The 121,731-nt window shown below is 39.1% G+C and overlaps 1 protein-coding gene across 4 annotated transcripts; it reads left to right on the top strand.

The window, feature by feature from the left end:
• Positions 1-3,009: 3,009 nt before the first annotated feature.
• LOC149274820 (estrogen-related receptor gamma-like) lies at positions 3,010-120,949 on the top strand. 4 transcript variants are annotated; one of them, XM_089505230.1, is made up of 7 exons: positions 3,010-3,065; positions 40,093-40,505; positions 47,396-47,512; positions 83,851-83,961; positions 88,637-88,798; positions 118,994-119,263; positions 120,705-120,949. In XM_089505230.1, the coding sequence occupies exons 1-7, from the start codon at positions 3,010-3,012 to the stop codon at positions 120,947-120,949; spliced, it is 1,374 nt and encodes a 457-aa protein (XP_089361356.1). The 4 variants fall into 4 exon arrangements, with proteins under 4 accessions (XP_089361356.1, XP_089361358.1, XP_089361357.1 ...); XM_089505232.1 differs by lacking the exon at positions 3,010-3,065 and having other exon boundaries at positions 40,106-40,241; positions 40,275-40,505; XM_089505231.1 differs by lacking the exon at positions 3,010-3,065 and having other exon boundaries at positions 40,106-40,505; positions 88,616-88,798.
• Positions 120,950-121,731: the final 782 nt, after the last annotated feature.

Below are 121,731 nucleotides of genomic sequence, written 5' to 3'. Positions count from 1 at the left end.
TTAGAGGATACACAGCCTTTTTCTCAATGTACATCTAGCGGTTCTAATACCTGCTCTGCTTTCTGCCGCTAGAACGCTAGATTACATAGAATTGTTTCAATGTATATGTGCGCGGGGCATTAAAGCGGGGGTCTTTTTCTGGAGGCTTTCTAGAATTGTGTGGGTTTGAGACCCCCCAGTATGTACCCCATTGGCTGCTTTAACTCAAAAGACAGTTCCAGTTTCCCTGGAAGGGTGGTGGGGAGGGGGGAGAGTCAATTGCTTTGTCTCTGTGTCCGTATAGGAAAGCACTGGGTAGTGAAGACAGCCGTTTGGCTTGATGAAAGATGGTTGGAGGGAAGGTTGTGATGGTTAATAGAGTGACAGCAGGGGAGGAGGCAGGCAAATGCGAAAACATGAAAAGAGACCTGCTTCGGGAGATGGCGAGATATTATTATCCCGCGGACTAAAGAAAATTAGCAGCAATAATCCTACAAAGTTGCCAGATTTCGTCACATCGTACCTACCCCACCCCCCCCCACACCCTATAAAACATTCATCCTACGAAGCTGTATGTAACTAAAAAGGTTTCCGTTTTAACCCTTCGAGCGCTACGGTACAAAAGCAGCCCCTCCTGGCGCTTCGAGGGTTAAAAACAGGGGAGCGTGAATTATTGCGCAACGGCCAACATTCGGTGCCTGTGTTTTTTGGGTTTTTTTTTTGTTAATTTTAAAACAAATATACGGATTGTAGACAAGTCGCAGGTTACAATGTTATCGGATCATACACGGGACAAAATAATTAGCGGCATCAGTGCCGCGGAGATAAAGATTATCACGCGGGAAGATAGCGGACGCCTCGTTCGAATGCTGACGGGGAATGCGTGCTTTATGCTTTTATGGTATTTTAAATTCCAGTTTCAATCAAAATGTGCTCAAAAAAGGCATTTCGGTGCCGTAAAATGATTAAATGTCTCCCCTGTTAAGGTTTCAGACTAATCTTTTTTGTTGTATAGTTGTCTCCAGAATGCTTGCATTTTAGTTCTAGTCCCAAAGCACTTTTTTATTCGACGCTCGCAGCCAAATTTACATCTTAATTGCAGGGTTCACATTTAACAATATAGGCAGCATAACGCTACCGGTAATTAAGGTTTTATAAGCGGCTTTTACACACTATACGGTATCGAGTCCCTATTTTCCACACTTTAAAATTGTTGAATGATGGTGGCGGCGGTGTGGGGGGGGGGGGGTAGTTAAGAAAAAAAACAAGCAGGCCTTGTTGTTTTGCCCCCAAACGGAATCCTTATCTTTTCGACTTTGAAAGTTCCTAACGTTGACGTTTTCTTTTCTCCCTTTCTTGCGTTTGCAAACGAAGGGTGTGTGTTTTCTCTCTCTGCGTTTTTGTGTGAAGATCAGGGAGATTGGACAGGTGTAACTAACAAAAAGTGCGGCACACAAAAATAAATAGTCTCTTAATCTTTTTAATTATTTTTTTTGCAAAAATTCATTATTTTTTTTTTGTTGGGGTTTATTATGCAAGAATATTCCCCGTCCCAGGATCCGCGCGCACTTCAGGCTGTTCACGCACGCACACTCTAGTGCACAATGTATATAAACTGGAGATAAAGATTGCAGGATATATTTGCGACCAAATAAATCGTAGCCGTTTTTCAGGAGCGTCTTAAATGCGATGATTTGGAAGCGTTTGGATTTTGCGTTTTTTTTTCTTCTTTTTTCTTTAAAAAAAAAAGAAGAAAATTCTTGGTGGGGGGGGCCCAACGCAGAGTCGCAGAAGATGCGAGAGCTGATTTTGTCGGACAGACGTGTTAAATCGCATCCCGCTGTATGTTGTTATAAAGGGTTACAGTGTGAGTGTGGTGTGCTGTAATCTGCTCTCTGTCACAAAATGTAAGACGCCGACCGATGTGACTCCTTCGGATTGTTTCGGTATTTTTCGCATAATCTGCATCCATGCGCTCTAAGTTTCATATTCATTTATAGCCGACTGTTCGCTACAACCCTCTTGACAAGTGTGTGAAAGCGTGTATTTATTTAAGCAAATGTAACCACAAAAAAAAACAACCCAAAACTTGCTGTTTCGGAAAAATTAACCCCTTCAGGCTTTTGCCGGATTCCGTACCTGGGTTGCAGGTGTCTTTCTGAGCACAAAATCCAGCTCAGATGGATAATCAATTAGCGCTAGCTAATTATTGTTGCCGTCTAGCCGCCGTCGACTGCCATGGCTTACGAACGGTTAAAGCCATCCCCTAGCTTTTTGCACAACGTTAAAAAAAAAAAAAAAAGTGCCCCCCCCCTCCACAGCAAACTATTACATCTGCAAACAAAAGAACTCATCCATTTGATGAGAAATTAATAAAAAAAATGGGCTTTTACAAAACGACATCCCAAAGAAAAAATAGAAGAGTGGAAAAAGTGGGTAAATTTGGGTAAACCGCCACCAAAAAAAAATCTGAAAAAAAAAAGAAATTGGTAAAAAAAAATAATGAAATTAAAACATTTTCTCCGCTGCTTTTTTTTTTTTGGTTAAGTGAAGATCTCCCGTTCATTTGGCTCTGGTGGATTGTATTTAATGTTATAACAAACGTTTAATGCCCAAACAGAGCGGTGCTTTTTGATTCCCCCTCTGAACAGTCGCCCCGAGGAAACATTTCTCGCTCCCTCTCTGCCTCCCTCTGCTTTCAGTGTGTTCCAAATCCCCTCCCTCGCTACCTGCCCGGCTGTCACAACGTGTGCAGCCCCTGCCCTCCCGTCCTTCTCATTGGCTATCACCCCCACCAATCCTCAAGCCGAGTGGACCAGAGGGACTGCATATGTAAAGACCTACTTAATATTAATGGGCTCCGGTCTGGGCTTTAAGTCCTTGATTAGGAGCGTGTGAGAGCTTTTGGTCCCAACTGGCTGTTCCTATAGGGTTGTCACCGGGAGAACATTTCTGTTAATTGCACGGCTCTCTGACAAGGGAAACTTTGATTTATAGCTGCGTTGCACAAATTATGGTTTCCGGGCGCACATGGATTCGGTAGAACTTTGCCTCCCTGAATCTTTTTCCCTGCACTACGAAGAAGAGTAGGTACCTCTCTCTCTCTTTCTCTCTCTTTCTTTTTTTTTTTCCTCCGTCCTTTTTCTTGCACATTGCTAAATATTTATTCAGGGACGCAGGTACATCTGCGAGGATCTCTGTGCATGAGTGAGTGCGTGTGGCTGTTTGTCTCGTGTATTGTGTAGCGGAGGCTGCCGTCTAATTGTTCTGTTACCTTCCAGCGTGTGTCCTGTGACAATCGGCAGAACAGCTGTCCGTAACCACTTCTTATTTCTCGAGCACTAAGAATAGGCACAAAAGCTTAGCCAAGTGTTAAAAAACCTATAGCCTTTTGCCAGCGTAGGGAACATCTCTTTTTTCTCCCCCCCCCCACCCTTCCTCCCCAGCAAAGACCCTGGATAGAGTTCAGCCTCCGGCAGATCTAGACAGAGCTGAATACGGTAGCGCTCGGTGTATTTGTAGGGCTGTCACACGTCGAGAGTAAGTGACATGTTCAGGGCTGTGGATAATGACACTAAATCGGAAGGCATGATTAAAAAGCGCCGCTCGGGAAGGAGACTTCTGTATTTCAGCCTCAAGTGCAGGTCTAGGAGGCTAACCATTAACTAGCTATAATGCATGCACCGGTCAATGTATAACTCAGGGCAGTTAAGGATCATTTGTTGAAAATAGAGAGCGAGTGAAGGAGCGTGCTGTCGAGCGTTCTCCTTATTTGTGAAATTTGAAACTTAAATCAAAACAAAATCAGTGTAATACCCCTAAAAAAAAAAAATGTTGTTTTTTGTTTTAGATCACAAAAAAATAGAAATTGTTAGTTTTGCTAGGACTTTTTTATTTAATGTTATGGGTTTTGGGGGGGGGGGGGGTTTACCCATATTGTGCAATATGAGAAGGCAAGGCAGATAAGCATCTAAATTAACTTTGTAACGGTCAGGGCTATAGGGTGCTGTCGTTTTCTGCATCTCTCGCATGTGGAGTTTGTTATAATCGCCGTACACTGGCCGTGTGAGATTGAGCGGGGTAAAAAGACCCATTCCTAGGGTGTTTTCTTGCTACCCCATTGTATAGTGGAAACAGGACCCTATGTGGATGTGTCAGTGCGAATGTATAGATCAAGACTGTCAAAATGTGACCTTAGTGCATGCTCGTAGCAAATTGTACATCCGAATGGCAAGTAATTATAAACTTTAGGCAGAAACTTAAAATTCTAAATGTTAGAACCTAGACGACTTAGAACGTTAAAGATAATACAAGCGACTCTATAGCTACTGCTGCTCTTAAATACTTCAGGTTACATCGGTACAAGACAGTATATCGTGTGGTTAAGAGCTCGGTGATCCTAAATTCTTAGACTAAATGTAAAGATGCGCTTTATATTTTTACACGATGTGGTTTTATAGCTTAGGACTAAGTTTTGAAGCTGGTGTTAAGGCATAGGAAGGGACCTTTAGACATGGTCCAAGATTTGTCATAGCCAAAGGAGCTTTCTTAAATTTACCTTCTTATGGCTAATTTGAATGATTAGTTTAGTAAGCCTCTTAAGCAAGATGCATGAAATAGATGTCAGACGTGGAAACGCTCTTTAGAACTGTGTTACCTCCAGAAAATAAGAGCAGATCCACAACGTGCTTGCCTGCTAGACAATGCGGTTTGGTGGACAAACAGCATTATTAAATGATAGGCGAGTAATCTCTCTATCTGTGTCAATTAATAAACCACAGAATCTATCCAGGATAGTGGATTGTTGCTGAGATAAGAAGCCAGTGGCATCTTAACAGTATCTCAAATCCAGATCCCAAGCCAAAAAAAAAAAAGACTTTTTTTTTTAATTTCTTTTTTTAAAGTGACGCAGCATTAATATCGAATGGGAACATTGAGTAATATGGAAAGAAAAGCTTATTAAAGAAAGTAAAGAAATAAAAACACGACAGCTTACTGTAAGCAGACGCCAAATGAAGATGAATGGGTGTGATAAGGTTTTGAAGAATAGTGTCAAAGAATGCAGGAACTTAAGCCCAGCTGAACGCATGCGACCGTCCCTTTAAATAATTGTTAATAAAAGAAACAGATGCAAAGTGTATCTGTCCGTTCTAACATATGTGTCAATCTAATCTTTTGGAAAATGAAACAGCGGGGTCTTCGCATGAAAACTCCTTCTACTTCTGATTAAAACGTTACATTGACTAAAGGATTATAGAGCCGACTTAATTTTACTGACTGTTTTAACAGTTGTCAGCGTCACAGCTGTTGGCAAGCAGAAAAGGCAAATAAAACAGGGGAAGCGAGCTAGCTGTTTTGGGGGAATTAATTAGTTTAAAAAAATATGGAATGTGAAAAAAATGGCAGAATAAAGTTAGAAGCGCGGAGTCTTTATTTCAGATTTTTAGGCAGCTTTTATAACCTTGGAAAATTGATAAAAAAAAATTAAGTAAAAAATAAAAATAAAATAAAGGACAGAATAAAGTTATAGGCACTGGGGTTCTATTTAACTTTTAAAATTGGAGTAAAAAATGTAAAAATAGTAAAAAAAAAAAATATAAAAAATATAAAAAATAAGTACATAATGGAAGAAGAATAACAGTGAAAGGCAGAAAGAGAGCTTAAATCTAGCAAGTGTTGTGCAGATAAGGCACAGCTACTGCTTGTCAAGAGTTCAAGATAAGATGACATTAGAGAGACAATGAATGAATACACGTCTTAAGTGATTGCTTTTAAATGATCAGGTTTCCAACTGGGATCTCAGCATTGTGTATTTTTCCACTCTCATTCCATTCCACATACCTCTCTTGTACCCTAAAGTTTTATCCCCAGAGAGTTATGTCGATAAACCATCAACGATTCCCCCCAGAACGTGCAGCTTTCAGAACGGTAAGAAGTTTCATTACTTTACATTTATCGATATAGCGCCGGCAGAGTCGGTAGCGCTCTTACAATAGGGGTCAGTGAAAACATTTAACAAAGACAAATTTAAACTGACAATACATGTTAAAAAGAACGAGAAGAGGGCCCTGCTCTTGTGAGCTTACAATCTACCGTAATTAAGCCAAAGTTAGAAAGAGTCGTTAATTCGCGACTTAGATGGGTCCAGAGAAGGGCCTTGGTAATTGCGCTCCAAAAGCTTTAATTTGACTTAATTTGTTACATTTTTATTAACTTCGGTGCCTTTAATCAAGTCCATTGTGGAGGAACCCAATGAGAATAGGATGTCAGTGTTTCGGGAACTTGGCGTGGGTTTTGTGAAGCCCCCATTCTGCGAGTGTTTGGAAATAAATGGTGGAAATATCAACCTTTTCCCCGGCATTAACATTTCAATCTGATGGCTCAGTCAGTTCCGGGGGAGCTGGCGCATTTTATAGAGCAGAATGCTCATTTTAATGTGTTTATGGATCTGCTCTTTTATTTACTGAGCCTAGTGCGTTGCAACAGTAATTAACCCATGTTATTAGCGAAGCCCTGGTGAATATCCATTAATTTCCCAGAATGCCCGCTCTTTCTGCCTTTCAACGAAAATTTCAAGGTGCATTATGTGCATTTTCTTGAAGTTAAAGCAGATCATCCCAACCTCCTCCCTGCTTTCATATTATTTTCCATAAAATTGATTAAATAGCCAGGCGTGGCATCACCGTAAATACTTAGCGAACATATTTGTATTTCCTTTTTTTTCGTGCGAAACTAAACGTTAACAACCCCAAAAAATGACATTTTTAAAAAAAGCCCACCCAGAAATCTGCCCTTAATGCATTCATTTAACCCTTTGAGTACCAACAGGGTTTTTAGAACCTGCTGTCATACCTTGTTTGGCTCACCAAAGCAAATCATTTATTTGTATATTTTTTTTTTACATAAATCAGATATCACAACTTTCATATTAAACCTAAATACTTATAGTGATTGTTATTATTATTATTAATAATTATTATTAATATTTTTTATTGTTTTAACCCCTTCTATATTCAGCTTCCTTTATATCCAATCAAAACAGGGACTTTTTAATAGAATATTTTAGGAAAAGTATTAAGTTTGTATTTAGTGGGGTATTCTTTTGAACGTTTTAGTCCCTTCAGGTTAAATGTGTTTATAACGCTGAGACTGTGTCTAGCTATAGTGAAAACCTTTAGGGCTTACAGGTTAATCATGCGCAGAGCGAGTGAATGAGAAGGAGTTAAAGGCCATTGTTTTGAAAGAGTTATTTTAAAGTCGACTGCCTATCTCTGGGACGCTCTCACACTGCTATCTTTGCTATGACAGCCTTGTCTGGCGGAGAAGGAGCAATATATATATATATATATATATATATATATATATATATATATAATTTAGGCAGCTGCATGTGAGCATAGCCCTGGTTCTCTGGAGGACTTGCTTTGATTTTGCCCGGATTGTATGGGCAGCCTCCCCTCCACCTTGCGTCCCTTGGCCTTGTATTAAATTGTCATTGTCCTAAAGCACAGGAGAGAGAAATGAATTGCAGTTGTGGACATGCTCTGACAGTGACATATTTAGCCCCTCTGCCTCTAATCATACTTTCTGTGTATGTTTGATAGCGCAGGAATGACACCCATACTCCCTGACGTCTTCTTCTAGATGTGTACTATATGTATGTGATTCCCCTCTGCATCTCTCAGTGTCTCTCTGTTTATACATACAGTGTGTGTGTGTGCACGCGCGTCTGTAGCTGTGTTAGTATGTGTATCTGTATGCATGTCTATGTAGATCTACATGTGTGTTTATATATATATATATATATACACACACATTTTCCCTCGTTAATATATTTTTACCCCAATGTTTTGTCTGTAGCATGTCTGTGTATGTGTGAGTGAGTACAAATCTTAAAACCTTAATTATGTGACTATATATATATATATATATATATATATATATATATATATATATATAATATCACCGGAATAGTGAAAAGTTATCATGTTCCATTAATAAAATAACAGTTTAAATAAGTCTGATTTTTTTTTTTTTGGAACATAGGATAGCGAAATGAATTCTTTGTGTCTATAATGTATATGTTTATACTTAAAGGCTAAGAGACACTTATTATGGCTTAGATCATGCGCACATCTGAACAAGGCATGTAACTAGACATATGTCTGCATTTGTATAAATTAATTTTACCTCCTAACATGTTTAGATGTATATTTGCATATACGCAAATCTTTAGCACACTAATATATAATATATACGTATATGTATTATATAGACTGTATCAAATTACAGAATAATGAATGTTTTATTTTATTTTTTTTTCTCTCTCTCTCTCTATATATACATTTTTTTTTATTTTGAAGGCATTTCCCCCAGACAACTGATAGATTCTTTTATCTTTATCTTAGGGAAATGGTTTATACACACAGACATGGTGTAAATGTGAGGACGAACTCTTTTTATGAAAATAAAAACTTACCTTCATGGTAGGACGGTCTAATTTTTCTTGTTTTTTTAATTTATTTATTTGTATGTGTGATGTAGATTTAACATGTTTTGCTGTGTTTATAATTCATACCCTCGTATAATTATTAACACCCAATTTAATTGTTCAGCAAAATACCACTTTGCCCCCCCCATGTCGCTTCACTATAGCAATATGCTCGTTTACATGTTTTTGTGTTTTTTTTCAAAAAAAAAATACGATTTCCGAATAGATGGGTTTCTTACCAGCAAAATTTTGCACCTTATTTCTTTAACCTATTGGAGGATGGTTGTATTTTGAATTAAATTCAAGAAAATTATATTTTTTCTCCCCCTATCGTCATTTAAAGGGCAAATGACCTTCCCCCCCCAGGGTTAACTTCAGTTTTGTTTTTTTTTGTAAATTGTGACGGTTAAATATTTAACCAGCGTCTATGAGTGATATGTACAAATCGAGGCTTAAAAACGCACGCAACAAGCCTCGCTACCCCTGCGCTTGCTGCCCGTTTAGCTGGTAGAAAGGACGAAATCTCATATTATGCTACATAAAGCAGGCTGCCCATAATATAGAATTTTTTTTTATTTATTTTTTTTAAGAAAAAGACGCCATTATTTCTGTTAGTGGATTGTACTGAAATCCACAATGTCACAGGAGGTACAAAGTCATTTTTAGGCAAGATGTGCCCTTTAGGTATTATCGCCAAATATCAGAACTTCTATATAAAGAACTAAAGAAGATGTCAAACGAGGGTCTTCGATGTATATATATATATATATATATGCTCACGTCCAATGCATGGGGACACAGAAAATGTTATCTGTTCTTTAATGATAATTATGTTGTATGTCTTTCTACTGCTTTATGAGGTTACAATTTTGTTGAAGGCTGCATGGAATAGAATTAGTTTATGTGAAAAAAATCCTGAAAATAAAATAATTATAGAAAAATATGTCTAATATACCAGACTTATATAGGTGCTAGTATGCCATCACACTCGTGGATCGCTGTGTGTCTGGGCACATTTCAAGACAATTCTAAGAGTTCACTAATTTGATTTAACCTCTCGATTGCCGGAGGAAAGAGCAATGTTGACTTTCCTACCCCTCTGATACATGCCCCCTCCCCCCCAGTGCTAAGTTCACATTTGCAATGGATCCTGACCCTTTAACTTTACTAAAAACCACAGAAATGTTCTCCTAATTCTTAATCCGTTTCATTTAAGGGGCGATATCAATGTTGGTAACTTTTCATAAGCGCCAACTTCTCCGTATGTTGCTTTCCTTCTTTCCCCATTGGGTTTTTTTTTTTTTTTTTACTCTTGACCCTTCATATATTGATAGGTCCTGGAAGAGGTTATATAGAACTTGGTACACCATTGAAAACAGGAGGTGGAATAATTGATGATTGAAACCTTATCTGCTGCCTTAGTATTCAGGATATGAACATCATTATTTTAGCAGAGCCAAATCTAGCCCAGAGTTAGAAGACCCATAATTAAATCGTTCACAGTTCTTACTCCATTCAACAGCTGTAGTTTGCGGCATCACAATTGTATTTTTTTTTTTTTTTAAACAATGTTACATTTTTTAATGCGCTTTGTTCACTTATCTAACGCCCCAATTCTTTGTTATTAAAAATTAGGACACTATCCAGTATTCAACGTCTTTTGTTTTGTAGATATGGGCTCCAAACCGAGACAGGCTGATTTTTAAGCCAAATTTATCATGTAGTAGTAAAAAAAATCATAAAAATATGCTAGTATAAGTTGTATATTTCTTCGTCTTAGGCACGTCTTTGTACATATTTTTTGGAGAAGTGTTCAATATGGCAAGCGTTTCAAGAGGGTCTTCTTCAAGAATTGTATTCTGCATCTTCTCGAACGACCCGCTATTGGCTTTCCATATTATAAAATAGAACGTGCCAGTTTAATACAGTCAAGAAGATAGTTTTCACACTAAATAGGCCAGTCATATTTTTTCCCTTGTCAGTTCTTCAAGGAAGGCTTGTCCATCTGTTAGAAACACTTAGGTTCCCCCATGTAATGAAGTGTGAAAATGTAAACTAGCCCAGCGCTTTTCTTTTTTTTTCTTCTCTTCAAATTGTCAATTGAAAAAGTTTTAGAATCCCCAACTCGGTATCGAGCAGCTGTCCAATAGGCAACAACCCACATCAATCCACTTGGTGTAAAAGGGGAAAAAAAACAAAAAAAAAACGGTCGAATCATCCAAAGAAGTTTTCATTAAGAAATTAAATTAAGAATTTTAAATTTGCGAATATAAAAAGTTGCTAATTGGATATTGCGAATGTGATTATTAGCATCAGGAAATTGATCTTGCTCCGTTTGCTACAAGAAAACCGAAATATTGAAAAAAAAAAAATTGGTCTAATTTTTTTAATAAAAATTTCCAAGCTTATGAGGATTCTTTCCCCAGCCCTTTTGGGTGATAATTTATGTAAGTTCTTTCGGCAATAATATTACTCCCTTGCGCAACGCATTTGTTTATATCGGCGAATAGACGCCAGTGCTGCAGTACGCGGCTGCCCGCCATGATTGTGAAATGTATTGAATCCAGAGACGCAGTCACACACACACACACACCATTGCGACAAACGTGATTGCTGTTTTCTGTGAGCTTTTCCATTTATCCTTCTAAAGTTTACTTAATTTTATGAAAATAAACAATGCAATGAAAATTATTGGGTTCAGATGCGCCCGTGGGTTTTGGACTTTTAACACTTTTACTGCTAGGGAGGTGGACATCACGTCACAAAAATAACCTGCAACATTTTTTTATATCCAGAAACAATTCCAAAAAATAGCTTAAGTTTTACTATTATGTTTTCCTAAAATTAAGGCCATAAACGCTTTATTGTGTTTTTCTTTTTTTTCTTTTATTTTTTGTAACTGGAATTAATTTAAGACATAATGCGCATTGCAAATAATAATCCATTTTTAAAATAATATTTTTCCATCTAAGAGCTGTTGGTTTCTCATAAGAGATCCCGAATCCATTTCTCTGGTTAGCTTTCGCAAACGGGGGAGCAGGTTAAATGTTGGGGGATATGGCTCAGTGCACCATAAGTCTTAACAACAATCACAGGGGCAAAGTGGGAATTCCCGGTAATGGAACGGAGACCTCCCAACAGTCCATTACAATACGGCTATCAGAAAAGCATGAAGCACAGGGGTACCCAGGTCACATCAAAGAGACAATCACAATGCTTCATTAATGTAGGGGGACACATGCTCAACGTGTCGCAGGGCCACAAATATTGATACAAAGAGCCACTCAGGTCTAGACATATGTTTTTTGGGCCCCACAGCTGGTCTTGGGTGACATCTTCCATTATCTTTGAGCATTTAGCTGACAGTGACGTGACTAGCAGTCTGGAGAGGGCTACATCACCATATATGATAAGAGTACTGGGAGTTGTATTTGGATAACAGCTGAAGGGCTATAACTGGAAACACAGTTCTTGAGTCAACAAAGGTGCCTTCCTTCTAACAACAAAATATATACCCTCCTTATCCCCTGCACATGTTATAAAGATTAATATATATATATATATATAAATATACATACATACACACATACACACACACACATACATACATACATACACACACACATACATACATACATACACATGCATTCATACATACACACACACACATTCATCCATACATACACACACACACACATTCATCCATACATACACACACACACATACATACATACACATGCATTCATACATACACACACACACATTCATCCATACATATACACACACACACACACACATACATACATACATACATACATACATACATACACACATTCATACATACACACACACACATACATATATATATATATTTAGAAATTGCATAAAATATATTGCATTGTAAAATAAATTAGAAAAATTCACTACATTAACTTTGGTGCCAGAAGGTCAGGGCAGAGCAACCATGCATTTCAGGCTGAAAATTCAATAACCCTTTCTTTGCCGGGGATTGCTTGCAATGCATAACATTTACTGTAAAACCAATTCATTAGTCTCACATTGAAAACATTTGTCCCGGGGTCAGGCTCGGGGCACGTGACTGCCAATTCTCATTCACCGAGCTGGTGCTTTTACCTGAGATTCCTGCTTTATTCTCTCCATAGAGATGAGATCCATTAATAACATTGCATGTAAGGAAGGGACCATCGTACCTTAACTGATATTTTTAAATGAAAACGACGTTCGGAATTTTCATAATTTATTCTCCTCCCCCGAATCATATTTATTTTAAACGGTTAAGTTGCGGAACTCGAGTCATCATTCGTAATAATACATATAACATTTAAAATATAACAGTGTAGAATTTTTTTTTTTATGTTTTAAAGTCTATAAAGACATAATACTAGAGATCTGTGATCCAGTCTAGAAAAATAATATTGTCCAATATATGAATATATGGAATAGACTGAATTTTTCTAGCTGTGCATTAAATTTGCTCCCTTTATCTAGGGTTTGTCAATTAGTTATCGCTTTGTGCATTACAACTTTTTGAGGTTTTATGTTTAGTTTTAGATTTTCTTTCTGGCTTTAAATATGTCAATTCACAGAAATAAAGTCAGAGTGAAAATGGATAACATACTCGATATTGCAAACGCCCAACTCATTAGAGAATGAACTGACGGGTTACTAACAATGAAAAAAAAAATATATAAAAATATAAATACTGTCTTCAAGATAAGAAATATAAAAAAATGTTTATGGCCTGGTATTATTGTAAATTTAGCTTAGCGCCCCATGGATGTCCAAATGGCCTCTTTGAAAAGTCTTCGGGGTAGGTGTCACACCAGATAAATGCGACAGACACCTGCCTGCCCTCCAGACCTTTAACCCCTTACAAAAATAACCAGTGGGGCGTATTGTCCTCTGTTTCTAGCACCTTCTGTGGTGACTTTTATAGTAGGGATAAAGCTGTAGAGGAACATGGTAAAATCTGTGAATATCTGGAGAATGTTTACGAAAAACTAGAACTATTGTGGAATATCGACAATTGTTTTCAGAAGTTGAAGTCAGTTTTCATGCAAATGTAGACTGATAGAATGCGTTTCAGTAATTGAGAGGAATACGAGAGGAACGTTTTCTGGAGAAGGTTGGGTTTTTTCCAGGTTGCCCGGAAATTATTTTATTTTGAAATAATCTGAAAACTTTTATGCAAGATTAATAAATATAGGCAGCAGTTACCATTGGTTTTCATACAAAGGGAGAGTTTCTTATACAAAGCTGGAGTTCCTTATGCTGAGAGGTGTTTTCTAGAGATGGGGTAGAAAAATACTCTTTCGGAATTACTGGAAACAGTTCTAAAAATCTAGATCTGCTCTGAGCTATAGGGTTAAAAATAGACGCAGGAATTATATTTTGGTTTTTTTATATTATATATATTTATTATATTTTATATTTTGCAAAGGTAGTTTTTAACAAATCCGTACATTAATTGATACATAGGTTGGCCATTTAAATTCTAGAACGATTCTGGAATTTGGAAAAAATCCAGGCAGAAGTTATCATCAGCATTCATCCAAAAGCTAGATTTAAACAAAAGATTTTATCCTTGCAGTAATTCTTTGAATCGGGCACGTTTCCGATAATGTCAGCTAACAAGTCACAGCGGTGCTATATGTGGAACGCGAAAAAGATCAGTGTTATTTAGCAATTTTGTTCTGGGGAGCATAACTGTGAATAAAATGTGAAAACATGTCACTTTCTGCAATCTTGCCGGCAATAACAAGGGATCTTCGTACGGCTTCTTCAAAACCTTGAGCTCTAGAAAAAAGAAACAAAACAAACAGCATTTTTGCTGCTGAAATCACTGGGCATAAAGGTGTTTTGCTGAAAAAGGTCAATTTATTTGTTTCCCTTTATTCTAAATGTTGTGGGTCTGCATGCAATTTTGTCGTGTTATTGAATGCCATTTATATTTTTATTGTCATAAATAATGATAAATACCCCCAAAAAACACATAAATCGATATATCTATCTATATATCTATCTATATATCTATCTAGCTATCTTCCCGATTCTAATCAATACCCTATAGATATCGCTTTAACCCCTTCATGTTCTGGGAATCTTGCCACTTTGTTTATTCTCATTTTTATTTAATTGAAGCCAAAATTGATGCTAAAAAGTGTATTTTCTCAATGTCGCTTTTCCCAATGACTGTCTCTATGCAGAGACCCATTGGTTTATATATTACATTTTAAAATTCCCCAAAATTGCATAAAATTTGCATTGCGGGCGATTTAACTGTTTCAGAGCCGGGGATAAGCAAAGTCGTGTTGCTCTTGGCACTCACAAATGTTTGAAGTCGAGATAGTGTTGCCGAGCTGAGTGCTCTTGGTTTGTTCCAACCTTGCATCTAAGGAGTTTGCCACGAGACTGCCAGCTATTATCAGAGCGATTGCTGATTTTATATTACGTCCGATTGTGTGCAAATACAGTTAGTTAGCCTGGTTTATCTGATAGCCTAGCGCAGGGAGAGGAGACTCGTACAAACTGTTTTCAGTAACTGCACCTGATAAGATTGAAAGAGCTTTCCAAACGCTGATATACTTTGAATAAGAAAAGAATAATCACGTTCGCTGGCATCGTCTTATCAGAAAACGCGCTAAAATGCCAACACTGTTACATTAGCAAAAGTAAGCGTCTCAGACGATGCATTGGTTGGGCGCCATGATACACAAGAGAGATATATCACCAGAACGTATGGAAGAATTCCCCCTATAGCGACAATTTTTTTTAATAGACAAACAGAAGTGTGATTTTTAACAGTTATACTTATTTGGCCTGTTCTACAGAGCCCCCCCAACTTAGACTATAATTCCTATGATTCCATTTGGATGGATGAGGATTATTGGGGACAAGACACAAGCGGAGGTTCACTGCTGTGCAATCCTGGTCTATCTAAAGATATTAGTTACACAAGAATAGCTATCCCTTTAAGAGAGAAGAATTATGCCCTCTTTTATTTATTATTATTATTTTTTTATTTTTTCTAATGTAATCTTAGATATTTCAGATATGCACTTGAGTCTTTACGATGGTTAACTAAGCAAAAATGTTTTGAAAATGGGTTTTAAAGACTTACATCCTTAAACCTAACTTGTAAGGATTATGCTTTTATTGTGCTACCTGCCCTGTGAATTACAGCATCACCTACGTAGTATTACGGCTTCAAAAATATTAAGCATGAGTCGCGCTTTAAGGCTAGTTTTCCCCAGTGGCCTTTTTTGTTATTTTTATTTTTTCCCCTCTCATTTTTCTTCATTTTATGCCTGAAAGTGGCTGTTTTCATTTCGATTTGATAAATGATGGCACAAAAAGTGTTCTGATTGATTTTGGATTAGTATTGATTACTGGTGATTGCATCACTGACACTGCGCGATCAATACAATTCGATAAGACACTATGACTCTTTTCCGACCCTCTCTGCCGATCGGGGATTCGCAAAAAACACCAAACGTTCAAACATGATAAATTGACCAAGTGCCTGTCTTCAAAACTCCTTGTCTGGAAGTCCAGGTCTCTTAAGGATATGGGGTTTTTCTCTGTAACAATTTGAAACCACAAAGCGTTTAATTAATAACATAAACCATTACTGGGGAGGTTAACGCAGCGTACGCCGTCCTCAACCCAAGTGAAAAGCGAACTTTCTAAACTGTTCTTAAATATACTTAACAAGTTTGTTTTATTTGACAACTACGGCTTATAAATGCGAAGTCATTAGGGCCACCTCTCCTACATTGTAGATGTTTGTAGACAACAGATCCTGGGATCCAGGTCCAGGAACTTCGGAATACTCGATATTGTTCAGAAAAAAAAAAACATTTCAATGGTTGAAATCCTAATCTAAATTTCTGTGAACCTGTATGGCTTTTCCCTTTTTTTTGTATTTTTATCTCGCTTTTCCTTAAAAGTCTTTTCATAAAGATGACAAACAAGACATAGAATGTTCAACCAAACTGATCCTCAAGACGGAGAGGAATTTTAAACAATTGCTTTAATTAAACTGTTCTCATTAGTGATCCTAAACTCTTCGTTTGCTGGCTTATGTTAGGGAAACTAGAAAAGTGTATCGCTGCCAATATGTCAAGTTTAAGAACGGTCTGGTTGGAGAAGGGTCACAATGGTCATTGATGAAGCCACCAGCTGATGTAGAGGGATTTGGAGCCGGGCAAATGGGAAGAGTAGATGTACTGAATGGTGGATGTTAAATTCTATGTTTCTGTGTTTAAAACATGTTTCTATACTTTTCGTAGCCAAAAATCCCTGTACTTGATGTTATGGGCACATCCGAGCATCTTGGTGGGATAGTGGATCTGCTTCGAATGTTTTTTTAGCACCATACCACCATGTCTATAGTACATCTCTATCTATACAGTCAAGCATGTTCTATCTATCACATCAATCTGCAAAATATTTCAGCAGATATACTAATCAAGCAACCCATCCACCCGTTTATTGCTCGGATTGCGACGGCCATATTGAATATTACGGGAGGTAAACCACAACACTGTAGCAGGTTAATTATTTCAGCTCGTTTAAACCCACAGTAGTGAGATTATTAAGATACACGCGAAAGTCTAATTAAAACTCACTTTTAAACCTTTCGGCACCAGAAGCAAGTTTACTGCACCGTTTTTAAATATTTTTACTGGCGTAAGGAAAGGGTGTTCTAATTAGAGCGAGCGTTGTTCATCTCTTTAGTGCACATAGTGTTAATATATGTAAAAGAATACAAATTGTGTTTTTTCAACAAATTGCTTTCCCCCCCACTTCAAATCCCTTTTTAGCACCCTCGGGCATTAATAAGTAAATGGATACCCCCCATGTAAAAAAAAAAACAAACCCTTCAGGCGGGGACACTCGATTCTAAACAGGGAACTTAAGTAATGATTGCGAGATGGTTTCAGTTATTGAAAGAGTTTTACGGGAGCTGCGAATACTCATTCCTGCAATAATCTTGTAGCCATTGTGACCTCCTCCCCAGCCTGTCCCATTATGCCTCTTAATATTTTACCTACATCTGCTTTGGAAATGATTAATCAACCTTTATTGGTGCCACCAGGGCAAGAACTGCGTGGTGCTGAATATCTTTAATTAGGTTTACTGAATACACCTTAAAACATTTCCATACGTATAGTATAGTATAGTATATGTATATATATATATATATATATATATATATATGGAATTCTTTATTGGATAAGAATATCAGAATCTCTGGAGCTCACAATTTAATGGATAGCAGGAAGGCATGAAGTTAATAACTTGCTGGCCCTTCGAGTTGGACGTTGCCCACACACCTTCTGTTTGCCATTTTTCACTTAATTTTAGAAGGAAAATGTAGTCTGTCAATACAAAGCTTGGGTTCCAACGCATATGGGCCCATATTATGGAAGCACAATGGGTGGGGTAGTTGGAAGGTGAATGTAATCAAAGAATATCTGTAGTTTGGAAGAACCCAACCATGTCCTATAGGGCGCTCTTTATTTGGCAGTAACGCCCCCCGGTGCTGATCCCATCTGTATGGGTCAGGAGTGACTACTCAATACACTGAAGATTGTTGAGGTAGAAGGTGTGCTGATGCGGAACTAAATTCACTCGATCCTTTATATTTAAAAAGGGCTCCTCTGATAAAAAAGGGTGTTAGGGGTGAATACCTACATGACAAGATTTATGGAGCCATTATCTTCACAAACACCCACGCCTTGCCAGAACCATTTAACAGGCTTGATTACAGCGCTCCAACCCTCCACAGCTGAACCCCTGCCCAGCCTCCATTTATTGGGAATTTAGAAACACTTCCATGGCCTTTTCATCCAGACAGCAGAAATCCAGACACCGGTGGGGTAAATGTAGTAAATAGCATCCCGCTCTTCAAAAAAGAAAAAGAATAACAACGTAATTATATGTAGGAAAGGTAAATCCAAGGGCCAGTTTGGAGGGAGACTTTCTGCCGGTATTTAGCAAACTATTCAAGAGGAGAATAAAAGTAATTCTTGATGCGTAACTCGAAACGACTAATATGACTTAATATTTAAGGTTAAATAAAAGACTTTGTAAACGTTGTAAAATAATCCAAGCTAATGTTCTCCATGCGGAGGAAGAATATTTGTAGGGACTTCTGTGCAACGGAGCAGTGCCCCCCGTCCGACAGCACAAACAACACAATGTCATTTTCTAGCATTCAGTGTATTTTTGTCAATAAGATGTCCGGGAAAATAGGATGTTGGCTGGATAATGGGGTTCTCCACTAGAGGGCGGTAGAGAAGTAACACCCCCCCCCCCTTATTCCCAGTTCATTCCTTAAATAGATGGAAGAATGCTGATAAGGACATGAATGAAACGAACCATAGAAAAATATTGAGATACTCCGAAAAGTTCATCATACATTTTCTGGAATTTGTAAATTTTACTTTTTTTTCCCTGAAAAACAAATCCACAATTTATAACCCCTTACACAGTTCGAGTCTGAGAAGTCTCATAAAGGTCGGGTAGCAGTAAAATGCTGCAAATCCCAACACTCTTAGCCAAAGTTAAAAAAAAAATATCTCACTGCACGAAAATGTCATGATATGTGATGACGAGAACATGTTTTCTTGTTTCTTTCTATTTAAAGTTTTAACTTGTAAATACCCCATCAAGCTACTGAGTAAAAGGTCTTGTGTATGGTGTAAACAGGCAAGCAACGGGCTGCGTTGGGCAAGCAGTTTGTGTCTGGTTAGCACCCAGCCTGGGGCAGGGCTGGGCGCTATCTGCCCCTGCTCCGGAACAGTGGTCTGGGGTAGTAGAATCTGCAAAGCATCAGCAGGCAGCAGGTGTGAACAACATAAAACAGGATTAACAGAGTGCCAGCGTGTACACTAAAAACAGAACCCACACACCCCTCTCGCCCCGTCTTCAAAAGACGGCGAGTCAGGAGGCCCTGCATTCCATGTTTACTAAACAGGGTTCAAATCACTGTGCAAATTGATATGCGCAACTGCATCAGACGGACTTAACCCATTCATTGATCCGTCCTCACTAAAGAAAGAAAAAAAAAACACCCACAGGATTAAAGAAGGGAATTGAGAACTCGCGTAAATTTATTTAAAAATAAAAAACATTGGCTATAGGCATTCAGTAAACAGAAATATTTAAGTGATAAAAACCAATGATAATTTAAAAAAAAAAAAAAAAAAAAACCCCCACTGGCTATAGGCATTCAGTAAACATAGAAATATTTAAGTGATAAAAACCAATGATAATTAAAACAAATAAAAAAAACATTGGCTATAGGCATTCAGTAAACATAGAAATGATAGAAGTGATAAAAACCAATGATAATTTAAAAAAATAAATAAATATTTATTTTTGACAGGGCATCTAAGATTACACCAAATGTTAATAGTTAATTTTATATATATACATAAAAATAAATTGTGCAAAGCAGATGAATTGAGCAAACCTGACAGCTTTATTTGCCCCCATTGATTGGAATATTTTTGTCAATAAATAAAATAAATAGCTATAAATCCAAATTTTACTGTGTTTTGTTTATGATTGAAAATGAAGCATAAAATATTTTAATAACATTCTACGTAAAAACCGGGATAGACTTGTAACGTATGATAGAATGAATACAAATATAAAAATGGGTAAAATGTTACTTTTTGCTCAGAAGTGCTCCGTCCTGACTGCATATCCCTAGCTGAGAGAGGAGGCAGAAATGAACTCGATGTTTTACAGCAAAACAGTGACTTATGACAGATCTCACATCCAAATAGCAGCATACCCCATTTATTATATAACATTTAATTATATATATAGAGCCAGGAAATTCCGTAGCGCTGTTACGATAGGGGGCAGTGAAAATATTTTAACAAAGGCAATTTAAATATACCGAATAACAGACTCACTGGAAAGCAGCTGGCCGGCTGCGACCTAATGAGTAGGGATGTTGGTTTTGGCCAGGTTCCTAAAACCATGCAATTGATTCTATGAGAGCTTAATTGTGATAACTCGTGTTTTCAAGGTGAACTTGGGTCTATCTTTGGTAAACTTGCTGGTTGAATTTGACCAAAATCCCTGTGAACCAGCTAAGCAATGCAACCGCGCACGCTACTCAACCATAGGGGACCTCGCTAGGGGACACTCAAGTAGCCTTTTAGTTCGGATGTATAATATAGACAGCATATAGCATTTCTGCCAGAAAAAATAATATAGTCCCATAACTGATTTTCCTATCCCAGGAATTAAATGTTTTAGTATAAAGTTAATTTTGTGTTTATTCTTATTTAAAGGGACGCTTTCGTTAGCCGTTAACAGTCCGTCCTTATCTAATGTATCCTCCGTCAGTTCTAGTTTTGCCAGACCCTGGACTGTAAGAAGCGCCGCGGACATTGTTGGCGCTATAGAAATAAAAGATTATAATAACAATAGATCTAATTACCCTGCCTGATGCAACTGTAGCGGCTTTAAGGAAGCTTCTTTTCGACCGAAGATTAAGTGTTCTTAGAAAGAGATCCCAAAGATAATAAAACTCTTACAATATTTTACCTTTTTTTGTTTCAAAAACCCTTTCGTAGGAGGTAATCTTTTTACCTATTTTTTTTTCTTCTTCTTTGGTGGGTTGAGAACGTGGGCTAATACTCTAGACTCCTCTAAATGAGGAAAGCAGGGTTAGAGTTTCCAGTGCTCAGAGAAAATGGATTTAAGCGAACGTAGGGATTAAGAACATAAAGCGCATAATTATGTAGCCGTTAAGGTTCTGAATGAACGTTGTAGATAGCAGAATACGGTACCTTATCATGTGAATATGTGATGTGGTTTAACGTTGTATGTGGGCTTAACCCTTTCCTCTGCTGGATAGAGCTAGGTTGTCCCTGGCACTCTGGCTGCTCTGGACTCCAACTCCCAGCATGCTCATAGAAACACAGAATAAATTGGCAGATAAGAACCAGTTAGCCCATCTAGTCTACCCATTTTACCCCATCGTAAAGACTTAATCAGTCGTTGGTAGATTCAGGAGCCATATGCCTATCCCATGCATGTTTAAATTCTCTTACTGTATTGGCCTCTACTACTTCTGCTGGGAGGCTGTTCCACTTATCCACTACCCGTGCAATTGCTGAGCATATCGAGGGTTGCAGTCCACAGCAGCTAAAGAACCCAAGGCTACCTATCCTTCCTAAGGGATGATTCCAAGTTTGTCCAACGGCAGCAGATGGGAATAATTCATCATGGAAATTAGATACGGAAAGTACAAAGTGAATGTTTTCTTTCTTAGTTTTCAGAGTTTAAAGATCAATTATTGAAGGAGAATATAGGAAAATAAAATAAGCACATTCCGTTGGATTCCTAATTTTAAAACAAGATGACTTCCAGAGATTTCCCCAATTTATCTCAACAATGGATAAAGTAAGAACATTTTTTTATACTTGTTTATGCAACGGAGCATCCGTGCCATGATAATGTATTATATCTTTAAAAAAAGAATATATTGCCATGTAATAAAAAATAGTAGACCGCCCCTTTCATAAAATGCATTTACACTGTTTGGAATGTATTCATTTTCCTTTGAATTATGGAGCTTTGGCTAACATTTTTGTCCCTTAAATGAATATTGCGAACCTGGAATAATCTCAAATGGAAATCAATAGATGATCAATACTGTTGCATAAAATCCTTTCCTACTAGGTTTTTTTTTTTTGCCCTAAGACAATAATGAATTTTATTCATTAATATATATATATATATATATAAAATATATATATTTTTTTTTTTTTTACTGAAAGGGTAAATAGTCTTAAAATATATAAAATATGTTGAAATATATGTAAATACATATTCATAATTATTAATATATAAATATTATATAAATATATATAATTATTATATATAAATATAATAAATATATATAATATATATTAAAATAATATATATAATATATATATATATATATATATATATATATATTAAAATGACGAGTCTTGGAGTAGTTAAGAGGCCATAAAAAATAATTTTGCATCCCTTTGTAATATATCTTTATGTCTGTATGCTTGTTGAGGGGTCGCACACCCGGTACATTACACCGAACATTAAGTCTCAGAAGTCAGAATGATTTCATTTAATTGCAACTTTCACTTATAGCTCACAAGTTCCGTATTCTTAATGCCACATCCAAGCCGGATACAGAGAAGACGAGTCACGTGGCTTCCTAAGTGGCTTCTGTGGTTTAGGGCTTGTGAATTTACCGGCTCGTTCTCGGCGTCTGAGACTTCGCTCGGGTCAAGAGCGCACTCCCAACACGCGCGGCATCCGCACGCTGCAAAACCAGTCATAACGACCCAGTCGGGAAACAAAACACCAGCGCGATCGGTTTGTCTGCCCCATCAGACACATTTCACAGTTTTTATCACGACGACGTTCGCTTATTAAAACTATATCTTGTGCTGCGGATATTTCATTTGAAAGGGACTCTTTTTCCATTTGGGAGCTGAGATCTGTGGCATAAAGTGGCAGATCTTGCGTAACAGTTTTCGGTCCTGAAGGAGCGCCCTTCGCCTCACCGTTAATGGAGGCCGCATAAACCTTTAACATGACACTAGAGGTGTGATGACTTAATGGGGAGGAATTATCATAGAGATGATGAAACAGGAAGTTAAGATGGATAAGATCCGTTTTATGTCATTTAAAAGTAATATTATATTTCTGTGCCCCAAAGTGAGCCCAGTGTCCCCTTTTACTTGGCAGGTCCCGGTCCCCAGTCCAAAGATTTTTGCCCCCCCTCCCTAAATAAGGGCAAAACCAATATTAAAATTAAATAGATTAAAAAAGGATTATTATAACTGCTAAAAAAAAAAAAGGTAAAAAAAAGGAATGAGAATCCCTTCGTACCATCTGGCCGGTTACCGCACTTCAAAATCGCATTGGATTACCCATAAAGCACTTGTGTAAAGCACCACTATTTAGCACCACCTGACGTGTTACACGTTAACCATTCCCTGTCCGTGTCACGCTCAGCTACATGTATACACCCGCACACGTATACCCCCGCACATGTATACACCCGCACACGTATCTACCCAATGACCAACGCGGGAGGGTATACGCTTCTCTAGTATTAGGGGCGGTTTGGAACCTTTCAAGAATTACCTTCCATTTTGGATTGTAATAGTGTCAGCTCTGAAAACGGCCTGTGTGTGAGATCTACGCAATCGAGTTAGAGGGTGTTGGTGAGGGGTCCATCACAGAATATGAATATATATCTATAAAGGGTTAAATTAAATTTAAAAAGGCCTTGTTAGGTTTTAGTGTGAATATTATAATATATATATATATATATATATATATATAAGCACTCTCAACCCCTGGCACTCTAATAGTTGAAAAGAACCCTCTGAAATAATCTAGACAGACATAAAATCACTTGATTTGCAAAAAAAACCCAAAACACGGCAGTCCAGGCTGAGACAGCGTCAGACCGGGCGCTCAGCCATCTGCCCAACCTGTTCCATGCGCGCGTCCATCTGCTTACAGCAATATCTCACCGCAGACGTACCCGGGCCTCCGAGAAACACACGCAAAAAATAACAACACGCAGCTTGAATTATTTAGGTTGCTGTGTAAATAGTGGGGATGGGGGGGGCTGTGTCAGGAATGAGGAAAGAAAGTGCAGAAAAAGGGCCTGTGTACATGTATACAAGCATATAGTCATTGTACGGGTCGGGTGTGCACACGCGGTTTCCCCTTCGCTTCTACCCGACATGGGAGAGATAGGTTGCCTTTACATTAAGTAGCCTCCTTCTGTTCCAGCATTTCTTTCTCCTACTTATTGAAACAATCCGCTTTCCTTCTCTTTGCTCACAACTTATCCAAATAGTCTCGGATTGGTTTAACCCCTTTTAGTACAAGAGATGAGCGTCATCAAAGAGTGAAACCAAAAGGGATGTTTATATGTAAATATTAACATTTTAAAAAAAAAGTTATTTCTGCTTTCATTTTCAGTAGAATTAATTTAAAAAAAATATATATTATAAAAATCAGAAATATTAACCCCTGAGTCACGTGTCTCTGTTTTCTCTAATTGGCTCATTATTGAATTTGTCTGTGATAATGTAGAAAGAATTGCCCCTGCGGTTCGGAATCAGAATGAAGCCAAAAAACAAGAGAAAGATGTCATCGCTCTGCGTATTTTATTTAAAAAAAGTACATTTTAGCCTCCCTAAAAAAAAACACAAAAACCACAGGATCTCAGTTCATTTAATCCAAAGCGTGCAGGGGCCGTAGATCATTTCACCAAGTGAAGTATTTTATTTCAGACCAGGGGCCACAATACGTACATTCAGATAAATTAATAATATCTATGTTGCCTCTTTAAATCATATATAAAAGAAAATGGAGAATTTAGATATATTTTACTATGTTATCTCCATTCTATAAAATTAATGTGTGAGAGACAGAAACATAGGTAAGAGAAGAATCGGTCTTAGAGTCAGAAGCCATATGCCTATCCCATGCGTGTTTAAATTCCCTCACTGTATTAGCCTCTGCCACCTCTGCTGAGAGGCTGTTCCACTTATCTACCAACTTCTTAGCAGAGGTTACATTGTGAGTATTTTGGCCAACTTGGGCAACAAGGCTGTGATTTGGCAGATCTTGAAGCTCTCTGCCTTCCTAAGGACAGAGGAGTAATATTAAATGCCCAAACCCCATCTGAGACCCCTCATTTAACCCCTGCTGTGTCTGATACATAAGCAAAACATTGGTTCTGGCACTGAAAGGTGATTACATATAAATTTAATTAAGTAAAGAGCCAAGATGCTTTATTCTGCATTTTCGTTGAATGTGTAAGCGCAGCGAACAGTAGTTGCCTCTGATTAGTTGGTAACACAGTTGAAGTGGATATATCTACACATATGCTAACGTGCATAGGTTTGGGGTCTCTTAGAAATGTTCTTGTTTTTGAAAGAAAAAGTAAACGTTGTCCTTTAAAATAACATGAAATGGATCAGAAATTCAGCGCAGACGGGGTTAATGTTGTAAATGACTATTGTAGCTGATTTTTAATGGAATCTCTTCATAGGCGTACAGAGAACCTTTATCACTCCCATCACTCCTGTGTTCCTATGGCCCTTTATCACTCCCATCACTCCTGTGTTCCAATGGCCCTTTATCACTCCCATCACTCCTGTGTTCCAATGGCCCTTTATCACTCCCATCACTCCTGTGTTCCAATGGCCCTTTATCACTCCTGTGTTCCAATGGCCCTTTATCACTCCCATCACTCCTATGTTCCAATGGCCCTTTATCACTCCCATCACTCCTGTGTTCCAGTGGCACGTTGTGTTCGCTTAAAAGGATAATTGATCGTTAGAAACCCTTTTACAATTATGTTACAGCTAGAAATGTCCTTGTTTCCCATGAAAACAGTAAAAACGGAACTTGTGATATATAGATATATATGGATTATAGATATATAAATATATATATATATATATATATATATATATAAAAATAAATATATATATGCACAGGGTCATCAGCGCGTCTCTTGGACTAGGGGGGGAAATCATCAGTTTATAAGATGGAATGAATTCGTTAAAAGGTGGCGGAGTATAATGCATTTGTCAGCCTACTTTTAAATCTACAGAAGACGGCTTAAAAACACAGCCGCTTGGCGACTTCTATAAGATTTGCACAAATTTCAGCTGCAGCCTTCAAAAGGGATTTGAGTGGATTGGATTTTTTAAGGTTAGCTCATGTCAAACCTATTAAGTTCAATTCACATGCAAAATCCTTTTTAGGTCTCTTTTTTTCCGTTTCTTCTTTTTTTTTTCTTATTTAAGCCAATAAGGCCCTGGGAGTTATTAAAGCCCTACAATGTACTAGGAAATGCAAGGAACAGACCCCTTTTATGCATTGGAGATAACAATTATCTGTTGTTAGGAAATGCTATGGAAATATTTTTCATTCTTTCGCAATAGATTAAGATTAAACCAGTGTCAACTAGAGAAAAAGAAAAAAAAAAGGATAACATTATATATATATATATATATATATATATATATATATATATATATATATATATAGAGTGTGTTATATATATATATATATATATATATAATTTTTTTTTTTTAATCTAAAGTATGAATGTATTTTTTTTCGGATTCCATAAGAGGGAGTTTAATTGAATTTGTGACATATGGATGTCCCAAAACCTTATATTCTAATAAATACTACCTAGGTATTAAGTTTTTATTTACCCTCCTTTATAGATGGTATGTTAACTGTATAACTATTTTTTTTTTAATTTATTTATTTTTGTATAAAACTTGGCATACGGTAAGAAGCAGCCCAAAATGTGTTCTATAGCTATAAGGCTTGCCACCATGGGGTTAATATATTAAGACATGCACCACTTTGGCCCTTTTTTGCCCTCGTTTTCCTGTTTTTGTACCTGTGACATCTTTTCTCAATGTTCTTTGAAGCCTTTGTTACAAATATTCGGTGCCGAGCCGACATGGTGTGTCCCTTGAAGTATAAGCAAGTAAGATCCCATTAGTCAAGGGACAATGCCTTTGAGCCATAGATTTCTTAATACCGCCTGTCCATTTGCCCACTGGACCGAGGACACGTATCAGAGCTCCAGCAGTCTCACAAAATATGAAAGGAGAATTCCCGTCCTATCTGTCTGCTCCATGGAGGTTCTGAAGACCTCAGAATTGCTTGGCAGAACCTTCTTCAGTCTTCCCGACCACAAATGGTGCCTCAATGAGAAGTTATGTGCACATCCATCCACAATACGCAGGTGATGTTTTGATATCATCTTGGGTTCCACCCATGGAACATCTTTTTGCCCATGCACAGTACCTGATACAGGGCCTGGAGGATACAAAGTTGCCAGAAGTCCCAATAATCAGACACTGGCAGCTGGTTTCTGGGACAGTCCAGGCTAATTCAGGACTTTTGGGAGCTATGACCGTCCCGACTAGGCCTGGTGAGCGGGGTTTTAAGCAAGAACATGTCTGTCGCTGTGTTAGCGGGCCGGAGACTCTGCCTTTAATCGAGAGGAACGTGTACGCCGACTGTCACCTCTATCATTTTCCTTTTCCGCCATAAAATAAAAGCTGATAAATCACACCTTCACTTTTTAACGTGTGATTTTTGTGCACCTTAAGGCAGTTTAGCCTTTAGGACGTTTCTGTCCGCGTTTCTATCAAGAGTCCCATCACAAGTCACATCCTATTAGAATTGAAAATTTTTTCAAGCATACATTTTAATCTTTTTACACGGATGTGTTTGGAAAGCAGTGGAAAAAGTCATTTGATAAAGTGGTTTATGGTTATCTTTCAATACGGTCTTACGGCGGTACCTACAATGAGTAGCAAGTATGTCTCTATACCATAGGCATAACATAGTCTCAAAAGCTTGCAATTTAATGCGGTAAAAGTATCATTTTTACCAGCTTTGCTTATTGGTGTATTTGTCATAAAAATAGAAAGCATAGAAGTAAGCCCTTTGTACAGCGCTGCAGAATATGATGGTGTTATATAAAACAATAAGTAATAATAAGCAACATATAACATGCGTAAAAATGGCTTTTATCCAATAGTGCGGCGTATGTTAAAATCCTAGAAAGAGATACTTTTTTATGGTTCGGTTCTAATCCTTTTTGATCCTTCTTACATTTTGGGGGGTGCGGAGTGGAAGCCTGTTTAGCGTAGGCTAGTATCTCTTATGTGACCTGCCCCACATTGTACTGTATTATGTCTAATGCAATTAAAGTCCGTCACTAACGAGCATCAACAATAGCTGGATATCGGAACATGAGGTCATCATCTACAACTAGAGGGTCAACGTCTTAGATCTAATATAAAGGAGTTTTATTTTACCAAGAAGCGTGTAGATAAGTGGAACAGCCACCCAATAGAGGCTGTAGTAGGTAATAAAGTGAGGGGATTAAACATGCATGGGACGGGCATATGGCTTCCGAATCTAAGACGAGACCAACGATTGATTAAGGTCTCTACATCAGTGCAGACTAGATGGGGCCGAATGGTTCTATGTTTCTAACCAAGCTGTCCTCCTGTCACTCCTCTCCTTGGACATGGGGGCTCACCTAGCTTTAGTGAATGTATATTGAATGTGTAAGTCTGGATGTGGGAATCTGAGTATTCCTAGTGTGGCTGTAGACAGGTTTAGTTGAATGGATGCCTTGGTTATGGTTCCATCGCTAGCGGAACTTGCTGCCTTCTGTAGGGTTCTAGGAGGGAGGGGTTGGATGGACTTCATTTGTATAAACCCCTATCTAAGGCATATATACTGGGGATTCTGTCACACTACATGGCCATTCATTGCTTAACCCACCATTACGTCAGAGTAATTTGCTTTGTGTGCTTATTGGTCATCATTTTTCTAGCAGGAACCTGAATTTTTATCCCTTTTATGCTTTTTATGTTGTCCTCTGTCTTTGTATATTTTTTGTGCTTATATTAAAACCTCTACCCATCTCTCCATGGAGCTATTTAACGGTTCAATATATGAGCTATTTAATGGCTGAATATATATGTTTTTACAATGGGGCCTTCCATCTAGATCTTAACATTCTCTGTGATCAGCGAGCTCGCCCCTCTGTATCCTCACAAGCTAGAGCTGCTGATCTTGAGAATATCATCGCAATAAACCGGACGCCTTGTCACACGTTATCGGTGTGAGTGTCTGTTGTTCTAATCAGACATCCAAAAGTATTTCTCCTTAAATGCAACATCGTATCAAAAACACTGAATTCTGGATTTCTTTGAGTCTTTATTTTATTATGGAATAGATATTTTAAAGCCGGCAGCGCTTGAGGAACCGGCGCTCAGTTTCACTTAAAGCCCATGCTCTTACTAAAGGTAGTGGGAGAATTAGTATTACAGAACTAAACCAGATTAGGGCGAATGTGAATTAGATTTGGTAACAGATGGTGCGCTGGAAATTAAAGGTGCTTTGCGAATAGAAGCGACAGCAGCCTGCATTCTCTCTCCCTCTCTCTCTCTCTGTCTTTCTTTCATGCTCTTGATAGACGAGTATAAATCACAACAATCCCGTCTTGACAGCCAATTTCAAGAATTTGATCTGGTTAAAGACATGGCGTTCCCGATTCGCCGGCTGCGGCCGGTGATCCTGTTTTTTTCTCTCTCCTCCTCATGGTACCTTGTCATCTTTAGAAGAGCGCAGTCACCTGCCTTTCCCTAATGGCATTTTCTCTAATTACACTTTTTAGCTCTTTAGTGCCATTACTTTGCTACACAGACACATATTTATATTTCTTTTAGCGGAAATTTTCCCTTTTTTCCCCATTTAATATCCAAGTTATTCTTTTCTGTGTTTCTTTGGAGGTCAGATGGCCTCTATCCATTGTACAGCGCTACGGAATTTGATGGAGCTGATGATGGGCAAGTCTTTTTTTATTAATAAAATTAAAAAAATAGTTAAAAATAAATTTTCAGCGTTTTATAGGTATATAAATTATACACATCTAGTATAAATGACAAAAAATATATTAAATAATAATAATAATAAGGTTGAGTTGGGCATAGCTAGGACTTTATACGTCTCCATCGGCAGATGGAGTCATTAGTCGGAGGTGAAAATGATGCATTATACAGGTTCAGCTCATGTCCTTGCCGTAAAAATCCTTTTTTTGGTTTATTGTAATGACGCAAAGTGGGTGGGGTCAGTAGCACCACCCACTCCAGTCCACGCTGTCCCCTTTTCCATATGGCGTTGTTATGCATTGACACGTATTTTGGTTTTCGTATTACGTTGTTTGGACACTAGGCCTGCAGTGGAGAAAGAATAATACTTTGTTTAAGTCCAGCTTTTGTTTGCCAGTTTTTGGGGTAAAAACAAATTGAAACGTTATCCCGGACAGGTGCCGCGACCCCGCCGTGGGACACAGCGCTCGCTGTGTTGGGGCAGCCATCTTTCATCAGCATCGCCTTTCATTCCCCCACCAGACGTCTTGCTGGTGCTGTTTGGTGTAAAGTGTTTGGCTGATGTAAAGGTCCGAACAGTTGTGACCCTGTAACCTCTTTATACAGCGGCAGAAGTCGGGGAAAACTAAGCCGTTGTCTTTTTTTCGAAAAGTGGAATTAACCAATTGGCGGAACCAAGAGTCCACCTGCTCCTTGTCTATATTGCATTCTAGAGCAGAAAGAGGCATTGTCTAGCACTCCAGCTGTCGTGCACTCCAGTTCCCATCATCCCTACAGCTAAACACGGAAACATAGAATGTGATGGCAGATCAGACCCATGTGGCCCGTCTAATCTCCCTGATGTGAAAGTCAAACCTTAATCAGCCCTTTGACTTGCCTCAGATTCAGGAGTTCTCTTACTGTGTTAAACTCTACCACTTCAGCCGGGAAGCTGCTCCACTTATCTACCATAAATCCAAACTTAGTTTTGTTGTTGTGAGCTACAAACCTCCTTACGCAAGCCACATATTCTCACTTGACTGTAAGTAATAGCCCCACGTAAGGCACTTCTCGGACTAGTACACCCCTTAATGTCCAAAGTCCGGCTAGGAAAGCCCCATATTTACTGTACCACGCAACCAGCTGCTTATTCACCGCATTTCATTCTAGATTTTTCTGGATAAATTTGTGAAGCCACTAAAGCCACATTCTTATTTTTCTAGAAGTATTTGATCCGGCAGTGCCCGAGTAATACTTCATCTTCTTTTCTTCATTCTTACGCTCAAACATTTTTCCCGAGCCCCGTCACTGTTGACGGAGATATCTTTGTATCCATATGTGATTCTTTTTTTTTTATATGACATTTTTTTTTACCAATATTGGTTATTTCCATTACATGGCGGTGCAGTAGATGGAACTCCGTGGGCACGCAGTTCATAAAACATAGAACGAAAACGATAATATTGACGGTAATACATTCATTGACAGCTCAAGGCTCGAGGGTTAACCCGCTAACCTGCCTCGCTGTGATTTTCTCGGTATTATGATTAATGAAGAGGTTTTCTACAAGGAGTTTCAGGCAAAGGTTCTCCGAAGGGTCTTTAATCTGCAGAGCTAAAAACAAGACACTTTGGTAACTCCGCATAAAGATAAAAGGTTAAGAATGACAACTTACTACAGTGAATTCAAATACAATTAGGCAGCCGCTTTGTTTGTCAACTGGAGTCCTCTCTAACATATGCCGCGATGCTGCAACAAAGTAGCGGAGAGGAGGCCGTCGGAAGGAGGAAAAGAGCTTTCAAGGAGGCAACTAACAGTTGGTGGATATGATGCTTCCCACTGGCAATCAAATCAAATGTGGTAACAACTCTCTGGCGCCCCACTGTTAGCTGCCAGCACGCGGCACCACTCTGGGACAAACATTCACTTAAACACTGATTGTGGAGAAACGTCATTTTCCAACTTGCGGAAAGAGAGAGAAAAGAAAACAGGAAAAAAAAACAATAACTCTAGAGACCGCTTCCCCTGAAAGACCTGTGACCTCTTCCCCGTTACTGTTCCTGGTAGAAAGATATAGAAGCATTACTTTGCAGGTAGATAGATGGAACAGACTCCCAGCAGAAGCGGTCAATGCTAATACAGTGGAATAAAACTACCTCTACATACAGTATATATTTACACAGTATATATATATATATATATAAATGCCAGAATAAACTTGCTTGAAGGGACATGAATTATTAGAGAAAAATATTATTGCCCCTTTCAGTGCTTTCACCATAAGTGGCAGGGAATGCAGCGCGGCAAGCAGAGGGTTAAATCGTTACTCAATTTGCGTTATAAAGAATAGACCCCAGATTTATAGCCTTTTAAAATGCAAAATTTCTTTTAACGGATTTTAGTTATCAATATTTGATAACGCATTGTAACACAATTCAATTAAAAGAATTGCGACATATAACGTATATTTCACATATAAAGATGCGGGAGTTCCGCTTGTCCTATTTTATTTACTTTCTATTTTTTTATACAAATTTTTGATAGAAACAGATATTTAGCAAGATAAAACTTTCTAAAAAAAGTTTTATTTATATAAATCTTATTTGCTACAGTTTAGCAATATATTTTTAAGGTAGGGAGAGGTATTAGCAGTGGATAGAGGAAAGTGCTCTCGCCGTTGTACAGAGCACTCGTGAGACTTAACTTGGAGTATTGTGTATACTGTATATTGTATACTGGAGACCGTATCACCGGAAGGATATAGATATTACTTTACTGAAAGGGTAATGGATGCATGGAATAGCCTTCCACTAGAAATGGTAGAGACTAATACAGTAAAGGAGTTTAAGCAAGCACGGGATAGACATGAGGCTCAGCTAGATATAAGATAAGGCCGGGGACTAAGTACTCAGAGGTTGGGCAGACCTGATGGGCAAATTAATCAATAAATAATATATATATATATATTTACATCAGTGTTTACTTGTTGAGGGACCGCACATCCTAAATACTGGTAATATACTGTCCATTATTATTAAATATATTAATTCAGAATAATATATATATATATATATATATACTGTATATATTTTATTTAACAAAAATACGTGTGAATGATGTTCCTTCATAACGAAGAAAGCTCCTGAATCCCGTAGGGACGTAAAGCCAGCCTCTGCCGCGGCCAAATCTCTAACCCCCTCCTTGGACCATATTTTTTCCTTTATAATTTATTGTGTAATTTTGTTAATGTTCTGCACGCATATTGACTATGGTAACCCGCAGAGTGCTCTTCATGCTTTCTCCAACATGAGGTCCACCCCTGTGCGGGTTTCATCCATACGTGCAGATCCATCCTCCAGCGTAAGCATTAGTGGAACTAGATGGCGGAGGGTCTAAAATAGTTTGGGGTCTCCTTCTGTTTGCTGTTTACCTGACTACCTAATGGGGGGGGTTAGGGGTATTTATCCCCTGTGATCTTATCTTATAACACCCTGCAGGTACACATGTATGTTGACTTGGGATACTAGGTGATGATGATGTCCATACCAGGGAACTTTTAGGCTCCAGCTACCTGGAGGCCCCCCATGCGGGATGCGGCTAGGCCTACCCAGATAGTTTTAAGAAGCTTTTGGAGTTTCTATGGCAACAGCCTATCAGTGGCTGCCGCTGTGTCACATGACAATTAAGTGTTCCCGGAGAAAATTTTGGTTTAATTAAACAGTTTTATCTAGGAAGGAGTTCAGGCATTCAAAGAAAAAAGAGCGAGCGAGAGACGGAGAATCAGACAGCCACCGGCCGGGCTTCTAATTGAAATATTTTGCCAGTCACTTTTCTCCTGTACATATAACCCTTATAAACCTTTCCTGCTGGATACACTTAATTTCTGTGTATTAATAATCCCGTAGCACACGGCAACGACTGTAAATCCAACGTGACGAGCCCCCGGACTGAACCCCCCGGCTAAGGAAGGCTCTTTAAAATATGTCACGGTGCTATTGATTAAATAGAAGCACTTTGTTTTATACACGTGTGCCTCCCCTGTTAGTACATCTCTCCTCGGTAATCAGAATGATAGCCGTCACCATGAAATGTCGCCGGCCGCCACCGAAGTACCCTCATAAGAATTGATTGGGTCTTGGCACTAAAGGAGGGCTTGCGCTCTTTGATGCCAAACATGGACACACTATAAATGATTAAAATTAGCTTTTTTAAGCACATTATCTGCCCATGGAATGTAGATTTTCTTTTTATTCGGCAGGAGCTGGCGTGAAAATCCTGGCTTTAACAGGGGATTGGATGTGTAAAGGCAGAGCGGTATGCAGAAGAGCGTATCTGTATTGACACAGAGTTATAATTCATCTAATGATGGTATTGATGTTTTCCATTCAGATTTCCAGCTTTCAGTATGACAGCCTATAGACCATAAACAAGGCAATACTTATGAGCAGCTTCGGCCCAGATTGAATAATGAGACGGGGATAAACGGCTCTGGCTGAGTAGCTGGACTTTTAACCGTTTCATTCACGGAAAAACAGAATTTTCCGTCCCGTCTAGTCTGTCCGTTTTTACGATGTAGAGACTCGGACCTTAATCAGCCGTTGGCCTCGTCTTAGATTCAGGAGCCATATACCTGTCTCATTCCCTCACGCTACCACTTCTGCTGGGAGGCTGTTCTACTTATCTAGCAGCCTCTCAATATAGATGGATAGAGAAATCAGTATCTCTAATGCTAAATTGATCAAGAGTTGGTCTGGCTTGCACCTCTTTCGATTGACCGGGACACAGGTTCACAAAGCGAAAAACCATATTCTTACCCTATTACGGTATACTGTGAAGTAGAAGCATCATGGGAGTTGTAGTCCACAGCAGAGACCACCTGCCCCATGGGAAAGCTATACATTAAGGCTAGGCCGACATCAGCTGTCAAGATATTTTAGCACCGCAACCATCAGGACTCCCAGCCATGGGAATTTTTAAGTCACGTTGAACCCTGAAAACCTATAATTGACAAGTATTTCTTTTTTTGGCTTAAAGGTATTTTTTGTTCTTTTTATATCAATAATATTATGTCTACCATATTTTATTTGCGTAATTTGTAATTTCTTTAAGCCATAATTTCTCCCTTTCTTCACTGCTCTCTTCTGGCTTTGAAACAGTTAATCTCGCTCATTAGTTATATATCTAGTGCCGTATTACCCAATCCTTCGTGGGATTCCGCAGCCAATCTTAAGGAGCGGATGACTTTACTCTTTCAGTCTTCGAATAAAAGGATCCCTTTAATTTAAAAAAAAACAAATAAATAATAATAATAAAAAAAAAATTCCATCAGTTAACCAGGCGATCCTTGAGTGATGTCTTTTTTATAAAAAAAATAAAAATAAGTAAAAAATGTAAATAAAAAAAAATAAAATAAGAAAAAGCGTCTTTTTGAGCACCTTGCTCGAACTAAGCTGCCGCACCTTAATGCAGTGATGATATGTTAGAAGCAGCGGTTGTCAAAACATCCTATTACTGTGATGCCGTAATGACACCCTGTCTGTGTAAAGTAGTCATGTTTTCCGAAATCGCACGTTGCACTGTTGATTTCTGACATGACACTTCATTCATTCCGTTTCCCTTTTTCCACCCCATTCTTTTTTTTTTTTTTTACAATAGCAGCTGGTGCCTGTTTTTCTACTAAGTGATGTATTATTTTTTTTTTTTTTTGCCACTTAGGGAGAGTGCAATTAATTGAAGCAGAAAGCCCGCTCCCGGGAAAGTAGCAGCCACGAGCGGAATATCTCTGAAATGCGCCATTGTTTCTCCATTGTCATTAACCCTTTGTGGAGAAACAGACAGCAACCCTGGCATTACGGAGAAATTGTTTGCATTGCCGCCCCACAGCACCCGCGTAGTTGAAGGAAAGCACGTACTAAAGCACCCAATAGACATATAGATGGGCCGGGTATCAAGAGGAGGTTTTGGTGCAAAAGTGGTGCAATCACCATAGCAACCGTAGCTCCTTCTTTTTAAACTGGTTAATTGTTTCTCTGGCAAGTCTTGGCAGAGAGGGAGCGTCATCATTTTCTGCATTTTAGATTAAAGTCGTACATCCCAACTACCCCCGGGATGCAGGCGGCAGAGTCTGGGAGTTAGAGTGTCAGCACACGTGCACAATTCTGCACGTATGCAGTATACATTGTCCGGTGCCACTTAGGGCCATTTTATTATATTTATCGTCGTTTTGAACAGGATTTTTACCTATCCAAAGGTGATTGATAGCTCTTTGAAACAGACTAAGCAAAGGCCAACCAAGTAGATCTGCGCCAAACAGCTTGCAATCGTTTTAGGTTTTCTCCTGCTCCAATCTTAAAAGGGAAATCACATATTTTGTCCCACTTTGAGTCAGGTGTCCATTACTTTTAAACCAAATATCTCTAATTGGAGTTTAGTTAATACTGTCATTGCTCAGGGTATGAAGCTACTGAGTATGTTTAACTGAGGGGGTGGTAGATAAGTGGGAAAGCCTCCCAGCGAAAGTGGTAGAGGCTAACACGGTAAGGGAATTTAAACATGCATGGCTCCCGAATCTAAGATGAGACCAAGGACCTGTGGGCAGACTAGACGGGCCGAATGGGGCCGATCCTCCATCAAACGTTTAAAACTAAGTCTCGCTGAATTTCTGCACTTTTAGCACAAAGCAGAACCGACCTTTTTTTATTATTAAACATAGATAAAGCCATCATCTTAAAAATGGCTTCTTTTTGACAAAAAAAAGAAATTCTTTTGAAATAGAGCCATATTCGCTCGAGTTAATGCAAATTTTTGTGGCTTCAATTTTAAATTGAAGAAGGGGCCGCGATAAAACCCACTGTCTGACGGTTGGATTTATAGATAATGGTGAATATTTCCGTCCTTGAATAAAAAGGCAGCAAAGTTTCTTTTTTCTTTTTTTTTCCTCCCCGAAGAAGAATGGCAATTTAGTATCATCTTTGTTGATAGTAATAGAATAATATCTGTGAGGTCTTTAGCTTAATGAACTCCGTTAGTAATTAGCAGCACGCCCTATCCTCCAACGCTTGTTTTCCGGCATGACTCCAGAGAGCACACGCTACTACAATGCCTTTTCGTGATGTTCGACGGAATTAGTGAAATCGGGGCAAAATGATAGCTCATACTGTGGATATCAATAGAGTTCCGTTATTTCAATCTACATAGCCTCGTGCAAATGTTCTTCCATCTGACAGATGGTTAAATCTCTGTAGGACGCGTTCATTAGACGAAACTCCGGCTTTTAGTTGGCGTGAAAAAGAAAGAAAACTGAAACGCATACGCTGGGGTTCAAAAGTTTGGGGTCACGTAGAAATGTCCTTGGTTTTGAAAGGAAAGCACGTATTGTCCATTAAAAAAACCTGAAATGGATCAGAAATCCAGCGCAGACGGGGTTAATGTTGTAAATGGCTATTGTAGCTGAAAACAGCTGATTTTTAGTGGAATCTCTTCATAGGCCCTTTATCACTCCCATCACTCCTGTGTTCCAATGACCCCTTACCACTCCCATCACTCCTGTGTTCCAGTGGCCCTTGACCATTCCCATGGTTTTTTGGCAAGGAAGTAAAGTAATATTATTAAGATCAGTTATATTTTTAGTTTTTTGGCTTTAACGTAATTTTGAAGTTTGCTTAATAAAAGCTGTATATAACTCTTAGTTTAGTTTGGTTCATAAATGGAACAGCCTCCAAGCAGAAGTGGTAAATGCTAATACAATGAGGGAAATTAAAATATGCATGGGATGGACATTCGGCGCCTGAATCTAAGACGAGACCAGCGACTGATTAGATGTTAGGTGTTCCTGTGTTTTAGTGACCAGGATGTAGCTTAGATGCTGAAATGGCATTTATTCAGTGGGTGGTAGGAGACTGACTTCAATCTGCCTTATGAAGGGCCAACCCCTGGGAGCATCTGCTTTAGGAAGGGCCGAAAGCCACCTTCCCTCTTTAACCATACATTTTGCAGGGCTAGGTCTGGCCTTCTTTTGGGGAGAACTTGCCAGGGATGGCCCTACACAATAATGACGAATTGAGGTTGCGTCTCTCCTGCAAACTCCCCTCTTAGTGAATAAACCTCATTCAAGTGGTTTGTCAGCTAGAACTCCCACAATCCACTGCCAGATAAACACAAAGGAGGCAGCTTTATGGGGTATCAGCGTTAACGAACAGGGTATTTTGGGGCGGTCACCATAGAAATAAAATGTGGAGCTTTGCTGTGGAATCTCTTAAAGTTCTAACACAATAATTAAGGTTCAGAACACAAGTTGATGATAAAAAGCGTTCTCCTTGAGCAAGATTCGATGAATGTGTTTCTAATTGAAGCAAAAACGGCCATTTTGTGGTCGGGACTTAAGAGGTGAAGGACGATGAGGTAGCCGTAATCTGATTGGACAAGCCAACTGTAGCCGTTACTGGGGCAAGAGAGGGAAAAAAAGATCTTGCCGTCGTTACAAAGAACGAATGTGCAATTTCTGGCATGAGGCTCGATCCAAAGGAATGTTTTAATCATGGCCGCTATAAGAATCCGCGGCGAGGAGAGAGGAAAAAGCGAGCATGTTTTAGTATCCTAATAACTCCTTACGCCAGCCTCAGATCATAATGTATGTGAGGGCCGTCCGCTAATTATATGGTAATAAGTGGTTTTGTAAGTGCTCTAAATTAAAAGGATTTCACGGAGCTGCTGTAAGTCAGAGCCGAAGCGCTTTCCTTCAGACGTTGGCTTCGGCCTTTAGTGCACGGAAAGTTTGTGTTAATTACATAGAAAGTTAATAATCACGAGTGCAGACAGAGGGAAATCGGAGCGTTTGTATGTTTCGGGAATTCTGTTTTGCTTGAATTCTGCCAGAAATCACTTATTTGGCTTAAAGGTTGCCCTTTTTTTAAGGCCATGCTATATTACCACTACTTCATTTGGGCATTCTGCTCCCACCTCGGGCAACTAACTTCTAGCTTTGTCCAGGCTGCCCGCACTTAAACCAGGATATTCTTACCTAGGCTAGGTTACTATGACTTAGTCCAGGCTTCTTCCACATAGGCTGGGTTACTATGACTTAGTCCAGGCGTCTTCCACATAGGCTGGGTTACTATGACTTAGTCCAGGCGTCTTCCACATAGGCTAGGTTACTATGACATAGTCCAGGCTACTTCCAAGTAGGCTATATTACTACACTTTAGGCCAGGATATGCCTACATAGGCTAGGTTACTATGATTTAGGCCAGGCTACTTCCACGTAGGCGAGGTTACAATAATTTAGGCCGGGTACGCCTACGTAGGCTAGGTTCCAATGAGTTAGGCCAGGATAATCCTACTTTTGACCAGTCTACCCCCACTTAGGCAAGAGTATGGAAGGCTTAAAAATCTTGTTTTTTTAAAAACAACAATAATTAACGTTTGCATGCTGGGTACTTCTGTAATCAAACCCTCAAGCAAAAATGTACGATTCGCCAAAGGGGTGTATTTACTAATATGAGATTTTGCAGCTGAACTGAACATGTCAGCACTTTGCATTATAACGGGTCAGCCGTAGCGAGCTTCTCTTGCAGGAAGGGCTTTTCCAAATTCTGGTTTTTTTTATTGTTTTCAGTATAATTGTTTGGCCTTTTAATATCCAAAAATGATTTTTTATTAATTAAAAAATAGTTAGAAATCAAACTTCCAGTGTAAGAAGTCTAATTCTCTTTATTGGGTCCAATGCTCTTTGACAACATTAGGGTGGATTACAGAAGTTGCGAACAGAAAAATCTCCCCTTTGGGCAATTGTGGATATTGTTAAAATATATTTTTATTGCCAATCTCTATCTATAAAACAATTCTAAATGTATAACCGGTTTGCTATTGACAAGCAGTCTGCCTTTGGGAAAGGAGATTTGGGTTTTTTAAAGTTTTTGTTTACCGCCTGTCCATAACGCTGTTAAATCTCTGTCTCGGCTTAATGCTGATCACTTTCATGTACAACGAGCGGTATTGACAAACGAATGAATGATGTGCAGCCTTTAGTCCCTACAGAGCAATCTTAAACACAAGGAAGCTTTCATTTAATAAACGAAACCTTCTCTCTCTTTTTTTTCTCCCCGTGTCTCCCTTATTACTATGCAGGCTTCTCTGCAGAATGTCAAGCAAAGATCGCCACATTGATTCCAGCTGTTCGTCATACATCAAGACGGAACCTTCAAGCCCAGCATCCTTGACGGACAGCATCAACCACCACAGCCCAGGTGGATCGTCGGACGCCAGCGGGAGCTACAGTTCCACAATGAATGGCCACCAGAATGGGCTAGACTCTCCACCCCTGTACCCGGCCGCCGGTCTCGGTGGCAATGGCCCTGTTAGAAAAAGATACGACGATTGCTCCAGTACCATCGCTGAAGATTCTCAAACCAAGTGTGAATACATGCTAAACGCAATGCCCAAAAGACTGTGTCTGGTGTGTGGAGACATAGCGTCAGGTTACCACTATGGGGTGGCATCATGCGAGGCCTGTAAGGCTTTTTTCAAACGGACAATTCAAGGTTTGTGCTCCTTTATGATTTCTAGAAGATTGCCGTTTTTAAATTTATTGAGCCCTGGCACCTGTAAAAACCACAGGGACATCCACATAGATGGCCACTACACTACAAAGGTGGCTTTGTGATGCTTGGCCGAAGAGCCTGGTATTATTACCAATTATTGATCAGATGAATGTATTATACAGGGCCGCACTTCAGAAGGGGCGGCACTTTTTTTTTGTGTTTTTTGAAGCGGAGGAGAGAGAGAGGGGCACCGAGTGATTTTCGCTTACCCGCTCGGCGCCCCTCTCTCTCTCCTCTGCGGCGAGTTTCCCTGTTCGGTCTCTGTGCCGGCTTGTAATGCAGAGCGCCGGAAGTGACGTGAATTTCCGGCGCTCAGCATTACAAGCCGGCACCGTGGCAGCACAGGGAGACTCGCCGCAGGACTGTTTAAGGGTAAGTACCGGTGGGGGGCGGGTAGATAATGCCGCCCCCCCCCGGCGTCGGCGGGGGGCGGCATTTTAAACTTCGCCCCAGGCGGCGTTAAGTCTTCGGCCGGCCCTGGTATTATACATTGTTGGGTTACATCTATTTACCTTGTAGGACATTAGAATTCTGAATTACAACTTAAAAAAGACCAAAAAAGAAGCAAAATGGCCAATTTTGTGAATGCTACATTTTCCAAAAGGAAGACAGAGTAAACCAGTCAATCGGGAATGATGACTTCATACAATATATTTTGTCCTCTTCATTAAAAGTGATTAACACAAAAATGGATATTGCCATACTGATCATGGAAACAAACCTTTATTAGTTTGTTTCACCTTCCACAGGAATCCCCCTGTTACTAGACATGAGCAGTTTCAGAGAATGAACCCCTCTATTACAGATATGGGCGGTTTCTGATAAATGCATTGTCCAGGCTACTCGGGACATAAAGTCCTATTGCAGGACTGTCCCTGGCTATCCGGGACATGTGGTCACTCTTTTGGCATTTTGACCAAGGCCAACTAGAGCAGTTCTTGGGCAGTGGTAAATTTGGAGCAATTCTCATAGAAGTATCTAAAAACATATGAAAGTGGGCATCACCCTAACATAGACCCTGGACCATGGATGTCTGCGGAATGTCTTTATGCTCCCTTCACCTTCACACCCTGTTCACACAAACTGTTCAAACTGCATTTATCCCCTGATTCCACCCGATTTCAAATCCAGATCCCTTAGAATTTCTCTGATTGCTCTCCAAGGTCTTCCAATTGACCCACGGGTTCTTTGTAACGTCTTCTGGCATCTGCACCCTTTTGAACTTCACGGAACCTTTATCGTGAAATCTGTGTTTACGTAGAAACTGTTCTTGGCAAGTCCGTAAATAAAGGAAGGCTGTAGCGTAAATACTGGAACTTTTCTTCTAGGAGTCATTCTGAAATAAAATGCCTGATTACTGTATTTACTCAAAGATAAGATCATTTTCCGAATTGAGATAAAATGCTCTGTTGACGCTTCATGAGACGAGATTTGCCGCGGCTTGCGGGCCTTATTTATGTAGACTTGGCTCCGTTTATACCAGGCCCGTGCCACTTTCCTACTTAAAAGAAAATTAGACCTTGTCCACAAAGATAGTTTCTAATTCCATATCAGGAGCATGATAACTTCTACTCCTATCACTAGGAGCCATGCAGTTCTTGATGCCACGCCTGAAATGGTAGAGCCTAGAACGAGACGTTCTGGTGTAAAACAACTGGGCGTTTAATTCTTAATCTCCAGTCTAGTTCTTTCTAGAGCAGTCTCGTTATACAATCACAAAAATTAAGATTATTTTCAATTAATAAGTAATCAGTCCCGTGTCCCGTGCATGTTTAAATGCCCCCGCTGTATTAACCTCTACCACTTCTGCTGGGATGCTTTTCCGCTCATCTACTACCCTATCAGTACATTTAAACTTTACGTTTTTTTTTTCAGGGAAGTACCTTTAGTAAGTGATCAGTTTAATCAGCTTTTCCCGCATGCCAGTAACGTCTTAAAATTTAACGTGGATTTTTCAGCATCCCGTGGCCCCATCAGCACTACCTGCTAAGTGTCTCTATGTGGTCAGGACAGTCCCAACTGTAGGACTCATGTCAAGGTAAAGTTTTGTGGTCTTTCCTTCGGAGTAACACCCCCCCGGGCTAATGCTAAATGTTAAAGTTTACGACATCACTATTTTTAACCCTTTCAGTATCGGAAGTAACAGGATCACATACCCGAGGGAGTTAACTACCCCCCCCCCCGTATAGGTAGTTTCTGTTCTCACGGCTGTACAGCGCCTCTGACATTTTGCGCGTAATGTTAATTTTACTAATCTCATTATGAGAACAATAACACGGCATATTTCACGCAGCTTTTAAAATACCACTTCAGCTGACAAATAGTGTAAGGAGCGCCGAGAAAACCGCTCTGAAATTAGCCGATCGGAGAACTCGGCGTTCCTACAATGAATGTGTTTATAATACGGCAGTAATGTTTCTCGGCCGCGTGTCACGTATAATGGGGATACACATATTTATTGAAAAGTGAAATTGCTTGAATCAATTATTCCAATTACAACAATGCATCTTTTACGTTTTATGGCCCTAAATAAACCTGTTGATAGATTCCAATAAGCAGTATATGTGTAATAGAATGGGCAATGGGATTATTCCTCCCCGTTACCCTCCCCCTATTAAGTTGCTGATTATTCTTGGTTGGTTTTTTTTGATCCAACCCTGCGTTTGGCCCTAACCTGCTTGGCACCCAAGGCAGCTGCCTGGGGCACTTAAATTGTTGACCCTCTTAAAGGTGCTTTTTGACATTTTATGCTGAATGTGATGCTTTCATAGCTAAATACAGCATTTGAATCATCATGCCTGGTATTGTTGAATGCCCTTTTTTTCAGGGACTGCTTGGTTATCACGTGACACAAAAGCAGGCGCTGATAGGTTATTGCCATAGAATTTTTTTTAAAAAAGTTTCTGTGTTTGTATTTGAATCAACATCAGGAAGATGATGGTAGATAAATGGAACAGCCTCTCGGCAGAAGGGGTAGAGGCTAGTACAGTGAGTGAATTTAAAAATGCATGGTTTAGGTAGTTTGAATAAATGAGCAATGAAGGCATTATTTCTCCTATAAAGATCCAGTATAAAAGTATTTACATGCGCGGAAATGGTGCGCTCACGTCCAAATCTAGCGTTTTAATTCGGATAGAAATATGCATCTAATCAGAGATCATTATAAGCCGTTGGATTGCGCGGGATCTGGTATTCTATCAGCCAGCTCGCTCTGAGATCCTAATCATATAAATTCCGATTTTTTTAAATTGCTTTAATGTTCTCGTCCGTCCCATTTACGAATCACGTTGGTTTGGTTCATTCCAGAGCGCTGTGGAAAGAGATCAGGAAATGAAACGAAAGCAAACGCTATCTGCCCAGTTAACCATCTGTCCTCTTTTAGCCTCATCTGCACAGCCAAGCGTTTCCGTGCCATATCGAGGGAAAACTTGGCTATCAGGGTCTGGGAAACAAACATGAGTGAAACCCATGGGAAAGCAGGACAGGTAATGGGTGAAGAGGAAGAATGTTTCAGTTTGTTAAAAAAAAAAAGGAGTCTCCCGAACAATGAATGCAAATTAAAGTAATTTTTAGGTACTTTCATCTGTATTTATTTAAGATGGGAAAAAATACCTTAGGGAGAAGCTGCAGCTGCCTCTTCAGTGGTCTGACATCTCAAACCACTGACTGGCTTGAAGCAGCCAATCAGTGACAGGAAAGCCCTCCCATGCAGTGCTGTTAAACCCCACCCTCGCGGAGCCAGCTCTGGAGCTGACTGGGGGTAAGCAAATCTTTGGCATATAGCTGGGGGTAGGGGCAGGCAAAGAGGCAAACATATATAAGAGATTCTGCGCCACCTAAACTGGTGGAGAATATGTTAACAACACCGGGGTCATTAAATTAAACAAATTGTGGGGGCTTTTAAAGGGCCAGCCGATACGATGAAACAATGAACCACAAGATTAAAAAATCATCTTTTATTTATATAGCTCCAACATAGTCCATAGCGCTTCTTACAGTCCCATAAATTTAAAGGGGCTGACAGAACTAGAATGGCAATTACAAGAAGCTGAGAATATAAGAAAATAATAAGTTATCGTACCATAGTTTCAGATCAAACGCTAAAGCAGATCGGTCACTTTTTTTTATATCCCGTATTTTACAGCAAACTGAGCTGAGTTAGTTTGATGCATTTCCAATCCTCCGCGGCGACTGGGGGTCTCGGCCCATCGAGGGGAGCCGAAGAGGTTACATGCTAATGTAAAAATACCCAGGCTGTGTGTGTGACACACAAATGAATTACCCATCCGTCCCACAAAATTGCTCTTTATTTCATGATGAAATTGTTAATAAACCACTGATTCCGTGGAAGGAAATCACTCATGCTTTGATTATTAATTCATATATTCATCAGCTGCCTTACTTAAAAACAATTGAAAAGAAGACCCTTTTTTCCCTTTGGAGACAATGTATCTATTTGTAGAACATGCAGCACAAAGAAGGTGTTCATGCTGGAGAACCTCTACATTTTTGTCGGCACCATCTAGTCTGCCCTGCTGTAAAGACTCAGACCTTAATCAGTCGTATCCCTATCCCAAGCATGTTTTAATACCATCTACTGCTGGGAGGCTGTTCCATTTATTTTCCACCCTCCTTTGAAATGAACTTATCTCCTGTACTTTGTCCCATGGAGACCGGTTTATTTCCCTCCCTGCATTACCAGATTTGCACCATTCTCAAGGGTTAAGATGCAGGATTTATATATTTTTAGTTGATTCTGTGCTGATAAAGGTTGGACTACAGATACCATTATCCTCAACCCTGGAACATGACCAGTCACCCCAATGCCATTCAGTTGCCCCTGAGTTCACTGGTCCTCATTCCAGTGTAGGACTTGGCAACTCTTTAACCATACGGCTGGTGTTCAGGTCATCCTCATCCAACCATCGGTTGATGGGAATTGCAGTCCAAGCAGTCCTCTGCTAAATGTTGGGAATCGTAGTCTAGCTGTTGCCCACTGGTGTTTTAGAGACCAAACTGTTACTCCATATATTGGAAAATGTGGATTTCAGGGCAAATCATAAGCCATCCCTTTTTCTTTTAAGAACAGAATCCCCCAGAACTCATTTTTTGCTATGTTATCACCCCTGTGTAGGGCGTCCTGCCACATAAGGCCCCACGTTCCCCCATTAACACAGCATTATATAGCACATACGGATACATGGATCATTGGTGGGCTTATCTATAAAGTGTTAGCGATGACAGACCCTTTATCACAGATATTTAACACATTTTTAACAACGGCATGTCTCCATTTCCGTTCCGTTGAATTAGCACTTGCTGGGGACTTGACTCTTTATGCAGGTCCTGCAATCCGCTAATGTGATATTTAATGAGGAGACATCAGTCCGCAGAAAGCTAGTCAATATAAATCAGTGTTTACAAAGTGTGATTAACTCTGAAATATTTCATCAATGCTGTGGTCCCAGGCAGACTCTATGCTAATTACCGAAATGCGCACATGTTTCTGGGGGACTCCGACGGACCCTGAGTGCTGCAAATAACCAAAAGTGAGATTGCAATTATGCTCCAACTGTCTCTCGTGACAATTTATGCATTTGGTGTGCTGACCTCCCTCTTCCCAAGAGGCCAATAAACAGAATGCATTTTCATTAAGATACTAATGCACTTAATCACAAGGGGGAAGGGTTAGAGTGTAAAGATAGTCCTGTATGCAAGATGAGGCCGACCTCCATGCAAAACCAGACTCTCTTCCAATCCTAAATGGGATGTACATTACTCACCCACCTCCATTCCCAAATAACAAGACACATACATGTTAATAAATCAAGCTCCTGGCTTTATTAACTTTTTAACTTGTAACGTTTAACCATTAACTGGGATATGTTTTTAAAAAAAAAAGTGTGCAAAACGGGCAACCAAGTGTTCCGGGTTTACTGCAAGACGTCTGGACCAACAGCTTGACCCCTGACCCAAGGCAGCTTTCTTAATGTAGATTATAAATGGGGGTCCTTGCACGCCAGCTGTCCGGCACAGACATACCCAGCTGATTTAGATCTGCAAACAAGGACTTTCATATATATTGTCTATTCCTTCCCCCAAATCCATACAATATTTATGGTACTCTGTACTTATGTCAGGCGGAGACAGTGATAATCCCATATGCCTGAGCATCCCAAAATCATATGTTCCTTCTGCTAGTTGCTTATAGACATATGTTCTATATGGTATATCTATATTGTATTATATATATATATTATATATCAAGGATTCATCATTAATTATTTTAGAGTAATCAGGATATGTGGTGATTAATTCACTGGAACTGGAAGGAAAACAATAATTGTAACGTCTAGATTAATACATAGAAGTTACATTCGAAACCTTGCATGAATAGAACTGGATTTAAATATAGTGAAAAGAGCATTCTGTTACATTATATATCTGGGTGAAATTCCTATTTATGATTTTTTTCCTGGTTACAAAAATTATTAAATTATTACAATTAATATTATTTTATTTTACCCTGTGCTATGATTGAAGTGTCAGTTCTAAAATAATAAAAAAAACATTAATCAGTATTACTTTGTAATGACAGTAAGGGTTAAACTTTACCTGGGAGTAGAGAATTATGTTTTCCTTTGATACCAGGCTGTAGAGTTCTAAACTCAGCATCTTACTGGGCTGTATCATTTTCTATTATGGGATCTTACTGGGGGCCAGAACGGTGCTCATTAACAAACATATATATAATTGTATCCAATAAATGACAGAATTTAGAATTATTCTTCATCTGCCAACTGTGATTCTAAAACGTCTTTATTCCACAGGCAACATAGAATACAGCTGCCCTGCAACAAATGAATGTGAAATCACAAAGCGCAGACGCAAATCCTGCCAAGCCTGTCGCTTCATGAAGTGTTTAAAAGTTGGCATGCTGAAAGAAGGTACAGTGAAAATTCTTCTATTTCACGTGGTCAAAGTAGCACTTTCTTGCTTAAGATGGCAGTGAGCGGAAATGAATAGTTGAGGACTGTGCTTTGCCGCTCATTTTCTTACAAACATTCATAAACTGATTGTCTAACTAAGCATTGCAAAGGGGGCGTCTCCCTATGGAGACAAAATGGCTGCACACACGTAGTGCTTCACTACAATAAAAACCCTTAAAGTAAAATTTATAGTTAATTTTTTATAGTTATACACTATGAACATTCAACATAGGTAACAAAATCCACACGTTTCAGTTTAGGATAAACTACTGAACTTTGCCTGGATTAAGCACTTCAGTAAAGCCAAGAGGCAACAGATTGGTGACAAAATTAGGCCCGTTAAATTCTTACCAATATAATTATATTAGATTATAACAATCTAGAAGTGCTCTCATACGATACAGCTGCTTTGTAGGCATTATTGTGGGCACAGTCATCGAAAGATTATTGCCAACTTCCCAAAATGCTTAGGAAAAATTATTCAAAATTGGAAGAGACGTATCCCACAGCTGGTAATGTACAGATCAAAGTCTCAATGCTTCCCTCTCTGCCAGATACTTTTTAACTTATTTTAAATACTTGAGCCATACCAAAAAAGTTGGCATAGTTTAGAACTAATTTAAAAAAATTTTTTTTGCATTTTTATTTTTTTGTTTTGTTTTTTTAACACAAAGCAATTTCGTAAAGTTAATTTAATATCTGAGACCAATTTTAATTTTTGAGATACGTGTTTCCAAGTACAAATTGAGTAAGTACAATAACAAACCCTAAAAGAGTCCAATAGTTAACCCTAAAAGTGTCTCATAGTGATCTTTTGGGACTCATGTTATCATGGTTTATTGTTAAAATTTATTTAATTTACATAACCAGAATATATAATAATATAAAAAAATCCGTATGAGATTTATCTATAATAATAATAATAATAATGATTTTTACTACTGGTCTTTGGAGACTTTTTGGGGCCTATTTTCATGCCTTAATGGTTTAAAATTATCGAACAGAATCGTAATTTTTGTTGGTTTTCCCCTTCTGTGTGATTTATAGGAGAATTTCGCATGTTAAAATGACTCTTTATTAATAGACCGAGTTCCTATGCATAGCGATTGAAATCATACCACCACTGATCTATTCAGATGCAAACCTGTTCAATTAAATTACCAGCCTGTAATAAAATTTGCTGCTTCAGACTCCATGTTGGTGGCAGCGCTGCGTACGTGCGGATGGCTCAGCGGCTCTCCAAATTGACAGTTGAAATCTATTTAGTAGAAAAACACAGAGCCGCAGAATAAGAAATAAACTCGGGTTTGGATCGCTACCGCGAGCAAACGCCAGACTGATGTCACATGGTCTTTCTTAATTTGCGGATTTACTTCAATCCTGAAATAAAAGTAATACTTTCAGACCAGTTGGACCGGCCCGGACTTGTGTTTATCAAGCTGTGTTCAGTAATGGCATTAAAGTCATTTTAAATTCAGAAATAAAGGGGCTAATGCAGCATGGAGGCTGACATATTAAACCCTACTGATTAGGTTTGATAAATACAATTATCTTTTTTTGGGGGGGGGGGGCATCAAATTCTTTTACAGAAATTTCCAAAGCCATTTTTATAGAACATATGTAAAAAATATACATGTCCTGGAAAACATGGCCGATGCGGTCCCTCTAGCTCAGACATAGTCTGGAGAGGGACTGGCGGATTATATCCTAGCAGGTGCAGAGTAGCATCAGATCCTGGATCCCCTGGGGTGGGTGCGCGGCTGCCACCCACCTTAGCGTCCCCCTTTAGGCCTAATTTAGGCAGCTATATCAGAGCTGCCCTTAGGTAGGGTAAGTGGGGCTCCCGCCCCGGACCACAGAGGGCCACCGCTTACTATACCTAACGCTTGTGGTCTTAAATTAGTACGCGAAGTGGAGCTCTGAGACTCTAGTTGTAGAATTTGCTTTTAACCCTTGTGTTTGCAGAAAAAAGTTGTACCAGCAGCGACCCCCGCAGAGCTAGTATTTGTCGCCCCTTTGACTCTCAATTACTGTAGCGTCTTCACCATTTGAATGCAGGATGCAGATGCGCCTCCCCTCCCCCACCCCGGTCATTGATTAAGTTCTACTGACTAGTTAAATGCTGTTGAGAGCTAAAACATTTCAGAATTCATTAGCTGCCGGTGCGAGTCTGGAAGACTAAAGTGAAGGTGAAGTGAGCAGAAACCTTAAGAGGATTATTTGTACAACTCAGATAATCAAAATGATTTACCGTGCAAATGCCCTACTCCTGGAAACCACCAGACCAATACCTGGGCTCCCCTTTACGGGGGAAAAAAAAATTAAGAACAGTATTTATTCATTCAGTCCTGGAACTCAAGGAAGGTCGAACAATATATTGCTTTTGTCCATGGAACACAAGGGGTTAATTTTAAGATTGCGGCCCGGACAAAATTCCTGGCCGAATGTCTCCCCCCTCCAGTATTTAAAGGGTTAAATGGGCTGTTGAGTTGATGTTTTCACATTCCTGACTTGTTGTATGCCTTTTTAATATGTTTTTCTTAAAAAAAAAAAAAAAAAAAAAGCACAAAAAAAAGCGTGATCAGGCTCCAAGAAGGAGCACACGTGAAGCTGCTGGAACCTGCTGGAGACGACAGCGTGCAGCGTATATCACGGGAAGAACCGGTTTAAACATCACGCCAGCTTTTATGGCTCGTGTGCTTTGGAGAAAAATATTGTGTGTTTCTACTGTACATTCGGAACTCTATAATGCTACGAGGTCAGGCGCTCCTCCAGGCCCAGAGGCTGTTTTTCTGCTTTCCCAATAACGTCGGGTTTATCTGCATAGCCTTCTGCGATCGCGTAAAAAAAAAAGTAACTCTGCGCATGAGAACGTTTCTTAACCTTTATGCAGGGGCTTCAGGGATCGGACGTCGTCAAATGTGTTACACGTAGAAAGAGATTCACAAAGTAATTCTTCATGTTTCTTTCGCTATGGTACTGAATACGGTTGGCACCAACTTTCTAAATCAGCCGACACTCTTCAACAATTAACCCTTTAATAACTCATTCCCAGAGGATCTGCTGTAGGGGCTCTTTTTCATAGTGACAGATGAATAATGGCCCTCGTGAAAGCCAGTAGCTAATCCACCAAAGGGGTTAATTATTTTTAAATGATCATGTAATTACATAATAAAACCCACTATAACTATAACTGTTACAAAATGTAATTTGTTAACCCTTTTGTTGCTGTTTCTATATGCATCATTATAGCTTTTAGGGCTCATACCCAGCAAACATTCTTAGATCCTAGAAAAGAGGGGCATCAAAGGCAAAAAAAAGGGTCAGGTGGGTTCTTAGATAGATAGATAGATAGATAGATAGATAGAAGAAGAACAAATGTATGTATATGGGAAACACTTATGTATAGTCAATAACAAAATAAAAGGAATAACATATCAGCTTATCCCGTTCATAAGCTGACATGATGGCTGTTTTCCATTTTTGTGGGAGTAAAGGACTATAGCTTAGTATTCATTGGGATTGCAAACATCCACCAAAAATAAGACTCTTGACTGTAATAATGCTCCATGTTAGAAGTCGTCTTTTTTTCCCCCTGAGGATTAGGGAGATGTAGTTACTGTGGATACATAACCCCGCTTCCGCTGTAATTCCATTAAAACTTAATCATATTTTATGATGAAAAAAAAAATAATAATAATAATTTGAACCTAGCGGAAGGCTCCCATTCCAGCACCTTCATTCGTCACTCTGCATTTTGGTTGAATGCGAGATGCCGGCATTTGTCTAATTTACAGGAAACTTATTACTCTTGTCTTTTAATGGACTTTAGACACCGGTGGGGGGGGGGGCTGAAGACTGCTTTGGGTTAAAATATATATGAAGATTTCCTTATTCTGTAAAGTCTCCCGTGACAGCGGTGTAATTGATAAAGGGGAGGTGGATACAGACCTGAAAGATGCGAGACACGGTTTGGTGTGGCGTTGTGTCCCCCGAGTGTACAGACAAATAGCTGTGCTTTGTTCCAGGTCTCTGCCACCCAAAAGCACATATATCAACGTGGCAGCGCCATTTGTTGCAAAGTGCTTGAATTTAATATAAATAGGCCTTGTGGTACATTTAAATAAGGGTCATTTCCAAAGTGCTTCAGGCCTTTCATATGTTTGTGTCAAAAAAATATGTGAACACGGATTGTCGCTGCGTGGAAATGTGTCACGTCGTATTAATATATGGAGGGAAAGCTAAAACAGGTTCACGGAAAAACCTGTTATCCCACCCGACGCGGCTTGGCCCTCTTTCAAGAGTCTTCGGTTTTTTTTTTTTGTTTGTGTGGATCATGGCACCCAGATGAAGAACATTCCAACAAGACCATAGGAGATGGTCTTTGTCTTTGTTCTTCATACCTGAGGAGAGCAGATCTAATGTAAAAAAATGAAAAGTTCTCTATATGGAAAAATGGGATTTTTGGGCAAATTTTAGTCAATTTCTTTAAGTGCTAAATTTTGAGCACCAAGCAAAAAAAAAAGTCGTTTGTGGTTTTTGACGGTTGCTCCAAATGTAACAGTTTGCACTCAAATTTTGAGGTTGAGCCGCTGGCCAATTATTAGAATTTTTTGGGGCGGCCCATTTTTGTAATTGACGTGAAATATTTAGTGGATTTTAAAGAAAATACACCAGTTGTGTTGGGGGAATCAGAAAGAGACATTTATGATTATTAAACGTTTGCGTGGATGAGTTTTAAGACGTTAGCGATATATTTAAGGCGTTCAAACACTAAACATCCGCTGAGAACGTAAATGTTTTTTTCTTTATTCTTTGCTTTTTCAATGAATCTGTAAAGATGGGGCCATAACTCACACGAGGCGCATGTTCAATGGATCTTGAAACCACGCCTTGCGTGCGGTGAGTTATGATCCGCCAGCGAATCATTTATATTCCGTGTTCGCTGCCCATGCTTTATCCGTGACATACGGACTTAGGGGTTAACCCTGTGCACGCCATTCATTTAAGAGAGGAGAAATCTAAGCCAGCCAAACCAACAGCCCTAAAGTAGATTCATTTGTAGCTGGTTCTACATTTAAGAATAAAAGAGACAACGTTAATACTTTAATCAGAGGAAATGAATACGTCCCTGATGAGTATCCCTGTTTGGGTGATAAATTCCTTATTTTGAGACCCAAATCCTGCCCCCCCCCGATGCCCCTCTTTTCTAGGAGCTGGGTATGAAGGGAACTTTAAACACTCAAACCTTAATCTGTCTCATTTTATATTCAGGAGCCATATGCCTATCCCATGCATGTTCACATTCCTTCATTGTATTATGCTCTACCACTTCTGCTGGGAGGCAGTTCCACTTATCTACCACCCTCTCAGTAAAGCAAAACTTCCTTACCTTACATCTAAGCTTCTGACTCTATAAAGTACAGTCAGTGCTTTGAAGCATCTGAGACTTTATAAACTCCTTTATGTCTGGGGATGATCTTATTAGCTCTATGCCTCTTTTCTGTTCTACGGACACATCAACCACATCTTCATAACCTATTGATGTACGGCCGTGCTGTTAGTCTTCACAGAGGTCAGAGCGATCAATAGAATTTCTTTGGGACACGTGTATATCTTTTGCCGGAGAGCTGAACATGATAATAAAGTTGAGGCCGCATTAATTCAATTTGAAATCTGTTTCTTTGCTTAACAAATGAATAATCTGTCATGCAATCAAAGAATTGGATGGCACTCGGTAACGTTTCGATCCGGCGGGGGGGCGTTTAATCATAAAACATCGCAGGGTTAGGTTATAAGCAGATAGATCGCTGGCATCTGAAATCCATGAGCTATTGGTATGCAGAATATGTATAATATCAATTTAAATCCATTTATGTTAATATATATATATAATATATATAAAATATAATAAATTAATATAATTATATTTATAACATAAATATAATACATTTATCTATACAACTTTGGTAAAGATGATACCATTATTGGCTAACTGACTGATAATGGATTGCAAGCTTTTGACGACTATAGAGGTTTCTTCTTCATGCATATTATACCCATGGCAAGAATGGTACAACTATCTATCTATCTATCTATCTATCTATCTCTATCTACGTCACTATTCATACCCCCGGCAGGTTCCTCCAGCTAGAATGGTTGAGTTGGCCCTGCGTAATGTATAATTTAATGGTCGAGGAGACTTTGCAGAGAGCTCAGTGATATAACTATACATTATACAGGGCCAGCCAAGCTCTCTCCTGCAGCAGAAGCTTATTGGAAATTAGCCTTTATAATATATAGGAGCTGAAACTCTCTCTTCATTGAATGGACCCCACTGTCTCAGAGCGTTTAGTTCTACGAACCATCCGCGGCTCCGTGCCGAACAACAACCCCCGTGATCGTGTCACGAGACTAATTACCATTTACACTGTAATAACAAGAGTTCTGGAATTTTCCGGGGACAGGTAATCATTTTCTTGGTCAACGCTTTAGAAAAAAAAATATAGAATATGTTACAGAATAGAACCCAAAGCACATTAACCAGTCGAGGACGGAGGAAACTATTGCAGAGATCCGAGGAGCTCTGATGGCGTTACTTCGCGCAGAGCCCACTTTCTTCTATCTCCGTAATTAATACTCATTTTAGTCTTCTCGCTCGCCCCCCCCCCCCCGTTAAAACCTGCTGTGCTTATCACAGTGTGACAGGGAGTTACTTATTGATCTGAAGACCAAACACATCATAACCTTATTGTAAATATTTCTTCGGCGTATTTCCACTCGTAATCGTGATGAAAGAGCAATTAAAATACTTATTATGGAGCGTTCTAAAACACAGCTGTCTAATGAAGCAAACAGACAAAAAGACACGGGGTAGATAATGTGGATGCTTGGAACGGAGTAATTTCTCTCTAGGGAGACACACTCAAGGAGGAGACGTTTAAACTGTTAGCAGCTCATTTTAAATTTTTCCATTTTGCATTCATTATTTTCTGCTTCCTAAATCTGTTTTTCTCGACTCCAGATAAAATGCTTTCCCCCCCCCGACACTTTCAAATTCCCCTTTAAAGAAACAGTATGTGGGGGTCCGTGATAAGCTTTAGAAATCCAACACAGTTTAAAGGTGCAGTTCCACTTAGACAAAACATCAATCACACTCTCTATCATATTAACCAGATATTTATATATTAATAGTTAATGTGTAAGCTCGTTTGAGCAGGATCCACCTCACCTGTTGATTCTGAATGTCATCTTGTTATCTTCTATACTATTTGTTATGTCCTGTCTATCCTTTGTACAGCGCTACGGAGTATGACAGTACTATAAAAACAATAAAGAATAATAATAATAATATAATACAATATAATATATATATATACATATTATATATATATCAGAAAATGTTAGCCTTAAAAAATATGTCATTTTTATTCTTTCTTCTAAAAGTTTAATCACATAAAAACTACACAGACACTTTTAAAAAATATTCTCAGCGTTTATGGCAACAACCTATCAGTGCTTGTTTTTCGTGTCACACGACCAATAAGTGTTCCCGGCACAAATTATGCAAGGGACAACTTTTTGTATGATTCATTTCTGGGTTTTGTACATTTGAAATTACTAAGAACAATGTGTCTAATGCTGTTTTGTTTTAGTGTTTAATTCTGTAGAGTAGGTTGGACGGCAGTATTTTGACACTAAAGTGGTTAAGTCTGATGTTTTCTTTGTTTGTACTACGTAATAATGTTCCTCATGTAGGATACCCAGGTCAGAATAAATTTCTAGTGATAAAAAATAGGTCATAATTCCTTAAAAAGTTCTCGTATAACTCCAAAGAGTAGATATTAATGGAAAATATTAAGTTAGCTTGAGTCTCCTCGCAGTTAAGTATCCCATCTTGAGTCCGCAGAGAAGAGTGTTCGCAATACCTTTCGTCTCCCTTATATCTGATTTCAGAAAGATATGAAAAGTCCTAAACAGGCAAATCCAGGCATTTCTGATAGCACTTAAAATGACTTCTTCCTTACCTAGGCACTTTTCAGGCCTATTCGGTAACCGGTAATCATTTTCTTTTGGGAAGTTTGTTTCATCCCTAAACAGCCACATTGCAGAAACTTAATTCTTCGCCTTAAACTGGATATCTTAGAAGGCTGCTGTTTTATTTAAGGCATTAGAAACTTCAGTAGTAAGAAAACAAGAAACGGCGAGGGGTTCAGATGTTAGTATACCGAGTAGACCGACATCGCCCAGGATTAACATTTTACAAAAATAAGAAGCGGCCTTCATCCCGAACTTTAGTGTTAATAAACACCAATTGAGAAAAAAGTGTAAAAAAACCCCCCAAGATTTTAGATCATTTGACAAGAACTGAAACATGGGGAAAGAATTCTTGATTCACAAGTGATGGACAAAGATGTCCAAATAAACCACAGATGAGAATCATTGCACCCCCGAAGCATTTAATTACCTAAATTAATGGCTCATCTATAAGTAAAATCCTGCCACCCCACTGCGAACCCCAGGCAACCACCGACACCTAGTTCACGTCGGGGTCCCAACCAGCTTCCGCCACTTTGATTTTAGGGGTTCTGATGGTTAAATTCATGATGTTTCCTTATTCTTGTCGTTAATCGTGCCATTGCAGCCCTGGAATGTAGCATGGGTTGGCATAGAAAGAACCAAAAAATGGCAGGGAATATGCCTCTCCTTCCAGCGTAACACGGCATATAGAAGACACATGCTTTTTGTGCTTCCTCTACTACACAACATCTTCCCAGCAGCGCCGGCGATTGGCAGCGTGCGGATCTGCTGTAGAGTGTGCCGGCTGCACCTGAATTAGCTGGAGCCTGCCAGCTTCTGCGATCCCGCTGAGAGCATCTGCCTCCACCTTGCCCGCGCTGTCGCCTCTCCCATTCTTGTGACTAAGAGCATAAATCATCCACCTGTCAGGCTCTCCCGGCTGCCCGGATTATGCAACGCCTGCTTTCATTTGGAGACGGTGTGAACAGAAGATTGCCGCAAATGGCCTGCATTCATTTTAATGCCGTTATAACATTTCCACCGTTTTAATGAGGAATCAAGGTGATGACAACCAAAAGTCTTCATACACCTGGCTTTGAACCGGAGACATATGTAGATACGTCAAGATTTATTTTATTGGAAGAAGAAGGGAAGAAGAAAAAAAAGGCTTAAGGCGCTAAGAAAATAATTCCAGCGTTCTTGGTTAATGCACGTTTTTATCTTTGTAGACCAGAAAATATATTTGTAAATCTGGCGTTGGTGCAGTTTGGGTCTCTGTAGGTGTTTAGTTAGATGAAACCCAACAAATTCCTGTAATGTGTTGTAAATGCTATAATTTAGTAGCTGGATCACCATGTATGTATTTAATGGTATACACCATGTCTTCAACTCTTTGCATGCTGGAAGGAGAGTATGGAATTCTGTCCATTCTAGATAGAACATTGGGTCATTCCCACCAGTTGTAGATTGGAGAATGGAGGATGACACAATTTGGGTCAAAGTGGTCACTCTTTAGGAACAAGGCGCATATGTGGAAAAGTTTATTAAAACGCAAGGGGTCACCAGATGGGAGCTGCAAGGAGGCTCATGTACCTAATGGCATAGGAACCATTAAACCCAGTACTGCCTACACCAACAAAACAACGACAGCCAAATTTTTTGACTTCATTAAATGTAAGCTAAATCTAGAAAGTTAGACAAGACACATTTCTGCTTCTCAGAATCCTCCGTTATAAAGTAGAGCAAGCTGGAAAAGTAATGGTTTTTACCTTTGTTGATGGCTCTAGGATGTCCTCAACTAAAATGTTTGGTGGCCTTAAGGCTCCTACAGGAAAGTAGTTTTTTTTTAAGAAGGCCCCAGTCCACAAAAAAAGGCATGACTTACAATTGCCCACACTCTCCATAGTCAGTACTTTTCACCCTTCGGGTGGTTTAGAAATGCTACTAGCACCCTCCGCTTAAATTTACCAGGACACGATTGTATTTCTAAATTCACCAGATGCTCCTTATTGCTTTTAATGATATTTAATATTTTTGACAAGAACCTAGAACCCCAAAAAAGTAAACAACATTTCATGAATTAATCTGTCCTCTAGCTACGGAGAAATGAGCTTTATCATAGCAGCTGTCTTCTCCTCCTAAAAAGAAGTCTTCCCCGACAGGAACGTCGCATAGAAACATGCTGTCACCAGGCTATTTGAATACAGTGACAACTTATTATCATGCTAAGGACGAGTGACAACGGCCCTCGTTCACAATGGCTTGTGTTGCCAATCAGCTGCACATTAAATGTATTACATTCACCGGCTATTCTACATAAAATAAAATAAATAATAAAAATAAAATTAAATACTTTTAGCATTCTTTCATCAGCATTAAATCAAAATATCCGATGTTTTTTTAAAAAAATGTTGCATATCAAACAAATCCATTTTTTTTGTTCACAGTTTAGTTACAAATTGTTTCTCCTGAAATTAGGTTTTAACACTTTACATGCCAGATTGGAGCAATAACTCATGCATTTCCCTCCCCCCCGGGGCATACAAAGGGTGAAACTATTTAACTATGTTAATGAAAAATGCTTGGGAAAAAAAAAAAAAATTTGTTTTGCATACATTACAGCATCTGAGAAATACACATTAATAATATATCTACCGTCCACCAAGGAATTCTTCATAACAAACATCCTGGCATGGAAGGAGAGCAGACGCAATTGTCTCTTTTTTTTTTGTTTTATTCTTCCCTCGTAGTCCCAGAGCTTGTATAATAACCGGGTTAGGCTTTATTCCAAGCAATATTCCACATAGAAATTGTTCCGGCGTTTTCGACATAGTAAGGACTTAACACCGCAGCGAAGAATGACTTGCATATATATATATATATATATATATATATATATATATATATATACATTACCATTCAAAAGTTTGGGGTCATTGAGCTGTTGTTTGGAAAACAAGGACCTTTCTGGCTGTAACATAATCACAAAAGGGTTTCTAACGATCAATTGGCCTTTTAAACTTAAACTTGGATCAGCGAACACAACGTGCCATTGGAACACAAGAGTGATGGGAGTGATAAAGGGCCGTTGGAACACAGGAGTGATGGGAGTGATAAAGGGCCATTGGAGCACAGGAGGGATGGGAGTGATAAAGGGCCATTGGAACACAGGTGTGATGGGAGTGATAAAGGGCCATTGGAACACAGGTGTGATGGGAGTGATAAAGGGCCATTGTAACACAGGAGTGATGGGAGTGATAAAGAGCCTCTGTACGCCTATGAAAAGATTCCATTGAAAATCAGCCGTTTACAACATTCAAAATAGTCAATTACAACATTAACCCTGTCTGCGCTGGATTTCTGATCCATTTCATGTTATTTTAATGGACAAAATTGGCTTTTCTTTCAAAAACAGGCTCATTTCTAAGTGACCCCAAACTTCTGAACAGTAGATATGCAACTGAATTCAGGATCATGTAAGAAGGGTCAGGCCAGCTTGTAAATAGGAGTTGGCTAATTGCCGGCTTTAATTCAACAGCGGGCCACATTCCACTCATTTCACCATATTCCCTTTTCATAGCATTACTCCTAAAGCCTAGTTTTTATTAGTCGTGATTGGAGGTGCTTTCCCACACGTTTTGCTGAATTTAATTATTTTATTACTAAATGCAGTATTTGAAACAAAATGAATCATGTCAAATCCCCTCTTATTCCTCATTTTTCAGGGACTGCTTAATTGTCATGTGACACAAAAGCAGGCACTGGTACGTTGTTGTCCTAGGAACTAAAACGACTTTCGCTTTCAGAGGAAATATCTAAACAAGAGATCTGCCAAGGTTTATTGTCTTAACTTTTATTTTGAGGTGTCCATCAAGGGGTTATCTGAAGAGTAGGGGGTGTCTGGTCACCCTAACATAGTGTCCACTTCTGATCACATGGTATCAATATATCGGCTTTGTAATGTGACGTGTAAGCTGAGAGTAATGAGAGTTGCAGTACAACAACAGCCATAGGGTAGCCATTCCCTAAGCCATAGAGCGAGATGATGTCATGTTTGATCCGGTCCTCTCAAGAGGTTAGGCAAATGTTTCCTGTTACTTCCTCTTAAACTCCCCGACAGATCTGGTTTCATCAGGAACCGCAGGCAGTAATGCCTGTTTTAGGAACTCTTTAGAAGATCAATAGGAGAAAAAAAAAGGCTATAGAAAGTTTAAATGGCTCTATAAATGTGAATAATAGAGAATATGGCCGATACCAATGCGTCCGTGGGATTAGTTTACAAATGTCAAAAGGCTCGCTAAGTACCTGGCGAGGTCCTCACGAAAGTGCAATGACTTTGTGATACCGGCCCACCTTCCTCTCATCTATGAATTTATTGTTGTGTTCCGAGCTCGGTTTAAGAATCATATTTACTTCTAATAAGAAAATCATTATGTAAAACATTAAACGCAGCAACTCTCGGCCTCTTGTGTATCATTCCTCCTTCGCTCAGAAGATGGATTTCAGGAAAGAATAGACTTTAATACCAAAAAAAAATGCCTGCTTTACGCGAGGACATCATTTTCTGCCTACCAATAAATATCCGAGGTGGAATAGAATTACATTTTTTTTTTTTTTTACATATTTTTGGTTATTTCTTTACAAATCACCCCCGAGCTGAATGCTATTAACCATTTCAATACATAGCTATTGTTATTTATTATTCAATTTTTTTTTTTAATATTTTTTTTCTGTTTTAGGCATTTTTCATGTAAAAAATTATATAAAATGCCAAATTCTACATGGGTAAAATATAAAATACAGTAATATTGTAATCCAGATTAGTTTTCTGCATATCGAAGTAACAAAGCAGTTATCTGCTAATAAAAAAAAATAATAATAATAATAAAAAAAAAAGATTAGCAAATGCAACTTGTCTTGCGTCTAACAATTAAGTAACTTAAATAAGTTATTTTCCAATTTATACAATTTTCGGTGTTTGAGCAGTAAAAGAAAGTATTCAATGCTTTATTTTAGCCCGTTTAGGCAATTTACAATATAGTCGGGCGCTACACACAGTACCTGATCTCCACAGTTTGCCTGCAACATGTATAAATATATATTCCATAAATAATAATAATAATAATAGTTTATATTTAAAGTGTGTGATTCTGCATAAATATTTCATTCTTTACTCATGATAATTAAATTTGCATTTTAATAGAAAAATTAATGGATATAATTGTGTATTTTTTTTTATTTCATCTGTCTTGTTTCTGTTTTCCTGTGGATATAGATTAATTTTCTGGTTCGCTGCTTCTCCCCATCTCTTCTCAATATACTGAGCTGTCCACAACATGCAAAATAAAAGGCTGAAGCTTGATGCTTGTAGAATTTTTGAAAGTGATTTTTGCCGAGCTCGTTCACAAACCTAGTGCCTTCCTTAACCAGCCGGACCTTCAAAGGTCAATATAATGGAGATCCTAGTGAAGGTTCTAGGGCAGGGAAATGGTTCCAGCCAAGTGGTTCTGATAGCACTTCTCATGGAAACCAAGACGTTTCAAAGAGGTCCAGATATTCTAAAAGAAGTCACCTCTACCCAAGCAGGTCCTTGTTACCTTCTCTTGCCCTGCATGACTGCTGATGATGTCACCGGTGAAGCATACTCTGAAGACATATATGAGTAACACTGACTTATTAGGAGCAGGAAGCTAATCTGGAATTAAACATAGAAATATAATAACTAATAACAAATAAGAACCATTTGTCCATCTAGGTCTCAAACCTTATGTGGCTTTATGATTAGGGTAGCCATATTTCCATCCCATATATGTTTACATTCCTACACTATTTAACCCCTAGTTTCTGCATCTAATGAACATACCTGCGATTCTCAGGGTTTGACCTGGAGTCTCCGGGTGAAGCGCTGATTCCCAGGGTCTTGGGGTCAATTTCTACATCCTGGAAGCAGAGCTAAGACACGCCCACTCCCTGTCCACTCCCCCTCCTACTCCCAGTGCATTTAGGGCTATCTGATACAGGTGAAGTATATGTGTGTATATATATAGAGAGAGAGAGAGATGTATTTCTAGGAGATGATAAATGTAAACCATAAACCACTCACATATGACAGCTTAAGAAAATAAGCATGATACCGACGCCAAATGTATACCAGGCCCGCTACTCTCTTTACAGTCTAATTTTGGCTATACATCCGTGTTAAGTACACACAGAGATAATATTAATCTCTCAATGGAAACAAGCGGCGAATGTGTCTAAAACCAGAAGCTTATCATTCCAGCAAAAGAAACGGTGGCGTCCCGGTAGACGTAAGATGTGATCCAGACTTGTTAAATATAACGCGGCTGCATTTTGGCTCAGCGGGAGAAGGGTAAATGTGCCTTCAATTGCACTATTTTGTTAAATAGAGACAAAATAAGAAAGCGCGGGATTGTGTGCCGCTCGGCAGCACCCTGGAATTTAGATTATAGATTGTCTGATCACGGGTACGTCTAGAAACAGGATACATTTATTTCCTTTTGTGTATTGTATGTTTTCTTTAGTTTACAATTTTTTATGTTCTACTTTTGTTTATTTTGGGATGCGTATTTAATATTTTAATATATTTAAATAATATTTTAATATATTAAAATACCCATGCAATATTTTTGTTATTCATTTAAATATATTTAAGAATATTTCCTTGATTAAAAAAAAAATACAAGCCCTTTAAATCAGTCCGGTAATAGGCATCCTTGTTACTCTTGGAAGTATTATCTGGACAAATTGATGAAGGTTCCTTTAAAACAGAAAAGGACAAACCAATTATACACTGACATTGTCTCCGAGATGTTCCATATAGAAAACGAGCACAGAACATGCCTTAAAAAATAATGCAAGTAAAAAAGAGCTTACAATCTTTCATTTTTTTATTTTTTTAACCTGGATCAAAAATAGATAACATTGCCTGCCTATGGCCACAAAAAGCTAAAGAATGTGTCATTGTCCCCTGCAGCATTGTAGGTAATAAAAGATGGTATCTGAGACATACTGTATTAAATATTAGCCACGGGGTTAGAGGACGATTGTAAAAATAGCAATATATGGCGATGTGTTCCGAAAATGTGTCCCAGTGGTCAGTAATGACTGATCTCAGGAGCGCGTCCCTCCGCATTTAGGGTAAAGCGCTGTAAAAACGTAAACTGTATTGGTGACCCTGTGTCACGTGAAGCTAATGCAGAGCGTGTGCCCGTCACAGACATGGTCACAGGGCAGCGCGCAGTTAATGGGCACCGGGGTCGCCTTCCTTTGCGGTGTTATTAGTGGCATAAAGCCAGGCGATGATAAGCCGCAGAGCCTGGGCAGGATATTTTTATTATTATTATTTATTGACTTATGTGTCGCCATCATATTCTGCCGTGCCGTACAATGGGTAAACAGGACATAACACAAATGGCAAAGAGGGCCTTGCCCAAAGGAGCTTGCAATCTAGAAGATAATATGTCTGATGTGTAAGAAATGTGTTAGACCAGAGCATCACAGAGCATCACAGTAAATCACATTTGGCTCAGAATGAAGAATCCTTTTATTTGCTGATTGGTGTGACTCTATTTAGTTCATACGCGGTAGACAGAGATTTTACCCATATACATTTATTTTAATTGTTAGGGCAGCTTTATCTATCTATCTATCTATCTATCTATCTATCTATCTATCTATCTATCTATCTATCTCTCTTTTGATATCTTTATCGCTATCTCTCTCTCTGTCTATCACTATCTATCTCTTTCTCTCTATTGCTATCTCTCCCTCTATACTGCTATCTATCTATCTATCTATCTATCTATCTATCTATCTATCTATCTATCTATCCTCCTGCTAATTAATGTCGTCGTTCTTAAACTTTCCTCCCCCTCTTTCTTCCTTATCCACCTCCTTACTTTCTCGCCCCGTCTTTAAGACATTGCAGCCGTCAGGTTGTAGAAGCAGCCGACATTAATGGGATGCGGTCATTTTATTTCTGCTATTGTTGTTGACATCTTTGATCTAATAAGCCCGATCCTAACACAGCATTGATTTTCTCATCGCTGATTAGGTAGGCGCGGATATTCAGCGTGCTCTTCAGGGCCACGCCAGAGCGCTGCTTCTGCGGCGAGTTAAGTGGGTGTCGGTTTGGCTGTTCCTGTATTCTAATGCGAGGCGGAATAATAAAATATGTTAAAACCAAAAGTGTATCGCAGAGGGTCAGGAGTGCCGGATCTTGACAGATTGTAGCCATGCTTTACAAGAACAGTATCATCTCATTTGTCACTGTTTGATCCGTAAGTGTAGAAGTGGGTGAGGAAGGCCTTCAAATTAATTGGATGCAACAGAGAAGCTGCATCCTCCCATGCATTGGAATAATGGCTCTGTGGTGGGGGGGTTCTGATGAAATACCGAAGAGCCCCCCCCAAATACCAGAGACATCCCTCAGCCATTAAGATTTAGGAAGAGATGGGACCACGTTATGTTACTGGTCACTAGCTGTACTTATACCAGTTATATCACTGCCTCAATAACATATATGTTTAATATCTATATGATATATACATCTATAATATATATGATATATAGTTATTATATATATATATATATATATATATATATATATATATATATATATATAAAATAAATGGCATTAGGCTGATTGTAAGGGTGAATTTCTGGACGGTAGCGTCAGCTCTATAGTACTTCGGATTGTAAGCTCTGTTGTTTAGAGATGTACAGCAGTACTAATGAGCAAAATACATTTAACGTGGGCTGTGAAATCTGAGCGTTATTAATGACCCATCTAAGATACGCTACGTGATTACGAGCCGGTCCATAAATATCCCCTTGGAGATATATGGTGTCTCACTAGCATCATTTCGGCCACATACTCAGTCAGAGCTCTGGGATTAATAATGTATAATACCATATACTTGTGTATTGTCCTCAAACACGTTATCCCGGATCGATTACTTGCATAGTGCTTATGATTTAAGTCGCTTATTTAAAAAAACATTGAATCTGACAGCAGATCAGCCCCGCTAGTCTCTACCACTTCTGCTGGGAGGCTATTCCATTTTTCTACCACCCTCTCAGTAAACTAAAACTTCCTCCAATAACATCTAAGCCTCTAGCTATAAAAGTTATATGAATAAAATCAAATGAGTTGATTAACTCGTTGCCCTCATCCAAAGATGAAATGTCTTAACTGATTCACAAAGGGTTAACGCAAAAAAATTATGTCATGTCAAGTCTGCCTGGCCACGAAGAGTTAAGCCGTGCAGGCTGCCAAGGGAATATTGTGTTCTCCATAGGATTAGCCCTGACGGAAATAATACATCCAGCGGGTTACCGTTACACTAAAGGCGCCACGCGATATATGTAAGCACCGGGTCACAATAGGGAGTCCGCGGGCGTATTATGCAACTGTTATATTCTCAGGTAGTGAAATCTATCATCTGATTCTAGCCCACGAGCATGCGCCACGCTGTGACTTTGTAATATCCAGACCAGACTGTGTTATCTTGAAGGCTTTGAGAATTGCTTCTATTTAAAAAAAAATAAATAAAAGAAAATAAAAAAAAAAGAACAGAAAAAGTGAATGCCAGAACAGTATATTTTTGTATCCCTAAGAAATGTAAGTTGGAGAACGGGTTTATTTCAGATCTTATTTGCAATGCTGCCAGTTGCGGTGGGGAAAAATGACAGGTTATGCGCGCGGAGATTTGGAGAAGCCACGGACAGCTTGGCCGTCTCAGCGTGAGTGTTTATATTAAAAATAAGAAAAGACCGGGAGAGGTAATTCGATTTGTTCTCACTCCTCCGTGTATCCTCAGCGTATACTTCATGGATACTCTGTATGCTGGTGGATTTCGCTGTCTTTTTGATTTATCCCTGATTTTTCAGATTCTGGGGAAATGGCCATTTTTTTCTAGTGGGTATTTTACCATGGGGGACCCCCAATTGTCCCAGTGAGGTCATGGAATAAAGGGACACCCCTGCCATGATATGCTCTAATGCATAGAGGGGGTTTATCATCATCATCATCATCATCAGGATCCTCTCGATGTAGTTGGTGTTTTATTCTTCTACCCCCCAGCTCCTTGGCCAAATCTGTTGCTCAGCAATGCTCATGCGCAGATACCCCCGGAATTGCAGAGAGCAAAACAGGGTAGCATGTTTTGGGAAGATAAGTATTTTGATTGGCAGTTCGGAGCATTATCCTTGTCCGTTTAAATTTTTCCTACCCCATATGGAACTACCTTAAAAATAAAAAATAAAGGCGTAGAAAAAAAGGATTGTTGAGTTATGATGTCACAACCCTATGTTGGCTGAGACAAGGACAGCATTGGGTTTTGCCCCCTGGGACAGGTGATCTCCTTACAGGGGCACTTCTGTTACCCGTTTAGTTACACTAGAAGTAAAAGACACCCTTTGTGTGCCACATTGCAGTGCTACGTAGACAGATTCAGCTGATCATAATGCAAATATCTGAGTGAAAATACGTTTTCGCCCAGTAATAGCAGCTACATAAATAGGTTTAAGCTTTTAAAATATTTAAGAGACTCGGGTTTGCCAAGTGGTTTTAATACCCAGCGTCCAATCATTAGCAATACAATTTGCCGTCTCAAACAACAGTCAATGCAAGTGTATTTAAAAATATCTGACAATAAGCAGTTCCCGGCGGAGCCATAGATTAATCTGCCTCTGCATTAATCTTTTAGTCAATTCTTCCCCTACCCGTCCTGACATCTGATACGTACAGAGAAGACCGGCACTCGAACGGTCAACGCTCGGCCGCTTGTGCACCATCGCTTTCACTAGTGAAAACACAAGGGTAATTATTATGGCCGTACTGACCCTACTCACACTTGTAGCATTTTCCCCTCTCTGATACTTAAAAGGGGGACATTAAGATACCCATTTAAATTTCAAATGAGCCACGTATAGCAGGGCTCTTAAATAAGTGACTGATTTGTCCCTCTCGTGTTGCATTAATATTTATACATCGGCACTCAGGCCTCTCCTTCCTGAGTATCTGATAATTGGTTTGAGAGAATCCATCGGGAACGGGTCCTGTTTAATGTTCTTTAAACAGAAAGAAAATGAATACATTGATTATCCTCATTCCCAGTAGTATTGGGAAGCATCGTTTAACCCTTTAATTTCTAGGGACATTGTTTTTTTAATATGTCCCCTAGTGAGTCTGACCCTATTGAGTGCTGCCATTGGCAGCCCAAGGGTTAATCTTAGGGGGGTTTAACGCCGTAAATGCCAGAGAGATGTTCCCGGATTACCCCCAGGTACTCATTGGCATCCCTGAGAGCTTTGTAAATGAGCAGACCCCAAGACTCTTGAAATATTAACCCTTTAATAGCCCACTGGGGAGATTCGATGTAGTGACTCGCCAAGTGGCTCTAATACCGGTCCTCATTGAAACTTTGACTTGACTCGCTATTTAAAGGAAGTGAGGGATATCAACCATAACATACTGGTGGCAGCAAAAGCACCAATTAGGAGTCTTATATATGATCACAGAATAAAAAGGGGTAAATTCCAGATTGCATGATCCTGAAAATCTGCCCTGATACCCTGATACCCTGAGGTTGGGGCAAAACCCTGAGACTCGGGAGCAAAGCCTGGGAGTACACAGGCCCGCTTATTGGTTTACTATTTGGTTAATCACAAAGACGTTTCAGACGTGAGGAAGAAAGGCTGACGACAGAGCAGCGTACGCAACCTAAACATAAAAAATTCAGAATGCCGTTAGTCTATTGTACATATTTAATTTGCTATTAGTCTCTGGTGTTTAATACTCGTAGCGTCTGCAAATTCAGTTAAATATGGTTGCGTTGTCGAAACGTATCAGCGCTCCAATCAGTCAGCCGGCTCGCTGATAACTAGTCGCTCGCATTATTCAATCTACAAAAGAAAGGCTCTGCAGACACAAAGATAACAGCCGGTGATTTCAGTTTAAGCATGGAGGAAAAAATACACCGGCATCGCCTCGGCTGTGACTGCGCTGACATTCATTAACCGCCTCCGATTCGTTTCATACAACAAGCCTGATTGGTTGCTTGGGGTCGGATAATACAGTCCTGGGTTTAACCAAAGGGAGCGAGAAATGACTGTAATACAATCGGGGCTGCATATAGAGATTTAGGTCATCGGCAGAAATGTTAGAACATGAGGTCATGATCTGAAACTAGAGGGTCAGAGGCTTTGATTTAATGTAAGGAAGTTCTACTTTACTGCATGGATGGTGGATAAGTGGAACAGCCTCCCAGCAGAAGTGGTAGAGGGTAATACAGTGAGGGGATTTAAACACGCATGGGATAGACATATGGCTCCTGAATCCAAGACGAGACCAACGACTGATTAAGGTTTGAGCCGAATGGGTCTGATCTGTTGTCAGATTCTATGATTGTAATTTTCTTTGTACATAAACCCCAACTGCTGTTATAGAATATATTTATTTTTCAGAATTTTAATAAAAGTTATATGATACTTATCTATTTGTATTGGGGCACGAATATAAACATTTTCTCTGTCAAATGACCCTAATTGACAGCAGAAATTAGCTAAAAAAAAACAAACGATAGTTATTAGAAGGATTTGCAAAGACTGAGTTCAAGAGTCGTTTGACCAACTTCCAAGTTTTTTAAATTTTTTTTTTTTAAAGTTTTTACTTAAAAAAAAAAAAATTAAAAAAACTTGGAAGTTGGTCAAACGACTCTTGAACTCAGTCTTTGCAAATCCTTCTAATAACTATCGTTTTTTTTCCATCAACATTATTAATTGGTACCAGAATTAGTGTGGAAAATGAACATTTTTCTTCTTCTTGGCGTAAGTACGTTGACCCCTATGACAGCGAAAATTATTTGCCTGTTAAAATGTTTTCATGCGATATCTGAAAAATAACTAAAGGGTGATCTTTCATATCATACAAATGCCAATCAGTGTCTCTTATTAAGAGGAAAATACATTGTAAGAGAGAATGTGTTTATGAGATTATATTGAGATAATGCAAGGAATTCCATCTCAAAAACATTTATAAATCTATAGGAAAAGCAAGAAAAAGTTCTAATGTATATTTGAAGATTACAAAACTGAATTAAAAGATTGGACTTTTACCTGTATTGTCTCTATTGCTTTTCATTAAGGGGGCACCAGGAAGCCCCCTGAATAATGAAGCACTTTGTAAGTACTTTCATATGCATTCATTTAACCAGAGCTGCAGCAGAACACCTCTATGGTCCTACGTTTTGTGACACTGATTGAAGCAGCCAACCAACGCAAGTGTTATACGGAGCCGGTGTTGGGACGCGACATACATTGTATTCTGGGATATGTCAGTATATGTCAGTTCTGGCCCCTTCCAGCGGCCTTCATTCATTATTATCAAGTCAAGTCTGAAATCTCCAGTGTGAGAGAGCGTTCCACCTATACGGCCGCTAGCTCATCGGCTTATGCTAGCACAATGTGTAGGCAAATTATTTTATGATCCGTCGCTTAATCTCAAGTTTTTTTTTGTACTTTAACTTAAAAACACCATGTAGCACCATTGGAGAGTATCGGGCTTCCAGTTTTTACGGCAAAAAAACTACCTTCTACATTAAAATGAAGATGGCCGTACCCTGACAAGGAAAGACAAGTAACTTCTCCGATGGTCCACACCGGTTCCGAGTTTGATATCTGGATTCCCTAACAAGAAATACATAACTGTTGCAATAGAAAAATGCTCACGGATTACCTTTTATGATGTCATACATATGTACGAGTATCTGGCTGTCGCAGGGGTTATGTCTGATTAGTTGACTTGACGTTCCCCCCGGAGGAATAAGCGCAAGTGTGCTTGTCAGTCACTTCACGGATGTTCATCGCAGATCAGATTCCTTTTACAGTCTGGGTTTTGTTAACAGAAGCGGTTAATGTATGCTTTTCTAATCCCTCGTAGGCAGACGTGCACCTCTAGTCTTACCAGTTTAATTAACACCGAAATTCTCATATTATTTTGGTGCGCTGATTACAGACACAGCCTAAGTGGAAGCCTCTTTCGGTTCCCCCGAGACTCCCGTTTTCACAAAACAGAGCATTCTTTTTTTTTCTCCTTCCACCCTTTCTCTCCCTCTCTCTCTCTCTCTCCCCCGTCTTCCAGATAAGCGGCAGGCCCCGGCTAGATTTCATTACTATCGCGCACGCACTTCATGGTCATCTTTTAAAATTTGAAAGGATCATTTGTTAACTGGAAATGGTCATTTTTTTTTTTCTCAAGCTTTTGAAATATAATTTTCAATTTTTAATTTGATTCATTTAGATGAAATCATTAATCAGGGTTGAAACTGAGTTAATTTTCTGGAAAATAAATGAGGTTGTTAGAGTGAACATTATTAAGTGGGTCCTTTGTAAGGATAGCATAATGGCTGGGAAAAAAAAATATAAAACTATAGCAGTTAGGTTCTATAGAGGGAGAAAAAAAAATGATGGTTTTAATAAACTGTGGTCATTTATTTTAAAGAGGAAATATGACTAGACACTTTTAGAATTAATGATCCTTAAATCAGTAGACCAAACAGTTTATTAGAGCCAGATCCTAGGTCTGGAGTATTTTGGATCTGGGAAAATTTTACATTATGTGTGATGTCACAAAAATCCTAAAAAATTAGGATTGGGAATCGTAACGTGATATTTATCCAGAGCCGAGTTTTCGTCAACATGCCTCGCTGTATATTTTGCTTAGCAGATCCACGGTACTTCTATAATAAAAAGCAGCTTGGCCTTAATACGTATCTTGGGCCTCGGATGTCTGTCTGCCGGTTGTTGATTATTCGACTTGCTTTACTAAGATCCATGACCCTTTACTATTTTTCTTAAGGGGACACTCAAGCCGCCATATTCACTAGCCGTGTCACCTTTCAGTTATTGGTTTTCTCCATTCATCAGAATTCACCCCCTTGGCTTTTTCCCCCCATTAATTTCAACGGGAAGGGCTTTCATGCCAATGATTGGCTGCTTCAGGCAGGCAAAGTAGAGGGAAAACGGCACCGGTGGTCTTTTTGAAGTAGATTATGTATAAAACAGAAGTTGACGTATCCTGTAGACTTTAGTAGGTCGTAGGACGTCGGTACAGATCTCGGGGAAATCATTGGTACATATTGTAGATTGTAATGACTCTTTCTACTTATTCCTGCTTAAATGAGTATCCCATAGCCTAGTAGAGCTCCAAAGTGCTGATTTTGATGACTGTCAGAGCCACCTGTTTCTATAAACCTGAAAACTCCCATTGTTCAGACTGGATGAGTGAATGCTATAGAATGTATACCATGTAAGATTCTCCCTCTTCTACTACATTAGAGAAGATTTCTCTGGATTGGTGAGCACTGCTCTAGAATGAAAACATAATAAACTTCAACCTCTTCTGCTACTTTAGAGAAGACATCTAAGAAGACATCTAACTTCTCAGTGCTCTCTCTGTCTAATTCTGGTGCTTTATAAACATTCTAAAAATAATATTGAATGCACCAATGATACAGAAAAACAGGTGACCGTCCCAAGTCCAGGTCATCCGAATCCTCCTGCCTCATCCATCCTATTTCTAACTACTGACCATTAAAGATGTTTACATCTTCTCTTTTCTTAGTTTCCCATCTAATAAGATATGTTTCAAGTTAAAAGTTTCCCATTAAATATTAATCAGCACTTGCCATGTGCGGCTAACTCGCTGTCAATAATGAACTATTATTAATAGGTTCAAATTTTCCACAAGGCAGATGGAAATAGTGGAATTATCGTAAAATAACAATTCTAATCCTTTAAGATTCTGGGAAAATGTAAAGATCTGCTTTAAATATTACGAGCATAATTTGCCTAAAGAAGAATACTTATCTGACTGTAAAGCCTAGATTGCACGAAAAACATATTTACACCAAGCAAATGTACAATAGGTGGCTTGTATGGACACAGAACTGAAGCCTGCTAACATGTATTATGTAAACACGCCAACGTGTGGAGGGCCAAAGGTTTTGTTTGGTGGGAGAGCCGTGTGGACTGAGGTCGAAAACACACAGTAATGGAGATCAAAGAGAACATTCCAAACCTGATTTTAAACACCGAGGGATTGATTTAGTAATTGATTGATGTAAAATGATGTCTTGGTGTACTTCTAGATTGTAAGCTCTTGTGAGCAGGGCCCTCTTTGCCTAGTATCGGTTTGTCAGTTTTGTCAGACCCTTTGAAAGTATGTGTTGTAAGGAATTGTTAGAGCTGAATAAATAAAATATAATAATAATAATAATAATAATACGGTATAAAGGACACACTCTTCATGTCTTGGAGGAGAAACTATCCAGAAGTTTTTCACGTTATCTGAGAGCTTCCATGAATTTCTTAGCTTGGAAGAACAACTTAGCGTCCGCGCTGCTGGCCCTCTAGGTAAGCAAATTACAATAAAGTTCTATGAAGTCTTCTTGGGTTCCATGGCCCCTGAAAGGACAAGCCGTGCCATCATACTGTATACTCAATACAGCCACGAGGTGGAATTTGAATACAAGGCAAACAGGACACACATGGAGAGCTCCCCGCTTGCTTTCCGTGTTTGGTGTGTTTTTTTGATGTGTGTTCTTACCATGTTTAGTGTCAGTAAGGTTTGTGTGTATAGTGTAGGTCTTTTATGACCGGATTCCTACCCCATTTTCTCTCTCTCTATATATATATACAATAACTTTATCAGCTGCTTGTCCCGCCATCTGTTTGTTTAGGTTTACAGTTGTAATTACCGTTGTCTTAGTTGTGTTTTTGTGTAAATAAAGACACGGATAAAATCCAAATAAGGTTTCTGACGCAGATTGCAGTGGCAGCCTTATCATTTCTATGCATTATTCATCAGAAATCTTTCTTAAAGGTTTATTCTGCATGCTTTGCAGGTAGATTATTGCCCTCTTCCAGATCCATGGCTGAAAATACCCTTTAGTTTTCACAAGCTGAAAATAAGAAGTGCCTGAATGAGCTTATTCACACATACTTACGTTGGCGGCCTTAACACGCCAGGAGAACAGATCTCCGACGATGAAAAGCTACTGGCGTGGAAGAAGTCTTCGTTAAGTTTGTCCACAGCGCATAAAGTGATGGTTATGTGGAGCATTTAGCGGGGACACCAAGAGTAATCATGTTTTGCTTTTCTCTAGTTTGCTTGCTTAGACCCTGGAATTTATTATCAGATGGTATTAATTCCAAATGTCCAAATCAGGTGGTCACCAGGCCACCTTAACCATCTGTGAGCTGCAATGGAGGTCCGTGGAGCACTAACCTTTATTGATTATACAGTCAGATCTGAGGATCTCCCCAACTGGTTCATCATTCTTACTACCCTGTAAAATTGAGGTATCTATGTTGGACACAGTGCCCAATAATCGCAACTGTCCCACGAATGCAGGTCACTTGGGAGGTATCGTGGGTCTTTCCTGAAGTCTTGCCTTCATCTAGCAGTAGCTTGAACATGGTGTAAAATCAAGACTAAAAGAGTCTTTTAATAGTGCACATTGTATTATTTCTGAGGCTGGTGCTTCTTATTTTACCGGTATTTATTATTTCCGATGCTGTGTGCATGCAGCGTAAGGGCTTTTGGAGTCTTAGCCCCTGCACGTCCCCTCAGCGGAGCTGTCAGATTATATGCAGTGTGTTTGATTTTTCAGGTTTTGATGAGGCAGAAATATCACATATAAAGCAGGCGGCCCTCGTTGAGACGGGTTTACAGGGCATGGCAATGTGGGAATTCCGACGCCGATATTTTTGCAGGTGTTCAACCTCATACCATGTACTGAAATAATCCTATTCTGTTAATCACCTTAATAAGAGTATAATGCGCCTAGAGGTTTATCATGCCAGGTAAGGTAAAATAAGAATACATTCATGAGCTTAGCTATGTGAGAAAACTTCTGCTATTGCTGTTGTAGTCTGAAGAAGAGATCTCTGAGATCCCATAGGTTTAAACTTTACATCTTTTTCTATGTTACCCCAATAATAGGTATAAACGTCAACTGAAGACTCTATTTTCTCTTGTTCTCTTCTCCCTGATGATTAAATGTATCTATAAAAAAATAGTTAGGCCCTAATAGTATAATCAGGGGTGGTCCAAATATTTTTTAAACATGGCCGACAAGCTCTGGGATACTGGCGATCAGCTGGGACAAGTAACGTGGCATTAGGTGGCTCCTCAGGGGTGGTACCCCAGCTCACACCATTTGCAAGCAGAGGAAGCCAGGTGTTAGACAAAATATGGTGACATATAATTAAGCTAGTGTGCGTAAAACTAAAAAAACAGATGACATGATGGTATCATCATGACTGATATTAAAAGGGTGTGTCGTTTGGGGGCCACCTGGGTTCCAGCCCCCTCTGAGAATATTAAACGAATACAGATCAGAGAGTGGTGAAATGCGTTGCTCATTCTTAATGCATTCTATAGATATAGCTTACGTGAATTATTTTAGCGGAAGTATAAAGCCAAGATTGGCTCTTTATTACATTAGGCGGCATTGAAGGTATTACTATAAAACGTGTCCTGCGGGTGCCACCGATACAAAGATCTTGACACCAACTTTTATACTCCTTTCTTTCTCTAGGACAATAGATCCACCTCTTCATTTAATTGAATCCGTAAAAGTCGTGTCTTATAAATATGCTCAGGAGTCTCGAAGAGCAGTAATTGATTTGCCTCATTTAATTTTTAATGCAATTAACAATAAAGCAACACATCACACATTAAAGAGCAGAGGAATAACAATGAAAGGCAAGACAATGCTGACAATACCACCAACATAAATTAGAAGGGAACCTTAAATGCTAGACGCATTAAACACATTGTTTAAAATTAACTTATTACACAAGGAACAAAGGCTTGTCGCCTTGATCTATACCTTCCAAAGCAAACACACACGCTGCCTTAAAAGAATCTCATTTGGAAGTGTCTGTCTTCAACAAGACTTTATAGTGAATGATCATTGACATAAATCGTTCCTAATCTTTAGAAGAAAAGGGGAATTCAAAGTCCAAACGACTCCCTTTAATGAAATCTATTAACCATTAAATAATGAAGTAAGAATTCATTTAATTGCATGAAGCCATTATGACCCTGTTAAACTTTTGTTGGGGGGGGGGCAGGAGAGTGCAGATCGCATAACATTGACCTCTCTGGCCAATAATGGGTTAAAACAGGACACAAGGAACTCTCTGGCCAATAATGGGTTAAAACAGGACGCAAGGATACTTAAACAATGTAGGATAGTTTCCTCTCCAAATTAAGGTATCCAGTGCTTGGTACCCAAGACCCATAGTTGGGTCTTCCCTATGGGGGCACAGATGGACAGTAATCGACCTGGGGTTTTGTGTAGAGAGATGGGAAAATTAATAGTTTTTGGGGGCCCTACAGGACCCCGGCATTGGCTGCTATTTAAGATGATAACTGAGTGAATTAATAATTAGCACAGGCACACATTACAAAAAATAACGACAATGCAAACACATTTTACTATGTAGCCTTTAGGAAAACCCAAACTCTCCCGCTTTCATATTTTTGCCTTTCCCTGACATTGTTGTAAAATATTTATAATTGAAATGCATCTGGTGCGTCTTCTTCTTCTTTTTTTTTTTAAAGCTCATCACATCAAGTTCTTGTCTGAAACACATACATTGACATGTCAGGCTTCTCGCCGGATAAATTATGCCTTACAAGTCTTCAAGAGATTTCAAAGTCTTCACCCAATGTTAAGTGCAACACTTATCCCTTAGAATCCAAATACTCTTGGTTCAGAGTTAAAATTGCTAATAGTTTGGCGTCTTTCCAAGAGCGCTGTGCAGGCAGCAATGTCTTTTTTTCCTCCTCTTCTATATCCGAGATGCTGATTTCTCAAGGCTTCTCAAATAAAGCAGTTTAACATTACTTTTTTTTTTTTTTTTTACTAATTTCTCACCATTTGGATTTATTTACCAATTTTGTTTATATACACACTGTAAATGGAAGGAAAAAAATAATCCCTTCTATATAAAAAACTGATATTGCAGATTAAATATTGCTTCCAAATCTTTGTTATCTATAGGGTACAGCCAGGAACATATATTCTTGTAAAATTCACATTGGAACCTTTAAGGATCTTTTTACTTATATTTTTTTGACATATCAACGAGTAAAGAACAAACATTGGATTACTTATTAATACTCTATTGTTAACGTAATGTATAAAACATTCTTTATACATTATTTTTTTTCTTTGGTAGATGGTATTTACCTGAACTGAGGTCCTGTCTTGTAGCGGATTGAACTATTTGTCTGTGATTTGGGTTATTTTAGAAAGCACAGGATTATTTTTTGTGTTGCAGTTCCGGATTTGACCACAGGGGGAGTGTAGTATTAGAAGCACCATTTCTACAATGACTGGATCACTTCTGTGGTCTTACAGACTTTATATTGCATGTAGCAGGATTCCAATACATATATATTAGCTTGCTGAGATGCATTCACTATAGAGAGAGTTGTCGGTATAGTTTACATGAGTTATGTTTCAGCTCCTTGACTTCACTATGCATTATGACGGTCCATCCCCAGGCAGCTTCTGCTGCAAGAAGAGCTTGTCAGGCCCCGTATAACGTATAGTTACATCAGTGAGATTTCTTTAAAATCTCCTTACGCATTGAATTATACCTTATACAGGGCAAGTTCAGCCCTTCTTGCTGGAGAAACCTGCCAATGATGGCTCGTCATAATGAAGTAATGGGGGAAGGGAGCTGAAATCACAACTCTCACGCAAACTCTCTATTTTGTGAATACAACCTCCTGTTTCTCATTCAAGGATTTTTTTTTCTCCAAAGTACCATGGCCTCCATGGGCCGGGAATGGCACTATGGCTTTGCCACTAAGGCATAATAAATAACAGTGAAACAACCAGAAAATACATTTACCTACTTTAAAAACATAAGTGATCGGTACAAACGAGCATAATTTTTATAGACGATAGAAGAACATCGTATGACTTTATCTCGTGGAAAATGAACACATCTCGCATTATTTTAATACACACTTCAGCCGATATCAGTATCATGGCTCCACCCTATTATTCTTTATAAACGATGTCATTTGTGATGTAAAAGATAAAGCAGAAAAAAAAGGGCTGAGTTACGGACCTTAATTCTGGATCACTGGAGCAGTTAATTACAGTTCAATATACCCTAGGTCTAAGCGCATCGGTGCCTAAGATTGCAGACTGCTCCCTTACATTGAAAAATAAAGGAGCGTAAATCACAACGCCTGCTCGTTCTCACGGATATGGATGCAATGGCCAAGCCGCATCTTGTTACATATCTGTGATTACCGGGTAAGGACATTTATAGGGGACGTACAGTTTTTTTCGTTAGTCTTTGCCTTTTTCTTTTTTTTTTTTTCTAGCGGCGGAGAAAATTCCACGTAGGAAGAATAAAAAATAAAATAAACAATGTAAAAAAAATAAATAAAAATTTTAGCTTATTGGGCATTTGATTCATTAATGAATATTCCTCTATGAAATCACTCAGCGTCGTAGCCGCTGTCTGTCTTTCAACAAGGGAGTTAGGTATATATTGAACCGAGAATTGAAGAACAAGTGTAGTTGAATAACATTACAATGTAGTGATATATGGCTAACTAGGCAAAGGATTCTTCCCCACAGGTTAGTGAGGCTGTAAACAGAAAGAACTCAAGGAAGACAGCCATTCAAATTACGTCGGGAAGGTCAATGCTGTACATATACCAAGCTGCTATTATTTACACAATATATGGGAAATTGCATGTGTGATGTATTTTTTTTTTGTTATACGGTGATTGTTAGAGCATCTCGGAGAGGATATTCATCCAGCGCTATCTGTGTCTAGAAGAGATTCTTCCAACCCAGATGAGGTCTTCTAAAAAGATCATGCTATTAACTTAGTAATAATAAAACACACAAAGAACTGCCTCGGCTGTACAGGCTACATTCATCTTAATTTTATTTTTTCCTGGATGTTATTTTCTTTTTTTTTTCTTTTTCTTTTTTTTCTTTTAAGGAGATTACATAGCACCAGCTACTTATTTCATGTCATTGAGCTGTCACCGCAACCAATAATATTGTACGCGCCAAAAAAAAAAAATAGAAAGCTGAAATTATTACAAGTGATATTAAAAGGAAATAAGAGAATCTGTTAAGAAAAACAAGTAGAAATTCAAGATGAGTCCTGTAAAAAATAATAATAATAATAATGCTACAGGACATATTTCATAATAAATGATACCTTCCCCTAAGGTATTGTCCTAGATGTGATTAAAATACAGTTTGATGGCATCTTATGGCAGGTATTGATGTAAAATGAATCACGCAATTTTGGAAGTTAATTATAGAGCGGTCTTCCTATGACCTGAAGACGCTCTTTGAGAACAATACAGATACTGTACCTTTTGGTAAGCATAGCGACCATGATCAATAAATTATTATAATTTTTTACAATATATATATATATATATATATATATATGTATTTTTATTTTTTATGCTGATGTAGGTATATTGGCTGTGTGGGCTGACCGTCGTAACTATGTATCAAAGGCTCGAGTAACCAGATTTAAGCAGTGCTATCAGTAATACAATATCACTAATAAAGCTTCCATTAATCATAAAAAGTATTATCCTGGGAACAGATGCGGGAGGTGTAAGACAGATAGGATGTCATTTCAGCGCACTGTGATGGTGTTACAAAAGAAATGGGGGTGGAAAAAGGGGAGTTTCCCAGTAAAACTACCTCCTTATGGTCTAAAAATGCATTGTGGGGCAGATCAGTTACAGCCAGGCTAGGGTATATTTTTAACATTATACATATTACTCGGTCATCGTTTTTTTTATATGAGATTACACATTTCAAAGGGGTTTTAATGTTTAATATTCTTATAACAGGCAAAAATTATGATTACAAATCTAAAATTTATATCGTGGAATAAAAACTTTCATTCATAATGGAATGATGGGTGACTGTAGAAAAAAAAAGCTAGTTGACTAGTTGACTAATATTTTAGGATTTTGGTTTAAAAAAATATTACAGCTTTTATGTATGAACATTTTGACAGCTTGGGGCGTTCTTAGTTCATCCACAACCATACCTGGAACGTTCCCAGGGTCGGCCACCGGGAGTGCTCTCTCTTCTGGGGGAGTGGCTATGAGTGGGGAGCGGCTAGCTGGATGAGGAGGCAGGGTTATCTCAGATGGCCTTAAATTATGGGGAAAAGGAGGAGGGAAAGTGGGCGGGTAGTGGGCACGGCCAAACATTGTTCCCCTCCCCGGAAAAAGAGGAAAGTGACCCGGAGATCTAGGGAAGCAGGGCTTCACATGGGGACTCCAGGTCAAACCTGTAGAGTTCCCAGGTATGCCTACGATAGTAATTCAGTCTTACCGAAGGCAACCTGTTGTAATTAACTTTTTCCCATCTTGATTAACAAACCTTATCTTACAATGAGCTAAATTGGTTGTGATTGAGTCTAAGAGAAATTATTTTTGTTTTAAAGCAACTTCCATAGATTAGAACAGAATTATGGGGAAGAGTCGTATATGAGGATATTATGAAATAGAGCTTCATTTAGCGTTGTTCCAAAAAATTTTTTTTTTTGCACCGAGGTTTGAAAGCCAATTGCAGTTACTATGATTTGTTGGGAGGACAGAACTTCTTCCAAACACAGCATGGTCCAGAACTGTGTTGGAATGTCAAGAACAATTCTAGAAAACTAGATCATTTTTTGCACGCACTACTCCTTTAAATAAAATCATCCGCAGCATGGGATCCCCCCGTTGACATATAGCGGCTGCATAGAATGACTATTTAGAAGCAGGGGACAAGGAGCAACATGTTTATGAGAGATGTTTTACATCTAGAAAAAGGGTTCCCATCTCGGAAGAGATTAACTGTATCAGAAAGATGTTCCCCTGCTGTCATATTTGGCTTCTTCCTGCATTGTTAGAATGAGCGAGCTCTTTATTGAACCGTCTTATGTTACTCAGTGTTTGAGGCTACAGCTGGACCCAGAACTGATATCAGTTTCTGATGCAGACTTCTTTAAGTCAAAGTCATGAAATAGTTCAGTCTCGTTGAAGGCTACAGTCGTGTCATTTACTTAGCGCGACACATATATGGATCGCGACTTTCCTATGAAATATAAATCCGCCGGCTTGTTTAACAAAAGCAGCCGCGGAGCAAACCGTAAACTGTGCCTAAGGTTAGCAGGAGGAACGAAAGCATCTTGAGCACTTTCTTTTGATCTTAAAGGAACAGCTTTTATTTCCCTTTGTTTTATTTAGAATATAAAGTATTGCAGACGCCTCCCTTGCTCAGAGAGACATTACGAGACTCATTGCTTTAATACTAAGCCCCATTTTCTTCCTATAGTCTGTTGTGCCAGTGGCACGGTAAGGCACTTCTGGATTCATTAATAAATTCTGAATGGGACAGCATGTTTGGAGGGTCCGGTTATATGACCCCAGTGCCCATGCACAGATACTTGGTGCTTACTAAGACCATGGTGATGGCGCTGATCAATCAATACGCAAATAGCCAGTGGACTGGTGGTCAATAGTGCCGACACCTGCCATTACTACCCAACGATGATATCGGCATCGGAATCAGGAGTGTCGTTTAGTATGTAGATCCGTTGTATAAAATATGTGTACTCTGGCGAATATTAGGTCCTGTTTATAAAAGCAGTCTTGTTTATCAGCAATGTCTGAGCTCTGTTACATGGCAGATACCCAGTAATTGCCAAATGTTAACACGCTTTACTGTGTACCTTCTATCAGATACTGAAAGTCGAGTGGGAGAGGAAGCCTTTCTCTGTCTCTTGTTTTTTGACAGGTTGGTCAGTGCATAAATCATACGGTCCAGATTTCACACCCTCTCGCCAACTGATGCAACCACTATTTATAAATGGAGATTCACACATAAAACATCTCATTCCAGCCAAAAGAACGGCGTCCCCCCCCCCCTTCGAGAAGCTCCACCTGAGCTGAAGCTTTTTACGCACCGACGCTGTATTTGCTCAGAGACCTCCTGTGTCGGTCCATAATCATTGTTTTTTTAGTTATTTATTTGTTTTAATCCAACGGGTCTGCGGTGGGAACGATCCGCCGAGTTTGGTGTCATTAACAGGAGAGCCTTCAGGATGTAACGTGCATTAATAAGAAAGAACGTTCACTTTGCGGTCAGAGTTCTGAGAGATATACCGATTCCACTTCGCTAAATCAGGACGTGTCTTTGGGGCCGTGTTAACTAAGTAAATGCGCTCCCGTTCCGGGCTAGCTGTCAATGAGTTTTATTTAAAAAACCCATTTTAACCCCTTCACTGCTTTATAAAAAAAACCCCACAACTGCAATGTCCCTAGAGGACTGTTATATCTTCCAACGTCTTTGGTCTTTGATCTGAATGTGTATCATCCTTATGTAATTCCCAACTACCCCTTCTATAAGCGCTACGGAATATTTTAGCTCTTAATGAATAAAGAATGATAATAATAATAATTACGAATACCTGTTACAAAAATGAAATGTATGTTATGGTGTAATGGAGGAACTCTAGACTGTCGTTCTCGAACGCCGTAGTCCTATTTGCAGTCGTTGGCTGAAAATGTTTAATCATAAGATGTCATTCCTTGAAAATTGCAGATTCTAGCGTTATTAGCATTTCTCCCGCAATCCCGAGCTGCTTTGTTGATTATGGCTTCTGCTGTCTTAATAATGTCTTTTCTCAAAACCTGACGTGAACGCTTCATATAACATTTCTTTTATTGCATTCCTGGCTCTTATGGGACTTTTGCGGAACTCGCTGGTACATAGATTTTCTTTTCTAGAGGAGTTATTAAATTGATTAAACCGTGTTAGCAGAGCTAAACCCGAAAGAGGTCCATCGGTCGACTAATAGCAACTATTCTTCTAAGAAAAATGTAGAAGCGCAGATAACTTAAATTCCCAATATCAGGCATTCTAGTTTATCAATGTATGGAAATATATCTTATGCGCTAATCAAAGGTAGGCAACAGGCTTATTGTCATCTTGGCCTTGGACCTTCTCTCTTCAGGAGGTCCACCACCAAGCTGTAGGTCTAGAAGAAGTGTTGGGCATTAAGAAGAAATTCTAGTGGTCCTTCTTCTTCTCCCCATCAACAATATCTTATGTCTTTAGGGTTATTGGCTTCACTACTTACTTTAGTAAGCACAGAGGGTTAGCAGTAGACCCCGTAGACCCCCGATGTAAATAAATAGTGGTAGGACAAGCTCCTTCTATGTTCTTCTGAAAAGTTTTTATTCTTTTTTTTTTTGTTCTTCACGTTTAGAATAAAAATAGAAATCCAACGTGCGATTACAAGTATCCTTAATTTAACCGGTGTCTTAATTTAGTAGCTTGGCGAGTTCACAAACACGGTGTCATCTATTTTCATAGAAGCTGGAAATACACAGAACATCCCCTGACTAATCTTGTCACCGAGCCTAGAAGTCAGAGCGTTCTGCTTTCACCCCGAGACAGTTGGCAGATCAGCCACAGCAAACAACAAGTTTAGTAACGGACACCACTTAACAACGAACGGAGAATTAGCAGAAGAGAATTACTGCCGACCAGGAGGAGGGACGCATTTTACACAGAATGCAAAATGAATTGGGGGGGAAACAAAAATCAACAGGGAGCTAGTGATTTGGGGGGTTAAAAAGTTGAACTCCGTATTCGCAGGATCTGCAGAATTTTTTCCTCCCCCAAGCTACCCTTAAATTATTGGGGAATCTGTTTGATTGAGCCCTGTCTCTGCCGCTTTGGTGGGACTTTCCTGACCAACTTGGTACTCTTTAAGTTAAAATAGATTTTATTATTTATTATTAAAACAATATAATCCATTTCAACCAAAAAAAAGCGTAATGTGTGAATTATGCCAGGGCCTCCAAGGTTTTTATGATATATTTTCTTTAATTAACTCTAATTAGGGAACTCTCAACCAGTTATATATATATATATATATATATATATATATATTAATTAACTCTAATTAGAGAACTCTTAACTAAGCCAGTAGACTTTCATGGCACCTTTGGTAGACGGTTACCACGCTTCGACATGTTGACATTTCTTTTCTATTGCATAATAAAAAGACATGCTATGCATGATGGGAGTAGCAATCCCCATTAGCCCAAGACGGCGGCTTGCCTGCCGTTAAATCTTTATCGTTGGCTCAAAGGAACATTGAGATTCCGTCGCGTGGAATTCATCTCGAGCGCTTTTGCACTTTGTATTCAGAGGGCTGAATTTATGCACAGATCCTTGGTTGAAGTGCAGGCAAATAAAATGATTGATTAGAACAGATTTATATTATTTAAATTTAGACTGCAGTCCCATTACTATTTGATTAAACACACTGCTTTTCTGCGCAATCCATCTTTTTAGCACCCATGAAATCAAGAACCAAATAGGCGGGATGATGGCACCTGAATTATGCAGAGTTCATTTTCTCCTCATTGCTATTAAAATGCCGAGCAGACTTTCCATAGTTCAACTTTTCATCTTTTGATTTGCGGCAAATATCCTCTTTGGATCTATTTCTGCAAAACAACATTTAATGTGCCTTTCGAACCTATCTTAGGGTCCATGACAAGATATATATATATATATATATATATATAAATATGTGTGTTTTGACATGGTCGACTCTTGAAAACTTGTCCTTAAAATTAAGTTTAAATTAATTAGTCCTGTTATTTGTAATTATACACTTAATTATGCGTGTATTTTATATAGCCTAAAAGTATATAGGTAAAATGTTATTGCATTATGTTATTCTCTAATAAAAATGTAATATTATACATGTATGTGGCATTAATATTAATAAGTACGCTCTGCATACCTAGGAAGTCCCAAGGTTTAACCCGGAGTCTCCAGGGGAAGTGCTACTACTCCGGGTCTCCAGGTCACTTTTCTCCCAATCTTTTTTATTTTTTATACATTTTGCCTTGGGTATGATCCCTCATACCCGCATGGCTTATGCCGCTGTAGGCTTTTATGTTCTTTCTCTTTAAGCCCTCCCTACAGCCAGAAATAACACAATCCCCCCCCCGCCCGTTTAATTATCTTCCCTTTTTTATTGCATTTCCTCATTTTTTAACAGTAAAGGCTGTGATGTGCAAATGCTTTCCGTTGCTTAATGCTGATCTGTTTCAAGCGTGTATAGTAACCAGGAAACCTTTACCTTTTTTTCAGGGGTGCGTCTGGACCGGGTGCGCGGTGGCCGACAGAAGTACAAGCGCAGGATAGATGCAGAGAACAGCCCGTATCTGAATCCCCAGCTCGTGCAGCCCGCTAAAAAGCCATGTAAGTACCGGGATGTCAGGTTACATCAAAGCACATGTAGCCATGCTTCCCTAATCCTACATTATTCTAGCCCAGGACACTACAAAAAATCTATGTAAGGGGGTTTACAGATTAATATCATTATGTACAACTATTACGAAACCATCTTATGGGTACACCGTGGGAGCAGCCACCAGGATCTCCATTGTTATATCTCCCTTTTGGCGTATCTCTGCCCTCTTGTTAAGTTGCTGATCGTTGCTGATTGGTTCAGGCAGCCTTTGTAAGGGTTGGATAAAGTGCCATGGATTGCCAGAGATCATTCATGAAGCTAAACACCCCTTTTCCCAAAGGAAAAAAAAACCCCCAAACCGTTAAATCTAATTGCTATAGATACTTTATTTTATATGAAAAATAGTTCTGATTAAAGGTATGAAGGAGCCAATTCCATATCACGTTATCTCAGATTAATGCAACTTTCCTAATACACATAAAAACAAAAAGTTAAAATTTACCTTTTTACAATGTAAATTACCCAAAATTCACACACAAAAAAAAAAAGAAAAAATGGCTACACTTTACAGGAACATTACAGCATCAAATATATCATCAGCTGCTCTCATGACGGTGCCAGCGGAATCGGAAGCACCTTTAACATATATTTATTAATGTTCCTTGTATCTCTTTCTTTGAATGGTGCCAGGGACCAGGTAACATATAGCTTTGCATTGCTTAGCTACCCTGTTCGATACTTTAAAGGGTTAATCCGTTCCCGCAGTAATAAAGCCTAATTTGGAAGCAATGCCTACTCAGCTTTGATTTATACAGAACAAATATTACAGCTGTTATCTCTGTATTCTGAAGTGCGTAAAGCCGTCCGCGCTATAATCATTAGCTCATTGGAGCTTTTCGTTTCCGATTTCACAAGAAAGTGCTTTCTATAGTTTTTTTTTTTCTTTCTTTCTTCTACTAACTAAATGAGTTTGACTACTCAACCTCCCAACGAAAATACATTAGGAGCCCCATTAATTTATAAGCACGGAAGGTGAACAATACCTGGGATTTCTCTGCATTAAATACAACAGCACACAAAAAACGATGGCAAAGCTAGCTAGATTATCTGAAGAGTCATTAGGGGTAACCATTCATTCTTTATTAGCGCATTGTGCTGGGCCTTACAAATTGGTCTCGCTTTTATGACGAGTATTCCTAGGATGATAAAATTCTGCTGTGGATCAAGCCTGCCAACTGTCCCTGTTTAGGAGTAATAGTCCCTGTTTTTGGACCCAAACCCTTCTTTCCTTCCCTGATGTCCTTCTTTTCCAGGAGGTTGGAATGTTTGCTGGGAATAAGGGTCCTTCAGACCTTAAAAACCATACTAATGTGTAAAGAAACAGCAGGGAATATGTATAAATATAAATATACTACAGTATTCTTCTTCTAAATGTATTAATCATATACATAGTCATCAGTAGGTCATAAAGTCACAAACAAAAGCTTCTCAGTGAAGCCCTGCCCCATAGTCACGTCTCTAAGTATACCCCATAAAAACCAAGTGCCCCTCTTTGCCATTTGGTATGTTAGGGGGTATGGGGAGGTAGCGGATTGAAGGTGAAGTAGGTGTTTTCTGAAGGGGTACAGTAGGTGGCTAACAGGGAGTTGATGTAGAATTGGACGAGGACAAAGAGGGGAAATAATAAGGTATGGGGACGAGGCGAGAGAATGAAAGCGTCCAGACTCAGGAGAGATAGGAAGATTGGGAGTAACAGGTCTAAGTAACATATGGACAGGAGAATTTGGAATTTGCAGAGATGAGTTGAAGTTCCAAGAGGAACAGGATTGTGGTTGCTAAGTCTACTACAAATACTGGAGAGGATGGGATCTTTAAACAAAAATATCAACGAAAACGCCCAAAAATATATATTTTATGTGGTCTATATAGAATGGTATGTGCTACTTCTTGGTGCATGCATCACATGTATTACATGTATACATATGTAATAATATTAATAATATTAATGAAAAATGCATCGACAAAAAGTACCGGTAATTGCAGATTGCACTCTGGATAGAGAAGTGTATCAGAAACGTGTAATCCTTACTTTGGCCAACAGGAGTCACTACTGAGTTTGTATGAATTGGCTATAAATACGGAGACGGCACGAGGTCCCACCATCCAAAATAGAACAGATTTTAAACTGCTCGCAAAAGGACATTTTAGCTTTATCAAAGGAAAAACAACCCGTTTTACATAAAATTAAGGCTTAAGTGAACATATGGCATAGTTTCCTTTTGCCTTTCCAAAAAACATTATGCTGATTATACCTTCAATTGTCCAATCTGGCAGGAGCGACTCAGTTCGAGTAAGCTGTTCCACCAGTCGGTAAATACATTTTAGCGTTGCATTAAGCAGATTTGATGCATTCTAATGCAAACTTTCCGATAATACCATAAAATTTAATAAACTTTAACGGTTAATTTCATTAGGATGTTTAATTTTGTTGGATTTCGTGATGCAGAGATTACCCGATTTTCATTCATTTCATTTTGTCATTGTTGACAGTGTCACTTACTGAAAAGCCATTAAAAGAGATGTAGGTTAATGGCGTCCGGACGTCTCTGTTCTAGAATGGTGTGTTACGATAGCTTTTAAGAAGATAACCACACCAATTTCAGTAAGCCTTCTATAGTCGGAGATAAACCAAACCTTCTGGAATCATTACTCAACGACTAAAGGATTTTATTTTTCTGCGCTGATTTACTCGCGCACGCATAATTAACTTGTTTTCATTAGCACTAATTATTTGTAAAATCGAATTTTCTAAACCTGTCAAAACAAAACAAAACCAAAAAAATATTTTTTTTATATTATTTTCTTTTAAATTTTCCTTTTATGTGTTTTAAGATTATAATTTTTTTTCTCTGCCTTCCACGATTGTTTATTCACAAAAGAGGAGCGACAGAAAATTGGTCCGTATTGATTCCAATTAGGGAAACATTAAATAAGATTTACCTGGGAATACTGCTTATGGCTATTCAATTTCCTTAAGTCTAGTGCTTTTAAAAGGCACAGAAAATTCCATCAGCCTTTTTTTTTTTACGGAACCAGTTTGCATTTTTTCTGATGGGTAATATGAAGGGTAAGAATAGGGGTTTAGAAAGGACATTTTTGCTTTTCGTGGCCGGTCCATTTTAATGGATGCTTTCTGTTTGCTGCCTGGAGGCATCGTTGTATTGTCAGAATAATACAGGCTATGCATTTGTTTGGAACAAAAATGAACACAGTTTATTTTTCTGTAACAAATTTTATAATAATATAATTTTATAAATAACCACTAAATACATATATATATATATATAATAAAACAAGAGCTACAAGAAAAAAATAGATCAGATTTTTTTTATTATGTAATTGTTGAGCCCAAGAGATATATAGAATTTGGAAAAAGTGCTAGTGAATATTTTCATACAAGCCACACGCCAACACACTCTCTCTCCCTGATCTCCCTTGTTACTGGCCCGTTAGACGGCTGTGAAATGGGGAGCCTTATCACTCCAGAGGGTGTTTTGTACCTTGGTTTGGTTTTGTGGCAGGGGGGGACTGCCACCCACTTTAATCTCATGCCCTAACCTAGTTGTTGTTGTATGGAAGCTCCACCAAAGTATCCAGGCCCTACCCACTTTAACCATAAGGAACCCCAAAAAATGAGATTTGTGGATGGAATTGGTGGTGTCCAGGCTATAATTCATCCACACACTCACCTTGCTCTGCCTGGACTTAAGCCCTGCTGCTGCCACCACCTCTGCAAGCCTTAAGTCCAACTAATTGACCTCCCAGTCTTAAATCCCCCCCCCCTCTGCCTGTCGACCTTAAGCTCCAGGACAGTTTGCAACTATGCATTATTTATACCGAGGATAGATTTATGGTAAGACGGGGTACGGGGTATGGATGATAGTGGGATTCCTTCCTCTGTCTGACAGGGCTCGCGATTTTAAGTCTTCCTACTTCATTTCTTCAAAGTACCAACTGGCCTTCAAACGAAGGACCCATTACTATTTTCAGTCTCTCATCCATGACCGATCTTTAAAGCCGTCGTTCCTTTGGAGTAAGGAGCTGTGTTTGTCTTGGTAAAATTTCCCTTTACATTTTTGTTCAGCATCCTTATAAAAGAGAAACTCCCCTTAAAAGACCGTTTGATTATTTTAAGCTCAACTTAGCAAGAAATGTTCTGAATCATCATAATTATTTCATTCTCTTTTTTCTCGTGTCTACAAAATGAAGATTTATTACAATTTTGTAGGTTCCGCTTCATTATCTGTCTTTACTTCTATCTATATTTTGAGCGTTCTGTCAGGGGGGGGAAGAAAAAAAAAGATTCTGAAATGCAAACCATCCATTTTAATACATCAGTGTGCGGCGATGGGTAGGAGAATGTATAACGTATACAGTTCTGTGTTTAAGAAAATTAACAGAGATTTAAAGACTGGAACTTATTCCGAAATCTAGTGGTCAAAATGTAGGGACAGACCCAGAAATTCAGGGCCATTCCAAGGCAAATTCTTCATTTTAAGACATGATTCCTACTTTTATTAATCTGAGGGTCCCAAACATGGTGATATATAAATGATTTCTGTCATTTTGGAAACTGGAGAGATCCTGCTATTGATTGTGCAGCTCTGTGGTCTATTCTTTCAGATAACAAGATTGTCTCACATTTGCTGGTGGCTGAACCGGAGAAGATCTATGCCATGCCAGACCCCACAATTCCCGACAGCGACATCAAAGCCCTCACAACCCTTTGTGATCTGGCTGACAGAGAACTAGTCGTGATCATTGGATGGGCCAAACATATTCCAGGTATGGAGAGTCTCAGAGTTAACGCTTTAATGTTTTCAGCCAGATGTATATTAGCCATTTGTATGAGTCCTCGCTCTGTTATCTGAGCCCCGGAGCCCCAATCTACTAGACAAAACCCTTATTCCTTATCATACTGCCTGTGGTAAACAATGGAATGGCTCAGTCTTAATAACCCAGCTGGACCCTAATGAAAGTCTATGGAAGAACAGACTTCATTAGCGTTGCCATAAAGCATCAGCTCAGTGTGGTGTTTTAGCAGGGAAAGTCACCCAAAGTATCACATGACTGACAAAAATGGCGGCCTCCAGATGAAGGGAAATTATTGAAACAAAATTAGATAAAACCAGGTTTATGTCAATTGTAACCTACATTACTGAATACAGCGCTGGGGGCTATTACTGTATACAGCGCTGGGGGTTATTAGTACTGTATACAGCGCTGGGGGTTATTAGTACTGTATACAGCACTGGGGGTTATTACTGAATACAGCGCTGGGGGTTATTACTGTATACAGCCTGGGGGTTATTAGTACTGTATACAGCACTGGGGGTTATTACTGTATACAGTGCTGGGGGTTATTACCGTATACAGCGATGGGGGTTATTAGTACTGTATACAGCGCTGGGGGTTATTACTGTATACAGTGCTGGGGGTTATTACGGTATACAGCGCTGGGGGTTATTAGTACTGTATACAGCACTGGGGGTTATTACTGAATACAGCGCTGGGGCTTATTACTGTATACAGCTCTGGGGGTTATTAGTACTGTATACAGCGCTGGGGGTTATTACTGAATACAGCGCTGGGGCTTATTACTGTATACAGCTCTGGGGGTTATTAGTACTGTATACAGCGCTGGGGGTTATTACTGTATACAGTGCTAGGGGTTATTACTGTATCCAGTATTGGGGTTTATGCTCAAAGACTTCCCTTAACTTATTTTCCCTAATGAGGACAAATTAATCCCCCCCCCACCGCCCGCTTTCAGTGTCTCACGTCCCACATTGTTGCAAGAATCCCGTTTGCATTTACTAAATACATTTTGCTATGAAAAATAACTGCTTAAAACATCAGCAATGAATCATGAATCACTATTTTCTTTCCATAGTCTATTTGGAAATGTCAATAATTTATCAAATGAAGAGAGACTATGTACACATTTCCCAGCAGTGACTCGATGCCGTGATAAAACTGTGCAGTGTAACTCTTCAGCTCCCAAAACCAAAGCAAAAAAATAAGTAAATGGAGCAAATAACATCATTGATTAAAAAAGAAAGAAAATCTGCCATATAGCAGGAATACTTTATTATTCATGATTATACCTTATTTAATGAGAAACAGATACAATTAATACAAGGCGTTAACGTAACTCTATGACATAATACTGATGCAAGCAGTGTGAGAGTCACCTTAATTTCTTCATGCAATTCCATAAATAGCCACTGGGGGCATCTATACGTAATAGATGTTTCTTTAATAAAATTAATTTATTTTAATAAAAATCCCATCTGGCAGCCAATAAGGATAAACTATGTTAGAACACAACAGCTCTGCTGCCTGATTACACCTAGTCCTGCTATAACGTAATGCTGTATTACTTTTTCGCATTAATATTTTCACAAGCAGCTCTGGGATCTCCATAATTCCTATATAACACCACAAATCTATCACTTGCTCATCCTCACTCCTTTTAAGCAATCATGAGGGAGTTGAGGAAATAAAAAGTTTATTGGGATTTGGGAGGTGAAACATGTTTTGTGAAGTAATACTGGCTCTCCATCCACACAATAAATAGTGAGCGCACAGGACAGGGCTTTTCTTTGTAATTCATGCACTTTTTTGGGAGGAATTATTACACGCAGACTTTGGAACTCTTTAAAATGATGAGGTCATACGAGTTCATAGTGACAGGTCTTCACAGCAAAGTCCTACCCAACCCAATTCAGCAGCTCTTTATACACTAACATTGAACTTATCAGGGGCTGAGCAAATCAATCTAACAAAACAGACGTTAAAAGTGAGAACAAAGAATAGAAAGCAACCATAGAACATAGAGCACGATTGTTTAAGAGGTCTGCCTCGTAGGCGATAACTATAATCATGGAGCCAACAGCTCTGGCTGAAATAAACCAGTTCTTCGCTCATGAAATATTCCAATTCTAGCCCAAATAAAATTCGGATGGTAGGCGTTCGCACAGTGCGTGCCTTCCGTAGTATGAGCAATGTGTTTCTGCTGCGGTTAGCTTCTGTCTGTCTCCCTAAACCAGTTTGTCTTTATGCTTTGAATGCTACAGTAATTTCTTTAATCAAATTGATGGAGGTCCCTTTCCCAGCCCCAACTGAAACCAATTTATTGGTTATGATACGCCAGCTATGTTGCTAACAGTCGTAACGAACTGTCACGCAGTATCGCAGTGGAGCTAATTTGAAGTCATTAGGTGTGCAGCGTACGGGTAACAATTTGTTACGGTGGTTAGGGGAGCAGCTGACATTTCGGAATGGCTTTGTTCGGAGTCAGGACGAGATGGGCTCAGGCAAATTGTAAACTAATTTAAACATCACTCTGTATTAAAGCACACCAGCTACTTTAGCGTACACCGTTCTCTAATAAAGGATCCAAATTAAGTCAAAGATGGTTAAGTAGGTGAGTTGGAGTTTTATCTTTTGCAAGCTAACGGTACCTAACATCAGGCAAATTTAAATGGAGCGATAAAGCCGAAAGTCAGACACATCGAAGAAGCCCAGAACCCGCTTTCACTTTGATTAGTTTGTGCAGTTCTGATATACAATGACAAAAAAAGGAAACCGGCTCGTGGAAAACAGTCGGAATCGGCTGCCTGGGCTTTTGAGCACAGAAAACCATTAGTTTACTTTTGGTCAGTCACAACGTTTTTATTTAAACCCGAACGCTGCAGCCCAGGCACGTAATGTTCGGAGATGTATATTTTCAGACACGATGTCTGACTTAATAAATATTTATCTGCTGAGTTCTCACTTTTGCCCGGTTATTTGCATTCTGTAGTGAAATCCCCTCTTATATTTTTTTCTCTTTTGTTAAAAAAAAAAAAAGAAAAATAAGAAATCTAAGAAATTCTATTCTTGTAAACACTGCTTTTCTTGCTGAAATCCCAACAAGACAACAAATAATAAAGTTTTAAAGGGAAACTTTGGGTAAAACAGACCTTTTTCCTTTGGGAAAAAAACACATCCTAAAAAAGAAACATAAATATTATTAAATTATTTCTATGTAGAAAATACAAACAATGGCAGATATTTGATGAGTGTTTCTCTTTTGTATACCCCCAAATACACGGGGAAAAAAAGTTGTTATACATTAATAAAGTGTTATGTAGAGAGCTTCCTGTAACTGATTGGGGAGGCTTGAACTTCTGTACTTGCTCTTAAGAGCACTTCCTTTACCGTAAGTGAAGAGTGCAGCAATTAAATGCTTCCCCCCCTGCCCAATGAAAAAAAAAGCTCTGAAATATTGAATAGATGGCTGGAACTGTATTTACATGTATTAGAGGGTTTTTTTTGCAGATATTTATTTTTGATTCTTAAAGATCGTCACAATTTACACCAATAATTGACATCTGAGAACACATCAAGCGCTACTCTAACCTAATACGTTGGTGCTTTGTAATAATATAGTGAATGACTCTTGCCCTTGAAATGCCCCACCTCCCTAACTATCCACAAAGACTAGTAATGACTTTTTTCCAAAAAATAAATAAATAAAAATCTCTAGATCTCTGTACCCCATCTGCAATCTGTCTGATGTCACTATTAACCAATGCAGGACCATATAGAAAGACCTGTCCTTCACATGTTTCTCCTGAAGATGGAATCTTTTAAGAAGGTCTTGTTTTTTTTCTTTGAGTCCTTTAAATGTTTTTATAGTATTTTTCAAACATATTTTCTTTATTTGGGAAGGTTTTTATGTTTTAATTAACCCCCCCACCCCCCCATAATTGAACATAGATTAACACATCTTTCAACTAGCAGAAAAAAAACCTTGGGATGAAAAAAGGTTACAAAACAAATCCCCAATTATAGACTACCACATTCCGTTAATAATAATAATAAGTATAAGGACTAGAAACTTCAGCTATTGTCCAAAAGGACAGCCACAGCGTTGACCACGTTTCATCTTTGAATTACGAAACCCCGATGAATGTGCGTTGAGTTCATCCAATATGTAAACATCTCTTCGTAGACATTCTATAATTCACAATATCTGTATAAGCCGAGGATGATTCAGATGTCTACCTCTTCTACACAGGGAGAAGCGATTTCCACCATCCAAGTGTAGCCTTGGAAACTGCTTCTGCCCATCTGACCCCATTTATGTTAAGAGACTAAACAGAGAAAGAGAACAATCCCTTTCTGCGCTTTTCGATAAGGGAAGGTCAGTGATATAATCTGCGCTTTGCACTATTTAGCCACAGATGACAAAAATCAAATTGCAGAGAGGATTCAGCATGCTAAAGGCCAAATGTGATGCACAATGCCACCGGAATTGGAGTGTGTTTGTGAGTGACAGGCAACCCCGGCTGAACCAAGCATACAAAGGGCAAGCCGATGATTGACGCTGATAGATATGTACCCAGGAATATGTATGGATCAAACACGAGCGATATTATGCTTAACAATGGGTATAGCCGCGTTAGCCCGAGTGAAAACAGTCTTTAGTACAAGTGCAATCCTTTTATTGGACCAACATAAAAGAATAAGTAACGTTACAGAGTTATTGATTGATATAGCGCCATCCTATTCCGCGGCGTTGTACAATGGAATGGAACCAACCGCAACCATTTTCATTAACGAACAACAGCAACTAGCTGCGGATTCCCACGCCAACGATAAAACAGTGCTGTTTAATATGGAACACTCAAAATATTTATTTGTACGGACAAATGATTTTTTTCTGTACTTCCTCAAAACTCAGTTTGAAGATTAAGCAGATGATAAAATCTGTCGGGTAACCACTTACCGCTTGAAAGTTGTCGGGTTTTTTTTGTTTTTTTTTGCTAAAGCAAAAAGAATAGAAAAGGGGAAACGCGGAAAGAAAAATACATATAAAACCACCTTTATCAGTAAATAGAATTAGTCTAGCGGCTTTTATAAATCAAATAAATGGAAAGTATTCTGTTGTGAAGTATGGGAATGTCTTATCTACGGGACGCGGAGGATCACAACGGTATTAGGGAAATGCTTGACTTTAGCAAGAGAAGCGTAAGGACACAAGAACTGATGATGGAGCTCTAATAGTCCTGTTTAAGAATGACAGCACCCTACCATTAGCATCCTTTTATATCCTTGAAAATTGTTCATGCCTCGCGTTTCTGGTTCCTATCTGCCTGTGTCTTTTTTATTTCTCTTTCAATTTTGTCCGCGCTCGGATAAGCGCATGCTAACACGATATGATTGAGCTGTAAAATGGAATGCTGTCACCTCTAATCTCTTTTATGTAGATACAGAGGAAGTGGAACACACTACTTAGTTCTCCCTTGCCTCTGCTGCCTATATATATATATATATATATATATATATATATATATATATATATACCATTAGATAAGTTATGATGGGTAAAGGTGATGGAAAACCTTTCCGCTAAAATTAAGGGGGTAGTCGAAGCATTATTACACACTCATCTACAGACACCAGACAAGCCAGAAGGCTTGTTTTTCCCTCAAGGGATTCTGGGTAGGCACATGCAAATAAGGTCAATAATATATGTATATATATATATATATATATATATATATATATATATATATATATATATATATATATTAGTGCATGGGAATTTAGCCCTAGCAGAGACTCCGTGAAAGGTTGGAGCTGGGTTTCACGGGGCGTGATAAGGAGATTACCGGCCTAGCGAGCAGATCTGTTGCTGTTATTTATATCAGATTAAAATATTTGGATGTAACTTCGTTAGCAGAAATGCAGAAAGTGCTTAGTCAGTTATTGAAACTCGTCGCTCTCTCTAGCTGTGACGGGCATTTAGTAATCCACCTAGGCTGACCTATTTATGTCTGTGCCGCGTGTACAAGCTCCACGAGCATCAGCATGTGGCAGCCTGCGTCCCTCTACCGTGCGTACACAACTCCCCTAAATAAGAAAATGGGAGGGAAGTATTTGACAGCCGAAAAGTACCTTTCGGCCCGCCTGGACTGCTAATTTTTCCCTGCTCTAAAGACTCAAACCTTAATCAGTCGTTGGTCTTGTCTTACATTCTGGAGCCATATGCCTATCCCATGCTTATTTAAATCCTCTCACTGTATTAGCCTCTACCACTTCAGCTGGGAGGCTGCTCCACTTGCCAACCACATAACGTTTAATTGTCATCCTTTGTAGTTTATAAGACACACTTCAAATAAGCAAACACTGAGATTTTAGTAATGAGCGTCTGATGGCGGTAACCAAGTGGTTCCAATAACTGCCGAGTTGCTTAATGTTTGGATAATCCTCGGTCCTCCATCTGATTTTTAGTGCAGCGTCTAAAGGGTTAACAGAAGTTTGGCTGCACTAAATAACATATGATGTTCTTTAGCTGAAAGGATGATGTGATCGAGGCCACATCAGACAATTTTTGGAATGACTTTAACGCCATTCCTGTAATGTAAGTGTCTAATTGACATTCAGAGATATGTGTGATGTCCCCTGGTCCTAAATGGAGGAAGGAAGCATTAAACCCTTATAGATGTTCGTAGCAGGATGATAAAGGAATAAAATGTTCTCTGAAACGCATGGAGAAAAAAAAAGAATACTCACCAAGCTCCTGAAATCAACTTTTTCCTTCTTTCGAGACGGAAAATCTCGTAAAACATTAATTGAAATAAATCCAGCCCGAAATGAGCACCTTGTCAGTTTCCTAAAAATGCCGTTCTTCACTAGAATTAACAAATCCTTAAAAAAAAGACACGGCTGAATAAATTATATCTTTATTAAACAAAAGCTGCATTTTGGTATGGAACCTGTCCAAGATTCTGAATTAAAGTCAAGATTTTTAAATAATGTACAGAACATTTTTTTTCAAAATACAATATAAAAAAAATATTCAAAGCAATATTTCCCTTCCTCGTTTGAACCCTCTAGCTTTCTCTGTTGCCCCTCTTTCCCCAGGAGCTCGGCAGGTTTGTTGGGTATGAGGGTATGACAGTGTTCTACATCCCTAAAAGTCACAATAATGTGTATGTAGATTATTTGTGTAACTATGATGCAATAACCTTCTTCTCAATACTATTCTTATGTAAAGAGCTATCAACAAGGCTCAGAGTTTTTTAAAAGGGTGCTGGTAAAGCCCCACCCTTAGCCATGCCTTTAACCACACCCATAAACACCTTAATTTACCGTATATGGAAATTACATTCAGAATTGGTGACATGATGATGTCATATGTAGCTACATCATTAATATACAAATCCTTACAGATGGATAAATAGTCAAAGTGTATAATATATATATATTTTTTTTTTAATTTATTTATTTTATTTTTATTTTTTTCCCCCTTTGTCACAGGCTGCCTCCATCATATATTCATTAGTCCTTTACTGATGAATTTCCTTTTCATTAGTAAACCAACCACGGCATTTGCTTCGTTATTTATGTTTTCCAAGAAAATGTCCTCACACGTTTTTTAATCAATAGGAAAACTGTCTGTTTTGATTACATCCATCAACGTATATGTTAATGAGGTCTTCGGGCTTCAGACAGCGGATACTTTCTTTAAGGAAACAAAAGTTATTCTTCATAAATTCATTGAAACCCAACTCATTCTGCGCACGACCTGGGACTTGAATATATATCATTAATATCTGGCTCGCCATTTTCATGTCATATCCTCTATTTTATTTAATGGGATAATATTATGTAAAATTAGAATAATGATAAAATATTATTAGGTTGTAAGCATGCGACCCGAGCCCTCTTTACCTAATGTATCAGTGCGTCTTAGTCGGACAGTTCTAGTTTTGTCAGACCCTTTGAACAGAACTTGTTGGCGCTATATAAATAAAAGATATTAATAATAATAATAATATTGGCTGTATTTACCTATACAAAATTGACTTTGGAATAAGATAAGAACATTCCATTATCCTTTCAGTAGATTGGTTGAAAATGGGTTCTGTTAAGCGACCTCTATGTAAAGTTTAACGGGAACTTTAGTTCTAAATTGCGTATGTGAATGGCGCATTATAGCCGAGATGTTACAGAACATTGTGATGTCATTGTTTCAATTATTGTGCTGTTAACGGATATTTAATTCCTAGTTTCCCCCCCCCCCATGTATCAGTGAGGCTCTGATACTTTCCCTAAGCAAACGCAAGCAATATTTCACTTGGGTGTTTGACTGGAGCGTGCGCTCCCCCCAAAACGGTAGGTTCCCTGCAGGGCGTTTCATACAGAAACATTCTGCAAGGAAGAGGGAGGCTGGGGATTGTTAGATCAGTAATAAAGCAACATTCCACCAAAAAAAAAAGCATTGACGTGGATTTTCCTTTAATAAAGTTGGGGACATTGATCTTCTAGACGTATGATACATTGGATTTTCTGATATCAAATCTGGCAGAACATGAAAAATGTTGATGAAATATCATGTTCTACTGTGACATAAGAACATTAAACCTTGTCTAGGTTATCCAATGCACTTTTCATATCAGTGTAACCTAGATATATCCCCCCTTAAACAATAAAGCTTGTGATTTAGTGATGTGAAGGGACATGGCAGGGTTACTTCTATATACAGAACCTCCCTGAACTGTTTGATCTGTTCTTGCTTAATTGTGTCGCAGAACAAGCCCCCAACAGTCAGTTTATTCCACCCCTTTGCCCTCCCCCCCCCTATCTTTCCCAGACAATCTCCAAATGTATGTCTATCATGGTCTTAGCTCTGACACTCTGGAGATATTGATTAATAGATGCCCGAAGCTCCTTTTAGCAAATCAAATTTTCACTTTTAGCAAAGAATTCACCTCTCATTTATTCAGCAAAGTGTAATGCACTAAATTGACTTTGACACTAAGGGAAACGGTTGATGGTAGGGAAGCAGAGAGGGAGCGATATAGAGAAATTGCTTGCGAGCCCTAGATTAGGCACGTAAGCACATGTGTGTGTGGAACGTCATCGAGCATGCTTGAGTAAACGGGAATGCACGCTCTTATGAAGAAGGTTGTCTTTTTGAATCATTTTACTTCACGTTGAAGGCACTTCCTCCATGTACTATGTTTGCGGTGTCCAACATTTTATTATTGGCGAGTCAGACGAAGAAAAGATCTCTGAAGTCTAGCAAAAGCTTTCAGCTTCTACTGAAGACTCAATTATGGCTTGGGCTTTATATGGATACCCATTTTAATGGGGTGAGCTGTTCTTTATTGACAGGTAGAGTAGCTTCAAAGGTCAGGACCATCTTTAAGATGGACAGATAAGCAGCTGCTCATTGCCCAAGCGCTTCACAGGAGCCCTCGGCGGCTTGCTTTGATGTCAGATTGAATGGAGGACGAGGCAAATGGTTGGAAGTGCGGAGAGGCAAAAGAGGGCATATCGTAAGGGGAACTAGGGTTCTAGTGTTTGAGGAACCCATATCCAGAGTCTTCTTCAGGGCTTTAGGGTTACCAATAAACATGGCCTAATGATTGTATGAAGTCCACATTAAATGGGAAACATATTTGTCTCACCTTCTTAACTCATCCAGGTCCTCTGCCGCCTAAGAACCCTAAGAGAGGCAGCTCTTGGGAGTTTGCAGGCATGTTTATGAGGTTCCACACATTAAAGAATTAAGGAAGAACCATTTACGTAAAAAAAAGACGTCCATACCGATTTCATCTATGTGAGAAATGATTCCAATTTGACTTTGCCAGATCTTTCACATTCCATTTTATTACCGTTTTCCATATCAATGACGAGAGTGTAACTCTCCCTCAGAACATTCCATTTTTAGAACGGTACAAATTAAAGGTTTTATTGAATCCGAAGCCGAGAACAAAACTTGTTTCGGAAAGCGCCACATGGTCTATTGTCTTAGCAAAGAAACGCTGTCTGTAATAAAAACAAGCGAATAAGTTTGAGCTAAGGATTGGATCGATTCTCCCAGGGCTGCAAAACCCCCCCCGAATTTAATGTGAAACACATGTACGGAGACATGCTCATTTACGGAACATCCCTACCGCACCATCGAGGTAATAATGCAAGTAACAAGCAACAGCAAACATATGCTGCGGGCTTAACAAATGTCTGTTGACAGGGCAGGCCTAGCAGCGTCAGGAAACCAGGTGCTTGTTTAGGTGACAGATTTTTATGCGAGGTGAAGTCTAGAATTTGCGTTAATGGTTTCTGTCGGAGAAGGCGGTGTTCCTGCGAGCCATGAGTGAGAGTCAACGTAGGTTAAACCACTCTCTCCTCTCACCGTCCACGACCCCGCAGGTGGCAATATGATCATAAAATAATGGCTGCGGGGCCTAGGTGCTATAGGATTTGTTATTTTAATCATTTTTGCCATGCTGGGAGGCTACATGTCTTTCGGTGAGGCTTTTAATACAGGAGTCTGCCATTCCTTACGAGTAATTCCCAGGGACACTCCGACTCCAAGCAGTCACATAGAGAAACATCACTAAATGGCCAAAAATACATGATGAATGTGACAGAAAACACGTATTATGCAGAGCTATCCGTGCATGAGAAGGGATGTTACGGGCGCGTAATGATAAATACATAAGAAGATATATATTTCAGCATATGCCAAAAAAACTATGAGAAAAGGCCAGACATCAAGGTATTGGGACTACCCAGCCCTTGGGGTTACTGGGAGGGACCCTGCGTCTTGGTCCACAAGTGGCCCCGTAAAGCTGGCAGTAACAATATTTACCACTAACTCTAATGTTGTTAATCGTCATTGGCTTATTTTTTGGGCAAAAAACGAAAGTTTTTTTACTGTATGTAACATAGTAACATAGTTCATAAGGTTGAAAAAAGACCAAAGTCCATCAAGTTCAACCTATATATATTGTGTCCCTACTGTGTTGATCCAGAGGAAGGCAAAAAAACCCTTATGAAGCAGATGCCAATTGCCCCATACCAGGGGGAAAATTCCTTCCCGACTCCAAATATGGCAATCAGAATAAATCCCTGGATCAACGTTCTGTCCCTATTAATCTAATATCCATAACTTGTAATATTATTGCTTTCAAGAAACACGTCCAGGCTCCTTTTGAACTCTTTTATTGAGTTTGCCATAACCACTTCCTCTGGCAGAGAGTTCCATAATCTCACCGCTCTTACTGTAAAGAACCCCCGTCTGTGCTGGTGTAGAAACCTTCTTTCCTCCAACCGTAGAGGATGTCCCCTTGTTATAGATACAGTCCTGGGTATAAATAGGTCCTGGGAGTGATCTCTGTACTGTCCCCTTATATATTTATACATAGTTATTAAATCCCCCCTAAACCGTCTTTTTTCCAAACTAAATAACCCTAATTCTGATAATCTTTCTGGGTACTGTAGTCCTCCCATTCCCCTTATTACTCTGGTTGCCCGTCTTTGAACCCTCTCCAGCTCCACTATATCTTTCTTGTACACTGGTGCCCAGTACTGTACACAGTATTCCATGTGTGGTCTGACTAGTGACTTGTACAGTGGTAGAATTATTTCCTTGTCGTGGGCATCTATGCCCCTTTTGATGCACCCCATGATTTTATTTGCCTTAGCAGCAGCTGCCTGACACTGGTTGCTACAGGTAAATTTACTGTTAACTAAAACTCCTAAGTCCTTTTCCATGTCAGTCGTCCCCAGTGTTTTCCCATTTAATACATATTCCCAGCCTGGATTTTTCTTCCCCATGTGCATAACCTTACATTTATCTGTGTTGAACCTCATCTGCCACATCCCAGCCCAAGCCTCCAACCTATGCAGATCCATTTGTAATCGTGCACTGTCCTCTATTGTGTTAACCACGTTACAGAGCTTAGTATCGTCTGCAAAGATTGATACTTTACTATACAATCCCTCTACAAGGTCATTAATAAATATATTAAAAAGAATAGGACCCAAAACTGACCCCTGTGGTACCCCACTAGCAACAGTAACCCACTCAGAGTATGTACCATTAATAACCACCCTCTGTTTCCTATCACTGAGCCAGTTACTTACCCACATACACACATTCTCCCCCAGCCCAAGCATTCTCATTTTATGTACCAGCCTTTTATGTGGCACCGTATCAAATGCTTTGGAAAAATCAAGATATACGACATCCAGCGATTCACCCCGATCCAGTCTTGAGCTCACCTCCTCATAAAAGCTGATCAGGTTAGTTTGACAGGACCGATCCCTTGTAAACCCATGCTGATATGGAGTCATACACTTATTTTCATTGAGATACTCCAAAATAGCATCTCTTAGGAAACCCTCAAACAGTTTACACACAACAGAAGTTAAACTAACAGGCCTATAATTCCCCGGGTCACTTTTTGTCCCCTTTTTGAATATTGGCACAACATTTGCTATGCGCCAGTCCTGGGGAACAGACCCTGTCACTATAGAGTCCTTGAATATTAGAAATAGGGGTCTGTCTATTACATTACTTAACTCCCTTAGAACGCGGGGGTGAATGCCATCTGGACCTGGTGATTTGTCTATTTTGATTTTTTTTAGGCGGCACTGCACTTCTTCCTGGGTTAGACAGGCGACATGTACTGGGGCAGTTATCTCATCCTGCTGTATATTACCTGGCATTTCATTTTCCTCTGTGAATACAGCAGAGAAGAATATATTTAATAGATTAGCTTTTTCCTGATCCCCGTCTATAACTTCTCCCTCATTACTTTTTAAGCGGCCAACGCTTTCATTTTTAACCTTTTTACTATTTATATAGTTAAAGAACATTTTGGGGTTTGTCTTACTCTCTTTGGCAATGAGTCTTTCTGTCTCCACTTTTGCTGCTTTTATCTGATTTTTACATATTTTATTTTTTTCCCGATAGCTTTTTAGTGCTTCCTCACTGCCTTCCTGTTTTAGTAGCTTAAATGCCTTTTTTTTGCCATTTATTACCCCCTTTACATTTTTATTTATCCACATTGGTTTTCTCTTGTTCCTGACTCTTTTATTCCCATACGGTATGTACCTTTCACATTGAGAATTTAAGATATCCTTAAAAATCTCCCATTGAGTGTCTGTACTCTTGTTTTTGAGGACATTTTCCCAATTTACAGTGTTAAGGGCTTCTCTTAGTTGATCAAACTTTGCCTTCCTAAAGTTCATGGTTCTTGTGGCTCCTCTAAGAGTTCCCATATTGAAAGACAAGTTATAATGTATCATATTGTGATCACTATTTCCTAGATGTCCCCTGACCTGCACATTAGTTACTCTGTCAGGTCTGTTGGTCAATATTAAGTCCAGTAGGGCGCCCCCTCTGGCGGGTCCTGTACCATTTGGGACAAATAATTATCCTTACTTATAGTCAGAAACCGGTTTCCTTTATGAGATTCACAGGTCTCCGTTTCCCAGTTTATGTCGGGATAGTTAAAGTCCCCCATAATAACCACCTCATTGTGATTTGCTGCCTTGTTTATTTGCTTTAATAATTGATCTTCTGCTGCTTCCATTATATTTGGTGGCTTATAGCAAACCCCGATCAGTATTTTATTATTTTTCTTTCCATATATTTCTACCCATAATGACTCCACATTATCATTTCCCTCACATATATTCTCCCGCAGTGTGGCCTTTAGGCTGGACTTTACATAAAGGCAAACTCCTCCCCCTTTTCGTTTTTTCCGATCCTTCCTGAATAGACTATAACCCTGTATGTTAACCGCCCAGTCATAGCTATCATCCAACCATGTCTCTGTTATACCCACTATGTCATAGTTTTCTTCAGACATTATTAACTCCAGTTCGTCAGTTTTATTGGTCAGACTTCTGGCATTAGTAAGCATACAATTTAGAGGTGTATGTTTTTTTTTCCCTATGAAGCCTATCCCTATTGACTATTCTAACCCCTCCCTCCGCTCCACCCCCAGGTACATTTATAAGCCCCAGCTTTCTATCTACACCATCTTCCCCTTCTATATTGTAGTTTCCCTCCCCCCCTTTCCCTAGTTTAAACACTCCTCCACCCTTCTGGCCATCTTCTCCCCGAGCACAGCTGCACCCTCCCCATTGAGGTGCAGCCCGTCCCTACCGTAGAGCCTGTATCCGACAGAGAAGTCGGCCCAGTTCTCCATGAACCCAAACCCCTCCTTCCTACACCAGCTTCTGAGCCACTTGTTTAGCTCCCTAATCTCCCGCTGCCTCTCTGGTGTGGCACGTGGTACAGGTAATATTTCAGAAAATACTACCTTGGAGGTCCTTGCCTTAAGCTTGCTACCTAAGTCCCTGAAATCATTTTTAAGGACACTCCGCCTACCTCTCACTTTGTCATTGGTGCCAATGTGCACCATGACTGCTGGGTCTTCTCCAGCCCCCCCCCAGTAATCTGTCAACCCGATCCGCGATGTGCCGAACGCGAGCGCCAGGCAGACAACACACTGTTCGGCGATCCCGGTCTTTGTGACAGATCGCCCTGTCTGTCCCCCTAATAATTGAGTCCCCCACAACCAGCACCTGTCTGGCCTGCCCTGCGCTCCTCCTTCCCTCCTTACTGGAGCAGACACCCCTCTGGTGGTCAGAGGCAGTGACTTGCTGCAGTACTGCTAACTCTGAACTAACATCCCCCTCATCTGCCAACCGGGCAAACTTGTTGGGGTGTGCTAGATCAGGACTAGCCTCCCTGGCGCTTTTCCCCCTACCCCGCCTTCTAACTGTAACCCAGCTAGCTGCCTGACTGTCCTGTACCTCCATCCCACTATCCTCCCCCACCTCTACCTGCGAGAGAGCTTGCTCAGTGAGCAGCAGACTCCTCTCCAAGTTGTCAATAGATCTCAGTGTTGCCAGTTGCTCCTCTAGACTCAGGATTTGTGCTTCCAAATGAGCAACCCGCACACATCTCGCACAGCAATATGCACCCTCGAAGCGCTGATCAAGGATTGCATACATTGAGCAAGATGTACACCTGACAGCATTGTCAAACATGGAGGACATCTTGGCAATGGGGATAGCTCAAATAACTGGCAAAAACAGACAGTAAGGTGCAATATATATATATATATATATATATATATATATATATAAATATATGGAATCACAAGGATTTATACTTTACCCTCCTTCTTGCTTTTTAACTCCTTCTTTGCTTGTAACTCCTCACTTAGAGATGTCACTTAGAAGATTCGCCCCAGCTCAGGATTCGCTTGTGTGTCCAAGCTAAATGCAGCTGCAAAAGCCAAGCAGAACTCACAGAGACTTAATTACTTAATTAGCAACACACCTGAAATAGCCCTTACCCCTTTTTTTTTGCTTTTTTCAACAAAACTTTACACTGAACACAACACAAACAAACAAACACAGTGCTCCCCCTTGCAATAGTAATGAATATACTCTCCTTCTTTGCTTGTAACTCCTCACTTAGAGATGTCACTTAGAAGATTCGCCCCAGCTCAGGATTCGCTTGTGTGTCCAAGCTAAATGCAACTGCAAAAGCCAAGCAGAACTCACAGAGACTCCGTAATATAAAAAATAACTGAATACAGATTGCATACATGTTCTGAGAACAGGGTGTACATGGAGATCGGGGCTCCTGAACATAGGGTGTGTGGGGGGGCCACAGCATTTTCCAATATGTCTTCAACGTGGCTAGCTCTTTGTAAAGCCACCTATGTAAAAAGAAAAAAAAAGAAAAAACTTATATCAACAAATATAAAAAAAAAATGCATATATCAACAAATATAAAAAAAAAATATCAATGTATATATCAACAAATATATGTATCCTATTGTCTTTTTATTAAAAAAAAGATAGTAAGGTGTATATGAGTGCTAATGAAGGCTTGTGTGCTGGTGTTTTAATTCTTTGGCCGGGTGGAAATTATTATTATATTTCTGGAGTAAGTGTCACACCTGCTTGACCTACATTGGAAAAAGGATTAATTACTTGAATACAAAAAGACCCTTCGGCCAGTCAGCACGTTTCACGCAGAATCAAACACTGACCCCGGAGGTATACAGTGTGTCGGGGGGAAAGAAAGGGCAAGTGGGTCAAAATGGCATTCAGATAGGACAGTCAGCATATCTTAAAAGTCTACGGCTGTCTCTGTTTCGTCTAGTGAACACATTGCCATTATAACGTGTTCACTAGATGCGGTAATTTTGTGTTTTATTTTGTTTTTACCATCACCCAACTATTCAGTTGTCTAAATTTGAATCTACATCGCTTGATTCTGTTCCTCAGACATTAATTCATTTTAATCCTCACTTTCAGACTACATGTACCGCCCTCGTTGTTCTAACAGGGCTAGCCGGGGGCACGTGCAACCAGGCAAGTCCATCTCCTCCTTGCGGCCCTTGTGTCTGATGGATAAGTGAAAGCTGTGAGCCACCAAATATTTAGAACACTGGGCCACCTACGATATCGTTACACCCCTCATGCTACTCTGTACCCAAATCACACACGAAAACTCACAGGCTATTTACAGAAACCAATAACTCATTCTAATCGAGTCGATGGCACTGTACATAAAATCCATCTATACACGCTGCCCTCCCAACCCCTGCAGCACTCATTGAACCTGCATGTAAACCGCGTATGTGTCCGCCATGTTATCTCATGTACACCACTCAGCCATTCTTGGTTCGGCCATACAGCCATGGCTATGGCTATGGTATGGGGGCCATGGCTGACCCATATTTATCCATTAAACTTTGTCATGAGTGCCAGGCTAGGTTTTATTGCCACATCTCACATTTTCTTTGATACATGTGGTCTTTGTTGCATTAGGGTTCCAGAATCCCCATTGTCTGCATAGCCTCATCTACTCAGACACACGCTCACACAGACACATCAACGACCAGACGCATGGCCACGGATCGTGAAAACAATAACTTTAAACCCATTTAAGTCTCTAATGCATCTCAGTCTTGTCTTTTTTTTTCCCTTCAAAATAATTATGTATCAGAAGAATTTATTGATGTAAAGGCTTACAATCCATTCGCGGCTCCTCCAGGCAATGATGACATTAATTCAAAAGCACAGAAACAGGGGCCGACATATTATTGGGAAGGAAGGGCTGTCATGTCAGCGGGACCAGTAGATAGGGGTATAATCTTCATGTGTATCCATAGGCTTGTTATCCTCTTATCAAGGCTCTCCGCTGCTCTTTGTTTATTGAAGAAGACAGGAATACTGTGTAAAGGCTGCTTAGTCAGGGATATCATCCTTGTTGGCAGGGGAGTGATTGCCAGTTGAAAAACAAGGCATTATTGCTCATTTTTTCCCTCTTATTAGTTTGATTACATTTGCAAATCAAATCAATCCATCAGACATGATCAGCGCCCGGTCCGCATTTCAAGGAATTGTAATCTCCGTCTAATAAGATGCAAATGTGTCACATCGGTAAGTAACCAATAAATCACCCTCTTGTCTTTGGCAATCGTTAAATATCAGAACCAACAGTCAATTTTTAGTATTTTCAATTTGCGATATGCCTCTGGAATATAAAGATAGATGATCGTAATTACACAAACCAAACACTATTTCAGTTCATTCCAGACAGCAAATTTAGTGGAAGGTATAACTGGCTTGTCATCACTCTACATTATTTCTGGAGGTTCACGTAAAGTTCACAGACAAACCTCAAATGGACATCGCATTTTTTTTTGTCCCCACCACGACCCAAACTTTAACAAATGACATAATTGGGGCATCTTGTTCGTCGGAAGGTATAAATCCGGAGGTTTTCGGACAGCCCCTAAGATATCCCATCATACTGATGGCGTTACAGAAAATAGTATTGCATCCGGAAATGTTCTTTTTTTTGTTTGTTTTACCCCAAATTTAGATGCATTGTGTAGGATAGTAGAATAAGGTGGAAACCGTTGGGATCAGAGATGGTCCTACAACATAGGTCAACCAGACAGGTGATACCTTTAGAAATGATCCCTTAGCATGTTCGGTTGTTCGGGATCTGAGTATGCCTTTTGTAGTTTGCTTTGGAACCGAAGTCTCTTAGGTCTGCCTAGTTTATCACTAATCAGTCTATTGATGGCAGCGCGGCAAACCTGCGAGCTATCGAGGCCAACGTGCGCTTGCGTACCTTGATGTACCTTTCCGCATCCTTTTGTCTTGTCTGCAAAAGAAATAAGCTCCGACCTCAATATTTAATTTCATAGATTAAAAACTACAATTAAACCATCAATAGATGGGAGATGTTAATCAACGTCTCTTTTCTTTCTTGTCTCCTTTTTGCTCAGACGATAACAAGCACTTGGTTTGAACATTTGTAGCTAAAGGGGCCCGAAACATTGTATAGGTAACAATTACCTCTCCATCTGTATATCTGTTCTGTTTGAGAGCTGTAGATACCCTACAATATTCCACGGGGAACTCCTGGCTTAATTAATTAAACTTGGAAGAATACATAGCCAACAAGCCATATCTTTCCTATTAGCTGAAGCGTCTTAAAAAAAAAAAAAAAGGAGAATTCCTTCATTTAACGTTAAAAAAGTAAAGACATCAGAGGGGAAATGCATCATGGAATTGTAGTAAGGTATATTTATGGAATAGTATGGTATGGAGCCATAATTATTTATATCTAAATATCTATCTTTATATATATATATATATATATATATATATGTATATAATTGAATAGGTTTAATATATAAAATATGTCGTAACCCTATTAAAATATGTGTTCTGCCCATATATCTGATCTGGTATTAATAGGATTGGGTCAAAAAGCAATTTCGTACAAAAATAAAAAATAAAAATGTAATACCATGTTTATTTAAAGAATGTTGGCGTTTTTAAAGAAAAGCGTGGATATGGGTAGTTTGCAGCTAGTCACCATGCCGTCGCACCAGTTTCTCAGTTTAGTGTCACAAAAAAAGGGGGTAAGGGAAATGAATAATTTAAAGAATTTCCAAGAAATGGGGTAAAGCCTCACTATATATATATATATATGTATGTATATATATATATATATATATATACATTGTATCTGTTGCCCCAGTGATATAGAAGTGTTCTTCTATGTTCTGAATGTTGAATTATTTATTATTATAAAAGATATTCATGGACTGCACAGATAAATTCTATTATTGTAATGATTCGGTGTCAGTGCACACCTCAGCAAACCCCCCAAACCAGGCCTGTTGACTTTTTTTTTCACAGGGCTTTTTAACGCAATTGCCGATTATCGACCTGCAGAGACTAACAATATCCTTGATTAGTCACATTGAGTGGTATAGGCCTGAGGAGATGGCTAAATAGGCTCGTGGGAGTATGTGTGAAAAAAAAATCTAAAAACTAATAATGCAATTGACTGATGACATATAAATATATAGATTTTGGTTTTTTTAAAGTAAATGTCCATGTATTGAAGGTCTGTCTGTCTGCAGTGTTACGAGCCTCTATCTGTGTAAGAATAACTTCTCTAAACTACTCAATAGTAGCCAGACAACATAAAAATGTATAGATCAAACGATCAGCAATGGGGCAGGCGCGTATGTGGTAGTTTGACCCTCTCAGGGTTTTTGCCCCAATCTCAGGGTGAAGGGGCAGATTCTCAGGGTCACACAGTCTGGAACTCACTCCTTTTCTACACTGTTGCTCACATATAAGACCCCCAGTTGATGCTTTTGTGCCCAGTATGTTATGGTCCATATCCCTGCTTGAATGCAGGTGACTCAACTAAGTGTATCTTTAAATAATGACAAGTCAGGGTTTCCATGTGTCGAGTCACTCCCAGGTATGGTGGTACACTTATGTGACCTGTACTGACTTATTAGACTTCCACCTTAAGTGATGGATATTCCCATAAAATTATTATTATTATTATTTATTAATCGCTAATATATTCTGCTGTACAATTTAAATATGGGGTGCTTCACAAATACATTACAAGTACACTTTTACATATACAGACACAACACCGTGCCTCTGAGCTTTCCAAGTTTCATAAATCTGTATACAATTATATCCTTAGTTCTGTTTCCCATATTATTATTATTATTATTATTATTATTTTGTGCTCCAGTTTTTTCATATGTAGTATTTAAGCGTGTTTTAATTATGGGAATGAACAATACTGGACAGTATTCAGCGTAGCGGTAAGTTTTCCAAACGTGATGACATTTCGGGGCCCAAACGCAGAAAGTGGTCCAGACGTGAAAAGCGGCCATACTTGTCAATACGAATGTGAAGCTGGGTCATAAACTGTAAACATTCAGAGCTTCATTTTTAAGACTTAGACAGACCGAGCGTTATTAATGGACATATATGTGCTTCTTTTATTCAAGACGCTGTAGGCGGAAGAATAATGCTATGTCTCCTATCTCTCAGTCACAAGACAACATCATCGATCTTCTTTCCTTTGATTTTTTTTGATGTTGAGCAATGGTTGAGACCTTCAGCTGGGGTTCTGCCTCCTTTCCGAGACAAAACACTTAAATCGGGGACTGGGAAGAGCTGCGAAACCTTCTCTCACATACGGCTGGCTCTCTGAGCCGTCTCATCCTTTCCTCCTCTGTCATTCTCGGGCAACGAGCCTGCATTCTTGCCCAAAGATTTATAGTTTATCTTTATCTATGGTTTCATCTGTAGGTAGCTATTATAACCGCCTCGCCTGGATATTGTTTGCTTCTGATAGATCTGTCTTTAGTTCATCAAAGGGGGGGGGGATGGGGCCGAGTGGCTCAAAGCCATTGGGTCCAGCTGATGATGAAATACGAGCCATCAGCCTGTGGTAATAGCTGTAAAATTCCATAATTACACAGCCTTTATTACATTGCATAATGATCCTGAAGCAGTATGGAACAATTAATTAAGATTTTCAAGCAAGGCTGTTTCAGAAATTAAAAGGTACGAGCGGCTGAAAATGGGGAAGGGTCTCTTTCGGAAAGCATTAAGAGCGCCTCGGAAGTGCCTCGCACCTCTTCCTTTACAGGGTAACGCGGCCGTAGCTCGATAATAACAGAGTGATGTGTTTGTGTCTACGTAGCGAGTTCTGACAGTAGAATTTCATCTTACTACAGCTAAAGGGCAATAAATTCATTTATGATCCTGACACATCGACAGACATCTCAAAGAAAGAGTTATTGCCTGCTTTCTGCCTTTCTGAATATATGATGTCGGGTATTCTGTACTGCCAATTTTTATGAATACATGTTTGATAACATCTATATGTTTTGTTGAGAGTTTCTTTATTTATTTCTTTTTTTTTTTCCATTTTCTTTTTATATCACTCATTTATAAATGATCAGACTGGGAAAGAAGGGCGTGCTAGTTTTAGGGTCCCCGTGGGGGTCACTGATTAAATAAATATTTAACTATACAAAGGCAACATTTACAGCATCTGTTATGACAATGTAAAGATGTATCATTATAATTATATAATATATTATATATATAATAATCATTTAAAATAGGTAATTCTGAGGTCAGCGTGTGGACCGTGAAGATGGCACTCAACGTGCTCGAACACTTTTGGGGGAACCACCGCCCCAGGGACTTGTCTTCTCTGGCCATGCAACCCCTTTAATTACAGTCTTCCTGCAGTTGACCAAAGATAATTATACGATCGTCACCTCTAGAGAAAGCACTCTTTAAAAGAAATAAGCAGCGGATAAAGTCGGACGTTCAGTTACAGAGAACAACTCCCAAGATGGAGTCAACAGCAACTGTTCTAGCAAAGGTCTGCCTAACCCTGCATATCATGAATGGACAATCGCTATAGTTTGCATACAGTAGGCTCTGTTTCAATCAAGATCTAGCTGTCTCTATAAATCATATAGTCTAATCAGATGAATGTTGATATCCGGGTTGAAATTTTTCACAGTTTGACTGCAAAATTAATCAAAAGGAGAAGTACTGTCTTTCAGACTATGATAATACGCCTGAAGAGGCTTCAGTTAGCCCATAAAGGGTATCCTCTCTTTATTAAATTTGCTCTTTGTTCTTTCTGCGGCCAACTACGGTAGAACGCTATGCCATTACCTACATTATTGATAGAGACGAAATATTCCCGGGGACTATGTCATGGAGATCTTCCATAGAATGTTGAGTAGAGTAAGTCGGAGATTCCTATCTTTGCGCAAAACTCTAATACCAATATTAAGCTGTGTTACAATAACAAACCTAACAAAACTTTAGGATTTAGAGGCTTTACAAAGCAGTAATGTTGGAGAAGGATCTGCCCCAACAGTCTTTTCGGGTGGAAAAACTTGTCGGCTGCAGTAATAATTGTCAGGTAAGGGATATAACGAGAAAGCATGGTGGCTGCTTTCTTCAGGAAGAGCAAACTCTTAAGGACTGTTACAGCGATCTGGTCTTCCGGTTCGCGATATGATCTTCATTGCCCGTTTAGGTGCAAGAAGCGGGTCACCAAAGCTCTGAAAGCACCGTCCAAACTTAAAGCTCATGATTTCCGTACTTGGCGACCCTGTTACAAAACTGGAACTTTTTGTTTCCAAGTATCAAAAGAACCCAGCGAAGATTCCATCTGCCCATTTCTACGAAACCTTAACCTTTTGACCATAAAAAAAAATACATAAAAAAGCCAAGAAAAATGCGTTAAAAGGGGATTTAGTTTTGTAAAGTCAATTTTCTGTCTTTTTTCCTCGCAAAATATATTCCCTTAATAGGAGTTTTGTGATCCCCTGCCTGTCTTGTTCGCACACTGTGTGTCACTGCCTTTGAAACACTTGTCACTCTTTAATGGAAACAAAATCGTCAATGCGGTTCCAGCTGCTATGTCATTCCACCACCCCTTGCTGCGTCGGCAGTAGTGAAAATGACAGCGTTCCTCTCAGTAGGGGTAATTAAAATGTAAATATTGATATTTTATTATTTGAAATTACTTTCCAGTGCGGCATTTAATATCTCTCCATCTGTGCCGCTCTGTTTAGTGGTCACTTTAGAGCAGCTGAGGGATGGCAAGCGGCGGCTTGATCTCCGTTATGTCGAAATGCTTGTTGCTGCTTAATTTTGATATCTAATTAAGTGGAAAAGTACAGTTCACACTGTAATCCATGGAATCTTAACCAGCTGCTGGGGTATATTTAGAATTAATCTCCACTATGGAATCATCCTAATGTATGCAATTAGGAGTCTGCCCATGGCTAATTAGGTGTATTACAATCACACAGCCTTTTCTCTTTATTCTTTGCTTTTTTTTTTTTTTGACTGGTTCTGGCTTAATTCTTTCGCCAGTGGTGGTCTTAACCCTGACGCTGCCAGAGAAGTAGGAATACAATTGAGATGTATATCTATAAGCTTGGGTAGGTGCGTCAACTGACTAAGAGAAGGAGTAAGGTATTACAGCTTCTCTTTATCCTTCAATCCCTTTCTCTCTTTCTTTTTCTCATTGTCGCTCCCATTCATTCATAGTCTGCCTATTTTCTGTAGACCTTAATCAGCCATTGGTCTCCTCTTAGAACCGAGCATAGCCATATGTCTATTTCATGCATGTTTAAAGTCCCTTACTGTATTAGCCTCTATCACTTCTACTGGAAGGCTTTTCCACTTATCCACCACCTTCTCAGTGTGAGTAAAACGTCCTGTTAAACGGATTGTTAGACCCACATGGTTATAGCACCCCTTCCACCAGACATTACGTTTTACTTCTGATCACGCGCCTGCCAAATCCTTACAATACCACTGTATTAAGAAGCGATTTAGGGTTAGTTATCGGTCTCAAAGTCTAGAGGTAAATCCTCAATGATAAAACTTCCCCATTTTTACCAATTCCTGTAACCCTTAATCCTGCAGAGAGCATAATGAAGAAAGAATTGTCATCTGAAGGCAACTGGAGTTTTTTTCTATTGTACCAGATGGGGTGATTCTGCTAAGTCCTTCCATGTATTTGAAAGAGGGAGAAGATGATCATTTGAAGTGGACTTTGGCCATTATATGCATTAAAGAGTATCTGATGGCTGGAGCGCCCCTCTAATCATGGTGCGGAACGGGGTCCTATCGTCAAGACCCTATCTGGGTGCTGGGTCTCTTTCCTGGCTCTGCTTAATCTTCCCAGTTAACTCCAGATACAAAGATTCCATTTGCCAGCCATCCAGTTTCCTGAGTTACAAAGTTTTCACAATATCCTTGATACCTACACGTGAAAGAATCGTTTGATGCTCTTGGAAACATTTAGGTTCTTAATTCATATTTTTGGCAAATCCACTTTTTAAACATTACAGTTTTTGTTCATATCAGTAGCTGATAAATTGCAACCCCCCCTTTAAAATTTGCCATAAAATAAAAAGTAAATAACATTTATATATATATATATATTTATTTATTTGGTGTTATATTTGTATCGACTTCACCCAGTTCACCACTAAAAGCTTCTAATTCTGATTTCCTTTCTTAATGAAAAGTTAACCAAAAAAAAAACCAACCCAATTTATAGATTGAATGTTGTAATATTTTCCGTCCCGTAATTATTCCCGTAACGTATGCAACGCCGACGAAGTGTTTTGCTCGTTGAAAAATAGCTGCGGTTCGGGAGGGCAAGAAATGATATGCAAATGATAAGCATTTGTAAATGGATCCATGTTGTTCTCGGTCAATAAGTACCTTTTTTTTTCTTTTTAAACGGTTTATTTGATTGGATACCCGGTAAAAGTCGTTAAAAGGTATTTGTACAATAAGTGGCATTCCCAATTATCCCGTGCGCGCTCTCTGTTTCATTAACGCTTTGTGAAATAGCTCGAGCGAAAGGTCACAACTCGTAAGAGGCGAGCAACATCTTCCCTGTTTGTAAATGCCCAATTTACGGCTTTTAAATTGTTGCAGAACACGCTTAGTATTGCTGAATGAATCTTGTGCCTCAACTACTCCTGACAAGTGAATATTTGTTTAGTGGGAATCTATTGTCCTTAATGGATTGAGATGGACACGCACTGTGAATGGATTTTAAAGCCACGCCGGCTCTGTTTTCTTGTTTCTGTGAGATGAAAGCCGTGTTTCGCTAAAAGCAGAAGAGCGCTATTCTGCCCACGGCCGTTAAATGTGCCACCTCGTTCCGTCCAGGCTGGAATTTATTGTATCTGAGGATATAAAGCATATATATTCTACTTACTAACATAGAATGTGACGGTGGATCGGCCCCATTCGGCCCCATCTGGACTGCTTGTTTTTCCTGCTGTAAAGACTCAAACCTTTATCAGTCGTTGGTCTCGTCTTAGATTCAGGAGCCGTATACCTATCCTATACCTGTTTAAATTCCTTCTCTCTATTAATCTCTACCACGTTTGCTGGAAGGCTGTTCCATTTATCTACCAGACTCTGTTGCTATACTACGTTTGATTACGTTTTTTCTAGTACATTAATTATGTTTTAAATATGAATAATTGTGTTGCTCAGCTCCAATGTATCATATACACTCAAATGAAAAGATCAGACCTATGTATGACATCATACGTATGTCATTTAGACGGGATTCCGAGCGCTAGTCTGTGGGTTTATTATGCCTACTGTATGTTCACTGTATAAAAAAGGTTTTTTTCCCCATCTTTAATAATCAGCCTCTGCTTGTAAAGCTCCATAACCTACTTCATGACACAAATACAATTTTATACCCCGAAGAAGTGTTTTCTAAATAGAGAATTATTGCCTGGTTTGCGCTTGACAAGTAAAAATACTTGTCATGTTACACATAAATGACAGCGGGATTCGGTTTATTTCTGTTGTGCCGTAGCTCAAATAATGATTGCAAATAGGTGTACGTTCTTTCTAATGAAAGTACAAAAGCAAATTGGAAAAACATGCATTTTTTTATTTTATTTTGATTTTTTTTGCTTGCCAGGTATGCAATGTTGATACTCGGGCACCGTGCGTGATTACAGAATAATTAACATTCTGCCGTGATGCTCGCTGTTTGAGGAACGTCTAATGTGTCAGATCGCAGACACACAAACAGCCGGCAAACCATCAAAACATAGCCGTCAATGCCCTACTTTAGTGATCGAGCCAGGCATCCCGGCACGCAGCTAACGCCCGAAAGCCGGATATAGCTCCAGAGGACGGCCGGGGAAAGCCTAGGAGGGGTTAAATTCAAATGCCTTCAATGTAGCCTATTTCTGTCAACACTCGGCTGCGAAAACAAACATTTATGGCTTGTGAAGTGAAAGTGTATTTTTTGAAGACTAGCCGTCAGATGTTTTTTGCCCTTCACACTTTCCCGATGCTTAGCCTTTTTTGTTAAGTTGACTGCAAAGTGCATCGGTTCGTTTGGACACCAAAAAAAAACCACACAAAAAAAACCAGGGGGGAAGCAAAAGTAGGTGACATGTGCCCACGGCACAATTGTCAAACACATGAGATCTCAGTGCAAAAAGGCAGGAGGGCTGCCATACCACATGCTTGGCCCATCATCACCCCATCTTCACTGTCAGGAGACCAGGAAGCATTGACGTCCACGTTATTTCGCTAACTCCTCTATGAGTTTATTCCAGGCTCTTTGCTTGGTTTCCAGATAATGTATTTTTCTCGGCTTAGAGAGGGTTGTGGATAGATTCCCAACGAGGCAACTTAAACATGCTTGGTATAGGCATAAGGCTATTTCGAATATAAGGCAAGACCAAAGAACTACTAAGATTTGAGGTCTTCACATGGTCAGACGAGATGGGCTGAAAGGTTCTTCTCTGCCCTCAGATTCTATGTTTCTGTCCTAGAAGCCCATGAGAAATTGTTGATTTATTACAGAAAAACCTTGGACATGGCTTTTTTTAATCATTATTCTTAAGGCTTTTGAGTTTATTCTTGAATAATCTATGGGGGGTAAAGGTGGTCGTAGTAGCGTGCAACAGAGTTAAAACGTTGAGCTAAGGAGTAAAGACCAAGAGGCTAGCTAATGAGATCTGATTTCTGGAGCGTCTGGATGAGGGTTCCTAGGTACACTCAAAACGTCTTCATTTACCAGACAGGAACACCGAGTATCGGCATATTAAGATACACGACAGCTGAAGAGAAGATCCCATCAAATTATACATGTAAACATTACTGATTAAGAAATGCGAGGCCGACGGTTAAATTATTAATCAAAGAGAACATTGTATTGCCTCGGTTTAAGGGCTGACACAAACAGCCCTATTAAGGATGGAGATGAAAACTGGAAGATAATCCGGGGTATGGCAGTGATATTGATTAAGCTTTTTCAGTAAGTTTATATTGATTAACTCTGATTCTTTCGAATTGATATATATGTATATTTGGTAATTCATTAAAATTACTGCAGATATATTACTGACCTCTTCGTGTACAAAACAATATCCAGAGACACATTCATCTGAGCACAGTACTGATCTATATCGAGCTTCGTGGGGGTATGGAACAAGATACTATAACCTTATCTTATATAGTTAGGTAGCAGGGATTCAATCTGAGATATCCCTAATTGCATTGATGAATAAAAAGACAATAATTTTACCCAAATGCCCATTATTCCTGGAACAAGGAAAAAACATTCTTTGTGATTCCACGGGCAATAAGATTTTTTAAAATAATAAAATGCTCTCCTCAATACTCTTTATTGCCAATAAAAGGAATCACGTTAATAGTTGATGGCCTCCAAGGGTGGTGCATTCCGGAGCTTTAGGGCCCTTACTGCAAAGAAAGTCTTTCACTGTTTGACATGACATTTTGGCCCCTCTAATCACAATATGTGGCCTCTGGTTATCATTGTTTCTGTTTGTGGGGTGAACATTTACTCAGAAAGGGCTTTATATTGTCTTCTTATCAATGGTTTTTATATATATATATATATATATATATAAAATATAAACTATTATCACCAAGGGTTAAAAAGCTTCTTATAAATGTCTGACTGTTTTTGCTCTAGAATACTGCATAATGGACAAATATATATATAAAAATAGATGTATATATAAAAGAACTACTTATAAGTTAACATACCGTACATCTAATATGGTCAGATCTATGTTAATACATAAAATTTTAAGATAAAAAAATAGCAATTTCTGCACTGTATTCTGTCCTTTTTTTTTCATTTTTTTGCTTTATAAAAGATATGTACCCAAAGGGTTAAACTTGTCATTTCAGATCATACTCTACATGATCTCTGCTGCTTTTTTGAAGATAAATAAATGTATTTTTTTTAACACGTTAGTTTTCTGTTTTACCAGGTCTGTACTTGGGTTACTGTACGTTAATCATTTTTAGCTCTAAAAAGTTTTTTGGGGGGGGGGCTGAAGAAAAGCTAATATTCCCTTTTAATATATAATAATAGTTCCGGATTTCTTGCTACATCGAGTTGAATTTATCGTCCCTTGCTTAATTAAACCCCTCCGAGGTTCCAGAAGCATTGTAAGGTATGGGGGGAAAATGTTGATTTGTAAATCACAGGGACAAAAGGGGCCACAGGAGAAAAAAGAAAGTTAAAGTTTCTGCGCACGTAAATGTCAATATAGTGTCTTCTCCATCATCAGCAGTAAATTCTCATTGATGCCTCTTTTCTTCTCCGTATTGATCCTTCCATGAGAACGTAGATTTGTATCTGTTAATTAATGCGTCCTGAAACAGCGTTTGTATTAATCAGGCAGATAAGAAAAATTGGATGCCTGGACCCTCGTGACAACCATAAAAGTGCTTGCCCTGATAAAATCGTGAATGGACCTCAATAAAAAAAAAAAAAAAAAAAAGTTCCTCCTTCCACTCAATAAACTAATCATCCCACTTTTAATTATGTGGTAGAGAGATGTGTGGAGATTGGAGAATGTGTAAATCTAATTATTTACTAACAGCGGTGTCTGGGAGGGAGGACGAGGCTGTCACAGAAAGGTGCTTCGGGGTATATTCTGTGTCCATCTGTTACTGCCTAGAAACAAACGGGAAAAAAAATATATATATATACTACGGCTTCTTCAAAGTAGTCGTTGCTAATTGAAACCACGGGTTTCCGTCTGCAGGATCCTAAAATTATTATTTCTTGGAGGGAAAAAAAAAAAAAAAAGAAAGCAAATCATCATAGCCGGTATGATTTGTGGCAAAGTCTTCTGTAGACTTTTTTGAACCCGTTGCCCTTAGACTCTATTATAGTAAATGCATCTGGCTATTCTTGAGGGAATCATATCAAATCTAATTTTATTTTATTGAAACAATGTAACTGCATATAAATATATATTTATTTATTTATTCTTCCCTGTCTCGTAACCGCATTCTCCGCTAAAACAAGAAATAATACAATGATTTACATTCCGTTACAAAGGTGCATAATGCGCTTTGCTTCCAGCATGGAATATTATTTAAACTTTACACTGAAAACAAAGAAAATCGAGGACGTTCTATAGGGGAAGGGTTAAAAACCCCAGCATTTAATGAACCTGAATTTATTAACGAAAATGTACATTCTTGTTGTGTTATCTGCTCATTGTGTTTTTTGATATTGTATTTTTAGATAAGACGTTGTGATGCAATTTACACGGAATTATTTGTCTGCTGCTGGTAGTAGGAACACGAAAGTTAGAGGATAGCCATAAATCAACACATTTATTGTAACAAAACTCTATACAATAGACAGATAAGCATTGTCATAGACAAGTCAGTGTAAGCTCCAGACACGTCTTAAGACCCCCTTAAGAAAAGCTGCACTAATCCCCTTTGATGACTTCATTAAGTCCTTGTCATTGTCTGTGCCAACTGGCAAACTTACGTACGTCCTACTGTACATAGTTGAATAGCGTCTATTAAGAGCTACTGACCCCTTTAGTACCGGAGAAGGAAGCTTGTTTACTTCTCAGCACCCCCAGAGCGCCAACATTGTACAGGTCTCTGACGCTCTGGAGGTTGCGTATCTCCCCTGACCATTGTAACGATTTAGCAATTGGTTATTTCGGCATTCTTTTTAGATTTGAATAGAATTCAGATTTGGTTCCAATCCTCGATCGTTAATGTTGTGTGCTCTCAAAAAAGCTCCTTTCAAATAGAATATTTATTTATGAAGGAGTGGCAATGTTATACACAATGAACTCGGAATTTAGAATGCTTTGGTGTTCATTGTTAAGAATTTGCCCAACATCTGTACACATTAATCTTAAAAAAGTTTTCATTTGATTTAACTTATACCGTTCTCTGTCTTTTCAGGATTCTCCACTTTGTCGCTCGCAGATCAGATGAGTCTCCTGCAGAGTGCATGGATGGAGATTCTCATCCTGGGGATTGTCTACCGGTCCTTGACCTTCGAGGATGAGCTAGTCTACGCTGAAGACTACATCATGGATGAAGATCAATCAAAGTTGGCCGGTCTTCTCGAACTGAACAACGCCATCTTGCAACTTGTGAAAAAGTATAAAAGCATGAAACTTGAAAAGGAAGAATTTGTAACCCTGAAAGCTATAGCACTTGCTAATTCGGGTAAGTAGAGATCTGAATATTCAATATCGATTGAACACACACACACACATTTACATGTCAGCCCCTAGTCAATAAATTCCACCGGTGGGGGAGGGGAGAGGAAATATTTGTTTGTTACCTGAAGCACAGAAGGTGTTCAAGTCTCTATTAAACTGGCAATAAATAAACAAAGCGGCTAAAATGTAAAACTATTAGAAGATAAGACAGAAGATACGTTTTTCCACCATGCTGTCCACATGGCGTAGGAAAGACCATCCGGCTCCTATACCGGTGTTACTGAAATGTAGCCTTTTAAATGGCAATTTGATGAACAATCTCTTCTCTGGCACCGAAATAGTTATATATCCACCTAAATTAATCAAAAGAAAGAAAAATTAGGCGTATAGATTTTTTTTAAGTGCGTCAATAGTGGCTGCATGTTTTCTGGGAAGGGTTAAGAAGCATTTAGCGCGCATGAAAACTTAAAAGCGCTGAAGCAGGGAACAACATCAGATAAGTAAAAATCGTTCGGACTTTGTTGGCGTCTTCTTGTTGTAACCCTAATTCTTCCTCTCTGCTCCTTAAGCCTCTTTTAGCATTTGCATATAGTTGAGGACAGCTTTGTGTTTAATAACCCGCTGATCACTAGATACCCATGTGTCAATAATGTGCTCTGACGCTGCGTTCCGATGACAGTCACACGATGCCCCTCCATCTGCCTTTGTTTTGACCCGTTCTTTGAACTTTATCTTGGTGGCTGGCCAGTAGTTTTCCCTTTAATTACAAGAAGGAAACTGTCAATAAAATCAGTTAAATGGGATGCAATGAGTGGCTTGAATGGGCAGACAGCTATTTGTTCAGATTCTAGAGCATTCACGTTATTGACAGTTTGTTTTCTGGGGCCATATGCAACGATCAATCTCAGACCGAGCTCAGCCGCGCTGAAAAATGAAAAACCAGATTGCTTTTGCTTACTTGCGGATGAGGACTTGTGATTTGGCGCGGCTTTAGTGAGATGAGACCTTCTGCCCAAATTGCCCCCCTGAGAGAGGATGCGTGACTGTTTTTCAGAAATATTTTTTTTAATTGATTTTGTAATTAACGGCTCATCTACAATATTGTTGCTGGGGCTATAAACGGAATTTGTCGAGAATTTGTTTTTCGCAGCAACAATGCAGCGGGTAAAGTTTGGAATTTTTAATTAGTCGCAGCGATTATCTTATTTTTAATTTTTTTTGCCATCAGCGGCAAGCTTGCAAATGTGGAAACGTTAACTTACTCTACTTTAACTTTAGCCTACTCACAATAAGTATTCAGAAGGAGTCTATAAAACCATATAACATGTCTTGAAACTTATTAATTCATAAAACATTTGGAAAATAATAATTAACTCTATACCACATCAATGAAACCACACGCGTCGTTAGTGGGTATGATAATCGGATATTATTTTTTCTTGTAGACTCCATGCATATAGAAGATGTAGAAGCTGTCCAGAAGCTTCAAGATGTCTTACATGAGGCTCTGCAGGATTACGAAGCCGGGCAGCACATCGAAGATCCGCGTAGAGCCGGCAAGCTGCTGATGACGTTGCCTCTTTTACGGCAAACGTCCACCAAGGCCGTGCAACACTTCTATAACATCAAACTGGAAGGAAAAGTCCCTATGCACAAACTGTTTCTGGAAATGCTCGAGGCCAAGGTGTGACTAAAAGCACCTTAGGCGTCCCCTCGAGTGCAAATATTCGTAGAATAAGGGAAAAAAAAAAAGATACGCAGTATAATTACCACGAGAAATCACCTTAGTACTGAATTTAAAGCAAGTGACTGCACTGATATTTAGCAGCAAGAATGAAGCAGCTTCTGACCTTTTATTCTGCTCCCTGTAATGGCGCAGATCTCTTCCCATTTTTGTTATTGTTTTTTTTTGTTGCAGAACTTTAAAAAAAAAAAATCATTAATTTAGAGAGATGGAAGCCAGGCCTGCCAAAGGACAAAAAAATCCTTAGTAAGGATACCATTGAATTTAAAATAAACTATAATGTCCCCAAATGACAGAAGAAGTCAAAGTGAGAAAGAAAAAAAAACACACAAAAAAACAACTAAAAACCACCATATCTTGCATACAGGAAAGTACAAAGACTGAATGCAGTATTACACGGAATTTCGCAGAGCAGACTTAAGAAACCTAAAAAGACTTAGCGTTCGCCGCTTTAATCCATTCGACTTCCATTTTTCCTTTAGATCACTGGCGACATTTGATTCCGTAATTGTTTTTTCGAGTCTTCCAGATTTTTCTTGGTTAAGTAACAATGTAACTTTTTTCAGGGATAATTTCTAAGCTTTATCCATCCATGCAATACTAATAAATAATAATAAAAAAAAATGTAATAAAATAAATAAAAAAACCTGCATAGCAATGTTGGCTCGAGCAACAATGAACAATAATGAAGGATATATATCTATAGAAAAATCCTTAGTGTTTTTTTT

This window comes from Sceloporus occidentalis, unplaced genomic scaffold (genome assembly GCF_023333645.1).
Source record: "Sceloporus occidentalis isolate IW3139 unplaced genomic scaffold, rSceOcc1.0.p SCAF_319, whole genome shotgun sequence".
NCBI lineage: Eukaryota > Metazoa > Chordata > Lepidosauria > Squamata > Phrynosomatidae > Sceloporus > Sceloporus occidentalis.
Note: the sequence above shows the minus strand (reverse complement) of the source record. Positions and strands in the feature narration are given on the sequence as shown.

Bases quoted from the DNA above. Each gene is read 5' to 3' on its own strand.
- LOC149274820 (XM_089505230.1), top strand. From the start codon at position 3,010: ATGGATTCGGTAGAACTTTGCCTCCCTGAATCTTTTTCCCTGCACTAC. The intron at 40,506-47,395 runs GTTTGTGCTCCT...TTTATTCCACAG, and splicing joins TTTCAAACGGACAATTCAAG to GCAACATAGAATACAGCTGC. The intron at 88,799-118,993 runs GTATGGAGAGTC...CTGTCTTTTCAG, and splicing joins ATGGGCCAAACATATTCCAG to GATTCTCCACTTTGTCGCTC.